Source organism: Polypterus senegalus, chromosome 2, assembly GCF_016835505.1.
Source record: "Polypterus senegalus isolate Bchr_013 chromosome 2, ASM1683550v1, whole genome shotgun sequence".
Lineage (NCBI taxonomy): Eukaryota > Metazoa > Chordata > Cladistia > Polypteriformes > Polypteridae > Polypterus > Polypterus senegalus.
Genome location: NC_053155.1, coordinates 53,171,271 through 53,315,449, shown reverse-complemented (window position 1 = coordinate 53,315,449; position 144,179 = coordinate 53,171,271). Strand labels below are relative to the sequence as shown.

Here is a 144,179-nt window from a genome sequence, read left to right as displayed (position 1 = left end):
GGTCACGTAGACTTCTGGCTTTTAGTCCATCAATGTTGGAGCATCATGATGCTTTGAGTAGGTGGTGGTGGCGCAGGCCACCACCACGAAGAAACCGGAAAAAGAAACAGAAGAGAGAGTAGGGGTCAGTACAGATTTTAGAGCCACCATGAATAGTTATTATGATGAACTGAACATACAGAGTATCAGTATTAAGTTAAAGTGAAGTTATGAGAAGGCCATGTTAAAGTAATGTGTTTTCAGCAGTGTTTTAAATTGCTCTACTGTATCAGACTGGCAAATTCCTATTGGCAGGCTATTCCAGATTTTAGGTGCATAACAGCAGAAGGCCGCCTCACAACTTCTTTTAAGTTTTGTTCTTGGAATTCTAAGGAGACACTCATTTGAGGATCTAAGGTTACGATTTGGAATATAAGGTGTCAGACATTCCGATATATAAGATGGAGCGCGATTATTTAAGGCTTTATAAACCATAAGCAGAATTTTAAAGTCAATTCTGAAAGACACAGGTAACCAGTGTAGTGACATCAAAACTGGAGATGTGCACAATGGTGCGTTTTAGTGTATCTTTGTGCAGAAAAAATGCAGCATGTCACATTAAAAAAAAACACACACCTCACTCTTCCATAGTGACATAAATGGGAGGCATAAATAAAAAATTATTTTATCAGTGCGTTACAGATTAAATGCATTATACAGTTGCAGAAAAGAACACAGGTAAACACAGAAATGTAAACAAGACTTTAGTTAGCAGTATTTCTCTATGGTGTAAAACCACCATAAAATGCTTTTTAGCAAGTTTTGCATTTTGCAATTGTGAAGTCACCTGCAAAATGAATTGTAGCATCACAAAACCACATGTGAATTGAAACTTACCTCTTTTGTTCGTCAATAGCCCGGAAGCAAAGCTTACACTGACACCCACTCACACTCTCACTGACCCAATTTATACTTGTTAACTAACCTAACAAACACATCTTAAAATTGCTGAAGCCAGTGGAATACTAGAAAAAAAATCAGGTAGGAAAATAGGGAGAAGTCAGCACAAACAGTGACTACATGCAAGATTTAAACCCAGGACAATGGATCCATGACTCAACTGTGTCAAATACTGCCATACCATGCTGGCCACAATTTGATATTCTTAGTTGTGATCTTTTTGGTTTTGTCTGGTAAATCTGTGCTCATTTAAATACATTTCAACATTGGCTGATGAACCAAGATTTCATTGTATCCAGAATCAGTCTTCAATTTTGACCCATGAAATTCTAAAGTACAGACTGTAGATATATATTATTTCTAAAGACAGAATGCATGTCCTCCTGGAGATCAAGTCAAGTTAAAGACAGACAGACAGACAGACAGACAGACAGACAGACAGACAGACAGACAGACAGACAGATAGATAGATAGATAGATAGATAGATAGATAGATTATACTATTGTTATATATAGTCAAAATAATAAAACTCTTACTTGTCTTCTTAGAATGCTTCACAATAATACAATATGATCAAAAACATACACACCCTTACCAAAATGGTGGATTATGTGTCTTTCCATAGCCTGACACAGACAAATTTTTTTGGATTACTTCCATGGTTAAGGACACTTCATATTCCTCTGCTCTCCTCATCCCTGGATTGTAATTAAAGCTTCAAGCTGCCACAACTGTCCTTAGAATACCAGTGTTTCCTTACTGGGTTTTCTAGCAGCCAGTTTCCTGTATCACCTATTTTAATATGGTACTATTGGTTAATTCAAAGGAGCTTTTACATTTGAGATACTTCTCTACAGTACCTACCGACACTGGTTTTTACAGAGACATTCCATGCACCAAGAAGGACCTGTCTTAGAGGGGATTCCTTCTTGTTTCCTTTTCCTTGATTGATCCACTACTGTTACTGGCATCCCTTTGCCACCTAGGAAAACTTTTAAAGAACACAAAACTTTTGAATTATTTATATTAGACAACAGATTTGTTTACATTCTGAGTGTAGTTAAAGCACATTGCTAAAAGTGGGAATAGGACCTTCTGATTGTATGAAGATGAACACCAAAATGTAAAGCAGCAGTTGGCTCAGAGTCGATGTATCTTCTGTCTCTCATCACTCTCCTGTTAGGTGCAACTATGTGAAACATGCCAATAAAAGTCCATACACAAGTTATATAACAGTTACAATTAAGATAAAAACTTTAACAATATTTTCTATATAGAACTGAATACTAATTATATTATAATTTTTAGAAGGTGAATGTAAGAAAAATTATACATGTCTAATGAAATGAACATTATAGAAGTGCTGAAGATCAAAGACGCTATAGAAACAACACTTCAATTCATGAAAAACAGAACCCACCTCCACCTCCACCTCCAGTTAGGAAATGAAAACAGCTCCTTAGCAATTTCTCATTTATCTCTTCATCTTACCCCAAGAGTGCCCGACAATCAAAAGTATTGGCAGGCAGCGACCGTAGGGTGAATGGATTTGTGCTTTCATGTTCTTGTGACTCATATGTTCCAATCCATCACTTCCAAGAATGAAGCATGTTGCCCTGGGCCTTTGGCTTGTTTTTGCACATAAAAACCTCCAGTAAAACTTGCAGGCTAAAGGCCACAGAACGGCTAACACAGATGCTTTTAACCTTAGAATTTTCTGCTGTGGCAGCTGGTGACTATTTTGTTAGTGAGCGGGGGTGTTGACTACAGCTGCCAAACAGTTTTACTAATTAAGGGATTTCGTTTGTGTATTTCAATTGCCGATGTTTTTTTAATGTCTACAACCAGTTTTATTTAAGTACTTTATGTTTTTCTGTGACTTTATTTCACTGTTTTAAACTGCTCCACACAATTAGCCATTCCTAAATAGCAGTATCAATCCATCCATTTTTTAATGTGCTTATCTAGTTCAGAGGAGTGGCGATACGGTACGGATCTATGCAACAGTGGGTGTAAAGCTGCTGGGATAGGCAGTCATTCACAAATCACATACTCACACATACAGTGCATACACACCCACATCTACTCATAGTGGGCCAGTTAACCTTCATGTCCTTAGGAAATCAGAGGAGAAGCTCTCATTATCTGATGCCTTAAACCCCAAGGCTGTCTTGCTTGCGTCCACACGCTTTCTGAATAGGTAACACTCATTTTGTTTTCTACATGTGTCAGTGGGCTTGGCTCACATCGTTTATTTTGTCCTTTTTGGTTAATACACTTTTGACACAATATCGGTGCTGCTTTTTAGTTTGGGCCTCCAGCTTTATGTGGAGGTCTGTGGATAATTCATAGTGAGTTGGGCTTCCTTTTCTGTTAGACAGCAATTCAAATTCAATAGTTTCACTTCTTTTTTTCCAGATAAAAATACTGACTCCAAAATCACTCTGTGCTAAAATTAGAAATGAATTCCTGCACACGTGTAATCGCGTTTCCATTTCTCATCACAAAGATATGCTTGGTAAGTTAAAGGATAAGTTTGTGAAGTTCTTCACAATCATATACATTCATTACCACATAAAATACATAGCTTGTTCTTGCATTTAAAATGGAGGTGAAGGGGCAGGGGTCCAAATGTGAAAATAAAAGTCTTAAAACTTCTCAATTGGAGAAAATGTGGCATCTGCGATTCTGAGGTATACTTGCCTGATTCGCCAAATTTCCTTAGCTTTAGATTGCATGTTATCCTAAATCTGCCTCCATATTTCTTTTTGTTCAATGGCTATATTCTGCCATGGATTTCAAAAGGATAACACGCAATCCATAAGAATATGAGGCAGTATGTGGTTAAAGGCACAACTATACACAAGGATAATGACGACTGAACTATGGAGGCCATTGTACTGTGTAACTGATGTCATGCTTGGAGAGGTGACAGTGTTTCAGGGTGTGCCACATGCAGGTCGCTCACTCATGAGCTCATTGTTCTTGGGCCAAAGAATGACTAACCAGTGCATACAAAACCTGAACACATCGTGGACATAGCTGAGGAAAACTATGTTGTAGGAAGACTGATTTTTTTTTTGACAAACAAACTACAAAGCAAGTAGAGAATTAAATAACTCCTCTTAAAAACTGTTAGGATAAACTGCCAAACAGGATGATCAAAACCTTCAAAAATCTTGCCCAGTACACTATGTAAATGTATTCAGTGATTTATTAATAAACATTTTAAAATAATTTAATCAACAATCATTAAAAAAATAGACGCTGGAACGGAAAACTTTATAAAAGGATAAACTAGAAAAATTAAAAGTAACTACTCAACAAACTGAACCAAATGCATAAGAATTTTAATGAAGAGCTGCAAAAGAAAAAGAGAAAGAAAGAACAAAGAAAAAGAATTTAATTAACACGACAAAATAAAAAATTAACTTCTAAGGCAATCATCTACAAATCCTATATTAAAAAATGTTAAGTACCAAACTATTAAACAAAATCCAAAAGCTAAAATGGTGTAAAAATTCAGAATATCTTAGAAATAAAGAAGAAGCAGGGAAAAAAGCTGTAGAAGAACAAAGTTGTAAAATAAAACAAAATACCACAAACAAAAGCTGATAGCATAAGGTGTCTCAAATAGGATTAGTACACTATTAGTAGCAGTAGTAGTATTCAAATTGTTATTGTTGTTATATCATATGTCACAAAAGATACTGGTGACTATATCAAGTAGCCAAGAGTAACAGCACATTAATATTCTTGACCATCATTATTATTAATTATTATTATTATTATCATCATTATTATTTTTATTATTATTATTAGTAGTAGTAGTAGTACTGTCATTATTATTACTAAGGCCTAATTAGATAGCAAATCAAAAATGTTACAGTTAAGTTTGTGACACTTGTTTGTTTATTATTTATATATTGTACAAATTAACTTGTTTATAAGGCTGAACTGTGCAGCACTGTCATGTAACTGGTTTTTTTTAACAAAAAAATAAGAGAAAAAGTTAAGTGTGAACCTTAAGAATTGCATACACATCAAGTGCCTCATTTATATACCACTTTTTAAAAATTATAAGAAATACTGAAGCAGTGCTAGAGGGAAAAAAAAGGTAAAAAATACAACTATAGCGAATGTGAAGAGTATAATCATAATCATCAAGTCATTGAAAGCAGTTTGACATCCGTGGCAGAGCGATGGCCGCTGAGCAGGCTCCTGTCAATCATGGAGAATCCACTGCATCCACTGAACAGGATCATCTCCAGACAGAGGAGCAGCTTCAGCGACAGACTGCTGTCACCATCCTGCTCCACTGTCAGACTGAGGAGATCGTTCCTCCCCCACACTATGTGACTCTTCAGTTCCACCCGGGGGGGTAAACATTAACACTATACAAAGTTATTGTCTGTTATACCTGCATTTTTATCACTCTTTAATTTAATATTGTTTTTTATCAGTATGCTGCTGCTGGAGTATGTAAATTTCAAGTCAAGTCAAGTCAAGTCAAGTAGAGCTTTATTGTCATCCTAACAATGTACTTACAGTACACAGTAGGACGAAATATCGTCCTCCAGAGTCAAAAGGTGCAATACACAAGATATATATATACAGTGGTGTGAAAAACTTTTTGCCCCCTTCCTGATTTCTTATTCTCTTGCATGTTTGTCACACAAAATGTTTCTGATCATCAAACACATTTAACCATTGTCAAATATAACACAAGTAAACACAAAATGCAGTTTTTAAATGATGGTTTTTATTATTTAGGGAGAAAAAAATCCAAACCTACATGGCCCTGTGTGAAAAAGTAATTGCCCCCTGAACCTAATAACTGGTTGGGCCACCCTTAGCAGCAATAACTGCAATCAAGCGTTTGCGATAACTTGCAATGAGTCTTTTACAGTGATCTGGAGGAATTTTGGCCCTCATCTTTGCAGAATTGTTGTAATTCAGCTTTATTTGAGGATTTTCTAGCATGAACCGCCTTTTTAAGGTCATGCCATAGCATTTCAATTGGATTCAGGTCAGGACTTTGACTAGGCCACTCCAAAGTCTTCATTTTGTTTTTCTTCAGCCATTCAGAGGTGGATTTGCTGGTGTGTTTTGGGTCATTGTCCTGTTGCAGCACCCAAGATCGCTTCAGCTTGAGTTGACGAACAGATGACCGGACATTCTCCTTCAGGATTTTTTGGTAGACAGTAGAATTCATGGTTCCATCTATCACAGCAAGCCTTCCAGGTCCTGAAGCAGCAAAACAACCCCAGACCATCACACTACCACCACCATATTTTACTGTTGGTATGATGTTCTTTTTCTGAAATGCTGCATTCCTTTTACGCCAGATGTAACGGGACATTTGCCTTCCAAAAGTTCAACTTTTGTCTCATCAGTCCACAAGGTATTTTCTTGTCTTGGCAATCATTGAGATGTTTCTTAGCAAAATTGAGACAAGCCCTAATGTTCTTTTTGCTTAACAGTGGTTTGTGTCTTCGAAATCTGCCATGCAGGCCGTTTTTGCCCAGTCTCTTTCTTATGGTGGAGTCGTGAACACTGACCTTAATTGAGGCAAGTGAGGCCTGCAGTTCTTTAGACATCCTGGGGTCTTTTGTGACCTCTCGGATGAGTCGTCTCTGTGCTCTTGGGGTAATTTTGGTCGGCCGGCCACTCCTGGGAAGGTTCACCACTGTTCCATGTTTTTGCCATTTGTGGATAATGGCTCTCACTGTGGTTCGCTGGAGTCCCAAAGCTTTAGAAATGGCTTTATAACCTTTACCAGACTGATACATCTCAATTACTTCTGTTCTCATTTGTTCCTGAATTTCTTTGGATCTTGGCATGATGTCTAGCTTTTGAGGTGCTTTTGGTCTACTTCTCGGTGTCAGGCAGCTCCTATTTAAGTGATTTCTTGATTGAAAAGGTGTGGCAGTAATCAGGCCTGGGGTGGCTACGGAAATTGAACTCAGGTGTGATACACCACAGTTAGGTTATTTTTTAACAAGGGGGCAATTACTTTTTCACACAGGGCCATGTAGGTTTGGATTTTTTTCTCCCTAAATAATAAAAACCATCATTTAAAAACTGCATTTTGTGTTTACTTGTGTTATATTTGGCTAATGGTTAAATGTGTTTGATGATCAGAAACATTTTGTGTGACAAACATGCAAAAGAATAAGAAATCAAGAAGGGGGCAAAAAGTTTTTCACACCACTGTATATATATATAACTATAATAAAAAGAAATATACATGTTATGTAGTGCTATGTAATCCAGAGAGGGTAAGGAGTAAAGAGTTCAGTGTGGAGGAGGGCAGCATGGTGTTCAGGAGCCGGACTGTTTGAGGAAAGAAACTATTGCACAATCTAGCAGACCTGCTCCTGATGCTGCAGGAAAAAATGGAAGATGGAAGAGGAGTAAACAGTTGGTGGGAGGGGTGGTGGGGATCAGCCATGATGCTAGTGGCTTTATGAAGGCAGCATGAGGTGTAGATCTCCTGCAGACTGGGTAGTGAACTGCCAATAATGCGCTCAGCGGTCCGCACAATCCTCTGAAGGGCTTTGTGGTCGGAAGGCATGGCAGTTTCCATACCAGACTGTGATGCAGCTGGTCAGGACGCTCTCTATGGTGCCTCTGTAGAAGGTGGTAAGTATGGGTTTGGGGAGGTGCACCTTCTTCAGTCGTCGCAGGAAGTAGAGACGCTGCTGGGCTCTTTTTGTAAGATAGGTGGTGTTTTTGGTCCAGAACAGGTCCTCTGTGCTGTGAACACCGAGGAACTTGGTGCTCTTCAGTCTCTCTACTGTGACGCCATCAATGCTGAGTGGAAGATGGTCAGCCTTGGTCTTCCTGAAGTCAACAATCAAAGCTTTTGTCTTTTCAACATTTAGAGACAGATTATTGTCTTTGCACCAAAGTGCCAGCCGTTCCACCTCTTCTCTGTACACCGCATCATCGTCGTTCTCGATGAGTCCCACTACTGTAGTATCATTGGCGAACTTGACAGTGTGGTTTGTGTCAGAGTTGGAAGTGCAATCATGGGTCAGCAGCGTGAAGAGTAGCGAGCTCAGCACACAACCCTGGAGGGCACCTGTGCTCAGTGTGATGGTGTTAGATCTTAAATTCCCAATCTGTACTGTTTGGGGTCTTCCAGTGAGAAAGTCCAGAATCCAGTTGCAAGTGGAGGTGTTAAGTCCAAGCAGATTCAGCTTACTGATCAGCTGCCTGGGGATGATCGTATTGAATGCTGAGTTGAAGTCAATGAACAGCATTCTTACATGTGCATTGCGGTGATCCAGGTGTGACAGAGTCAGGTGGAGTGCCATTGAAATTACATCGTCAGTTGATCGGTTTGATTGATATGCAAACTGTAAAGGGTCCAGTTTGGGGGGCAGCTGTTTCTTTATGTGGCTCAAGACTAACCGCTCAAAGCACTTCATAATGACTGAAGTAAGTGCCACTGGGCGGTAGTCATTGAGTTCCGAAGCTGTGGCTGTCTTTGGGACAGGTCTGATTTGTCTGGGATGGTATTTTTAAAACATTGTGGCACAACACCCCTTGGGATTAATAAAGTATCTATCTATCTATCTATCGAACAACAAAGGATGACAACTTATACACTCTTAAAAATAAAGGTGTCAGAGTGGTTCTTCAGAGAGATGCCATAGGGGATCCATTTCTAGTTCCCAAAAGACCCATCCACATGAAGGTTCCAGAAAAAATGTTTATTTATTTTTATCTGTAACCAGCTCCATATACTGTATTAAATAACCATGAATAGATGGCAATAGAGTTAAGAAATACAAATGGGCCCAGATTTTTAATGGACTTTTGTTGATGCAATAACACAGGCTAAGTCGAGGTTTTCTTTATCTGTTACTGTCCTTCTAGGTAGCCTACCATACATTAAAGATTTCAGTTTGTTTTTCTACACATTAGGAAGTTTTACAAAGCATAAAGAACCATTATTTTATGCACAAAATGGCACGATGCTTTCTCAAGCAATGGTTCTATGAGGAACCACACAAGCCAGTAAAGAGCCATTAAAGAACCAGTATTTTTAAGAGTGTATGACCAGTATTTTTAAGAGTGTATGATTGGAACTGAATCTTTAGCAATGTATGCAAAGTCTACCATTGCAGTTGTGTTGCCATGTTGATTATTTAATTTTCCTTTTCCATGTTTGTGTCTCCTGCCATTTCGAGGATTTTTATTAATATTATTGTTGCTGGGTTATTATCTATGATGTAACATATATGTTTTTTTACCCCAAAATATATGACAGCTCATGGTCATGAACATTGCATTGTATTGTAACACACCCAGTATATGTACTGATTATGTCATTTTGTAAAGTTTGGTAAATTTCCGGACTCTGTTTAAGTTATTAGTCACAGTTAATTTAAAGTCTCTTTAGTTCACACCTCGTGTGTTTAGTTAAAAAGGGAAGGCGCGTTTTGGCTTGCAGGACTGTTTGAAACAGCCAAGGTATTTAGAGAAACGTGCAGGAGGAGGATACAGCCACATTTGTTTTGCATTCAGTCTCGTATTATACTTTGAATTGTCTTTAATACCAGTTTTGTAGTTACTCATTTTTATTGTTTTACTTTTTTTTTACCGATGTTCAGAGAATGAACTGTTTTGGGAAGCCATTACAGCAATTCTTATTACATGTGAATTAAATGTACCATCTCTTGCCTAAGAAGGATTTATAGGGGCTGGGGTAAAATGTGCACCAAAAATGTCTCTTGCCTCAGGCAGCATTATGAACTGTGGTTGTTGCTCTCACAAGCAGAGGCTCTCCTGTTCTGTTGCTAAGTGCTGCTGGCTTCACACTCCTGTTATTTAAAGCGTCAGCCCCGCAGTAGGGTATGCTGTCACATGTTGGATTTTTAGGACTTTACAGTATGCCCACTCCCAGCATTATAAATGCTTCCTTACCATTCTGTGGAGCTAGTAATGCTCCCAAGTAAGTGTTAATTTCAACAGCACAGTGCCTAAGAGTCATAATTGGCAAGAACAAAAATAAGGGAGTGGGGATAAAAAGAAAAAATAAAATTAAGTCAAACCAAAGCCAAGAGAATAAGGAAAACAGTAAAGATTTAAATGTCAAAAAACTACAGGTTAAAACTGAATCCCAAGGCACCAGAATTATTATCTTGAAGGATTTCCTGTAGCCAAAGGAGTGATTAAATGATTGGGAGATACAAAACCAGTAATGAGAGAGGGCAGAGGTAAAGTCATAAAAAGGTTTTGGGCCTAAATACCAGGAAATATCAAAATACTGATTTTCAAATACAAAATGCAACGTCAACAAATTTTCTCAAAAAAGCAAGCAAAATGTTCTGAACCTAACTTGTTTCAATTACCCCAGCTATCTCAAAATTCAACTGTTTGCATTTTGTAACACATCCAAAACTTGCTGTATGCTGCCAACTTATATTGGGTGATGAAATGACATAATGTGTGACTTGCAACAGGTGTAGCAATTGGAAACAATGTGTCATGTGATGTTCAACACAAAAGACAGCGACCATAGCACTACAAGAGACAAAATGGCATTGCCACAATAACTCTCAAAAACAAAACATACTAACACAGAAATATGCTCTAGGTGTTCATAAACCCAATTTATGACACATAAAAACCATGGTAAGTGTTCTAATTATAATAAATTACATATTTCAGTGTGTGGCAATTCCACAACCATGTGTCAAAATTCCTTTTCAATCCTGACTGTTTCAGGGCGGCACGGTGGTGCAGTGGCAGTGCTGCTGCCTCTCAGTAAGGAGGCCTGGGTTTGCTTCCCGGGTCCTTCTCCCTGTGGATTTCCTCCGGGTGCTCTGGTTTCCTCCCACAGTCTAAAGACATGCAGGTTAGGTGCATTGGCGATCCTAAAATTGTGCTTGGTGTGTGTGTGTGCCCTGCGGTGGGCTGGCGCCCTGCCCGGGATTTGATCCTGCTTTACACCCTGTGTTGGCTGGGATTGGCTCCAGCAGACCCTCCAGTGACCCTGTGTTTGGATTTAGCAGGTTGGACAATAACTGACTGACTGAAAGTTTCTATGGATCCCACATGTGGCATGTGTCATTTTTACTTATTATTTGGCCGACACTTTTATCTAAGGTGACTTAGAACATTTGAGAGATACAATTGGTTACACTTCATTTTTTGTTTTTGTGTTTCCAATTGGAGCACCAGCAGGTGAAGGCTTATCTATTACGTCTTTGAGGAAGCGCTCACCTGTAAATGTATGACTCAATGGAAAGACAAAGACTTGAGGAGTATATACAAATATCCTACAGAGCCATGAAACCCCACAATCACAACATTAATGAGCGTCATTTACTGTTGATGACATTCAAAGTGATTAGTACATATTCAGAAGCACTAGTTCTTTGTCAATAGTTGCACGGGTACTTCCATTCCCATCAGCCTGGTTTATTTGCTGAACTAGCTTTTACTTTTCCTCTATTCTTAAATGCATTAAGTAACCATCATCTGTAGAGTCACATCTTTCAAACTGGTGCCTAATCCTCCGCCTACATCTGAAAACCAAATGCTCATTGAACTGGTCCACTCATCACCCTCTTCTGACATCATCTCTATCTCTTTCAAGTCTGTGCAGCCCCACTGGAATTTTCATTCCAAAAGCACCACTGCTTGAATTGCGTCTCAATTTAGGAGTTATTGTAACTTCAGAATCTTGAAGCTAGCAACTTCACCCCACTATTCCAGTATGTGTGCAGTCTCAAGATGTGAATCAATAAACAGGAACAATCATGGTTTCAAAGTAAAGCTTAGCAATACGTTTTAAGGAGTTTATTTTACATTTCATCTTGGGCCGCCATCGTGTGCCTATTCCCTACTGAACAGTACCCAGAGCTGCTAAACCCACAATGTCCACACCTTTTGGCTGAATGTATAACCCTCATTTTCTCAATTGCTTCAGTTTTTGTGGTCAGTTACTTGTAGCAGGCAATTCCTGGAGATGGACATTGCGTGAGGTCTTAAAAGAGGTTTACTCTAACAATACCTATATGAGGCCAGCTCTGTTGGCGTGCTGTAACCTTGTCACTAAACGGCAAGTGCATTCGGCCCCCTTGGGCACAGAGCCACTTGACTACGTCAAAGCTGCAGTGCAATGTCCTCTGCTGTTTTGTTATCAGCATGCTGAACAATTTCACAAGATAAATAGACAGATGTTGTTTCCTTTCAAGCATCGAGCACAAATTCCGTTCTTTTGTCACTGAGGCCAGTAGTAGCAAGTGTCATACGCCTTGGCTTCAGGAAACTCAGCCCTAAGTGTATGAGACACTTCCTGGTCTGAAGGGACAATCAGATGGATGGCTGGGTTTAAGATTACTGGACACGTGCAGGTGGTGCCTTTGATAAAATAAAGGGCAAAACAATTTGCTATTTAAATGTTTCCTTCCACTGATGGTTTATTTAAACAAAATGTGACCTCACAAAAGCATAAGCAAAAAGCAAATTAGCGAGGTAGAATTATTAAGTGTCTGAACAAGCTATGGTTTAATCATTTTATTTTAATCGCTAAAGTTTCCAAACAGTTTTCTGAACATACTTCGTCCAGTTCAGGGTTTGTGGAAAGTGTTCCAGCAGCAATGGTTACTAGGGAGGATCAACTGTGACAGGACACACTCATGTACGCACATACACTCACGCATTCAATCCTCAACTTACCTCAACTGTATGTTTTTAGGATGTAGGAGGAAACCAAAAAACTCACAGAAAATCCACATGAGTACAAGAGGACCATTCAGATTCGACACAAACTCTGACTAGGCCAGGATTCAGACAACAGGCTCTGGAGATGTGCACCCTACTGGTGCATATTAAACACAACATGAGCTATCTTAAGGGACATGAACTGAAAGTAAGGGAAAACCACAGCCATTCATCCATCCGTTTTTTAAGCAGTTTATCAATTTCAGGGCTTCAGAATAAGCCAAATCCATTAACCTCAAATTGTAAACCAATAAGTGACTCTGTGGTTAACTGCACAAAATATGTATTTTTATATTTCTATAATGATTTCACTTTCCATTCCTTTTTGCAAGTATTACAGACCCATTTGGCTAAACATGAACCATTTCCATCTGGGTTTTGCACTTTAGACAGCACTGAAACTGCACTCTTAAACGTTTTGATATTGGGGCACTCAGTGCTGCCTTTGGCACTATAAATCATAATATTCTTCTATCTTGCCTATCTTTAGTTAACATTTCAGGCACAATGCTGTCTTGGTTTAAGTCTTATCTGATATGAAGTATTTTATCAATTGGTGGACATAAATCCTCTTCAGACCCTGTTACCCAAGGTGTACATCAGTGGTCTGTTTTTGAACCCCTTTTTTGTAATAAATGTGATCCCTTTAGGACAAATTATTTGCCAATATGGTCTTAGCTTTCATCATTATGCAGATGACACTCTATTAATACCAGGTCTATCACTGACCTACCACCCCATTGTTAACATTGATGGTGTATCAGTTCACCATTTATAGCTAGTACATAATTTAGGTGTCCTTTTCTGCTAATCACTCATATTTGAGCTTCATATACTATAAGTTCACATATCAAAAATGCTATTTTCACCTTCTCAATATCACACATCTTCACACGTTACTAAATAGTTGACACTTGTGCAGTCTTTCATTACTTCTCGCCTTGAATACTGAAGCTCTACATGTGCTGACCTTCTTGTTAAAACACTAACTAGACTGTAAAATATCCAGACCTGAGTTGCTACAGTCCTCACACACACCAAGCAAATGCAGCACATTGCTCCCGTCCTTTACCAGTTGTACTGCCTGACCATTTCATCATATACCAAACTAGCCATCCCCTGAGGCTCTGCACGTGTAGTAGTGAAACAGGACAAACTTTAAAAATCAATAAACAAAAATGTATCGCTAGCTAAGTTGAGGTAAGGTCACGCTCCTGATGTCAGGCTTCCCCTTCCCCTCTGCCCAAAACCGCTGTCTTGGATTAGCTCAAATAAATCGCTCCTGCAAGCAAACAATGATTCTTAGCATGATGAGAGATGTTGCAAAATCAAATTCAAGCAAATTTCTCAAAAAAAAAAAAAGGATCTAAATCTGTTAAGTAGTTCTCTTGTGAAAAACGGATAGACATACAGACCGACATAGGATTTTATATATGTAGAGAAGATATAAACTCACACCCATTACTTTTAAGATTTTGCATGGCCTAGCTCCTATATATCTTGCCCACCTCCTTCACAGATATAATCCTCCATGTGCCCTGTCATACACGTGTGATTAGGAGGCAGCTAAAGGGCCTGAATAACAGCAGTTCCATGTCAGACCAGGGGGTGGTGAGCTGCACTAACTTTCTCTCTCTGTCCTTTGCAGACCATCCATGGGAAATTCCAGCCCCATGGATGACATCACTTACTGCCCCGATTACATCACTTCCTGTCACTGCCTTTAAAGTTGCCATATTTACAGCCTTTAAGTCGGTTCTGTTTTGGACTCCAACCTGTAAACATCTCAATTCAGATTATCCTTTTTGCAGCCAGGACACAATATACAGGTGGCTGCCCCATTTCTTCAGCCCTTCTGACAGCGCTTTGATCATATCATTATCTCATCTTTATGCCTGTTTGTCCCCGTGAAATAACTTTATTCCCAGGGTATGTATTTGATTCAAATATGGTAAAGATTGTCAGAAAAGTTGTTTTCATTGTGATATCTCAACTGTATAAATCTATAATATTTAAAAATCTCATATTGAATGCAAAAATGATCTGTTTTTTTATTTTAGATTTACCTTTAGTACAGTATTAGGGTGTTGTACCTTGTTAGCCATCGTGAATGTAGTGAGAAGTCAAGCAAAATGACACCTTTTATTGGCTAACTAAACAGATTACAATATGCAAGGTTTAAAGACAACTCAGGCCCCTTCAGAAAGGTTATTTCAACTTGTACATTTTAAACATTTGCCTCATTTACACAGATCACCAGTACATGTCATTTAAGTGCCATCAGATTTTCACATGCAGAACCTTCAGTTGGTTGCATAAACCTCAGCCATACCAACTTGGATCACTTGCTGCTTGAAGCTGTAAACGGTAAATTATTTAATCTTTGAAACAGTAAAAGTAAAAAAGTAGAACAAGAATACCAAAAAGTCACTAAACATCTAGAATTGAACTAAGGAGGAAAGAAGCTATGTAAACCTGGTTCAATCAGCCATGATGTGTACCGTGAATAAACACATACTCAGTCTTTATGGTACATTAGAAACAACCTCATGACTGCATTATTTGATTATACATGATTTTTATAATTCTCTGCTAATATCATTTATCGACAAAGAGCAACAAAGACCTGAAGCCCAGCATGGTGCATTGCAGCCAAGAATTTCAACATAGAGTTTATTCTCCATTGTATACCCTAAAGAAATTAGCCATTAGACAAATAAAGATTGTCCACAAAATTAAATTTTTTGATTATCTGAGTTGTGCAAATTAAAGCTTCTTTAGTTACCTCAAGTCTTTTTAGCTGCAGTTTTAGACTAAATGATATTGTAAAATGGTATAAAAATATGAATTTTATGAGCCACACTAATGCATGTAATTACATTTCACCTATTTTTGAAAGTGGCTAATGTTACAAAAAGATTTGATAAACAAAAATGTGATATTGGCATCTTTGAAGGAGATTTTTTATTTGTATGTACAGGTATTTACTTCAAATTTCAAAACAGTTAACCAACTTCTTGAACTCACCTTAATCTTATGCAATACTCATATTTTAACTTTTATTGTTATTGTAGTGGTGGCACAGTGGCGCAGTGGTAGCACTGCTGCCTCACAGTAAGGAGACCTGGGTTCGCTTCCCGGGTCCTCCCTGCATGGAGTTTGCATGTTCTCTCCGTGTCTGCATGGGTTTCCTCCCACAGTCCAAAGACTTGCAGGTTTGGTGCATTGGAGATTCTAAATTGTGCTTGGTGTGTGTGTGTGCCCTGCGGTGGGCTGGCGCCCTGCCTGGGGTTTGTTTCCTGCCTTGCGCCCTGTGTTGGCTGGGATTGGCTCCTGTGACCCTGTAGTTAGGATATAGCAGGTTGGATAATGGATGGATGTTATTGTAGTTGGTTTGCAAAATTGAACCATATTTGCAAAGTGTGAAAATTATTTTAATACAGTATATTAAAAATCCTTGCAGTGCTATTCATAGGAATATATTTTTAACATTTTACTCCCAATGTGTCATTCGCTGTGAAAGATACTGCATTGAAAAGTTACTCCTGAATGTCATTTAACATTAACAGAACCAAGAAAATATATTTTATTGCCAGGGTTGCAAACCATGACTTCTGGTTTTTATCGTTACTGAGTTCTCACATGGGGATAAATTCTAAAATATTGTGGACATGTGGTGTAATGAATCTATTTGCCTGTTCCATTTTGACAAGGCAGGAGCAGTTGGCTCAGATTTGTGTTTTCTAAAGGATTAAAGTAGGTGCTTTGCAATGAGATGTATCCTTTATGGCTTTAAATTTACATTCTAGTATAGCACATACTGAAAGTACTTGGATCAAACCAACATTCACAACTTTAAATATGAACTGAAAAACACAACAAAGATTAGAAGAACCATGGTGGAGCGGCATGTGGTGATTGGCTTGCATCTCTTAAGAACTCCTCTTCTTGTGGGTTTCTGGAACAGTAAATTGAGTAACATTCATCTTCATATCCCTACCATTTTCTTTTTGACTCTGCAATTTGTCATTTTCCAATCAATAGTGTGGTTTTATGTCTCAAATGCATCTATGTGGTTCAAGGACATTGCACAAAACAAAAATAAGTAAATAAGTAAATGCATTGAACTCAGCACTTGATAACTGCTGCTTACCAATGCATTTTCTTTAAGAAAAAAAGAAAAAAGAAATCTGCAGCCAGAGCCACAAACCTTTTATGTGCCTTTTACTATCCTTGGAATATGTACTTGTAGGAGCATCTTACTGTATGTGTGAATGCCATCAGCCCAGACAATTGCTGGATCACCCCTGTGTGTGTGAACAAGTGAATAGCAGTAAATTACTTGGTAGCCTGACAAGGTAAATTTCTGAAGTAGTATGTGTGAAAGGGGCTGCTGATATATTTGTGAACAGCTGACTCCAGCTTGGTTTGTAAAGTAATATGTACACTAGTGAACACTGTCTGCAGATTTGTTCTATTTGCTTGGTTAAAATGCTTGATTTTTCAACTGTGAGGCGCCTAGGAACCAATCACATACCAAGTGAAAGAGGGGTGTCATAGAGTTTCTGACTGTCAATGGAACATGTCTCCCTTCAGTCTGTGAAAAGAAGTTTGAGTGGTTCTCAACAGCAATGAGCTCACTCATTCCTGGATTGGCTGTAAGGGACCCCACAATTTGACACTCCACTCCTGGCCCCCAAGATCACCCGATCTCAAGCCATGTGACCTTTTTTTTGTGGGGGTGCATTAAGGATTCTGTTTATGTGTCACCACTCCCAACAACACTGGATGATCTCTCCGAAATTGCATTGAAAAAGCTGCGAGTACAATGACACCTTACATGCTCAGTTGAGTATGGGATGAATTTGTTGTCCGTACAGCTGGAAGAGGTCATATTGAGCACTTGTTAAATTACATAATAAACTGAATACTCACTTAAACCATTTATAATTTACTGCATTGTTATGTAATGATTTACAACAACAACATTTATTTATATAGCACATTTTCATACAAACAGTAGCTCAAAGTGCTTTACATATTAAAGAATAGAAAAATGAAAGACATAATTATAAAAAATAAATCAACATTAACATCGAATAAGAGTAAGGTTCAATGGCCAGGGGGGACAGAAAAACAAAAACTCCAGACGGCTGGAGAAAAAATAAAATCTGTAGGGATTCCAGACCATGATACCGCCCAGTCCCCTCTGGGCATTCTACCTAACATAAATGAAACAGTCCTCTTTGGCTTTAGGATTCTCACGGAAGGGCTTGATGATGATGATGGTCACGTAGACTTCTTCCTTTTAATCCGTCCATCATTGTTGGAGCATCATGAAGCTTTGAGTAGGTGGAGGTGGCGCAGGCCACCACCACAAAGAAACCGGAAAAAGAAACAGAAAAGAGAGTAGGGGTCAGTACCGATTTTAGAGCCACCATGAATAGTTGTTATGATGAATTGAACATACAGAGTATCAGGATTAAGTTAAATTACGATTAAAATGAAGTTATAAAAGGCCATGTTAAAGTAATGTGTTTTCAGCAGTGTTTTAAAGTGCTCTACCGTATCAGCCTGGCGAATTCCTATTGGCAGGCTATTCTAGATTTTAGGTTCATAACAGCAGAAGGCCGCCTCACCACTTCTTTTAAGTTTTGTTCTTGGAATTCTAAGGAGACACTCATTTGAGGATCTGAGGTTACGATTTGGAATATAAGGTGTCAGACATTCCGATATATAAGATGGGGCGAGATTATTTAAGGCTTTATAAACCATAAGCAGAATTTTAAAGTCAATTCTGAATGACACAGGTAACCAGTGTAGTGACATCAAAACTGGAGTAATATGTTCTGATTTTCTTTTCCTAGTTAGGATTCTAGCAGCTGCATTCTGCACTAGTTGCAAACGATTTATATCTTTTTGGGTAGTCCTGAGAGGAGTGCGTTACAGTAATCTAGTCGACTGAAGACAAACGCGTGAACTAATTTCTCAGCATCTTTCAGTGATAAAAGAGGTCTAACTTTACTTATGTTTCTTAAGTGAAAAATGCTGTCCTAATGATCTGATTAATATGTGATTTAAAATTCAGATTACAGTCAACAATCACCCCTAAGCTTTTTACCTCCGTCTTGACTTTTAATCCTAATGTATCCAGTTTATTTCTAATAGCCTCATTGTATCCATTATTGCTGATCACTAAAATTTCAGTTTTCTTTTATTTAACTTGAGAAAATTACTATTCATCCATTCTGAGATACTAGTCAGACATTGTGTTAGTGAATCAATAGAATCGGGTCATCAGGTGCTATTGATAAGTACAGCTGTGTGTCATCAGCATAGCTGTGGTAGCTCACGTTGTGCCCTGAGATAATCTGACCTAACGGAAGCATGTAGATTGAGAATAACAGCGGACCCAGGATAGAGCCTTGTGGAACACCATATTGGATATCATGTGTCTTGAGTTGTAATTCCCACAACTAACAAAATATTTTCTCCCTGTCAGGTAGGATTCAAACCAATTTAAGACACTGCCAGAGAGGCCCACCCATTGACTAAGGCGATTTCTAAGAATGTTGTGATCAATGGTGTCAAATGCAGCACTCAGATCTAAGAGGATGAGAACAGATAAATGGCCTCTGTCTGCATTTACCCGCAAGTCATTTACTACTTTAACGAGTGCAGTTTCTGTGCTGTGATTTGTTCTAAAACCCGACTGAAATTTATCAAGAATAGTATGTTTATTTAGGTGGTCATTTAACTGCATAATGACTGCCTTCTCTAGAACTTTACTTAAGAAGGGCAGGTTAGAGATGGGTCTAAAATTTTCAAGAGCCGAGGGGTCAAGATTATGTTTCTTAAGTAGGGGTTTAACTACAGCAGTCTTAAGACAGTCTGGGAAGACCCCAGTATCTAATGACGAATTTACTATGTCAAGAACATTATCAATTAGCACGCCTGATACTTCTTTGAAAAACCTTGTTGGTATCGGGTCAAGGACGAGGTGGAGGGTTTTAATTGAGATATTATTTTTTGTAAATCAGGTAAATCTATCCTAGTGAAAGAGTTTAATTTGTTTATAACAGGATGTTGGGGTTTAGGGGGATCCTTAGTGTTGGGGAGATATACTATGTTATTTCTAATATCATTAATTTTTGATTGAAGAATACAGCGACAGCCTCACAGGTTTCACTGGAAGCACTTAGGAGGCATTCCTTTGAGCTACCTGGGTTTAGTAGGCGATCAATTGTAGAAAATAAGACTCTAGGATTACTAGCATTGTTATTTATAATATTAGAGAAATAGCAGCGTCTCTCAAGACGGACAGTGTTATTGTATTCTGTTATTTTGACTTTTAGTATTTCGTGGTGGATAGTAAGTTTACTCTTCCTCCATTGACGCTCAGCTCTACGGCATGTTCTCTTTAAATCAGACACTCTTTGGGTCTTCCATGGTATACCAATGCTAGAAGATTTTTTCACTGTCTTACAAAATCAGACGAATCTTTTTGAATAACCCTGTATATTGATTGTTAGTTGTAGATTGTGCGGATGTATGACCAATAATTTCTTAAACATAATATGTTTAAAAGAAGTACCTGATGGAGAGTTAAAATCCTAAAATCTCAAGTCTCGAGCTAAAATTGTTTGCTGCTCCGGACCATAATGGAGAGCAAAAATGGAACTTTGCTAATAAATTATAGCATTAGAAAAGTATTGAAGCATTACAATGTGCAAATAAGGAAGCCATGAGGTTGTCTTGGTGTAATGTAAATAGTGAGTACTATTTGATCACTCTGTGCTTATACGAGGTGCGATCCAAAAGTTCATGGAATGCATTTATTCTGTAGCCAGAAGGGTTTGTTTATATCAATCACTGCTAGATAGCAGTTCAAGTTGTCCTTGAGAGCTGTTATCACGCGTTATAACGTCAGTGCAGTTGTTTTTTAAGTCACAGTTCTCATTTAAACTTCGTTGTGTCTGTGAAGGGTTGTTCGTGAAAATGAGTGATTTGAAATCATCACGACAATGCACCAGCTCACATATCTCTGATTGTGCCCTAATTTTTGGCTTCTACAAAGTTTACTGCCATTCCCCACCCTCCATACTCCCCTGATTTAGCGCCGTCTGATTTTTTTTTATTTCCTAAGATGAAGATGAGGTTCAAGGGACGCAGATTTGAGATGGGGGAGGAGATCCAAGTGGTAACAACCGACGTCTTAAACACACTGACAAAAAACGACTTCCAGAGGTGCTTCGAAAGGTTCAAATCTCGCTGGGATTGGTGTATCAACTCAGCGGGTGACTATTTTGAAGGGACTGTTCACCATTAATTGTTATTTGGTGTGTACACTTTTAAATAAATGTATTCTGGGAACTTTTGGATCGCACCTTGTACAGAGGAGCTTACATAATTATTTTTTATTTACATTAATTTCTAGATTAGTCACATTGGTTTTTGTTTTATTAAAAACTGACATACCACAAGCAGCAGGAAATGGGAGCTGTTGTACCAGGGGTTTGAGTGAGGGCCCCTCCTCCCATCTGATTAACTTCTATTTGAGATCAGTTTTGTCATCAGGAACAGCTGTTACAGAAGTAAAAGAAAAATACACAAAATATGCAAGCTGAAGTGAATTCTCTTAAGGTAAACTTGAAACAGTAAACTAATCTATAACTGAAGTTGCACAGAATGTTCCTCTTTTTTAAAACAGACAAGTTTGAAAACTTTTAAATGGTTTTCAATAGAAGGTTTAGAAATTACTAAACTTTGTACAGCATGCACTTTTTGAAATATATCAATGAAAACTTTGACAAGTTGAAAAAAAGTGTGACAAAATTTAACAAAATCAGCTCATTGGGAGCAGAGTTTCATGTGGACAGAGAAACAGGTGAACATTACAACCACTGTAGGTGCTTTTCATATTATGAGGCATGTGAATGCATTAAAAAAAGAAACTTGAGTCTTTATCTATACTAATAAAAGGCAAAGCTCTCACTGACTGACTGACTGACTGACTGACTGACTGACTGACTCACTCACTCACTTACTCACTCACTCATCACTAATTCTCCAACTTCCCGTGTAAGTAGAAGGCTGAAATTTGGCAGGCTTATCCCTTATAGCTTACCTACAAAAATTAAGCAGGTTTCATTTCGAAATTCTCCACGTAATGGTCATAACGGTCAACAACGTCCGCCATGTTGAACTTTCTTATTTATGGCCCCATCTTCACAAAATTTGGTAGGCGGCTTCCCTGTGCTAACCGAAACCGATGTACGTACTTATTTCGGTGGTATGATGCCACTGTCGGCCGCCATATTGAACTTTCCAATGTCACTAATTCTCCAACTTCCCATGCAGGTAGAAGGCTGACCCCATCTTCACGAAACTTGGTAGGCGGCTTCCCTGCGCTAACCGAAACTGTTGTACGTACTTATTTTGGTGGTATGACGCCACTGTCGGCCTCCATATTGAACTTTCCAACGTTAATAATTATCCAACTTCCCGTCTAGGTAGAAGGCTGAAATTTGGCAGCTCATTCCTTACAGCTTACTTACAAAAGTTAAGCAGGTTTCATTTTGAAATTCTACGCGTAACGGTCATAATGGTCGACAACGTCCGCCATGTTGAACTTTCTTATTTATGGCCCCATCGTCAGGAAATTTGGTAGGCGGCTTCCCTGCGCTAACCAAAACCAATGTACGTACTTATTTCAGTGGTATGATGCCACTGTCGGCCGCCATATTGAACTTTCCAACGGTCTTTGTTACTTATGGGCCCATCTTCAAGAAATTTGTACGGGTTCCCAACGCTAACTGAATCCTACTTACGTACATATATACGTCCATAGCCTGCAGCTCGGTCACCCTGTGAGGCGGCATTGGGTCCCCCATCCCAACGCCTCCCACATTGTTGACTGCCTGCCTATATAAGGCCGTCCGTCGCTCCAGTCTCTACATTCCCTTCCTTGCTTCGCCACGGGATTCACGTCTCCATGATGATAACTACAGCTTTTTTATTTAATCCACGGCTTCTCCGCTGTTTTATTGTTTGTTTATTATGATTGAGACAAGATTACTTTTCACATGACCAACTGTAAGTTACATGCTCAAGAGTAAGCACAGCTTGGTCATATTACAACCGGAGGGCCGAACTGACAACATGGTATACAAAGAGATCCTTAACAAATAATTATTGGTATATTTTCCCTCAGGTTTAATTTTCTTCTTAATAAAAATTTTAAGGCAGTACTTCGCCGCTGCAAAGCGCGGATATTTTACTAGTAGTTACACTAATGTGAAAGTTTTATCAAGACATAACTAACAATCATCTACTTATTGCCAAGTAGTAGAACTTCCTTACTACTTTTATATTCAATTTTTCCATATTTAAATTTATTATGACACAACCAAAAATCATCTAGTCTTAACCAAGTGCTAAAATTACCTTACTTTAATATTCACTTTTGTCACCTTTTTTCATTATATTCAATTTGATTTCTTGCAGTATACTGAGCACAAATGCAGAGTGTTCTAAAAGTTCCAACTATAGTGCAATTGCAGAATGAATTAAGCTGTACATCATTAGGTACAAATTATGGTTAAAAAAAATATAACTTCAATATAATGATGCATGATTAATAATATTCAATGCACCACAGTGCTCTGTTTATTCAGTATGTTACGGGTAAAGCCCAAAAACTGGATAAACCTAGCATTACCTAGCAGACCTGGGCAAGGCTGGAATAACATATGAGTTTCTAACTTTACCCAGGTAATCGCTTTGGATAATGCGAGCTTTACCCGGGTAATACTAGGTTTGTACAATTTTTGGGTTTTACTTGTAAAAAATGCACTTTGTAAGTATATAACCTGTTTATGAAATATGTATGTTTACATATGCACTCACCAACCACTTTATAAGGCACACATGTTCAACTGCTTGTTAACACAAATGTTTAATCAGCCAATCACATGTCAGCAACTCAATGCGTTTAGGCATGTAAACATTGTCAAGATGACCTGCTGAAGTTCAAAACCAGCATCAGAATGGGCAATTTAAGTGACTTTGTAAGTGGCATGGTTATTGGTGCCAGACGGGCTGGTCTGAGTATTTCAGAAACTGCTATTCTAATGGAATTTTGACACACAACCATCTCTAGGACTTACTGAGAATGGCCCAAAAAAGGGTTACGGTTAGGATTAGAGTTATCCAGAGAGCAGCAGTTGTCTAAGTGAAAAGGACTTGTTGATGCCAGAGGTCAGAGGAGAATTTCTACACTGGTTCGAGATGATAGAAAGGCAACAGTAACTCAAATAACCACTTGTTACAAAAGAAGAGCACCTCTGAATACATATCACGTCAAACCTTGAAGCAGATGGGCTACAACAGCAGGAGACCACACTTGGTGCCAGTCCGGTCAGCTACAAACAGGCAACCTAGGGTACAATTTACACTGGCTAACCAAAATTGGACAATAGAAAATTGGAAAAAAAGTTGACTGGTCTGATGAGTCTCGATATTTACTGCAACATTCAGATGGCAGGGTCAGAATTTGTCGTCAACAACATGGATGCATTGATCCTTGTATCAATGGTTCAGGTTTATGGAGGTGGTGTAATGGTGAGGGGGATATTTTCTTGAAACACTTTGGGCCCCTTAGTACCAAGTGAGCATCGTTTAAATGCCACAGCCTACTTGAGTATTGTTGCTGACCATGTCCATCCCTTTATAACCACTGTCTACCCATTTTAGGGATACTTCCAGTAGGATAACACAATCAAATCATTTCAAGCTTGTTTCTTGAATATGACAATGAATTCACTATACTGAAATGGCCTCCACAGTCACAGGTTCTCAGTCCAATAGAGTACCTTTGGGATGTGGTGGAACAGGACATTCGCATCATGGATGTGCGGGCACCAAATCTGCAGCAACGGTGTAATGCGATCATGTCAATATGGACCAAAATCCCTAAGGAATATTTCCAGCACCTTGTTGAATCTATGCCACGAAGAACTGTGGCAGTTCTAAATGCAAAAGGGGGTCTAACCAGGTTATAACAAAGTGTACCTAATAAAGTGGCTGGTGAGTGTATGTATTTGTATTATTTTAGTACTGCTTGTTATTATGTCATAGTACCATTTTTTTATTTTTTATTATACATTTCTTTTCTTTGAGAATGCATTTCTTGGGCTTTGCCAAGATAAAAATCACAAAGTTCCTTATTCTCTTTATTTTTTTCCTTCTTTCTTTTTTAGAATTGGACTGATTGAGCTCAGAGTTTGGCATTGATTGTTAATTATACCAAAATAATATCATCCTAAAGTTACAAAAAGTATTACCACCCCCTGGGATATTGAGAACCTCGTCGCTGCTTAATTGTGGAGAACTGCAGTGCCTGGGACTACAGGCTATTCCAGGGACTCTGGGGCCATAGGCCAAAAAGTCAATGGGGCCTCCAGGTTACCCTACTCTACATAGTGACAGGGCAAAATGTATTATTATTTTAGTGCAAAGTCTAAATTAATAAGATATACAGGGAGAATTTAATAAACACAATTCTTTAATTTTTTGAAAAACAGATTATATAAATAAAACCCTTGTATAGAAAACAGAAAAAAAATAGTACAATAAATTTTGAAAATCTAAATAAGTAAAAAAGTGAAAAAATTAAAAATATTGTAAATGTAACTAGCACACGGTAATAAAAAATAAATAGAGATTGCACATCATAATATTTAAAAAAATAAATTAAAAGGTAAACATAATAGAAATTTAAAAAAGGCTCAGAGTGTAACTTTCAAAATTGGTCTTTGCAGGCTTTGGCTAATGCAGCCAATGTGTCCCCCAGGTCCAAAGACCTTCGAGCATTGCTCTCTGCTGAAATGAATAATTATTGAAATTAAGCTATGGCTGAAATCGACTTACTATCAACTTTGGGCAATTGATTTCTTGTTAGAGTCAGACGTTGTCTTTAATTCCAGTTGTAATTTTGGTTTTACTGACAAATTCAGTTACTTTTTCACTCCAGATAAGTTATCAGCTATTCCCCTCTGCTGCTGTAAAACAATCCCTACATTTGTTTAAGATGCTTCTGTGCTTTCACTTTCACTTCAAAAGTCCGCTTCTGGAATTCAGTTCCAAGTCCCTCCAATTTAGTATATTTAATAGAATTTCCATTTCAGATTCTCTATTATTTACCACTGCCCTGCTTCTTCTTATCCTCCTGTTCTTGGCTTTTTCCTGCTTTTTGATCCAGGCATGTAAATCTCCTTCACGATTTATGAAAATGGCACTGCTTTCATTTAATGTTACTAAATAAGTAACGTTCATCACAAACACTCTCACCACAGAAACGGGGCAGGGGTTCTGACTGTATGGTTTAAATGAACATCTTCCTTGCCCACTTTGTCTGTTTCTTCCTGGGACTTTAATCCCTTAATTTTAAGGTGAGCTACTATGTCCAAGGCCTCTTTGAGAATTATATTATTATTACGTATCAGTTAATCTAGATTATTTTCCATAATTCGGTTAAGAGTTTCTTAGAATCCTACAAAATATAAAGTAGAATTACAATCTAGATGTCACATGGTTCTTGTTACAATCTGCAAAGGTCACCTTAACTTAATATATGCTACTCTCTCTTGCTCCTTCCATTAATTTACCCATTACACATTGAATATTACTGGTCTATATGTAAAAAGACTAATCTGATCTCATTTTTACATGAGCTAGAAGAAGTGGTCGGGAAGTAGGAAGTCTAGGTATCTCTGCTCAAGCTGCTGCCCCCGCGAACCGATCTCGGATAAGCGGAAGAGGATGGAAATCTGAATCAAGCTTCTCTCTTTTGGTTTGCTTCTTATCATGAATGGGCTACACTTGTAAAAGTCACCCATAAAGCTTGGGTTTGCTTTTACCAGATATCTAGTTCTGTGGCAGGGGTTCTGCCTTTCTCACAGTAGGTGGCAGACTAATCTGATCTCATTTTTACATAATGGAACAACATTTGTGAGCTTCCAATTTTTAAGAATTTCGCCAAAACACACGTTAAGGATTTTTATACGCAATCTTTAACTTCCTCATACACTCCTGGAAAAATGTTAACTGGTCCCAGTGATTTATTTGATTTCTGTCTTTCTTATTTAGCACCATTTTTCTCTGTGCTATCCCATTTACCCATAATACCCATTTTCTTACAAAGAGGTGCATTTATCAACAAAGACAAAACTCTGGTATAGAAACAGAAAAGCATATTATTTGACATAACTCCTCTGTATACTGATCTCCAATTCAACACAATTTTCAGGTCTATGATAATGTGACTGTTTCTATATTTTACAGGTGGAATGGTGGGGTGGTTAGGTCACTCAATTGGGATCATATTTGAGTCAGTTATGGCAGGTTAACAAAAGACATTTATTTCACAGTTCAAAACTTTACCATTATATAATTCTGCCTTCAAATAGTAATTTCAGCCAAATTCTTTACACTGAATCGAGAATGTGAGAAAATTAGTGGTACTTAAGGGGAAGTGCATTTAAAACTGAAACCAGGAAACATTTCTTTGCTCATACAGTAAGAAGAATCTGGAACAAACTACCGAGACATGTAATTGAAGCAGAAGCCTTGACAATTTTTAAGAAGCATCTGGATGATTTAGCTTTTGGCTAACCAAATCAGCTTGATGGACTGAATTCTCTCCTCTCATTTCGCTAATTTCTTAAGTCCTTATGTCTGACAAAAAAAGGTTGAGTCTAATGTCCCATAATGGAGGGTCTTTTCACATTTAGCATGTTTATATAGTATGCATATCCATCCACCCATTATCCAACCCATTATATCCTAACTACAGGGTTGTGGGGGTCTACTGGAGCTAAGCCCAGCCAACAAAGAGTGCAGTAGTATGCATCGTACAATGAAATTCTGACTTGCATTTCTCTTCAGAACAGTTAAAAATAATACAATAACAACAAAGGACATTTACACACATACACCCAAACTAAGTAACTTTTTCTGTTTTCTTTCCTAATCGGAGGTTGTCATCACAAGAGAGACCCAATGCTCCAGCTCTTATGACTCAATAAAATGGAGGTTTTAAGACTGATCTAGTGGTGAGATGCAAATCTTATTTTCTTTCCATTTTTTCGCATTTCTGTTTAGAGTAGCAGAGTGTAGTGGTTGGCTTGAGTGGGGGGATTGGTTATCTGGAGATCTCATGGCTTATTGTCTGAGAAAGGAAGGAAGGAGAAGGAGCATATTTTATTACAAGCTTCGGTCACAGGAAAAAAAGTAAAGAAAAAGAGGCAAGAGTAAGAAAGGTATGTATTAAAAAAGAAGAGGCAATTTATTTCTTTAACTAACCTTTCATAAATATGTCAAAATCGTTTTTAATGGTAGAATCTATAGGGTGATGGATTTCGAAAGACAAGGTTTAGGAAACATCTGTTGCCATACAGTTTGCATAGGCATAATGTATCATAAATTAACTTATCAAAAGAATGAAAATTGTCAAAGTTACCAACTCAATGGTTAGGAATATCACAGCTACAGAAAACTGAGTTCAGATCCTGGCAAGGTCACTGCCTTGGTGGAGTTTGCCCATTCTCTCCCTATTAGTGTGGGTTTTTCTCCAGATACTTCAGTTTTCTGTCATAGCATGAGGACATGCCTGTAAGGTTACCCGATGACTCTCAGTTGGTACACTATGAGGTATAAGTGGGTAATGGGCATGAACATGCGATAGACTAGCATTCTGTCGAGATGCGGACAATGTTTTCTGCTCTCTGTTGCTGGGCTAAGGCTTAGCCATTCTACTCTCCTGAATTTGATTAAGTTGTTTCAGAATGGATGGACAAATATACACACAAGTTAATAAATTTGATTTCTTCTTAAAGATTTAAGGAACCCAAATCTCAAGGTTGGGAGCGAGATCCTGCCCCAAGTGGAGGAGTTCAAGTATCTCAGGGTCTTGTTCACAAGTGAAGGAAGAATGAAGCATGAGATCGACAGGCGGATCGGTGCAGCGTCCGCAGTGATGCAGGCTCTGCATCGGTCTGTCATGGTGAAAAAGGAGCTGAGCCGTAAGGCAGAGCTCTCAGTTTACCAGTCGATCTACGTTCCTGCACTCAACTATGGTTATGAGCTATGGGTAGTGACCAAAAGAACGAGATCGCGAATACAAGCGGCTGAAATGAGGGGGTCTGGGCTTTCCCTTAAAGATAGGGTGAGAAGCTCAGTCATCCGGGAGGGACTCAGAGTAGAGCCGCTGCTCTTCCGCATCGAGAGAAGTCAGATGAGGTGGCTCGGGCATCTGATCAGGTTGCCTCCTGGACACCTCCCTGGTGAGGTGTTCCGGGGATGTCAAACCTGGAGGAGGCCCTGGGGAAGACCCAAGACACACTGAAGGGACTATGTCTCTCGACTGGCCTAGGAATGCCTCGGGATTCCCTCGTACGAGCTAGAAGAAGTGGTTGGGAAGTGGGAAGTCTGGGTATCTCTGCTCAAGCTGCTGCCCCCGCGAACCGATCTCGGATAAGCGGAAGAGGATGGATGGATGGATGGAAATCTGAATCAAGCTTCTCTCTTTTGGTTTGCTTCTTATCATGAATGGGCTACACTTGTAAAAGTCACCAATAAAGCTTGGGTTTGCTTTTACCAGATATGTAGTTCTGTGGCAGGGGTTCTGCCTTTCTCACAGTAGGTGGCAGAAGAATGTCCTGGGGAAAAAATACAGGAGATCCGATTTTTTTATCTCACTATACTGACAAGCAAGGATTAGTTTACACTGTTGTACTGTTGTACTGTGGAACATTTAGGATGACCCTGTTTGATGGAAACTAATGGAAGGAAGCTAAAAAACAATTTTTCCAGTCTATTGTAGGACAAAGTTGGCATTGCCCTTTTTGCTAGGCTTTTACTGACAAACAAAGCCTGCTAAGGCAACAGTCTTAACAGGGACGCAAAAAGCCAGTCGCACTACCTCACCTGCATACCTGAGTGAACACTAAAGTGATGGCAACACTTTGTTCAGGTGTAAATCAGAGTTGACTTGAAACCTCTGCAGAGATTACTTTAAACAAACATTTGCCCAGATAGGCATTCATTTTAGGCTTGTAACTGCAAACAAAAGTGGGTGGATGTGATGGACAAAATAATGGTCATATAAGGAGGTACTGTATCTGTAACTGGGAGAGACTTCAGCCACCAGAGGTTACACCATCCATCAAAACCACCTTCATTCATCTGTTCTGTTCTGTTTGGTGGATCTGAATGCCAACAATGTGTTATCTTTTGTTAACTGAAAGCCAATGAGTCACACACTTTGGGGGTGAGAAGCCATGCTCTCCCAAGCTTCCAAACCTTTTTTTTTTTGCTTGGAATCTATTCTCCATACAGCCTAGAAGATGGATTCACTGAACTAGCTCTAAGATCCACCCTGCCAAGCCTAGCTCTGTGCCAGTGACTGAGTCCTGTCTAAAAGACTGAAAAGCAGCATTACTTTTAGAATGAGCCTTCACCACCTACACTCTTGTGCAAGAATAAGAAATCCTTTTCCCTAAAGAGCCTAACAGCAAGCTGAGGAATGTGGCATCACACTCCACATCCAAGACATGAAGAGTCCTCCACTTGAAAATGGAGCATCAACCTGCAATTCCACAAAACATCGGATATCATCCTTAAAGGCTTAGTATCGAAAATCTGGTTATCTGTGCCAAAATAAATTAGAACTCTAAACAGCCAGTCTCTTCTGTGCAATGTTTGTTAGTCGTTGTTGCATATTAATCAGATCACTAGGACAGCATTTTTTCACTTAAGAAATATAGCAAAAGTTAGACCTCTTATATATCATTGAAAGATGCTGAGAAATTAGTTCACGCTTTTGTTTTCAGTCGAATAGATTACAGTAACACACTCCTCTCAGGGCTACCCAAAAGAGACATAAATCGTTTGCAATGAGTGCAGAATGCAGCTGCTAGAATCCTAACTAGGAAAAGAAAATCCGAACACATTTCTCCAGTTTTGATGTCACTACACTGGTTACCTGTGTCATTCAGGATTGACTTTAAAATTCTGCTTATGGTTTATAATGCCTTAAATAATCTCGCCCCATCTTATATATCGGAATGTCTGACATCTTATATTCCAAATCATAACCTTAGATCCTCAAATGAGTGTTTCCTTAGAATTCCAAGAACAAAGCTTAAAAGAAGTGGTGAGGCGGCCTTCTGCTATTATGCACCTAAAATCTGGAATAGCCTGCCAATAGGAATTTCTCCAGCCGTCTGGAGTTTTTTTTTTGTTTTTTCTGTCCTCCCTGGCCATCAGACCTTACTTTTATTCTATGTTAATGAGTTTTCTCTTATTTTAATTCTTACTTTGTCTTTTTTCTCTTTCTTCATCATGTAAAGCACTTTGAGCTACATTATTTGTATGAAAATGTGCTATATAAATAAATGTTGTTGTTGTTTTCTGTCTTGCATCCTGTCTTCTATGTCAATATAATGTAAATTGAGTTATCATATTTCTATAATCCTTGCATTTTTTCAATAAATTGTATAATAACATTTCTTCAAATGATCTGCAACGGTAGCGTCAATGTTAAGTCTAATAGGCTGGAAACCCTTCATACAGAAAAAAGGTAAGGAAAATAAGGTGAGAGCCTTAGTAAATGATTTAATTATTGGTATTATCAAAAGTAAGGCTTATAATTTACTTATTGATTAACATCAAACAATCAATTCTTTTTCTCACAGCCCACACCACTTATTATATTAATTTGGTGTCTCTGGGTGAGCATGAAAAGCAGATCCCTTACTCATTTTCCAACACTATCCATTTTCATCCCTTTGTCACCTTTATTTAGTTTGCCGATTCTGCTTTAGTTGTCCCCAAATCTGTTGCTGAAAGGCCTTCTCTGTGGAGTTCACACTTACACCAATGCTTACTGTATATGGTCCTTCAGCCACAGCTCAAAAATGCCTAGTCAAAATGGACCTGTCTTGTATGCACTATCATTCGATTACTACTTGGATTTAATCTAAACTTACAAATCACAAATGGAATTCCAACTTCTTCTGTAAGTCTATAAATATTCCTGAATTTCACAAATGTTTAAATAATTTTTATTCTACATAAACTTGCTTGGATAGAAGCAATAGATAGATAGATAGATAGTTTACTGTATATGCCTTGAATAAGTGTTCCTGAAAAATACAGTGCTGTGACAAGGTATGGACATATGGACCTTTACACTCTACACCAGTTGGTTTCTTGATCTACAGCCTGTGGTATGTGGCCGGCTTGTCATCCCGGCCAATAACCCCAGGGCGCCAGATGGAACCCTCCCTGCAGTATGGAGGTGCCCCGAAGACCAGCAGGGAGTCATGGACTTTGTAGTTTTTATCCTCAGCCCTGCCGGGTACCACATGGGCCGCAAGAGGGAGCTGCAGGGAGGACCAAAGACTTCTTTGTGCCCTATAACCCGGAAGTGCGTCAAAGGAAGAGCGACGTGCTTCCGGGGTGAAGAAGAAGGACTTGTACCTGACCCGGAAGTGATATTGAATCACATGGACTAGGGATTGGGAACACATTGAGCGAGCGGAAGCAGAGAGCGGATCAGCGAGCGGAAGCAGAGAGCGGATCAGCGAGCGGAAGCAGAGAGCGGCGGCGTCTCCCACAGGCACGTAGCCCTTTGAAAGCACACGAGCAAGTTCACCTGAGATAAAGCCGGCAGCTGACCAGTAGAAATAACCGGCAGTGAGAAATTAAAGTCGATCGCTTAGCGGGTGGTGGAAACTTAAAGCGACGGTGATTCAGCTCAACACGGAAAGCGCAGAAGCACCTATAAAAACGGCAAAGATGACTTCAACATTTAATGTAAGTTCTATCTGCTCTCTGCCCATCGAGGGCACGTTTATATGTTGTGTGTCCTGCAGTATGTACAGCTCAGGTTTTCCGGCCGACAGTGCAGATAGCTTCACCTGCCAAAAATGTTTAGTTAATTTAGAGTTGGTCGGGAAAATACGCGAATTGGAGGACCGCGTTAGGAATCTGATAGCGATTAGGCAAACCGAAAATTGGATCGACTCGGTTTGTTTAGACAATTCGGCTACATCTGATTCGCTTCAGTCTCTCCGGGTCCCACTGTAGTCAGTGCGAGGCCGAAATCAGCAGCACCAATTCAGCCACAGGGCGAGTGGGTAACAGTAAGACGGGGTCTAAGAATCCAAAATTTAGTCCCCCAGCACCCAGGTCACCAATTCGGACCCAGAACAGGTTCTCAGCTCTGCGCGCCTGTGGAAACTGAGAATAATAAAGTGCTCATAATTGGCGATTCCATAGTGCGGAATGTTAGAATTCCAAACTATGTTAAACCAGCAGTTAATGTTAAGTGCCTTGCAGGGGCCAAGATTTCTGGCATAAAGGCGATTGGACCGTGTTGCCGATGAAGTATCTACCTTATTGCTGCATGTCGGCACTAATGATATTTATTTACAGCAATCTGAGGTATTAAAGCGAACTTCATCTCTCTATGCACCAAAGCTAAAACAAAATGTCGGAATTTAATTGTATCTGGTCCCTTACCAAGATTGTATAGAGGGATGTGATTTATAGCAGATTGCATTCCTTTCACTGCTGGCTAGAAACCTGGTGTGCAAATAAAAGCATAGCATTTGTGAACAATTGGGATGATTTTTGGGAAAGGCCTGGATTTTTCAGAAGAGATGGTCTTCATCCTAACTGGAGGGATCTTATGTATTATCCCAAAATATGGCAGCAAAACTGCCTGGTTGACTGATTAGAGCACCATCCAGGCCGCAGTCATGTGATCTTAAATCACAGGCTGTTGTTTATCCCACCTGTTATTTTCCTGAAGCTGTTACCCATAATCCCTGTTGTGGGGCATCCAGTAAATTTAGTCTTGAAACAAACCATAAATTAATTGATAACCAAAAATAAGGTGTATAATTAGACCAAGGGATAAAACCAGACACTCCACCAGGGGCATCTGTAATAGAAATTTAATTCAAATTAAAACAAAAATATATCAGCAGTTCAGAAAGAACCATGCAGTTTTAAATGCTGTTTATTGAACATTCGCTCTCTTGGCACTAAAGCTGTTTTGGTAAATGATATAATATTAAGTACAAAATCTGATCTGTGTCTTCTTACTGAAACCTGGCTTAGTAAATGTGACACTGTTCCCTAGCTGAGGCGTCACCAGATGGATACTCGTTCCTTCATAAGTCTAGAGATTCTGGTCAAGGAGGAGGCCTTGGAATAATTCATTGTAACAAAATGCAAATCACTCCTAAAAATTTAGGCAACTTTACATCCTTTGAGGCATTCATTTTAAATATTAAAACAGATTCCAACACAATTATAGTGCTAGTCTACAGACCACCAGGGCCATATTCATTGTTCATGACTGAATTTAGCAACCTTCTGTCTGATTTGGCTATAAATTATGATCACGTAGTTCTGATGGGGATTTTAATGTACACATTGATGTGGAAACTGACACTTTTAGCAAATGTTTTACTTATTTGTTAAATTCAGTAGGATTTTGTCAGATTGTCAAAGGTCCAACTCATAATCATAACCATACATTAGATTTAATTATAACTTACAAAGTTGAAATTCAAAATTTAAATATTACTCCATTAAATGTAGTTATTTCCGATCACTTCTTAATTACGTTTGATTTAGTTCTGCCCATGCCAGCGCTCGCAGATTAAAACAAAGACAGTGCGACATCTAGATTGTAATTCTGCTTCAAAATTTATAGATACCTTGAGTAAGTCGAGTGTAATTGTGGAAAACCATTTAGATCAGTTAACATCAAATGTAAACGTGGAAAACAATTTAGATCAGCTAATATCACATTATAATGTGACCTTGAGAGATGCTCTGGACACAGTGGCTCCCCTAAAACAAAAGTGATCAAAGCACATAGAAACTCTCCCTGGTTTAATGAAAACACTCGAGCTCTTAAATTAGAGTGTCGAAAACTGGAGCAGATGGAGAACAACAAAGCTACATGTCTTTCAAATTGCATGGACAGAGAGTGTTAATAAATATAAAAAGGCCCTCTTTAAAGCTCGCTCAGAATACTATTCTACATTAATAGATAGCAATAATAAAAATCCTAGGGTACTTTTTAGAGCAGTGGCTAAATTAACAAATGGGAATTCAGATCAACAGTGCAAAATACCAACAGATATTAGCAGTACAGACTTTATGAACTTCTTCAATGAGAAAATTAAAAATATAAGATCCCAGATCTCAGCATCACAGTACAAACCAAATACTAGCTTAGCAGACCCTGCTCACATTGCATTCAGCACTTTAATAATTTTAATCCTGTAACTGAGCAGGAAGTCTTAACTTTAATTTAAAATGAAGCCCACTACTTGTTCCCTAGATCCAGTGCCAACAAAACTAGTAAAAGTGCAATGGATGTTCTTGTAGCACCTATTCTAACATTATCAATAGTTCATTATTGCATGGCACAGTACCTGATGCACTAAAAGTGTCAGTCATTAAACCTTTACTTAAAAAGTCAGACCTAGACCCACACATACTAAATAACTATAGGCCTATTTCAAATTTACCATTTCTCTCTAAAATACTAGAGAAAGTAGTCGCCAGTCAGCTTCAGTCACACCTTACGCATTACAATTTATTTGAGAAATTCCAGTCTGGCTTTCGACTGGTCATAGTACAGAAACGGCACTAACACGGGTTGTAAATGACATTCTGATATCCTCTGATGAAGGAAATTCCACTGTAATTATGTTGTTGGACTTAAGTGCAGCATTTGACACCATTGACCATTCTATTTTACTGCACAGGCTAGAAAACGATGTTGGGCTTACAGGCCCGTGCTCGCTTGGTTCAGTTCTTATTTATCAAATCGATTCCAGTATGTACAGAAATGTGCTGACAGTACTCCATCATTATACACAGAAGTTGAATATGGTGTCCGCAGGGCTCAGTACTGGGACCTTTACTGTTTTCACTTTACATGCTTCCACTGGGATCTCTCATTAGGAAACATAATGTTAATTTTCACTGTATGCAGATGACACCCAGTTATACCTTTCATTTAAATCAAATGAAGTTTCTCCGATGTTGTCTTTAATTAGTTGTGTTAGTGAATTAAAGGAATGGATGAATGAGAACTACTTGTCTTTAAATACAGATAAAACAGAGATGTTAATTGTTGGAGGGAATGACGCTGATCACAGCAATATTTTGTCGTCATTTAACTCAGTTGGAATCCCAATTAATTTTACTGAATCAGCCCGCAATCTAGGAGTTATCTTTGACTCTAGCATGTCATTTAAAGCATATTACAAAGTCGTCCAAAACATGTTTTTCCATCTTAAAAATATTAGGAAATTAAGGCGCTTTCTAAATAAACAGGATTGTGAGAAATTAATTCATGCATTTATCTCTAGTAGGATTGACTACTGCAATGCGGTGTTCACTGGCTGTTCAAACTGTTCTCTATACAGCCTCCAGTTAATCCAAAATGCGCTGCAAGAATTATTACAAGAACAAGAAAATATGAACACATAACCCCAGTTCTTAAATCTTTACACTGGCTCCCAGTTAAATTTAGGGCAGATTTCAAAATCCTCCTTTTAACATATAAAGCATTAAATGGCCAAGGTCCGCTTACTTGTCTGAACTTATCATGACTTACAAACCTGAGCACATTAAGATCTCAAGATGCCGGTCTGCTTAGGATTCCAAGGATTAATAAAATAACAGTGGGAGGTCGAGCTTTTAGTTACAGGGCCCCTAAACTGTGGAATGGTCTTCCTGCTTCCATAAGAGATGCCCCTCGGTCTCAGCCTTTAAATCCCGGCTGAAGACTCACTACTTCAGTTTAGCATATCCTGACTAGAGCTGCTGATTAACTGTACATACTGCATCTCTGTTGTTAGTCATTAGCACTATAACATAAGTAACATGATAATTATATTTGAATACTAACCCTCACCTATTCTGTTTCTTTTCTCGGTACCCAAATGTGGCCATTGGTGCCACGGGCCACCTGCCAAGTTGTTTGCCTGCCTATGGTAAAGTCATCCCTGATGGAGGATCACAGGAATCATGGGAAAGAGGGGTCCTTTCATCGGAGCAATGTTTCAGCCATGGCATGGCCAAATGGAGATGCAGCTAGATGGATGAGGTCTCCAGGACTCTAAAAATATCCAAACCTAATTATGTCATATCATCTACTGTTAAACCGTAATTCTAAAATTTTTATTATGCTGTCTTAAGGAATTGTTCTGTTGTGTATATTGTATTGTATTGACCCCCTACTTTTGACACCTACTGCACGCCCAACCTACCTGGAAAGGGGTCTCTCTTTGAACTGCCTTTCCCGAGGTTTCTTCCATTTTCCCTACAAGGTTTTATTGGGAGTTTTTCCTTGTCTTCTCAGAGAGTCAAGGCTGGGGGGCTGTCAAAAGGCAGGGCCTGTTAAAGCCCATTGCGGCACTTCCTGTGTGATTTTGGGCTATACAAAAATAAACTGTATTGTATTGTATTGTACTTCTGGGTCAGGGAATATAAAAGGACTGTGGGAGCTCCCAGACGGCGAGCTGAGCTGGGTGGAAGGGTGGCAACGCGTCTGGGAGTTGGAGGATTGTTTATTGTGTATTATTGTGATTTATTTATGAGTATAGTGGAGGAGAGGGTGCTTTGTGCACTCTGGCAATTTAATAAAGTCATCGTTTGGACTTTTACCTTGTGTCTGGAGTTGTGGACGGGGTTCAAGGGAGTGAGAGCGCCCCCTATATGTCACAAGCCGTATAAGTTTTTGCTCATTAATCGTAAGGGCTCTCTCCATGTCAATGCCGCTACACTTTCTCAGGTTCACGACCTCTCGGTCATTTCCGCCCTATTATATATAAGGGTTTTAAAATGACTGTTTATTGGGTTGTGTGGTTTCATGTAGAACAATTGCTTAACAAAGAACCATTTTATATTGGGAAGAATTCTTTGCATATGAAATTGGATCTTTGGACTTTAAAAAGGTTCCTAATTTGTGGACAAAACAAATATTTTTAATGTATAGTAGGCTACCTAGAAAGATACTGACAGATGAAGAAAAACCTAACCTTAGCTGTATGTTACTGCATGCAGAAAAAGCCCTTTTTAAAACCAGGAACCCATTTGTATTTCACTAATTTCTTATATGTTCATGGGGTTTTTAGGGAACTTATTACAGATTTAAATTAAGGTCCTTTCTAGAACCAACACATGGATGGTTCTTTTGAAAACCAAAATTGGCTCCTCTATGGCATCACTCTGAAGAACCACTTTGGCACCTTTATTTTTAAGTATGCAGATGAAGTCTGGAAGCTCATGTGGAAACTGCACAAGCATGTATAAGGGCACAACAAAGTAACTTCAGTGAACTGCAACTAAAAACATAAGGAACCTTTAGGTGTTCCTCCATGCCTCACAAGATTACCACCTGCATTTGCACTCCACATGGTTAGTGAGGTGTGTGAAGGCCAGCAGTTTGATATCTGGGGATGGGCCAGCTATAAGTGTTTCATAGGGGTGCCGCAGGAGATTCGCTTCAGATCTGGGAGTATTGTTCAGCTCATCGGGATCCCCAAATTAAACAAAGTTTTGTGCACAAAGTCAATTTCTCTTTTATGGTCTTCATTATTATTTTTTAGCAATTTGCTAATGAAGAAGAGACACAGCAGCCACTACACTTAGCAAAATATTTTTGTTGTGACGTGTTTTGTACTGCTTATTCATAAATACACCTGTAATCCTGGAGAGATTAGGATCACAAGTATTGGATAATCAAGAGGTAAATGGATTAGTGGGATTACTGACATAAACTACAGTACCTGCCTTTCAGTGTGCATGTTGTTCATGTGACCAAGTCACGTAAACAAGTTCACAAACAGCAGTTCAAACATATCACTGTGATCAGGCAAAGCCACAGAAACATCTTTTTCTTTAGCTGTAGAATGTACTCTGTTATTTAAGTATCAGAAACAAGCGACCGATATTAAAAGAAAATTAATTTAATCATGATGTAACAAAAGATATTAAAATGCTTAACAACCCTTACCTGCACATTTTTTTTCAGGGTTGTTGGGAGCCAGTGACTGGCATTAGTACATGCAAGGTCCTGAATGGCTTACCAGTCCATTAAAAACACTCTGTAACCTGGGCCTAATTTGATAATGGGACCAAACTCTGGTGGAAACTGGAATGTCCATTGTGTATGAACAAAGAGGGGGTAGACTCCAATTAAAGTTACGGCATGTTTTTGGACATTGGAAATAAAAATAGTGCCCCAAACTGGACTTGTAAGCGACAATGTGGCACTCCAACCATCCTGAAGACAAGATGAGAGGAAAACTGAGAGGACCCATGCAGATACAAAGATTTATACAAGTTCACGATGAAAAGCAATAATAAAGGGAGTAGGCCAATATATGGGCAGGCATAATGAACAAAAGCAAATGTATCAGACAAAGTAAGAGTGCAAAAAAGGAAGACATTATACACTATAATTCCAAAAATTAACTAATTATAAAACAATTCATAATTTTAAAAAATCCAGACAGAAAGGTTAAATAAGAGAATCCAAAATCAAGCACTAGAGGAGTTCAAAGTACTAGATATGTCAAAGTAGAAAATGCTAAAGCATTGCCCAGGCTCTTCTTTCTAGCTTTCCTGGCTAGGGAAACTTCTGCCAACCATGCTGGAATGATTATTGTGACCAAGAATATGACAAGAGGTGTAGTGCAGCAGTGCTGACCACTGAGCCACTGTTTCACCCTGAGGTAAAATTAATTAAATATTAGAACAGTAAAATGTGTTGTAGGCAGTAGACATGAATTTACCAAGGCTTGCCCCCCACAGATTCAATAACAGGTATTCACCTCTCTCAAACTGGAAAGTATAGTTTGTTTTTTATCACCTGATGCTTTTGCTTGTTCACTGACACAACTACCATATAAGTGCAATACTAAAGAACATGTATTCTTCACTCGTTCCTATTTGCGTCAGCACCATAGCACTCTGAGTAATACTATTATAATGGTACTCTCACTACTACACAGGTCACATACAAGTCCACTTCAAAAAGACATTACCTTTAACCTCTCTTAGTGTTATGTTTCTCTGCAGAAAAATGAGTCAACAACATTGAATTTTTTTCAACAATAAAAAATGCTATTGCATGTAACAGAAACCAATACCAAAAAGTCAACATAAGTACAGTAAGAAAGGTATGAAAATAGAGTATAATCTAACCTAATCTAATGTTTAGTGTCCACTGCTGTACTGATGCAGATTTGGTAAACATGACTTTCATGTGATATGTTTTGAGACTGTCACCAATGCCCAGTCCGATTTTGGGACGGTGGAAGAGTGTTTCTTTGCACACTTTTCTTATAATTTTTTGGTTTTGTTGTTGCTTGAGCGTGAGAGGTAGAATGTCAGTGTCTGACACATATGATGAGCATTCCCCTTTTGTTACTGTAGGTTACCACAGCGCAAGACTTAGTGACTTCTGTTTTTGCTCCGACGTGAACGATAGTTGGGACATTGTGAACAGTGCTTAAGGAGCTAACAATTTTTGTCCTTATTCTTGAACAATATCATTTTGCCTTTTTGCATCGCAACTACTTGCACCATGGTCAACTTTTAGGTGACCAACACCACCAGGCATATCACGGCGATTTGGTTGTACAGGATGTGACAGGCGCCTGGCGTCCTTGCCCAGCTGGGACACCCCTGCACACTGTATTCAGGGGGAGCAGCCCTGGACAGTGCAATACTTCCCCCTGGACGCTAGATGGCCGCCCCCCTGGGCTGGTGTAGTGCCTCGGTTTCCCACAGGGCTCCCTGGGAATTGGAGTTGGGGGCAGCCCTGTTGTGTCTCGCAGGTACCGCCAGGGGGTGCTGTGTTTGGGACTCCTGAGCCCGTGTGGGCAACAGCTTCATCACACCTGGAAGTGCCGCCGGATCCAGGTGACCTATAAAAGGGAGCCAGCAACCACCACTCGTTGGCCAGAGTTGGGTGGAGGAGGACAAGGTTGCAAAGGAGGAGTGGTGGTGCCAGGGAAGAGAAGAGTGTTTGTGCTTGTGCTGGTGCTGTACTGGTGTTTGGGACTGTGTTGTGGCTGGGGGGAGTACGGGGAAGACGTGCCCTCCAGCTGAAGAATAATAAAAATCCTTTTATTTTACAAGTGCCTCCTGTGTCCAATCTGTGTCGGGTCAGGTGCTATATAGTGCCTTTCACAAGGAACAGTATGCATCTGTTTCACTATCCATGTAAAAATCTAATGAACAATTCACATTATCATCACTGTCACTTGATTCAACTAATGGTTCAATCTCAGTTTGCTCTAAATCTGGCTTTAGTGCTTGTATACATGCTTTGGTGTGTGTTTTGAAGGCTGATCTCCACTAATGAATATAGATGAGTTACCTTAAAGTGGCAAAACACATGGAAATATTCATGATTTTTTGCAGCATGATGTTATTTCATATTTCATCCATTAGACAACAACAAAATAATGTCCCAAGAGTTATTAACAAGGTAAAGCAGATCATTGCATGTCAACCGAAGTCTGACTGGGGAATAAATATTGTGGCCACCTGGGGGTGCTTCAGCTCACAAAACCTGACATAGACAGACTTGGACACAAGTGTAAAATGAATAAAGAATTTTTATTTGTGGGAAACTGTTCTTGGGCAAGCGTTTCCCACCACAGCCACACATACAAGTAAGCACAACTCTCCTTCAAGCAAGCTTTGTCCTGCACCTCCAGACTCTGGCTTTCCAAACTGAGGCAAGCTGCTCCTTTTATCTACCACACAGAAATACTTCCGGTGTTCCATGAAGATGTCTCTTCGGTCTCAGCTTTTAAATCCAGGCTGAAGACTCACTAGTTTTCTCAAGCATATCCTGATTAAAGCTGATGATTAGATGTGCATATTACATCTCTGTTAGTTATTTTTACAAAATAATAAGAATTACAATAATTATGAACTAATATTAACCCTCCTATATTTTGTTCATATTCTGTGTATCCAGCTGCAACACTTCCAAGCTGTTTTTCTGCCCGTGGAAAAGATATCTAAGACACCAGGAACCCTTGAATCAATGGACAGAAAAAATCTGTCATCAGTTTAGGATGTTCAGCACAGACTTTACTGTAGAATGCCCAGGAGCGAGTGACCAGTTGGCCAGGACTTCGAATGTCTTTGACTTTTTCTGACAGTTGACTCTCCAGAGGTTTATTTCTTCCAGGGAGGCTACTGACTGGAGTTTTTGTTTTCCTCTCCTATGTTGTCAACTGGCAAGAGTTAAAAAATTAATTAATAGGCAGATAGTGCTGGGTTCCAATTATGCTAATAAGTTTCAAAGTACTTTGTGTCTTTATGTGCCAATTATGTAAATAGTAAAATTTGTGTTTGCATTTAACCTGAGGACTTGACAGAGCACTCTGTGTCTGCACTCACTGAAGAATGCCATATAAAACTAAACTGAACTAAACAGAATTTTATACTTGTCTTGATATGAGTATTGAAATTACATTTTGAATCCATAACTATGCTAACATATTTCACTTGGATTTTAGTCTTCAATTAAATGATTTTCTGCTTTAGCTCCACAAACAATAATGTCACTTTTATCTTCATTTATTTGAAGAAAATATTGGCTCATCCAAAGTTTTCCATAGAAACTGTTTTTATAGTGGCTGAGTAAGGGGGATTGGTGTCCCTCTTAGAGAAATTCCACCAATAAATAAATAATAGAATAAATAATGTGAAGAATGGCTTTTTATAAGAAAAAAAGAAATACATACACATTTTAACTGAATTACAATAAATGCTTCTTCAAAAAAGGCTTTGAGGGTGAGAGGGGATCATGATATCTCCTGAAGGCGGTATCAGATTTATACTTTGAAAAAATTCTCAATGACTTTTAGACAGAAAATGTATCACATTTAAAGAATGTAAATTGCTCAAATTGAATCAGTTGCTGGATTTGTCACCTTAAGTGAATCCCAGTTAGTAACTAAAATGTAATTGTTTCTGAGTTTTCACTCTAATTGCAAATTGCATATTGTGCCCTGGATGTTGTGCAAAATTTGGTCAATGGTAAGAACTTCAGAATACGAAAAAAAGAGAACACATAATTAAAGAAGCAAACACCATTGACAACTTGGTTGAAGTGTGCCCACTTTGCAAATTTAGTAATTTAATTAATGATTTCAATTCACTTCAAAATTGGATGCCATAATACCTTTACTCTCCTCAGAGTTGGCACCTTTGGATTACTGGGCAGTCTGCCAACTCATTTTTATAGTAGGGGAAACACTAATATCCAATCATTGATTTGTTCAATGCAGGTACTTAGCAAATCTATGGGACTTTAAGTCATTCTGTTGAAAATCTGACAGTCATCTGCATAAGTATGGTAAAAATATTTTTAATTCTGCATAATCTGAGCTAATGGTAGCATGCAGAAGTTAAATTACAAATCACATAAAAAGGAAGGGTTCATGTATCTGCTTTTTAATTCACTTTCTCAACTATACATTCAGCAGCACTAAGTGCAAGGCAGGCACCAGCCTTGCCCAGTGTGGCAGTCCACTGCAGGGCCCACTCACACACAACTGCATTAATGTAGGATCTATTTAGCCCAATACGCATATCAGTGGCATTTTGAAAGAAACCAGAGTACTTGCAGGAAGATCTATACAAACATGGAGAAAATGTGCCATTCTCACAGAGAAGATTCAAATCTGTTATGATGAATCCTTGAGGCGACAGCAGCAGAACTAACAACTATGCCTTTAGTGCACATCACAAAAAGTGGGAAAAGGACTAATTAAACATGTACAATTCAACGTGTGAAAGATCCTGTTAAATAGTTTAGCCACAACTGCCATCTTCTAAAAGCTGGCCTGATGAGGTCATAGATAGGGTACTGGAGGTGTAATTGTCAAAGTATTTTTACTTCAAAAGGTAGTACTATTATAAGCTTGGCAGGTATGAAAACCAGTAGCCACCGCAACCCTCCAGGAGCAGTGCTTAAGACTAACGGTTCTGTAGAGGAAATGCCAAAGGTTTAGGAAATATGACCTCCGTTTTTATTTTCTCACCTTCTTTGTTTCACTGGTTATGCATTCGACATTTGAAATAACAGCCACAAGGCACCAATCACTTAGGTCATGGTGCCCTCAGCACAATGAAAAATGCTACATCAATCAGCATCAGCATGCCACCACACTTGTAAACACGGAAGTCCCTCTTCAGGTGCCCACCATCACTGGCTGAAAAGATAAGACCTGCTACAGCTATACTGCCCAGCAGGACGTTCACAGAGGGGAAGCACATTTCCTTTGGAGTTCATTTGCTTTATAGATAGAAATGCTGGAAACTAAAATAGATTGACCTTTTCTCAGTCTTCTAAGTTGCCACTTTCCTCAGTTTAAATAGAACGCTGTTGCAGGTGGAGGGAGACTAATATTGTTCATTAAATCTAGAAGATAGCTGGACTGGAAGCCACAGGGCTTTACGATGAAATCCCCAGTGCTGACACTGCCTGATCAGAAGAAGTTACTTCATACAGGTATTGGCCAAAAATATGTAATCGTTCAAATTAATCCAGCCATTCATGAAGCCACTTAATCCAGCACAGGGCCATGAAGATTATACCCTAGGTACAAGGCAGGAGCCAACCCAAAATGGAGTGACAGTCCATTACAGGACAAAGTCAAATAAATGAAAGACACAAACAAAAGGACAGGCCAATCAGTCCAACAGAAAAGTAATGTTCCATTCAGTAAACGTCTCCTAAGTTTTGTTTTTCTGCTGTTTGCAGATGGCAATGTCCTCTTATCCTCATTAGATTGCTATCTCCAGTGTGCACTGGAAGAGTTCACAGCTGAGTGTGAGAATCAGCATCTCCCAATTTCAGGCTATGGTTCTGTCCTAGAAAGAGAGACTTTTTCACTACAGTTAAGGATTAAGCAGCTGCCCTAAGCTGAGAACTTTAGTTACCTCAGGAGTTTGTTTATGAGTGAGGCTGGATGTGATTATGAAACTGGCCAACAAAATGGTGCACTGCAGTGGCAACTGGACTGTGGGGGTGGAGCTGAATCTTTAGAAGAAGTTTTCAATTTACTGGTCAATCTGCACCCCCATACTCACTTATGCTTACAAGCTTGGGAACTGACTAAATAAATGAGGCTGCAAGTGTAAGTGGACAAAGTGAGGTTCCAGCATAGGGTTGTTCAATCCCTTCAATAAAGTAAAGACTCTGGAGCAGAACTACTGCTGCACTGGATCAAGAAGAGAGGGATGAAATTGTTTGACCATGAAGCTTGGGTGCCTTTTGGTTGCCTTCCACTGGAGGTGCACCAGGAATGTTCCATTGGGAAAAGAGCAGTATACACTGGAGGGAATTAAACAGTGCCTATTCACCCCTCTGAAAGTTTTAACATTTTATTGTTATACAACATTGAATCACAGTGAATTTATTTGGGATTTTTTACATTCTTCAGTACTCTTTAATATCAAGGTATAAACAGATCTCTTGAAAGTGGTTTAGAATAATTACAAATATTAAACATAAAATTACAAGAATGCTAAAATATTCACTATGACATATCTAAATTATCAATGGAGAAGCCAATTGTTTTTTAAGTCCAATAATTAGTTCAATGGAGATCACCTGTCTTAGCTTTCAATTAATTATGTATAAATCCCCCTGTACATGAAAGGTTGAATTTGTGGTAAGTCAATATGGTGGCCTAAGCTACACAGTGAAGCATTTAGAACACTGCAACTCTGGGAAAAGGTGATTGAAAAGAAAAAGTCAGGGGATGGAGACAATACAATGTCCAAATTACTGAATATCCCTGGGATTCTAGTTAAATTAATCATTAAGAAATGGAAAGAGTATGGCAGAACTGTAAATCTCTCTATAGCAAGCTATCTACAAAACCTGAGTGACCATGCAAGAAGATGACTACAGAGGGAGGCCACCAAAAGGCCTGTGATATGTCTGAAGAAGTTACAAGCTACAGTAGGTGAGGCTGGAGAGACTGTGTGGAGAACAACAGTGGCCTGGATGCTCTACCAGGCATAGCTTTATGGGAGAATATCAAAAAAGCCACTGTGAGGAAAAAAGTACATTACATCTCATGAGGCTCTAAAGTCAAATGAAAGGAGGTTTTATGGTCCAATCAGACCAAACATGATGTTTGGCATAATCCAAACAATACACATTATCAAAATATACCATCCCCACCATGAAGCATGGTGATGGCAGCATAATGCTGTGAGGATGCTTCACTGCAGCAGGACCTGGCAGGCTTCTGAGGGTAGAGAATATAATGAATGCACTAAACTACAGAGAAATCATACTGGAAAACCTGTTGCATTCTGCAAGGAGCCTGCACCTTGGGAAAAGATTTGCTTTCCAGCAAGATCACAACCCCAAGCGTAATTCCAAAGCTACACAGGCATAGCTTAAAAACAACAATATTAATGCCCTGGACTGGCTGGGTATGCTGAATTCTGCATTCCACAAACTCCTGGAACATTACAGTGACATTTTTCAAGCCCAGGAAGGTTCAGGAAGGTTCAGGAAGGCAGGCAAAGACTACTTGGACCTTGGATAAATAGTGCCTCACCAAAGATAAGTTGGCATCACAGTGGAAAGAGATCATAACACTGGAAGAGTGAATGTGACTTCAAAAATAGTGCAAAAATAGCTGTGGCTAGTTTCAGTAAAACTGTTACTTTATGAGACATTTTCTGTTGCCATAACAGTGGGAAGGAGAATCATCAAAAAGTACAACTGTGGATCACCCATTCTTCTATCCATCCATTTTCTAAACTGCTTTATCCTGAGCAGAGTCACAGGGAAACTGGAGTTTATAAAAGCAAGCACAGTGCATGAGGCAGGACCAATCCCTGGACCACTCATTGTTAAATAAATGTGCATGTCATCGGGCTTTACTCTCTATCACTGTGTGTCTCCGTCTTTCCATTTGCATGTTTGATACAGTATTATTAATTAAGTTGCAAAGTGACTACAAATATATAAAGCTTAGTGCAATATCCTACCTTATTATGTTGGACACTGCTCTATCCATATATGAATGTCTTTAAATAGCCTACAAACCTGTGGCACAATCCAAGCAGGTCTGACCTCATCTTACGGCCACCTACAAGCTTGTATTGACAGTAGCTGCTCTTCGTTACCCAACCCAGAAATGTTATGGTGATGGTTTGTTGTTTGTTTTTACCATTTTATTTGGAGCCTCTGAAAAATGTAAAAATTTTTCCTTAGAGACCACTTTCTATCTATCTATCTATCTATCTATCTATCTATCTATCTATCTATCTATCTATCTATCTATCTATCTATCTATCTATCTATCTATCTATCTATCTATCTAAGCATCAGCATTATTATCAGAAAAGTACAACTTATTTTACAACACAACACATTTTTTGTTATCCCGGTTCAATCAGCGCAGATTGCTGTGAACAATTTTCACTTAAAATACAAGTATAGACTATACTAATTACTAAATACAGAACTGGTATACATATAAATGCAGATTTGTTGAAACACACAGAGAACAAGGTAGAAATTGATTAAACATAAATGGAAACTAACAACATGGCCATTAATTAATTGATGAACTATGGTCAATTGGTAATGGAGAATAAAATTGTAACAGATAAAGTCAAAAACAAAGTCACAGCCCCAGTGACCTTGGCCAACTGGCTGCCTACCCACTCCTGAACTTTCTGTAATTGAGTCTGTGCTGGCTGTCCAATCTGATGAAAGCCACCAAGTGCCACATCTGGATACAGAGAAGATAAAAACAATAGAGGAGGGTTTGTAATGATTTATGAATACTGTGACACTCAAATTACTGTACAAATGACTAATGTTTTCATTTCATCATAAGTGTCAGTTTGTGGCAAGTGGTGCCGTAAAACTATGACATCATGCCCTACTCTGAGCAGGGCTGCCTCTATCATTTTTGCTGTCCTGCCACTCCATTTGCTTTGAGAGGATTCATCACTGCTAGACGTGTGCATACAAACCTGGAAACATGAGGGAGGAGCAAAAGATGAGGAAAACAAAATATGAGGGTTTGGATACAAAACAGTGAATTTACAAGTTGAGATGTCAAGAGGAATGTTTAACTTCCTACAGCAACATCTATTTACAAAACCGTGTCAGAGAAACATGCTCATGAAGGGTTTGGGCTGTATTAGAATGTTTTATTTATTTGTATTTATCGTTTCTCTAAAGAACAAAAAAAAAAAAAAAATTGGTTCACATAATCAAGTTATCACTTTATCAATTTATTTATTAATTTGCTACGTTTTAACACACGTTTTAACATAAGCCAATTTGGGTAATGACTATAGTTTGAATTAAATTAGCCTTTTGCAATGCATTTAGTATCCCTTCAGGAGCCGTATTCTTGCCATTTTGATTGTCTAGTTTTATGGTTTTGTGACTGTATCTTCTGTGCTACATCAGTCTGAGGATTATTATGATTGTTGTTGTCATTAATGTTGTTGTTTCTGTTATTGTTGTATTATTAACTATGTTGTAAACTCTACCCTCCTGTTTATGGCAAGTCAGCTCGCATGAAAACAATATTAAAATTACAAACTTGCACCTTAAGAAAATAAATAAAACATGCAGGAGCAGAGTACTGTGTAAACTGGCATTTTGGAAGATAGCACGTAGGCCATCAGATGTTAACATTAAACATCCCTTGAACGTGAAAAATATAATGAAACAATATACCTGGAAAGTTGTTGTTAGTCTGAGTTTACAAAATGACCCCCTGCCTTTTGTTGCTCTAGGCATCCAGTTAAATAGCCTGAAATAGTGGCTGGACTTGAAAAAGGCTGTTCACTCATGATTCAGATGCAACCTGAAAAAGCTGGAGCAGTTTTGCCAAGAATGCAGTGTCTAAATGTGCAACGCTGCTGATAGAGGCCTGTGAACTCAGACTACAAAGAGTGCATTTACTAAATACTGACTGTAGGGGTGGATACTTACCGTATGTAATCAATTATTTTGGGTTTTATATTTGAAACTAATTTAGATAACTTTTTGGAGATTTAGATTAACATTGATAGTCCTATTCTGTTGATCAATGTCAAAAAAACAAAAATGAAATCAACTGTGATTCAATGTTTTATAAAAATAAAATGTGAAAAATTTCAAGAAGTGAATACTTTTTATAGACACTGTATATCTTGAATGGCCTGAGAGCATCTAGAAACCCACTGAAGGAAGTTGCTGTGTTTAGGGTGATCTGGTCATTCCAGCTCAGCATGTTGTGAATCGCGCCCTGTGTAGGTGTGAGGGTGTGTAAATGCGTTTGGCTCCGTTGTTAGCGGAGTCACTGTTTGACCATGCCACAATCATGTACAGAGGTGAGTGGATCAATCAGGAGCCTTCATGTTGCCGTAGAGGTAGCGGTTCTACACACCTACACCCAATTGGCTAACAGTTTCAAAAAGAGCCTGCATGGGTGGGAGAGAGGAAGGAATGTGTCAGAAAAGAATTGGCATCGGAGGTTAAAAACAGTCTGAAGAGCATTCTCGCGCAGGACAATCTGGCCACCTAGGGAGGTAAGGCAGCGTGATCAGGGGTCCCACAAAGGAGTGTAGCTTTTGGCACCCTAGGGACTGGTTTACCTCACTAATCATTTGTGTGGAGTGGGGCAAGCATGGCAGATGACCTCCAAGGGATATGAGGTACGACTGCGGGTGCGTGAGGCATGACGGGAGGAGTACCGACAGATACGGTCTGGCTGGAGCTGTTTGGAGGCAGCCAAGATGGGGGTCAGGTGATGACTGAGGCTGCCGAGTCTCTGCCAGCTGTGCAAGTTATGGGTAAGCCAGGGAGACGAAGAAGGAGATGGGCTGGGATCATCCTGTACTAAAAAGAACACTAAGGATCCAATGACTGTGTGTTTTTTAACTTCTGCTTTTAATGGATATTTTTATCATAACTTTTTAATCTCCTCTGATACCTTCATTTTATTTGATTGTTTATTATGAATATGGAAGCACTGCACTTTGAAAACTGTTTTAGACTTGGTTTTTATTAAAAGCATGTTTGGACGTTTTCACCATCCCCTTGCATAGTGTGTCCTTATTTGCTTGGCTCATCTTGGTTATGGTACTGATGCTATCGGGTTTGAGAGGCTCCCAGAAAGGAAGGGGAGTTGGTGCTGACCTGCACCGTCACATATGTGACATTCAACAATAACATTTACTTATATAGCACGTTTTCATACAAATGATGTAGCTCAAATGCTTTACAAGATGAAGAAAGAAATATATAAAAATAAGATTAGGTAATACTAAGTAACAAAGAATAAAGTAAGGTCCGATGGCCAGGGAGGACAGAAAAAAACAAAATAAAAACTCTAGAGGGATGGAGAAAAAAACAAAATCTGCAGGGGTTCCTAGGCCACAAGACCACCCAGCCCCCACTGAGCATTCTACCTAACATAAATGATCTAAATCAGTCCTCATGGTTTTCAGGCTTCACGTGGAAGAATTGATGATTCACCAGGATAACCTAAAATAAAATGTTTCCAAAACTGGCTAATTTTAATTCTAAATTTCCCCAAGGAACTGCTTTCAATTGCACAATTTTTCACTTGCTTCTCTGTGTGCTGGAACGTTTGTGATTATTAATTCAGTTCCTTGAGCCCATTAATTTCAATACATTACGTGGCATAATATTCACAAATTTAATTTAGGGTTGCCAGAGCCTGTGCTTAATGCAGGAAACAAACGTGAATAAAGCCTTTTTTGAAATAATCAACCTAACACACACACACACACACACACACACCCTTTTAGGAGAAAACCTGGAAATCACACAGAAACAGGGAGAATGTAAGGCTATACACAGACAGTGAACAGGTGTGGGATTTGTATCCTGAATGCAAGTTCTGTAATGCAGTGAGTAAAACTTACGTTTAACCAGCGCCACCTGTGCCCCCCATATTAAACTTAAGGTAGCAGCATACATCCGTCGTGTGCCACATAACTGTCGTTTATATAAACTGAAAAGATACAGTTCCTTCAGTCTTACCTCAAACTCCAAAGTCATTTAATCAGTCTGGTGTCTCTTCGCTGAACTTGATCCAGCACCGTTTTGTTTTGGGAGACCTAAACCGCATGTAGTATTCTGCGTGACGTAGCACATAAATATTTGCATTTCCCAGGAGTTAAAGCCCTGCTAGATAACACCGTAGCCGGCGCCGAGACGACAAGTCCACAGGAAAGAAGACGAGGCTTGTGCTTGGGATGCGGGGGTTGTAGTTTGGAGGCGGCGGCTCTAGTTTGGAGATGACAAGGTGGTTTTAAATAGTGTTCTTTGGTAGCTACTTTTAATACCTTATAAACTTTTGACTGTTCCGTTTCTAAACAGGCTTCCATTTTAACTAAGTGCGCTCGTGCGGTCCATGCTGTAGTGAAGAGGTTATAATGTAGTTTTAACAATTTGAGACTGTGTTTTAATTATAAAATTATAGCATGGCAAAGAACGTCACAATAAATAAAGCAGCAGATAATCAAAGAATATTTAAACTTACGGCAGCTGGATTCACGTTATAATTCCTTTTACCTGTGTTTCACTTCATTGTTTTAATTAATTTGCACATATATCTGTGAATTTCCCCTTGGGATTAATAAAGTATCTATCTATCTATCTATCTATCTATCTATCTATCTATCTATCTATCTATCTCTCAAATCTATCAAATCTCTCTTTGAATGCTTACCTGTCCGCGTGTTAGCTTTGATGTGACAATTATTTTTCTTCTGTCAATGCTTATGCTGTAACGTTTTATAAATTTTGTACCTGTCCGACTACACTTCCCACATTTCGAGAGTGATGTTACTTGTGGAAGAAAAGCGTGCAGCGCTTAGTTTTGATCTTAAGTGCGGTTAACGGAAATTTGTTCGTGTTCGAATTATTAATCAAGTCCGATGTCTTGTGAAGTATCCTGGTGCCTCCTGTGACATTGGAGGAACCAAATGTGGACAGAGTACCGGACTTGCCAGTTGCTCCCCTCCACACGGTGCCAGTTAACCTAACGCGTCTTTGAAGGGCAGGAAAAAAAAAACACGGGTAAAATATGCAGACACCATAACGACAGATAAGAGGCAGAATTGGTGAAGTAACAGAACGAGTATGCCACAATACAGCCCGTACTCCTTCCGGCTTATTTGATTTCTGAATTTAAATCAAGCGAGAGACGCGTTACATGGCTCTATCCACCTGCACAAGACAAACCACAAGGCTAAGCTTCCGATCTGCGCCTGCGCACTTTTGTGCCGCGCGCATTAACTTTGCACTGTGGTTGTTTCACAGTTGAAGCGTCTCTGTGGTGTGCATGGAGTTGAGCACTTCGGGGTTGATGTCGTGGTTTACCTCTCGTCATGTTCAGTGTCAATTCTCAGAGGTATTAGATCTAACTCCGTCACGTCCAGCAGATGTTACCGCACACAGTCACTGTTTGGAACAACTAGGGATAGGTGATACCACTATTTTTTAATTCAATACATTCAATACATTCAAAACATATTTTATGTTTCAAATTTCCGATGCTGATACTGAGTCATTTTTTTAATGAGCATAGGAATTTGTTTTCAAATGATGATAGTGTTTTAGAATAGCAAATATGAATAGGTCAGTCTGTATTACATTAACTAATATCACAACACAGTATCAAGGTCACCATAACAAATTTATTACAGAAATATATATTAATAGCATGAACATGTCATGTCACTTCCTAACCTGCATACTGCAGCCCAGGGCTGCGGTTAGTTTGTCGGAGCCAATCCCAACTGCCCTAAGGTGAAAGGCAGGAGCAAACCCTGGACAGACACCCATCCATTGCATGGCAAACACACCAAACACACGCCAAGGCCAATTTAGCTTTGCCTGTTCACCTAACCTGCATGTCTTTGGACTGTGGGAGGACACTTACACAGACACAGGGAGGATCCAGGTCAGAGACAGCAGCATTACCACTGCACCACCATGGTGGCCAGAATGAACATATAAACGTAATAAAGATAATATGAACTTTTAAATTTTCATAAAAAATATGGTTATTTTTTAATACATGTAAAATAGACAATTACTTCACCAAAGTACTTAAAGCAATCTTGTTAGAACACTAATATTTATGAAAAAAAATAACATTCCCCCATTTGTATTTTCTATTATATTCTGTCTGCCCTTCTGTTTTATTGAGCAGGATTTTGTCACATTAGCTTTACATTTAGTTAAATTTCAAATTTGTATTTAGAAAAAAATAACATTGACATTTTTAAGCTTGATCATATTTTACCTTTATGGGTGCAAAGCAGGAACAATCCCTAGACAGGGCGAGAGGCCAGCACAAGGTGAAAACACACACACATATCAGGGGTCAATTTAACATTGTCGACCCACCTAACATGCGTGTCTTTGGTCTGTGGGAAGAAAAAGGAGCACAAAACAAGTTTAACAATACAACATTAAGTAGAAAAATATTTTATTACACTAGATTCTGTTACTAATGCAATTGAAGTACTTTTAAGTCCACTAAACTTACAAAATAATTAATATTTTTATTAACATTTACTTATTTTTCAGAAAGAAAAACTACTTTCAGTGAAAGTTCTCATTTTTCAAATTAGGCATAGCTATTAAATTTTTTGAATAGTGTTTAGACTATTTAACATTAATATTTATGGATATTCGTTATACTGTACCCTTCAATTAGCAGAAAAAAACAAACGGAACAAACCCATGGCAAAATGCTCTGACAGTGGTGCTTTACACTATTATGTGCCCTCCATTATTCTAACAATGGCTTTACGTTTCATAAATATTAATGACTGGTAAATGGCAAGATGTTAAGCTCAACTAAAAAGTCTTCAGTAAACTCCCATCTACATAACGCTGCTAGCGGCAGTTACCTGAATAACGTCTCGTGCCTCTTTGAAAACTCCCCTTCAATGTCCCTTATTTGGCACTGATTGTAGCTAAATTGCTGTGCTTTATATTTGAATCTTTTTGATGGTTTACAAACGTCTTTCTGTTGGTCAGCATGTGTGCTTTTTAAATGGGCTGCTTGTTTTGTCACTGTACTGTTCACTCATCTCACAAATATTGCATTGAGTGCAATAGTGACAGCATACAACAGTATGCTTTCGGTCGGCCATTGGTGTACAGTCTGCTCTTGTGCAAGGGGCATGGATGTAAGAAGTTCTTATGTCACATTGCATCATCTCATTTCAGTACATGAGAAGGGAAAGTGCTCTAGTACTGTATATTCTATACCTTTGCAAGAACCCTAATACCACATCTTACAGAAATAAATAGTAATTGATATTTTTTTAATGATACTTGATGCCAAATGAGTACAGTTTGAGTATTGAAGTATTAATTACTATGGTATCTATTTGCCTATCTCTACCACAGACGTGTTTGAAGTTAAATAGTTCCTAAAGTGATGACGGTGTGGAGCTTAAGGGACTAGACAGACAGGTTCTGTCTAAAATGTAGATGTCTTCACAATAGTTTATTGTGCAAGGCTAACTGATGAGAAAATCTAGTGAGTAGACAGTGTTAACCGGATTGGGACGACCTGAACTGCAAGAGCCAGGCGACATGGTGCATGTGTATAAGTCCAGTCACGCCCAGCATGCAGCACATCTATAAGGGGGACAGATGAGGTCCTATATAAGAAATGTTACACACAAGAGGAGATAATTCAGTCCATCAGACTTGTTTGTTTAGCTAATAGCTAAGCTGTCCCAATATCTAATTCAGATTCCTCTAAGGCCGGGTTTATACTTCACGTGACATGACGCATGCTTCAGTGGACACTCCTGCTACGCAAGCGTTGTACTGTTTATACTTGTGTGCGTACTTTAAATAAATCTGGAGGAATCTGCCATGTGGCAGTGCGAGATTTTATCACGGTCAGAACAGGTTCAACTTCTCTCTGTTGTGAATTGCCTGGAACGGCCATTAAATTCCGATGACACCTTACCACAATATCTCTGAAAAGGATGTTTAATGATTAAATCCATCAGTCCAGGGGTTTGTCCATTTCAGCTAGCATTGGGCACAAGGCAGAAACAATCCCTGGACGAGGCATCAGCTCATCGCAAGGTGAATACAAGCACTCACATACACTCATGTCATTTCAGTGTAACCAAATCTTCATATCTTTGGAAGGAAACCAGAGCACACTGAGGACACCCATCAGGAAAACATGTAAACTCCAGGCAGGGAATATCAGCGACGTGACTCCCTGCAAGACAGCATCGCTAACGCTCCACCACTGTGTCACCCCCATGTGTGTAATTATTAACAGTATTCATATTTAAACAAAATTATGGATTTATCTGTAAAATGTAACATAATACTTTAATGCATTTCATCATGAAAGTGATATCAAGTATAAATCTAAGGATTCTAAATGTGCAGAGAATTGGAATATCATACATTTAATGTGCTCAGTGTGGTGATCTATTGCTGTTTGCCGCTGCTGTCAGGACCAGAGGAAGCCATAGCAAAAAAGACAGCACAGAAGACAGTATGTGAGACTTTTCAAATGTATCATGTCATTACGATCGGAAATGTGTGACGCTTGAATATAAAAGCAACACAAATGCATCTGTATGTCGGCATTTGGTTCACCACATTGAACCATTCATCAAACATCGAAGCGCGCACACCAATCTCGTAGGATCCGCAAAGCAGCTTTTTGTCACATGTAGATAGTAACCAGAGACTCTGACGTCACATTCCAACTTTTAGCCACACTGCACCCACTGACTATTTGCTGGTACTGCAAATCGCGCACGCGTCACGTTAATTTCTGAGGACCCGCTCAGAGGATGCATCAAATGAACGCTGGGAATGTGTGGCAGCTGTGATGCAGGCACGTACGCACTCTGAGCGTGAAGTATAAACAAGCCCTAAAAGTTGTCAGGATTTCTGCTTCAAATACTTGTCTCTGAAGCAAGGTTATTATAGTTTTGCCTTTTTATATTAGTTTTTATTTTATATTTTTTCTAACCTTACTTGGAAATTCAGGATTTTTAGTTTTCCTTCATGTAAATTCATGTATATTTAGTTTCAATTTTGCTTTTATTTCACAGAGACATTTCTATTTTATTTTTATATCTATTAGTTTCAGTTTTAGTTTTAGTAATTATGGTATAGTTAAAGAGCTACTATGGAGTTTAGTTTTGTGTCACAATCAGATAAAATTGTACACTTATCGAATTGTTGGATATAATATGAGTTTAATGTTAGTGGAAGCTTACGACACCACATCGTTTACTAACTGGTTTTGTTTTTGTCTGATAAAAACAAGAATAATCAAAACCAGATAATGAATATGAACAATTTTATATAATTTAATAATTTTTTTAAATATTTTCTATGTCATTTGTGCTGAACAAATGTGCACTGACTGTTGGCACTTTTCATCTTTTCCTTTTGTTGCACAGAATGGGCAAATTTGTAATGAAATTTATGTGAATTTTAAGGTTTGAAGGTTTTTTTACTCTAAATGTCTACAGCACAACATATCCTGCTCCAAGACGATGTGCTTATAATTAATGCCTTTGATAATGTATACAAAAATCTCCCATACTGGGCTTTGCTGTTTTCTACCAGCCATACTGATCTCTGATTCCATCTCAGGCACATATAATTTATAGACAGAATATTTTCACCTGCATGCCTAAAAAGATATCAAAAATCAGAAAATAGATTCTACTGTGTTCTGACAGGTGTGATCATGAAATCCATTGGGGCTTAGGAAGAACAGGGCTGTTAGGCTTGAATCAGTGTCCAGACCTCGCCTAGCTGTATTGAGGGAAACAAAGAAAAACAAGCAAGTAGTGTCAAGGTTAGGAGCAGTGAGACTTGAATAGGCCATCATAAGGACAGTAAACCCATAATGAGCAGAGCAAAAGTAGGTAATATGAGTATGGACAGCCACAAAACAACAGAGGCAACATCTGAGGTTTGGAACAATGTATGCATTTTCTATACCTGCTTATCCAAAGCAGGATCACAGGAAACCTGGAGCAGGTTTGGATGCAAGGCAGGAAAAATCCCTGGTATGCAATATGTATGATATGGCTGATGTTAAGAACAAAATGAATATGGTATTTCAACTTTCTATTCTGAGAGAGAGAAAAATGTAAAAAAGGGGACAAATATTTTAAAGCATAATTTTGCTACTGGATTACTTTCACAATATTCAGTATTTTGAGCTGTGAAAGCAAACTAAAAAAAGATAAATTAATAAATATAGAATAAATACAAAAACACATTAGTATGTTTAGTTTTTCACAAGTTGCCAGACTCTCTTCACCTACCTATCTATATTTCAGTAGAGACATTGTTAAATGACATTTTAAAAGCAAAAGTGATTGGTCAGAAACAAGATGCTGATCTTGTTTGTTGACCTTGTCAGTCTCCTGGTCCGTGCCGTTTTATTTTCAAAAAGGATTTCTCCTGCGCAAAGTGGCAGGTGAACTATTCTCAACAAAACGCAGGTACAGGAGAAATAAACTGAAACATTACCCACTCGTGATTTTTCTGTCCATACGGTAAAGCTTTTGTTGACTAGCACATTCCTGGTGTTTGAATTAAATGTTAATATACAAGAATAGCAAAGAAATGCGTCAGCGCATCATAACGGATATCAGACTCATATTTAGCCTGGAATTTGGCTTAGTGTCTACTGCTGTTTAATAGTTACTGTGTACATACTATATCTTTGGCTCAGTCAGGATTACAGCTAACATGCCATCATTAATGAACAGACTGAAATTTTGTAAGGGATTATCTGTATCTAATACTTTCTAGCACCCCAGAAATCCAGTGAATGGCAACTTTGAAAGCTACAAAGAACATTCAAAGCAAAATCATCCCCTTGGTGAATACGTATTTATATATTTCCCCTTGGGATTAATAAAGTATCTATCTATCTATCTATCTATCTATCTATCTATCTATCTATCTATCTATCTATCTATCTATCTATCTATCTATCTAACATAGGATGACATACAAGAGTGGAGGAAGATGCACACAGGTAGATTACATCCTATGTAGAAGAGTCAATCTGAAGGAGTTTAAATACTTGGGATCAACAGTACAGAGTAATGGGGATTGTGGAAGAGAGGTGAAAAAGAGAGTGCAGGCAGGGTGGAATGGCTGGAGAAGAGTGTCAGGAATAATTTGTGACAGATGGGTATCAGCAAAAGTGAAAAGGAAGGTATACAAGACGGTAGTGAGACAAGCTATGTTATATGGGTTGGAGACTGTGGCATTGACCAGAAAGCAGGAGACAGAACTGGAGGTGGCAGAGTTAAAGATGCTGAGATTTGCACTGGGTGTGACGAGGATGAACAGGATTAGAAATTAGTACATTAGAGGGTCAGCTCAAGTTGGACGGTTGGGAGACAAAGTCAGAGAGGCGAGATTGCGTTGGTTTGGGCATGTGCAGAGGAGAGATGCTGGGTATATTGGGAGAAGGATGCTAAGGACAGAGCTGCCAGGGAAGAGGAAAAGAGGAAGGCCTAAGAGAAGGTTTATGGATGAAGAGAGAGAGGACATGCAGGTGAAGGGTGTAACAGAAAAAGATGCACAGAACAGAAAGATATGGAAGAAGATGATCTGCTGTGGCGACCGCTAATGGGAGCAGCCGAAAGAAGAAGAAGAAGAAGAAGAAGAAGAAGAAGAAGAAGAAGAAGAAGAAGAAGAAGGTATGCTTCAGTAACACTTGAACTAGAACCTATCATGCTATCTCTTTCAGCTCCTGAAGATCTGTCACTTTTATTACACAGTAAATCTCTTTTTATTTCACACCCTTTTCGTGCCCTTAGTCATTTCGCTCTGTCACTGCAAATGCTGTGTGAACAGCCGCCCTCCATCACCAGCCGCTGTTCACTGGATGAATATATGCAGGCAGCTCGTGGGGGATGACTTTCTATTTTAGAGTTAAAAGTTACAAGGGTTATAGACTAACAGCAAGAATATTTGTTAACAAATTAAAACTAAAAATATTTTTAGTAAATTATTTGATTTCAGTTAGTCCTTCCACCTACTTTAATAGTTTTGTTTACTTTTAGTTTTTAATTTCTGCTTTGTTAATTATTTCATTTCAGTTTACTAAAATGTTTTTTTATTAATAGTTTCAGTTTTTATTTTAGTTTTCATTAACTATAATAACCTTGCTCTGAAGTTTGTTCCAGATTCCCAGAACTGCATAAAGAAGTGCTTCCTGACTTCAGTCCTCAATGCACTTTCTCTTAGCTTACACTGGTGTCCTTGAGTACGTAATTCACCCTTAAGTTAAAAAAAATTTTGCTGGATCAACATTTTTAATGCTATTAAGGATTTTGAACACCTGAATTACGTCCCAAAACAGTCTGCTCTGCATATGACTGAATATGTTTAATTCTCTAAGTCTGTCATGGCAGGACATGTTCTTAAGTCCAGGGATGCATTTTGGTTGCTCTCCTCTGCACAGCTTCAAGTACTGCTATGTCTACCTTGTACCAGAACTGCACACAGTACTCCAGATGTGGTCTCACTAGTGTGTTATATATTCTTAAGCATAACATCCTTTAATTAAATGAACAGTTTTCATGATATAACCTAACATTTTATTTGCCTTTTTAATTGCTTCTACACATTGCTTGAAAATGTGTCAACATAAACTAATAAATCCTTTTTCACAGGTTGCGTTCTGCAGGACAGTGTCTCCCATTTTGTATTTATAATTGATGTTTCTTTTGCCCACTTGTAGTACTTTGCACTTTTATACATTAAGCTGCATTTTCCTGGTGTTCACCAGTTGTGATACATGTCCAGATCTTCCTGATTTTTTTTGTTGCCTCCTCACTCTTTGTCATCATTCCATTTTTACTGTCCTCAGCAAATTTCACAAGTGAAGAAAGTATATTGGAATCAATGTTATTAATATACAACCCCAATTCCAAAAAAGTTGGGATGCTGCATAAAATGTAAAATGAAAATGGGTTTATGAGTTTTGCAAATCATTGCATTTTGTTTTTGTTTACATGTTACACAGCATCACATTTGTTTTGGAATTGTGGTTGTAAATTAGAAAAAATAATGGACCCAGGACAGACTCTTGAGGGACTCCACTGGTGACCTTATTCCACGTGGAGCATTTTTCTCTTATTTGTCTGATAAACAACAAGGTCAACCAGGCTATATAGTGAAAGAATGAACCCCAACAACTTTTAAAACTAATCTGGATGAGATATTAGAACAGCTTAGCTATTATGAAGGACTGAATGGTCTTCTTTCTTTTCTCAGGTGCTGCCAGTACTGTGTATGTTCTCTGTCTTGTGGCCATGAACTATTAGATTAAACAAGTGTGATTATGAATAAATGAATGAATGAATTCAATTTCTTGAGAATAGTTTACAATTTATACTTGATCAGGAAGCAAAAGTAGTTAAATTTGTTTACACCGTATACAGGATGTTCCTAGAATTCACTTATTGTTAACCTGTTCATAACCAATCTGTTCTGAGACTTTTCAAGTAAAGAAGACAGAAAGTTTGACATAAGGTAGTTGTATTCACTAGTCAAGGCACCAAAGAGTGGCAACATATTGCATGTTGATTAGCACTTGCAAGTAAGAATTTCAGTATATTCTGTACGTATAATAGTTATGAGTCTATAAACCTGTTTTTGCTGATGTGTTTAAGAAATATAATTTTTAAGAAAGTAATCACCAGTCATCCAATCCAGCTGTAGTATCTTCACCCCTGCTTACAGCAAGCATTGTATCGTAGTGATTAAGACTTTGGAGTTAAAACCTTCAGATTGTGCATTCAAATCCTGCTACTGACACTGTGTGACCATCAACAAGTCACTTCACCTGCCTGGCTTCAAATTTGAAAAACCAAACAGATGTAATCTGAGATGTTGTAAATCACCTTGAATAAAGTCGTCAGCCAAGTAGGTAAATGTAACGTAACGATGTCTCAGATTATTACTTCTGGGTTTGTCGTCTCATGTTTTTGTTGCACTGCACCATATGCAGTGTTTCTTGTCTTGTCTGTCACCTTTGAATATCTTTATGTCCTACTCATGTGTTGGGTTAGCCAAGACCACAGGTGTCCTTTTTATATCTTTTAGAGTCACTTTTTCAGTGAGTTAGCTGGCGCTCTTTCTGCCATAACATTGGATTGCCCCCTGGTGGCTACTACTGACATTGGACTTCACTTTAGTTGAAGTAAGTCAGGTACTAAAGTATCAGGTTATGTAGAGTCAGTTTGAGTAACTAAGTCAACCATCAGTCTTGTCATTTCTGTACAAATTACTTACTGACAAGGGCAGTAGGAAGCCACAACTTATTGTAGCAAATATGGATGCAAGGCAGAAACATACTCTGGGCAGAATGTCAGTCAATTGCTTTTACTCACACCAATCCTTTTTAGAGTAACAATCAATCTAATAGGATATCATTAGAGAAGCTAGGGAAACCATTCAAGTTCCACATAGAGGGCATCTCAGCTGTAAGTTAGTAAAACTACCCTCTGAGCCAATATGCTGTCTATCATCTGTTAAAAATGCCTGTAAAACCAGACTGCAACTCACTTAGAACATTTTCATAGTGACTTCATGCATGCAGAGAGCATTTTGAGGCTATCCATAAGGACCCCACTCTTAACCAGTTAAGTGATGAGTTTGTCTGTGTTAAGACTGCATGAGTTACCTTTTGAACCACTGAAAAGGACAGGGCCGTGTTATTGAATCCTTGCATAATCCAATAAGAATTGTTGGTGTCTTGCTTTGAGCGTGTCCAATAAAAGTGGCATTTTTTTTCCCTAACTATTCTGAGTGTTACAACCTTCTTGTTTTACAAAGTGTTTGTATAGTGAACATCATCCTCGGGAACCTTATGAGTACACAGCTGTAAGTGTATATACATCCATAACATGAGAAACTGACAAATTCATTGACTCACTCAGAATCTTACAGTCAGTCAAGGTTGGAAGTTAATGTACCCATGTGATGATGTACAGTACGGGAGCTTAGTTAGTAGAGGAATCATGTTGCAAGAGAGTGGCACGTGTTGTATGTTGATTAGTACATGCAAGTGTGAATTTTGCTGTACTGTACACTTGATAGTAATGAACCTATAGATCTATAAACCTGTAAAAGTCTATTCACTTTCCAGACCAGGCATAGAAGCATTTGATGCATCTAGGAGAAAATCTCAATCAATAACTCAATAAATTGCACACTGTCCCATACCAGGCCAATGTAGACTTCTCAGTCAAACTAACATTAATGTCTTGGAGATGAAACCAGAGCAGTGAGATAAAGGCCATATGAACATGAAGAGAATGTGGAATATTCATATAAACAGTAACTTAGTTCTAACTCAGGACTCCAGAACTAACTATGAGGGAGCAGCACACACTCTTGGGGACATCCTGCCTAATGTCTGTATAACTTTCTCTATAGTATTTTTCAGACCTCTGTAAGAAGGGTTATGGACTGGCTGGCATCTGACATAGGATGGATTGAATAGTACCTGGTTGGGACGCCTTAATAATGGACGGTATTAATGGGCAAAGGGCATTCCATCCAGGAGTGATGATTCGGTACTTAGCTGGGATGTCTTTATAATGGATGGTCCTAGTGGATGGATGGGCATTCTGCATAGTATCAGTAATTCCTTATATGGCTGGAATGCTGAAATAACGATGCCTGGAAGGGCTCTTCTTCTTGGAGAAATGTACACCCCAACATGATGGATGGCAGTATCGCTGTGGCAGCAATAATCTTGTAATTTCTAAACAAATTGCATGTGGGTTTCCTACGAGCTCTGACGGTGAGCTGCAGAGAGGACAATTCATTGTTTGAAGGAGGTTTGACCTAGCCTGGAAGTGCTTCCTGGGAGTAAGGCCGTGACGACGGATGTGCTCCAGGGTCCGGGATGACAAAGAGTGAGGAGTGAAGTCAGGTGATGCTCACCTGGGTGGGATGGCAGAGAGGGGAACAGGAAAAGTAAGGAAGTAATTAACGAATGAAGAAGGTGGTGGTGAATTGTTTATTTGAAGAGCCTGTAAAAGGTGTTCTCTATAAAATAGAATTTATTTGCACACAGTACTTGTGTAGTGTAGCTGTGTGAAGGGTTTGGGGCTCAGTTATGCTCCCTAGTGGTCACACTTTCTTTTTTAAAACACAATTCTTTTTCACAACATCATTATAGACTTGTTAGTCAAAGTTTATTTTATATAGTGCCTTTTAAAGGGAGCACTATCACAGGAAGCTTAAAAAAGACACATGATTACATTCGAATAATCAAGTGACTTCATGTCTGTAAGTGGTAGCAGTCTGTTACTCTGAAGAAAGGAACCTAATTTGACAACCGTTTATGTAGCACCTTTTTACACTGTACACTATTCAGAGTTGCAGAACTAAACAACAACATTGAAACAAAAATAACTCGCACTACTAAGAATAGAGCACAAAGTTAAATAAGGTACTGGTAATTAAACTCCAAATTAAATCACATTTCCTGCAATAAAAGGTCAAAGTTAAGTTATACAGTAGGACATCTGCTACACAGCAAAGTAAAGAGTTTTTATGTAACAATCCCATATGAAACTGTCTTAGATATGTCCATCCCAGCAGTCCTATATGATCCACATAAAACACAAGTGACTTGTAAAAAGACGGACTAATGTCCAGAATGTGGCTTTTAGTCACCAAGTATTATATGAGTTAGAGAGCATAAGAAATGGCAGCGACATCTTCAAATGTTTTTTGCCAACATCTCCCCTGTGTTAATTTTATTCAAGAGGTGAAATAGTGCAGGAATACTGAAACTCTCACATCATATCGTAATCATAATATTGTCAAGAAGAAATATGAAATGGAGTGCAGAATTCAACATGGAGATAAAGTACAGTGGACAAGCCAAATGTCAAAATTGTCCAGAGCATTGAAACACAGGGGTGATTACTGAGGGTGTCGATCGGTCCACTAAATTATCCAAAATCCATTAAATGGCCTACGTCAAGTGTTCAATTCAATACAATTCAGTTTTATTATCCCAAGAGGGAAATTTGGTTTGCCAGCAGGTTGTACAGAGAGACAACAATATAACATTGAAAACACATCACAAAGAATACAGCCATTAAACATAAAGTTAATACAAATAAACATAATGCAGTAATGAGCATTTATGTTGAAACATTAGATCAAGTATATTACGCATAAAGATTAAACCAACATTTAGGCTTGACCAGTAATTGATGCAAAAGCAAACCGTTCTTCCTATGATTTAAGCCTGTGGATTTTTGTTACAATTGAAATTATGTAGAAGATTAGTAGTTGGAAGGAAGGAGTATTTAAACAAGTTGTGTGTTTTTTTTTATCCTTGGGACCTGTGACCTGATGGCAACAACTGAAATTGAGAATGTAGAGGCCGAGTCCTGTCTGACAGAATACACTCAGCTTTCCATAATACTTCATGCTTGTTGAACAGGTCTGTTGAGACATTGTTGTTTTACTGCTCTGTTTTACAATTTGATTTCTTCTTTTTGATGCTGACATTAAGATACCCAAACAAGGACAGTAAAGACAGACCCTATACAACATTTACAAAGAGTGACAAAATGATAGAACTCACTGTAAAAAGACTTCCGCTTCCTTATACAGTAGAGCCGCTGCTGTCCCATTTTGCAGATGACTTCTGTGTTTTCATTAAAAGTCAGTTTTGAGTCTATTATTGTGTCCAGATGTTTATAACTCAACAATTTCCACTCCTTGATCTTTTGTGATCGTGGAAGAAAGGTCTTCATTTTAAAATCAATTGTTATCTCCTTTGTTTTTTTTTAACGTTACGGTGCTTAAAAGACTAATCATACAATTTAAAAAAAATATCATCAACTTCTGGACATTCAGCAGGCTTGCAATCACCAAGTCATCATCAGATTTTAAGATGAACCTGCTTAAAGATTTAATGTGACAACCATTAGTGTAGAGGATGTACAAATTTGGTGAAAGATCACAGCCCTGAGAAGACTCCATGGATGCAGAGAGCACAGCAGACAGATGGCCACTGACTCTCACTCTTTGAGTCCTGTCTGTTAAAAAGTCATTCAGCCTCCCTGTTAAATTGGGTGGTACTGGATGGTGTTAAAAGCATAAGAGAAGTCTACAAATAAGACCCTTAGATAAATATAAAATATTGCATCTTTATTTTTATTCATTTCGTTTTAAAAACCCACTTAATACCAATTCAGAATCATGTGCCATTACAAAGCAAATATACAAGGCCATTAGATGGTAAAATTTAATAGGACTGGATATAGTTGTTTGGGCTCACGTCCATGTCTGAGTGAATTTGTATGTTCTCTCTGTGTTTGCATGGATTTTTCTTTGGAACGTAGTAGGACACTGGATGTTGCAAAGACATCCAGGTTAGGTTAATGGGAAAATTTTAAACTGCCCTATTGCGATGGTCTACCGTCCCGCTACTTGCTCTTAAGGTAACTGGGATAAGCTCCAACCCAGAGTTGGGTTCAGAAAAAGAATTAATGAATTCTTTTATTTTTGCTTTGTATCTCTTATTCCCAGAAAGGGAATGTGTAGAGTTGTAGTAACTACAGAGGGATAAAATTAATGAACCACACTATGAAGTTATGGAAAAGAGTAGTGGAAACTACTCTAAACAGTGTTCAGAAGCCATTAAGAAGGCTAACAGAATGTTAGGTTATATAGCACGATCTGTGGAGTACAAGTCCAAGGAGGTTATGCTCAACCTTTATAATGCACTGGTGAGGCCTCATCTTGAGTACTGTGTGCAGTTTTGGTCTCCAGGCTACAAAAAGGACATAGCAGCACTAGAAAAGGTCCAGAGAAGAGCGACTAGGCTGATTCCAGGTCTACAGGGGATGAATTATGAGGAAAGATTAAAAGAGCTGAGCCTTTACAGTTTAAGCAAAAGAAGATTAAGAGGTGACATGATTGAAGTGTTTAAAATTATGAAGGGAATTAGTACAGTGGATCGAGACTTGTATTTTAAAATGAGCTCATCAAGAACACGGGGACACAGTTGGAAACTTGTTAAGGGTAAATTTCGCACAAACATTAGGAAGTTTTTCTTTACACAAAGAACGATAGACACTTGGAATAAGTTACCAAGTAGTGTGGTAGACAGTAAGACGTTAGGGACTTTCAAAACTCGACTTGATGTTTTCTTGGAGGAAGCAAGTGGATAGGACTGGCGAGCTTTGTTGGGCTGAATGGCCTGTTCTCGTCTAGATTGTTCTAATTCTAATTCTAATTCTAATACATCCCCAAATCAGAAAAATTTGGGACAGTATGGAAAATGTGAATAAAAAAAGAAAAAAGCAAGTTAAAAATTCTCCTCAAATTTTATTTTATTGCAGACAGTATGAACACAAACTAATTCATGTTTATTTTTTGTCAACATCATTTGATTTGTAAATAAATATCCATTCTTGCCATTCAGGCTTGCAACACATTTCAAAAAAAGTTGGGACAGTACACCATTTACCACTTTGTACAGTTCCCCTGTCTGTTAACAACACTTAAAAGATGTTTAGGCATTGAAGAAATCAAGTGACTAAGTGTTGCAGGTGTTAGTTTGTCCCATTCTTCCTGCAAACAACGTTTTAGGTGCGCAACAGTATGGGGTCTTCGTTGACACATTTTTCGTTTCAAAATGCGCCAAAAATTCTCTATAGGAGACAAATCAGGGCTGCAGGCAGGCCAGTCAAGCATCCGCACCCTCTTCTTACGCAGCCATGCCTTTGTTATGCGCGCAGTATGTGGTTTGGCATTGTCTTGCTGAAATAAGCATGGGCGTCCCTGGAAAAGACGTCGTCTTGAAGGCAGCATTTGTTCCTCCAAAACTGAGATATACTTCTCAGCATTGATGGTGCCATCGCAGAAGTGCAAGTTACCTTTGCCAAAGGCACTGACACAACACCATACCATGACAGACCCTGGCTTTTGGACTTGTATCTGGTAACAGTCTGGATGGTCCTTTTCCTCTTTGGTCCGCAGCACACGGCGTCCATTTCTTCCAAAAAAGATGTGAAAAACCGATTTGTCTGACCACAATACACGTTTCCACTGCACAATGGACCATCCCAGATGCCTCCGAGCCCAGAGAAGTCGCCGGCGCTTCTGAACACTATTTATGTAGGGCTTCCTTTTGGCAGAGTACAGTTTTAGCTGCCATTTCCTAATGTAACTACGTACTGTAGTGGTTGAGGGTGACTTCCTGAAGTAGTCCTGAGCCCACGCAGTTATATCATTTATTGATGAATGACAGTTTTTAATGCAGTGCTGTCTGAGGGCTCGGAGATCACGGCCATTCAGATTAGGCTTGCGCACTTGGCCTTTGCGCACGGTAATTTCTCCAGATTCCCTGATTCTTTTCACTATGTTATGCACTGTAGAGGGAGAAATGCCCAAATCTCTTCCTATCTGTCTTTGAGAAACATTTTTCTTCATCATTTCAAAGATTTTTGCCCGCTCTTGGTGGCAAACTGGCGATCCTCTGCCCATCTCTGCTCTTAAAGGAATAGGCCTTTCCTCGATTCTGCTTTTCTTCACCTGTTAACATCACCAGTTTCAAATCACATCATTATTTAGTTATTATACCTCATTACTACCCCTGAGTTGCCCCCATCCCAACTTTCTTTGGAATGTTGTTGCAAGCCTGAATGGCAAGAATAGATGGTTATTTACAAATCAAATGATGTTTACCAAAAAAAACATGAATTATCTTGTGTTCATGCTGTCTGCAATGACATAAAAGTTAAGGGAAATTTGTAAATTACTGCTTTATATTTTTATTCACATTTTTCACACTGTCCCAACTTTTTCTGATTTGGGGTTGTAGGTTAAGAAGGGAGGTGATGATTATTATTCAGCGGTATGGTTTCATGCCATGAAAGAGCACCACAGATGTGATGTTTGCTGTGAGGGTGAAGATGGAGAAGTATAGAGAAAGGCAGATGGAGTTGCATTGTGTCTTTGTGGACCTGGAGAAAGCATATGATAGGGTGCCTAAAAAGGAGTTGTGGTATTGTATGAGGTAGCCTGGAGTAGCAGATAAGTACTTAAGAGTTGTACAGGAATATGTACGAGAGAAGTGTGACAGTGGTGAGGTCTGCGGTAGGAGTGACAGATGCATTCAAGGTGGATGTGAGATTACATCAGGGATTGGCTCTGAGCCCTTTCTTATTTGCAATGGTGATGGACAGGTTGACAGGTGAGATTAGACAGGAGACACCGTGGACTATGATGTTTACTAATGACATTACGATCTATAGCGATAGTAGGGAGCAGGCTGAGGAAACCATGGAGAGGTGGAGATATCCTGTAGAGAGGAGATGAATGAAGGTCAGTAGGAACAAAACAGAATGCATGTGTGTAAATGAGAGGGATGCAGTGAGTAGAGTTGGCGAAGATGGACGAGTTTAAATACTTGGGATCAATAGTACAGAGTAATGGGGATTGTGGGAGAGAGGTGAAAAAGAGAGTGCAGGCAGGGTGGAATGGGTGGAGAAGAGTGTCAGGAGTAATTTGTGACAGACAGTCATCAGCAAGAGTGAAAGGGAAGATCTACAGGATGGTAGGGAGACCAGCTTTGTTATATGGGTTGGAGACGGTGGCAGTGACCAGAAAGCAGCAGACAGAGTTGGAGGTGGCAGAGTTAAAGATGCCAAGATTTCCATTGGGTGTGAAGAGGATGGATTGGATTAGAAATGAGTACATTAGAGGGTCAGCTCAGGTTGGATGGTTTGAAGACAAAGTCAGAGAGGCGAGATTGCATTGATTTGAACATGTGCAGAGGAGAGATTCTCTGTATATTGGGAAAAGGATGCTAAGGATAGAACTGCCAGTTAAGATGAAAAAAGGAAGGTCTAAGAGGAGATTTATGGAGGTGGTGAGAGAGGACATGCAGGTGATGGGTGAAACAGAGCAAGATACAGAGAACAGAAAGATATGGAAGAAGATGATCTGCTGTGGCAACCCCTAATTGGAGCAGCTAAAAGAAGAAAATCTCTTATTCCCATAAAATATTTGACAAAAATAGCCCCCAAATTTCATGATATATGTTGCTGTATTGTAAAGACACGTAACAAAAGTTTAAAATAGTAGGTGGACCACGGGTGACCCTGCTTATTTAAGGTATTTTGAATTTCTTCTTCTGTTAGTGAGAACTGAAGCTCAAGGACTGGAAGCATATATATGGGCACTTCCTGCATTTAGTCCATACTGGTGGTTTCTTCCTGTTGGTAGTTGAGATATATTATAAAATGATCAGAAGAGGCAGAAGGAAAAGTGTATCTCTGATGAGGGTACATGTGTTACTGGCTGAAGGTGCAAGTCAAGAGCAAGTAAGTTTCAGTACCCCTTCAACTCTTTTCACTTCTTCCAATTCGACATTTGACCCCCGAAGGAACAGACACAGTATGTAATGATGTATATAAAGGGAAATGTTTTATTTAATAAATATTCACCTTCTAAACTATGCTACTAAAACTAATAATACGTGATACTACTAATCCAGGTCAGAAGCAAACCATTTCCATGTGAACCTAATTTCAATTTTTGGAAATTTCACCACCTGTGAAGAATTCAGAAGAATATATGCATTGTATATAAGCTATCATCAGAGACAGTGTGCATTAGAAAAGAAAGCCCACCATGAAGTGCAAGGAGCTGTCTGAGCAAGTCTGTTGTAGAACTATAAGGACCTAGCAGTCTGTAGAGAGAAGTAAACATTTCTAGACGGTTCAAGGTTTGCATGACTGCCTAAATATCAATTGTTAAGGAAAAAGAAAAGTACATTGAGAAACAAGAGGCTTCAATTTTTCCGTTTTCCGTAAATATTTATTACACAATAAAACATATTCTCTTCTTTACATGAGCCAGTACATTGTGCGAGTCAAGATTAGGAGTAATTTCAAAAATGAAATATTAACTGGACAAGTTAATGTAAAACAAATATAACCAGTGCAAACCCTTTAAACATCTATTTACTGAAACCCATTTAATTCATCTCATGGTCTTAGCACCATGTCCAGGGATGTTCTTGCCTAGTCATCTCAAGTGACACTCAGTCACACAGGGGCAACATTTAATCATCCATCTACTGTATGTGAGCTGCATGCTTTTGGAATGTGAAAGGTAAACCCATTTCCTAGAGAAAAACCAAACGCCATGAAGCTGTGAGCCAGTAATCTTACCTGCTTCACCAGTCTGCTACTTGAGTTCTTCTGAAAAGCTTCCTATAAAGCAATTTGTTCCTGATGAGACAATGCTGGCTTAAATTAATTAGTGTCAACCACTCACACCAGCACAAATTCATCACAAGTGACTGTCTGCTTATCAAATAAGTGAAGTAGCACAAAGCTGAAACAGGTGGACAGGATCCAAGTGACTGCTGAGTGTCCGGCTGGCCATTGTGGACATCAGTTATCTACTCTGTATCCTATCAAGCCAAAGCTTTCTAGTTTCAGCTGGATATCTAGACAGCCTTTAAAAAATTGGAATCCCAGTATCATTAAGTCAACAATGCTAATCGCTATGACAGTACAACACCCAGGCTGTTTTTTAATAAACTCTTCACGTCAATTTGAATACATTTTATTCAGCTCTTTTCTTGACAAAGACAACCAGAAATATAAACCATTACATTAAAGGTGTACAGTTAGAACAGAAAACTTGTGTTTTCTGTGACTGCTACTGTACACTGTGATTTTAAAATATTAAATTGTTTTTATGGAGACTTTCAATTTTTATAAAAAAGGTTAACTTTTTCTTAAAAATTCTAAGCCTCTTTCTCCTCACTTGAGCTTTAAGTTGGATAGTGATGTAGCCCCTCTTTTTTCATCACTAGTGTTTTTGTTTCAGCAGACCATGATATGTGGACCATAATGATGTATTTTTATTTCAAAGAACATTCTGCTAGGCTTAGCTGCACTAACCTGAATATTTAGATATTTGATGATATTTGTTTTTGCTACATGGTTTACTGTATTACAGTCAGAGTCTATCTATCCATCAAGAAGATTTCTACAAAAATTAAAAGTACATTGATTGAGGTGCTCACAAATGGACAGTTGAAAAGATGAACAAGTGAAAGGAATACTCCACCCAAAATGTTTTTTTTTTTTCATATTTTACTTTTGCCATGAAGTTTTAAGCTTGGGCCAAAACCAATTTTTCATTTAGAAAAAAAGACAACAAGGTTTCTTATATAATCTGTGATGTCCAATGCTGAACAACAGCAAACATCCATCCTTCCATCCATTTTCTAACCCGCTGAATCCAAATACAGGGTCGCGGGGGTCTGCTGGAGCCAATTCCAGCCAACACAGGGCACAAGGCAGGAACCAATCCTGGGCAGGGTGCCAACCTACCGCAGGACACACACAAACACACCCACACTAGGGCCAATTTAGAATCGCCAATCCACCTAACCTGCACAACAGCAAACAATATCATGAAATATACTGTATGAAAACAACTCACATTACTCCACATGTCACGTCATTCAGTTGTATGCTCACCATGTCGTAAACACATCTTTTTTTATTATAATATTGTTAAATAATAATAATGTCATGAAAATGCAATCTTGAACAAAAATGGAATGCACTCTAAGGGGCCTGAGTATTTGAATTGAAGACCCACCTCTGTGCCTCAACCATTGGTCAGCAGCCCAGCGCAGTAACCACTTATTCATTGACTAACATTGCGCTTCACATAATATCAATGAAAGGTGTGCCCTTGTGAAACTAAAGATTAAAAGTTAAAGAAAACTGTGCGAAAACATTACCAGGAAGAAGATATGCCTTGTACTTGTGCATATCCAAGATGATTTTAACAAGCAGAAGGTCAATTCATCTGTGCAGTTTCAAATACCGCCACAAAATAATCCAGAGATTCCTCGGTAGTGGATATGAATGTAAATGTAATGATATGAGGCAGGTGTTCAATTCAAATGTTCATTCCTGTTTGAGTACACTTCATTTTCGTTTCCTGATAGTGTTCTCAATAAATGATTTATTTAACAGTATTTTAGTAAAAGTTATTCAAGTAGAGTAACATAAGATTTTTTCTTGGACATTTTCAATAGTATTTGCGGTTTCTCAGCATTGGTCACCATAGACACCTGTTATACCAGAAACTTATTATCTCTGTTCTGCATGAAGACAAGAAATTAATTTTTATTTCTTGGCCGTCACTATAAACAAGGGGTAAGTAACATAAAAAATCATTTTCAGACGGAGTATTTCTTTAAAGGAGGCTCTAAACTAAGTAAAGACCAATGGATGAATCAGTTCATAGGTTGGAGAGTGAATGAATTGGTGGATAGACGACATCATTGATAGGTGGATGATTCATTAACTGGACAGAAAGAGTAATTAATGAATGGAACTGGGTGCATGACAGATGCATGGATGGGTGTTTCTTTAATCAATGAATGGTTGGAACAGCTAATAAATGAACACAGCAGACTTGGATATAAAATGGGGACTGTCGATATGAATAAGACAAATGGATGAGTTAATTGATTAATAGATGAAAGTAATGATAGATGAATCAACTTTAAGACAGATGGAATGGAGACTAATAAAAGGGTTGAGATGAATAGATGGATGGATGATACATTGATCAATACATGAATGGATTAAATGATATATAAATAAAAAGACAGGTGATTGTTAGATGCTTCACAACCAGAATGAGACAAATGTATGGGTTAGTTGATGGGTGAAATGCGGGATACAGTGGAAGTCTGGCCTTTCTTAAAAACACACAACTTTCTTTCATCCTACAATTTAAGAAGATATTAAATAACACATTTATCACTCTTTTAATTGTTAAGGCTGATTTCCTATTAAGTGTTTTTATACAAAGGTTGGCTTCAAATCATCTTTGAAGTTCACAACAGGATGGGCCTTCATGTAAACACTGGAGGGCTGTAGCTGATGGCCTTCACTCTCACTGTCCGATATTCCTGATGTGCAACTGTCAGAAGACTCATAAGGTCCATGGAAACACGCTTCACAGTATGGCCTGTGATAATAACAGTAATTTTCATCAGAGCTGCTTGAATCTGAGTCAGAATAATCATAGGCATCGTGCATCTTTTGCTCTTCACATTTTGACACCTCAAAGGCTGTCATTTTGGAGTGTAATTTGGAGAATGGCTCCTTTCTGCATTTGCGGGCTTGGCAGGTGTCAGTGAGTGTGATGAAATTGTGTGGCTCCATTGTATCTGTGATCAGTGCACCTGTCTCCATATCCTGTGGTGAGAATGGCCTTCTTATGTCATTATTAGAGGGCAGGCATTCCTGCAATGTAGCATTGGGTGGAATAAGCAGATCTTCACTGTTCTGCTCGGCGTGGTTTTCACTGCTTTCTTGGTTGGTCCCCAGATGTGGAGGTAAGGACCCAGGGAAATAATATGGCGAAGGCACTCCCTTCATTCCATGAAATGGAGGGCGTCTTTTTCTCATCATGTATGGAGAAATACTTTTTGCATATTGTTGCAAACCTTTTTGCGCGATTGCAGATGGTCTCTCTTGCATATGGTTTGCAATCTTTCTTCTCCCATCCGGTGATTTTAGCAAGCCAACAGCATCAACACTAAGATCTTGCAAAATCTCTTGAAGTTTGTCACTACTGACATAATTGTGTGTCTTGGATGCCAATTGGTCCCTGAGGCAGGTAGAACTTGCCAGTATGGCATCCAATGTGGACCTCTGGATGGGTGACATTGTTGGGTTGGCTAACATCTCATTTCTGGTTGTTTGCAGAGTGGGGGATAGGGAAACGGTTTCTGGCTGTAAAGTAACTAGATCTGGGATGCTTGAAGGTGCACTGAGGGGGACCTGTCTTGAGCTGCACCTTGAAATGTCATGCTCATTTTTTGAGGATAAGGAGATATGTTCTAGTTGATTAACTGGTGGGGACCCTTGCACTAGATGGCTGCGTTGGTCAAAAGCTGCAATACTTGCTCCATTTGGGTCTTCCTGGACATTTGAAGATTCTGTTTGTGCAACGGTGACAGAATCTGGGCTGAAATGAATGGGAACAATCACATCTTCTGTGCCATCAGCTTTTCTCTGCATAGACATCAGCTTCATAAGCTTCTCCTTGGCATTGTTCACTTGCTCTTGTAGGCTTTCAATGACTGCATCTTTCTGTGAACAAGAGATTCAAGATAACATCCAAACAAAACAAAGATCAAGTAAACATGACCACTGTGTCTTAACACTATGTCTGAACTGCTGCAGATTAACTTTTATTTTCAATTAAACATCTAAGACCTGAAGATAGGTGTAAGTGAAATTACAATAAGTAGAAACTGAAAGCAAGTGTGACTAGGGGACATTCAGTATATGATAATGCAAAGCATTAAAATCTGCCAAGAAATGTTATGTATGCATACATAAAGAATCATTCCTAAACCCAATTGAGGGTTGAAGTCCATCTTGGCATGAGCCTAGTATACAACACCCTACTATACCCTCTTCTATCTAATCAGAATACAGGTTAACAGGGGGTTACAGCCTATCCCAGAAGCACTAAGTGAAACAGCCCAGAATAAGACAGTATTGCATTGCAGGTTCCATGCACATACACAGGCCAAATTTGAATCATCAAATAAATCACATGCACGTCTTTGAGATTTGGGAGGAAACCAGAGTGCCTGGAGAAAAAGGCACAAAGATGCAGAAACAACAACCAGGCATGCAAATTAAATCCAGGACCCTGAATCAGTGAGAATGCAGCACTTAGTATTGCACTGCTGTACCTTCCAATAACATATTTACTCCCAAATTCTTTTTTTATTGTGTCTTCACAAGAGAAACATTTCTATTTAAAACGGTCTATTTATTCTGGTTGAGAGCCTGGTTTATCAAGAAAGTTTTTAAGTTTGTTAAGTTAAGGGTCATTATTCTAAGAGAGAGCTACTGTAGATAGATAGATAGATAGATAGATAGATAGATAGATAGATAGATAGATAATACTTTATTAATCCCAAGGGGAAAATGGTTATGGTGAACCTTTACTTTGGTTTTTTGGATTTTCTCTTTGGATTTTGGACTGGTTGTGTTTGCTTTTGTCTTATTGTTGTCATTTCTTCCCTGCCTTTTGCTTTTGTGCTTAATGCCAGAGGCTTACATTCATTATTTCCCCTAACGGGCTTTTGTGCGTATTTTGAAGTTAAGAGCCCCAGCCCCATTTTGGGCCTGTACAAGTGAGAAAGTTTGCCATCTGAGGTAGGAACTATGCTGCTTGGGGTAAGATCTGCTCCTGATACCCAAACCTAGAACAATCCTGGTCTGACTCTGCTCTTATTTTGAAGCCTGTTCACCCTTTTTTGTCATTTTTTGTGTTGCTGAAACCTGGAAGTGCTTACTGCAGGGTGTTTAACATAACTGTTGGCCATGATTTAGAAGGACTTCATCCTCCTTGAATAATTAAACTTGAAGTTAGGAGGCAGCTGGTGACAAGAGCTCAGCTGGTAAGAAGGAAGAAGCAGGGGCAGAGAGATGGAGAGGGTATTTTGTTTTGAGGAAGGTGTACGGGATAGGTAATTGTAGTTGTGGGCAGCCAGGGCCTACAGCAGTTTAGTTCACCTTGAAGATTTTAGGTTTCTATCACGTTACCCACTGTTTATACTTTGGTTATCATCTGTTTAACTTTTCACTCTTTCAATTTTCAAATAATACTAATAATAATAATAATAAGGGTGGCACGGTGGCACAGTGGGTAGTGCTGCTGCCTTGCAGTTAGGAGACCTGGGTTCTATTCCCGGGTGCTCCCTGCGTGGAGTTTGCATGTTCTCCCCGTGTCTGCGTGGGTTTCCTCCGGGTGCGCTGGTTTCCTCCCACAGTCCAAAGACATGAAGGTTAAGTGCATTGGCGATCCTAAATTAATGTTGATTTATTTTGTTTTCTTATTGTGTCTTATTTTTTTATTCTTTATTATGTAAAGCACTTTGAGCTACTGTTTGTATGAAAATGTGCTATATAAATAAATGTCGTTGTAAATTGTCCCTAGTTTGTGTGTATGTGTGTGAGCTAGCACCCTGCCCAGGGTTTGTTTCCTGTGTTGGCTGGGATTGGCTCCAGTACACCCCTGTGACCCTGAAGTTAGAATATAGTGGGTCGGATAATTCTTTACATTTATATAGTGCTTTTCTCACTACACAAAACGTTTTGTTTTATTTGCTCCTTTTTGCTGTAATCCCTATGGTTTGATGGCCAATATGTAATGAAATCATTATCTGAGAACACATCGGCAGTTTTGCAAGATTATTTTTCTATTCCATTTTATAAATTCAGGCCTCTTGAAACTCATTTTAGAATGCAAGAACAGGCATAGTTTTTTTGAGATTTATAAAAAAAAATGCTTCACTTTAGAGCACAAATTTATTTGCTGAATTAATATGTACTACTACCTGTGTAAGCCTGTGCTGTAAAAAGCCCGGGGTCCTAGAAACTATTGAAATCGTCAGGAAAAAAATCCTGAAATGTAGAGATGTCAGGTAATTGAAAGGAACTACTCTGGGCATCTCTCTCAGGAAGATTCGATTTGCCGACGTACTTGCATCGCTTGTGCATTAGCAGTGGGAGGAAAAGTTAAAGGAATACTGTTTTGCTGAGGTTAGCCCCTAAGTGACTTTGTCTTTCTTCTGAGGTTTTGTTTTGCTGACATGCTGGCCCCACTTGTGTTATTAGCAGCTAAACGAATTTTCTGTTTCCTTGGAGGTGGACAGACACACACACTTCCACACGTAGATGTTTATATGTAAGATGATTGCGAACAAATACTGTAATTTTGACTTGAAAAACACCAAACTTTTAACAATTCAATCCATGTTTTAATCATTGGTTTAGCTTGTGCGCTACACATATTTCTCACCTCGGTGAGTAGTTGCTTCATGGAGCTATTCTCTCCCAGAAGATAGAACATCTCGTCTTCGCTGTAGATCGAGTGGACATTCCTACTGGGGCTGCTGAAGTATTTCGCCATCCGACCTGGGGTTTGGCTGGATTCCTCCTCAAACTTCTTCCATTTGGTCAGCTGTTGAGATGGCAAGCACTGTAACCACACTGATTATTAAAACAACCCCAATGCCTCAAGATGGGCCCAGGGCCAGTGAAGCAAGGTGAACGCACCTGGGGTATAAATACAAATGAGTTGATGCAGAGCGTACAAATGAAGATGCCTCCAGAGATCAAGCAGAAAATGAGATTGGGCCAATTGTGAAAGAACCGTACCACTGGGATCACCAGTCCTGCTGAGGCAGTCATTGTGCAGACTCCGGAAATGATGGTCAGAGACTGGTTCACCGGTGGAGAGCTCACATGATTTGTCAAACCAGCCAGGTACATCCCATAGAGGAGCAGGCTTCCCTGGATTATAAAAAAGACAAGACAATTAATTCACAGGTAAATTAAAAGCTTTAAACAAAATCCTTTTATAAACTTAGGTTTGTCAAGTAGATAGAGCTCTTATAGCCAGATTGCTGTGCTACTTGTCCATGTTGGTCTTGTATATGCATCTCCTAACAGTATCCACTGCCCTCTTGTTAGGAAGGAATGGGATGGCTGTGTGACTAACTCCCATGTATAATCTACAACTGCCATGTAAGCTTGCAACAACAACAACCAAAAAAAAAAAAAAGTTTGATAATGTTATGTTACCGTAAAACCCATCCTTGTTTGCTACGTTAAACATCTTGTGATGGTGTGCTCTCTGGAAATCTAATATATAAAATGAAGACTGATTGATTGATGACTTTGTTTGATGTGTTTTAGTTCCAAGTGTCAACAGCTAACTACTTTGCAGTGTGTGTGGCCGGCACTAGGCCAGACCATAAAAAGGCACTAACTGTAAGTTTTATTGAACTTCTCCTTGCCTCACCAGATCCACCACAAGATAATATGAATGGTAGGACGCTTAGAGGGATTGTGTTAAATGATGTGCCTTTAAGTCAAAACTCTTGGCATTTTGCCCTTTACTGACTGACTATTTAACCAATTTGATTAAAACAATTAAGACTGCAAAGACTCTATTGGCAACTCACGCTATCTTAATTTTATACAGTGAAAACATATCCATTGCTAAGGCAATTTAATTTACACAACCAGATAAAACAGTGCAGTGTATTAAACACGTGCCCGTATCATCATTAATTCAACTAGACATCTTAGTATTATCAGCACATTACTGTGAATTAGTTCAAATTATAGCCATCCTTCTATCTCGTTTCTAGCCCACTAAATTCAGTTCATAGTCTTGAGAGCTGCTGCCTATCCTGGCAGCATCTGGTGTAAGGCAGGAATCAGCCATCCACGGGTCATCAACAATTAATAATACATATTACAATGCTGTATGCACTCACCACCAGTAAAACTGGCCTAGTAAAACTGATTTCACTTAATTCATAAAAGACTATAATACTGCTTGGCATACAAGCCTTTTCTGGCGAAGTGACAGCAATAGAATTGAAAATAAATGAGGGGCTAATGTTTAGACGCATATAATGGATAAACACCAAAGGGGCAACCACTTCAGTACAATGATCCCACAGCATCTCATGGCCAGTCCTGCTCTACTGGGTCAGGAAAACCCTATCCTCAGTTGGATATTAGACTTCCTGACTGACAGACCCCAGTCAATCCTAGTTGAAAGCACTGCCTCAAAACACCATCCTTCTGAGCACTGGTGTTCCCAAGGCCGCGTCTTGAGTCAAATACTCTTACCCTGATGACCCAAGACTGTTGCTCCAAGAACAGCACGAACCACATCATTAAATTTGTGGATGACACAACAATGCTTGGCCTTATCATTGGTGATGATGAAATGGCTTACAACACTTGGACTGATGCAAGAACAGTAACGTGGACCCTGATTGTCAATAAAATAAAGGAGATCACTGTCAACTTTAAAAAGAAACATGAGATATACCTTCCCCTCTCTGTCAATGGCTCCATTGTGTAGTAGTCAGGACCATAAAGTTTTGGGAGTGTAGGTAACAAGTGATCTCTCCTGGACTCAACACACTTCCTCCCTAGTCAAGAGAGGACTGATTCGACTGCACTTTCGGCGGCAATGAGAGTGTATTGACCACACACATCTCTGTCTGATATGGGGACTTTACTGCCTCAGACCAGATTTCTCTGCAGAGAGTGGTTAGAGCAGCTGAGAATATCATTTGCACATCCCTCCATCCAGTGAGAAACTCTATAGCAAATATGTGCAAAACATAGCCACCAACATTACCAGAGACCACATTCACCCCACAATGGACTGTTTTCCCTTTTTCACTCTGGCAAGGGGTACCAAAGTATACAGTGCAGAACTGCAGGATTTCATAAAAGCTTTGTGCCACAAGCCAATAGACAATGATCACTTTTTTAGTACAGAACAATGTATGTTAGTGATCCACTTAAGCTTAATCTTGTTATTCTAGTGGTTTTTCTTGTTTATTTCGGTTGCCTATTCTGGGGTCTAAATGGCTAGGAGGCACAATTTAGCTCTTGCTGGAAACTGCTGTGTGTGGTTTGGAATGATAAAGTTCACCTTGAACATCATCTCGCTTATAATGCTATCAGCCTAGAGATGCCACTTGGCAAGGTGGGTGCATTAAAGCAGAAGACAAGCGTGTAAAGTGTGAGCCTTGTACTCTGCTCTGACTGCTCTGCCTCCTTAGATAACAATGATTGCATCTGTCTAGGTCACTGAAGATGCTCTTTTGCTTATCTGCTTAGATCATTTAAATGTCCATGTTATGGTGCTGCTATCATTCAGAGGGCTCAATTACCAACCTGTATAAGCGATGAGCAGAAAATGTTTACCAAGGGTGAACCTCATTGTGCTTTAATGATGGAAACTGAGGGATGTGCTTTGCTGGAGCTGGAAAATGTAACTTGTGGAAGAGTGTAACAGAATTTAAAATGTGAGCCTTTCATGGTGTGGTCTTAATCGCATGTTTTGCTGTTAGTCTAGTGATGCATTTTCTTGCAGTTATTGTTGTTTCGATTATACCTTGTTATATTAAACGTGTTAAAAGATAAAACATTTTTAGATAAGGTTAAACAAAAGGCCTACACAAGCCACAAGCCAGGCTCATATGTAACTATCTGGATCCTTCAACCATAGCTTTTCTCCAAACGGTCACAAGCTAGGGTCCTCGTTTTGCAAGGAAGTTAATGTACTTCTGCTGCTGCTGAACAGCAGCCAAAGGAGTGGGTCACAGAAAAACTGCAAGCAAGATGAAGCTGGGAGTGAACTGATGCTGGAACAAAGTGAAAGCAGGTGAGAAACAGCTACATAAGGCCATTGAGCGAGTGTGACCCAAACTCCTGGGAGGGGGAGACAGAAAGCTGTAAGCAAGATGTACCTGCTTTACCGCAAAGGCTGGCCACCTGAGAATAGAGACTGAAATCACCTATTATGACGGGTCATTGTTGGTAATATTTCAGTGAAGCTGGAATTTCTTCTTTGACATGTTATAGGATGCGTTAATGGAAAAATAAATTGAGCACACCTTCTCTGCTGTCTTGTTTCTTACCCAACAGGGGAAAGATGGGGAGATGTCCCCTAAAAGGCATAGGGTCACTGGTTCACAGTTGATTGGGTACAAGCTCCAGGTCCTTGGGAGTACTAATGCTGTGGGGTCAAGTGAAACACAGTAGCAAGAAGAAATGGATCACAGTAGAAGCCTTGGGACTGACTGATGTTGAGCCATCAGACCTGGGAGACACACTAGCAGGTACAAGTTGCAGGCTGTGACACTGTGGGCTGTATTCCAGAGCAACAGTCATGTACGGCAGTCGGTAAGTGGCATAGTGATGGGGCATCTCTAAAAGAACCTCAGTGACACAGAAAGTGGATTATGTTTTAGGGGATGAGGGCACCCCAAACTTTCCACAGCAAAAATATGGTGTAGTAACAACATCACTCCTTCAGGTGACAGATAGCTGGTCACTGAACTGGTTGGGCCATTTGTGTGTCATTGTGGTGTAGCGGGTCCGTGGCTATGAAAGATTGGTTGCTTTTAAATAATCCATTCACTGTGTCAGTCTCCGTGGGCACGATTGCGCAGCCGCGGCGAGTTGGAGTAATTGGGGTGAGTCGCACCTGCACGTGAGGGTGCGATCATTCTCAATTGCTTAATTGGCTTCCTGCAGTGTGCGATTGAGGCGCTGTGCCCACAGAGCCATAGAAGAATGGGCTGGGACAGAAAGGGAGGAGAAACAAAAATGAAGAAAAAAAAAAAAATGAAAGAGGCTTAAAAGAGCGAAGCATTGGAAGTGCCAGCTGGTTGAAAGAGAGGTCAGCGAGGTCAGAGGTCCTGTGTTAGAGCGAGTGATCGGCGCACAAGTGACGGATTGAGCCTACTGATTATGTAGAGAAGTGGGTACGATCGTGGAGGAGTTCACCCTAGGGATCTGAGGGATGACTACGAGTGCGACAAAGAAGGTGGGAGGACAACCGACCTGAGCGGTCTGGCAGACACCGAGGCAGCCAAGATGACCCCTGTAGTGTGAGGACCATGGTGGCTGAAGTCTCTCCTGCCGAGTATGCCTTGGGTGAGCTGGAGAAACTGGGAAGGAACTGTGCTTGGCTGGTGTGATCCTAATGTCTGCAGCTGGATTTTATTCTCATTTTGACCTTGTTTTAAATTGTCTGGATTTTACCTTTTTATGGATTATTTATTGACTTTGAGAAAACTGCACTTTATTTGGATACTCTGCTTTGTTTAAATAAAAGCACTTCTGCACCTTTCCCCTTGCTTCGTTGGTGTCCTCATTGTTCGAGAGGTTCCCTGAAAAGTAAGGGAGCATGGAGCTGAACCCGCATCTTTACAGTCATGTACAGTGCACGACATGACTGCAAACAATATGACTACGAATGAGTTTGCTGCAGGTATCAAGGATAAATCTTATATTGGGGAAAAACTGGAGAAACATGCTAATTAAAGTAAAGCTATAACAGCTTTGTAATAATGCTCACAATGGATCAAGCCGTTTACAATTAAAATGCAAGTCAAGCAGTTTTTTTTTTTCTATTCAATTAAAGGGTTCAGGCTGGAGCTTAGGAGTTAATTAAATTATTCATAGCTTTGTGATAATGTTTACTAAGAAAGGTACAATGTAAGACCAGTTCAATTGAATTTATAAAAAAACTGTAATATTAAACACCAACACATGCAATACTTCTTACGATTTGGCATGGACTCTGCCAAGGGCTTTCCACTTTGACCTTTATATGTCCGGACCCTGCTGACTGTTACCTTTAAAACCAAACTGGGTTGTGTGCATTATGACAATTTTCTTTTCACAGAAGTGGAGTTTAGCCCCTTTTTTAAAAATTGCTCAATCCTCCTGTCATGAGCTTTTCTCAGGCCAGTCTAATGTCAGTTAATATTTTTGCAGTTATGCAGTACACTGTGAAGAGAGTAGCAGTGCATAGCAGCATTAATCAAGTGAGGTGGTCTTGTTTGTGCAGGTTAGCTGACAGACATGATTTGTTTTACCGAGCTCTTCTTTGGTTTTATTGCAGTGCTAGGATGTGTGCAAACCAAATTACCAAATTTAGTAAAAGTTTTTGTTTCAGTTTCTAGTTCTGGGTGTGCCGGCTTCATGTTCTTGTTTCTTTCTCCTTGGTCAAGTTTCTAAGTTTGTGTTTCCTTCCTCATTGTTTACTTCTGTTTCAGATAATTCTATTTCATAATAATGATTTATTTTTTTTAATTTTGTATTCTAGGTACTGTTTGGTACATTCCTTATTATAGGTGTATTTTGGCTATGTTGGTGCTGCCGACCTATCTAGGGATTGTACCTGCCTTGTGCCTAATGCTTGTTGAGATAGACTCCAGCCTTCCCATGACCCAGCCCTGCATAAATGTGTTGACAAAATGGACAGGTTGATGGAAGTGTATTTTGGGGATTGTTTTTTCTTACTAAAATATTCTATAATTCTGAGTCTAAAACTTTGATTTAAACAATTTTTTCAGATATAGAAGACTATTGAGGCCATATGGAAGATTCATTTTCAAGGAATATCTTGTACAGGCTTTTTCCTCTGACAGTAAACAATACAATGTCTTTTCCTTCTTCGCAGGTGAGTTTTGTTGTACTCCTCTCCCCCCTCAAACTCCCTGGGCTATGTGGAGGACTCCCATTTCAACCCAACCAGGGAGTACTTCTATTGCTAAACCATAGTCTCCTGGAAGCACTTCCATATCAAGAGGAGACATCTTAGGACAGGCAGGGGAAATTCCTTCTGACAGCTCCCCAAAAAGGCAGCCCTGTGGAACCACAGAGCCATGCTGTCCCGAGGGTGTCCAAATGGGACTCGCCAAGAGGGAATGCTGGCACCCACTGTACTGGGGAATGGCACGAAAATAGAAGGCAGCCTCCCACTGGCCCTTACATTTCCTAGTCAGGAGGCCAAAAGTAACACTGACTATCCTGGTTGGGATGCTTAATACAGTCTATCCATTATATTGGCCTCCCAGGGTGAGTAAGGACCTTCTGTCCACCCCTGACAGGACTCTGGTGCCAGCACATCTTTCTTCTCCCACTATGCTGGCATCCCATGCCAGCTTCTTGGCTAAGAAAGTGAACAGTCTGCTTCTCTTCCAGACCATCCATTATCTCAGCCTCCCAGTCAGGCAAGGCAACAGGGTTCATCTCAGCCAACTTGCCTGTCCATCCATGATACAACATTTTAAGTTGTGTAACATGTTGTGTCTGATTTGGAGTTGACTTTAAAAGAAATCCAACATTTCGGATAAAGCAGAACTTCATCCTTTGATACTATTAAATGTAAACATGTGTTTAATAAATAGCTTTGAAACTGGATTCATTGGAAAGGATACTGGATAAATTAAATGTATTGAGCCCTTTTCATACCCCTTTTTTAGGTGCGCTTGCATGTAATGACAGAAGCACCTATTGCAATATCATGTCTGTCTAATCCCCCATGAATTTGTTGAAATGTGGCATACTTTATATATAATATATATTTTAATCTTAAAAATGATTGGGAAATTTGTAAACTTGTCTATCTTAAAACAGAGTAACATTTAGTGCAACTTACAAATTACTGCTTCAGTTTTACCCCAACAGCAGTTTCACAAACTTGTATATTTGGCACAGTTTCCTCTTTTTCACCTCAGATAGTTGATACTGGTGGCAAACAGATCGCCAAGGCAAGTTAATGAAACATCAGCAGACAGCATACTCGGGTAGAAAGTTCCACGGTGTCACGAGGTGCTTGTGCACATGTGGGTCCCAGTCACCAGTAAGCACATGCAAGTCCAGTTGTGTGCACAGAAACCTCTCCATCAGAATATTCTTTCTGCTTTGTTAAGTCTACCCAGGTGCCCGAGTGCAAATGGAAGAGAAGAAGTGCACCAGCATTTTACACCTCCTGATGCTTTCAGTCATAATAGATAAGCTAAATGATCATCTTAACCATAAAAATATAAAGTTCAAGCAAAGAAAACAAAAAGGTTATCTGGATATGATTAAAGAGCCATGTGGCATGTAAGTAAATTAACATCTACTCGGTATTAACCTTGCACTAAACCAACCCTACAGCTCCATTATCTGTAGATTATGATGATTAACTGTTTCACTGACACTATAATATACAACCACAGTGTCACATTCACATGGCATCCATAATGGTCACTCGCTGTAATAAAGTTTGTCTTTAATATATGTCATTCCCTAACATTTGTCATAACTGAATAGCTTGCAATTTTACATATTTGCTATAAAATACATTTTGATTAACTTTCTAATATCATTTGATATTTCAGTATATTCTGTCAGAATGACGTCTTTCACTACAGAACCATGGAGAAGACAGAGCCTGTCCCATCATCAATAGATGTAAGACAGAAAGCGGACATGAAATAAAACTTACATCCTCATTCGTAAATAATAAAACCTAACACTAAATAAAAGTAAAAAGATTTCGTTAACTCACATGCTAAATAATAATGTATAATGATTGCTTGAATGTCACTACGAAAGACACTATATAAAATTTGGAAAACTCTTTGCGATTACTTTAAAAGTTAGTGTGGTGGCTAGGCCCGATTTCTCATAACTTTAGACCTCTGGGTTTAAATCTTGGTATGGTCACCATCTCTCTGACATTTGTATGTTCTCCCCATGCCTGGGTGGGCTGTCTTTACTTCAGTTTTCCCACCACTTCTGAAAGACTTGCAGGTTAGTCTGATTGGTGAGTATTCCTGGTATGATTCATTCTAAGTATATTCATTCTAAGATGTGTGCACTTGCCAACGTGCTGACGTGTGCTTTGCAAACGCTAGAGACTGTTGAGAGGTTTTGGTCTGTTCTGTGTTGTGACAAATGACATACATAAGGGTAGTCTGTGATCCAAATTCAAAGAGTGTAGCATAGAGGGATACACATTTTTTAGGAAGGATAGAAAGAATAGAAAAGGAGGTGGTGTTGCTGTTTATGCCAAACAGAGTTTAAACGCAAGACCTCTTCAGTTGGATGATAAGCCCCATCTTAGTGAGGACATGTGGCTTCACCTGGAAAATATTAGGGAAACAGGTCTTATTTTAGGAGTGTGTTATAGACCACCCAATTCAGACAGTAACACACATCTTTTTAGTAATATCAAAAAGGCAAGTTTACAGGGGGATATTATAGTCATGGGGGACTTTAATTATCCAAATATTAACTGGGATAACCTTGCAGATGGAGGAGCACAAGAGCAGGAGTTTTTAGAAGTAATTAGCGACTGGTTTTTAACACAGCATGTTAAAGCACCAACACAGGGTGAAGCCTGTCTGGATTTAGTATTGTGTAATAATCAGGATAGAATTGAGGGTGTAGAGATGATTGAACCACTAGGGTCAAGTGACCATAATGTAATACAATTCTCAGTATTTTGTAAGAGTGCAGATGCAAAGACTAAAATTGTTAAGTTGAACTTTGGTAGGGCTAATTTTGAGCAGATGCGACAAAGTCTAAGTAGGATACACTGGGATAAGCTGTTAAATGTGGAGACAGTCAAGGAGCAGTGGAACAGGTTTAAAAATGTTTTACATGTAATGCAGGACAGATACATACCTAAATTTGGAATTAATAGGAAACTAAAAAAAACTCCACGGTGGATTAATAAAGATTTATAAAAGAAGTTGCAAAGGAAAAACTGCTGCATAAGGCATATAAGACTAATGACTGCAAAGTGAATCATAGCGCGTATGAGAACATGAGGGCAACCATTAAGAAGGATATCAGAGAGGCTAAAAGACAGTTGGAGAGGAATATAGCAGATAAGGCAAAAGAAGACCCCAAGAGATTCTTTCAGTATTTTAGTAGTAAAAGAACAGTTAAGGAGGAGGTCAAGTTCATCAGAAATAGTAAAGGGGAATTAAAAGATACAGACAATTAATAGCAGATGCCCTAAACTTACATTTTTCTGAGGTGTTTACAAGTGAACAAGTGGATAACCTGCCAGAGGTAAACGCAACTACTAAGGAGGTACTGAGGGATTTGGAAATTGTAGAGGGGGAAGTGCTGCTCAGATTGAAGATGAAATCAAACAAATCACCAGGACCAGATAATATTTATCCTTGTGTTCTTAAGGAGACTAGTGAGTACATATATAAACCCTTGACACATATTTTTAGGAAGTCACTGAGCACTGGAGAGATTCCAAAGGACTGGAAAATGGCAAATATCATCCCATTATATAAAAAGGGTGACAGGGCAAATCCAAGAATTATTCTGAACAGTCAGCATGGGTTCAGAAGGGGGAGGTCGTGTTTTACTAACATGCTGGAATTCTATGAGGAGGCAACAAAAGGATATGATCAAAGGGGAGCTTATGATATTATTTATCTGGACTTTCAGAAAGCATTCGATAAGGTGCCACATGAGAGGTTGGGCATCAAATTAAAAGAAGTGGGAGATCAGGGTGATGTTTTTAGATGGGTGCAGAATTGGCTCAGACACAGGAAGCAGAGGGTGATGGTGCGAGGAACCGCTTCAGAACTGGCCGATGTTAAGAGTGTTGTTCCACAGGGGTCAGTGCTAGGGCCGCTGCTAATTTTAATATATATAAATGATTTAGATAGGAATATAAGTAGCAAGCTGATTAAGTTTGCAGATGATACCAAGATAGGTGGATAAGCAGATAATTTGGAATCCGTTACATCATTACAGAAGGACTTGGATAGCATACAGAATTGGCCAGATTTGTGGCAGATGAAATTTAATGTCAGTAAATGTAAAGTATTACACATAGGAAGTAAAAATGTTAGGTTTGAAAACAGAATGGGCGGTCGGAAAATTGAGAGCACACCTCATAAGAAGGATTTAGGAGTCATAGTGGACTCTAAGTTATCGACTTCCCGACAGTGTTCAGAAGCCATTAAGAAGGCTAACAGAATGTTAGGATATATTGCAAGATGTGTGGAGTACAAGTCCAAGGAGGTTCTGCTCAACCTTTATAATGCACTGGTGAGGCCTCATCTTGAGTACTGTGTGCAGTTTTGGTCCCCAGGCTCCAAAAAGGACATAGCAGCACTAGAAAAGGTCCAGAGAAGAGCAACCAGGCTGATTCCAGGGCTACAGGTGTTGAATTATGAGGAAAGATTAAAAGAGCTGAGCCTTTACAGTTTAAGCAAAAGAAGATTAAGAGGTGACATGATTGAAGTGTTTAAAATTATGAAGGGAATTAGTACAGTGGATCGAGACTTGTATTTTAAAATGAGTTCATCAAGAACACGGGGACACAGTTGGAAACTTGTTAAGGGTAAATTTCACACAAACATTAGGAGGTTTTTCTTTACACAAAGAACGATAGACACTTGGAATAAGCTACCAAGTAGTGTGGTAGACAGTAAGACGTTAGGGACTTTCAAAACTCGACTTGAGGTTTTCTTGGAAGAAATAAGTGGATAGGACTGGCGAGCTTTGTTGGGCTGAATGGCCTGTTCTCGTCTAGAGTGTTCTAATGTTCTAATCTAACGAACAACTTTTGACAGAGTGAGTCTGGTTGTTGGCCCTATGATGGACTGGCACCATGTAAAGTTCTAGTTCCTGCTTTTCAACTCAAACTGACGAGACTGGTTCTGCTTTGCCTGTAAGGAACCTCTATTCGAATAAGCAGAATCAGGAATAGAACAAATGAGTAAATGAAATTTTTTTTCCTTGTAATTATTCATTTATATTTATTTTTGATTTTAAATTGGAAGTAGCAAGAAAAAACATCCTGGAAACACAGTCATAACAGCTGTTACCCGAGACCCAAGCATCAGTACTCTGACAATACATTAGCAGGCAAAGTTTTACCTTAAGGATGGAAAACGAAACAATCCAGACATCAGTGTAGAGGGAAGAGCAGTACTCCAGATTAGAGGCTGAATATGAGATGCGACTTTCTGAAACCTGAGAGAATTAAAAGGAAACACTGAACAGGAATGGTCTGAGCTGTTTCTTATCCCTCTGAATTAATGTTAAATTTCAAAATGAATATATTGCTGCTCTTGAAGTCCCCGAGTTTTCCATACCTTAACAGCAGCACTGAAGGTGCGGATACACTGCACAGGGTCAGTCAAACCCCAAGCTGCCAAGACCAGGACATCCACCATTACTAGGCCAGAAACAAGGGCCAGGAGCTGGTTATCTCTAATAATCTGAAAGAGAGAAGAGAGAGAGAAAAAAAAAAAAGATTCTGAAAAGATCAATGGCGGAGAGCTGGGAAGACAATAAAAGCAGGAAACACATCCTGTTTGTGTCTTGGAATGTGAATGAGGAGCTTTGATAACTCGTTTGTTTGCTGTCAACCAAACAAAGGCACAACTGCAGAAACTGGCAATCCTTAATTAATAAATCAAATTTGGTTTTGGTTAGCATCTTTTGTCAAAACAAAAAAAACAAGTCTCAAAAAGTCGTAAACAAAATGACAAAGTAAAATGAATACAATATTCACTAAACCCTGCTAACAATATGTAACCGATAAGGGAGATTCTTTCAGGCTGCAGACACATGCTTATTTTCATTTCACGAGTTTTACACATCAGTACATTTGGGATGTACCAGGAAGAGTAGCAGGTACCCACTTTACACTAGGTGATCATATTAAAGGAATACTCCACCTAAAAATCATATTTTTTATATGTTACTTACCCCATATGGTTTGTGGTGACAGATGAGAATATAATGTTAATCCCAGGTTTTAATGAGGAACGGAACTACAGAACGTTTATTCTGCAGCCTCCTTCACTTCACATTTACTCCAGAAAAATGAGTCAAAAACGTAAAATGTTATAACATGCAAAAGAAACATGTAAATATCAAAATGTTAACATAAATACAGCAGGAAATGTTAAGTGTAGTGTTTACTGTTGTACTGATGCTAACTGAGTACACGTCCTTTGTACGAAATGTTTTGATACAGTCAAGCAATGCATAGTCAAATGTTGAAATCAGGACTTTAGAAGTCGGTTTCTTAGCACAATTGTTTTAATAATATTTTTGCTGTTGCTTGCGAATGACAGGACAGAATGTCAGTGCCTGAACCTCACAATTAACACACCCTTTGTGTTATTGTAGACCACCACAGTGCAAGGCTTAGCGACGTCTACATTTCCCCTGACTTGAATATTAACAATTGCTGCAATGTGAACAGTGCTTAGGGGGCTAAAGTCTTTCTACTTGATCACAATCATTCTGCGTTTTTGCCAAATACCTAAGTGACCCACCAAATTCACAAGGCATACCATGGCAGTTCAGTTGTGTAGTAATGTATGCATCAGTTTCACTATCTGTGTCAATTTCTGATGACCGATTCACATTGTCATTACAATTTGTTAAAAAAATTGACTTTATAGCTTTTCATTTACATGCAATTGTGGTTTGATTGAAGCCTCCACCCCACACTTGAATGTTGATGAGTTACCTTAAAAGGGGCAAAATGCATAGATATATATATTTGTGCGTTTTTACAGCATACTGTTATTTTATCCACTAGATGACAGCACAATGCTCACCTGACAGTTATTTGGGCTTAACATTGTGAAACAGAGCATTACACGTCACCCCAAGTCTGACTTGAGCTTAACCATAATGACATACCTGTCACGCTTAGAGCCAATACCAAGGAGGTTAATGGAAACGGGGTGAACAATTTTGGACAACAGCGAACAATATCAAAACATCCATGAAAAAAATCTCACATTACTTATGTCATATAATCCATACCAAGTAACTCAGTTGTACACTAAAACATTGTTAAATCAGGTAAAATGAAAGTAGCCCACCACCTGGACCCCTTTCACACGTGGTTGAGCATTTGAATTGAACACAGGACTCTGGGTCAGTGTATGAGGGGACAGTCTGACCTTCGATTCAAAAGCATGACCCCATGTGAAAGGGTTCTATGTGCTGAGCTACTTTCATTTTACCTAAGTAATTGATTTATTATTTTAGGCATAACTGCATGCATTTTGCACACTTTCAGTATATGAGTGGATGATTTAACAAGGATTATGTTGCACAAGTAACATGACTTTTTCCATGGATGGTTTGATGTTTGCTGTTGTCTTGCATTGGTCATCACCCTCTTCCATTAAATCAAACTTCTTTGAGTCCATTGTGCATGAAAACATGAGACTAGGAATTTTTCTTAGCCATCAGTACAAACCACATAGGGTAAGTAAATGTAAAAAAATCTATATATCATTTTTGGGTGGAGTATTCTTTTAAGTCTTTTGATTGGACTGCCTAGAGAAGTACCCACCACCAGCTTTCGAGAAATAATGGCTGAGTGTGTGTGTGTGTGTGTATATTATAAAAGTGGCAGTTGACAGTGTGCATTAATGGGACACTAATTAAAATACACCAAAGCTAGATATGCTACCTGTCTAAGATGTTTTGAAATCTAAGTAATCAACGTAGACCTCAACATTAATGTTTGCAGTGCACCACACAATGCACTTGTCTTGGTTATATGCCATTCAGTATGGGATTTACAAAAAAACTGTTAATTTTTGTGATGCACCATCTGTTAGAATGACCAATGCAATGCACTAGGGGTTCCCTCCCTGCTTGCTTCGCTCGCATCTCTGCTGCTGGCATTGTGAATAGGAGGGTTGAACGCACCCCAAGGAGATGCGGTCGCTCCTCCGAAACCCCCTCTTAAACGGTGATACAATGGGAAGTAGTTTTTTTTTTTTTTTAACCTCCCCTTTGCTCGATCAGCTGCTGGTGTGCTGCGTGATCTGCATCTCGTGTGGCACTTCGAACATTTAAAAGCCTTTACAGCAGCTGTCCTACTGTTTGTGTTTTAATCTTTTGGCACAAAGTTCTGTCTCGTGAGATGCGAGTTCTTGATATTATTTAGTTTATAAATTAAAAATGGAATAAGAATCTGAAAATCTAAACAACATCACATTAAAGTTTGAAAAATTCTAAAAAGAGTTGTACCAAACATATATATGTAGGTTTTAAAATAAGCCCCATTTAAAGTGTGACAAAAAAGGCACTTTTAGGCTTAGGATTTTTTATCTATACTAATAAAAGGCAAAGCCCTCACTCACTCATTCAGTCACTCACTCACTCACTCACTCAGTCACTCATCACTAATTCTCCAACTTCCCGTGTAGGTAGAAGGCTGAAATTTGGCAGGCTCATTCCTTACAGCTTACTTACAAAAGTTGGGCAGGTTTCATTTCGAAATTCTACGCCTAATGGTCATAACTGGAAGGTATTTTTCTCCATTAACTGTAATGGAGTTGAGCTGGAATGACGTGTGGGGGGGCGGAGTTTTGTGTGACATCATCACGCCTCCCACGTAATCACGTGAACTGACTGTCAACGCAGTGGGTAGAAAACCAGGAAGACCTCCAAAAAGCGCTTAAGAAAACATGCATTTTATAATTGAGAAGGCAGCTAAACAATAAGAAGCGAGCGAGTGACATATACTACTATATTCATGAGTGCTGCTACCTCAGAAAGAAAGCACGGTGTAAACCTAAACTTTAAATTAAGTTCATAGACAGGCTACGCTGGCGCTTCACATGCCCACAGGTAATGCGGGATACAAGTTTAATGAGAGGACGAGGATATAAACGAGTTTTGATCACTTTGTAACTAAGTTAAAATTGTAGGTGAAGGGTGTGCTTATGCAAATTCCGAGAGACTGTGGTTTGTGGGGGATTGACAGTTAAGGCGGGTGGGGGAGTCACGTCATCATCTCCCCTCCCATTCACCTCATTTCGCTCTGAGCTGAGCTCCAGTTAACGCTGTCTTCCAAGCAACTTCGTCAGACTGCCACCAAATACTCACAGAAAAATCCACAAGTTAATACACACGCTGTCTCTAGAGTTTCTCCACACTGAATCCTCCAGGCACTACTTACAAAAGGTCACATTGACAATCGTGTTACGTTATTTTTAAAATCTTTCCTTTTCTTAGCACAAGCACAGCTGAGAAGCTTCATGCATGTGCTCCATAACGCTAAAAATAATGCATTTAATCACACTTTGCATTACAAGCAAAGGGGAGCTTTTGTCAATGCATGATTTCCTGGTACACGATTACATTGATCAGCGCATCCCGATTCATTTTACCCTCGCACCACCTTAGTTTGAGAAGAAGTATGAAAAATATGAGGTTAACACAGAAAACAGATCACCAATTCAAGCTTTATGAATAATCGATTCGCCATCAATAATTGTTTTGGTAAAGCCATCCTCCTTCCATTTTATAATTTTTCCGCCACTAGCCATGATTAAATGAACGGTAAAAAGTAAGAGCAAAGCGAGGGTGACTTATTTAGGCAGGCATATATATGACAGCAACACTCATGACAATGTCAATCATGTTACGCTATTATTAAAATGTTTCCTTTTCTTTTCATTACTTCTTTAACACACTACTTCTCCGCTAAGTAGGCGGGTATTTTGCTATATATATATATATATATATATATGAATGACCTCCAAAGAGCTGAGACTTTTGATATCATGAAGTGTCTGCAAAACTGGGTCTCCTGCCCAGCAAAAGTCGAGCAGCCAGCGCCGCATAGCTGTGCCGGCCTTTGAGACGCTGACTGCGCTTCTGCCTTAAGTCAAAGTGAGCACTTTTAATTTTTTCATCCTCCCCTGCGCTATAGCCCAGACAAGTGCAAACACGGACCCCTTTTCTACACCACGGCAAAATAATATTAAGGCGATTCACACTTTCTTTTGCACGATATCGATTATGAGGTCCTCACCTCGATTATGAAGACACGCACACGAGTGAGGACTGACAGTGCCATCACAGCCGATTAATGGCGGGACGCCTCACCAGTCTACACAAGACCCACGCGACTGTCCCCAAAAGGCGATCATAACGCCAGCGAACACATCTCTATACTATATAAAAGAAAAGGCAACTTTCCTTTCTTTACACCTTTTTTCCTTTTATCCCAAACCAAAGCCTTTCTCTCTTAACACTGCAGAGTAGTGTATGTGTATATATGTATATAGATATGTAGATATGAAGAGAGAGATATAGATATATATATATATATATAGATATATATATATATATAGATATATATATTTATATAGATATATATATAGATAGATAAATAGATAGATAGATAGATAGATAGATAGATAGATAGATAGATAGATATATATATATATGTATGTATGTGTGTATATATATGACAGCAGCAATCCAAGCTGTGAGAAAACAGTAAAAAAGGAGGCGTGTCAGACGTCGTGGTACATTTTCTGATGCAGCTGCCGAAAACAACTTTGTGACGCTGCCGCCAAATACACAAAACAATTACTTTGACAATCATGTTACATTATTTTTAAAATGTTTCCTTTTCTTTTTCATAACTTCTTTAACACATGACATCGCTGTGAAGCGCGGGTATTTTGCTATATATATATATATATATATATCACAGTGACACTCATAACAGTGACAAAACAATTACATTGACAATCATGTTACGTTATTTTCAAAATGTTTCCTTTTCTTTCTCTTTTCTTCTTTAACACACTACTTCTCCGCTGCCAAGCGCGGGTATATATATAGATAGATAGATAGATAGATAGATAGATAGATAGATATGAGAACAACACTCATATCAATGACAAAACAATTACATTAACAACCATGTTACGTTATTTTTAAAATTTTTCCTTTTCTTTTTCGTATCTTCTTTAACACACTACTTCTCCGCTGCGAAGCGCGGGTATTCTGCTAGAATATATATATATTTTATTTCAGCAGTGACATTAAGTTTATTGAATTAACAGAAAATATGTATCATAACAAAATTAGACAGGTACATAAATTTGGGCACCCCATCAAAGATATTACATCAATACTTAGTTAAGACTCCTTTTGCAAATATAACAGCCCCTAGATGACTCCTATAGCCTTTGATGAGTGTCTGGATTCTGGATGGAGGTATTTCTGACCATTCTTCCATACAAAATCTCACCAGTTCAGTTAAATTTGATGGCTGCCGAGCATGGACAGCCTGCTTCAAATCCTCCCATAGATTTTCGATGATATTCAAGTCAGGGGACTGTGACGGCCATTCCAGAACATTGTACTTCTCTCTCTGCATGAATGCCTTTGTAAATTTCGAACTGTGTTTTGGGTCATTGTCTCGTTGGAATATCCAACCCCTGCGTAACTTCAACTTTGTGACTGATGCTTGAACATTATCCTTAAGAATTTGTTGATATTGGGTTGAACACATCCGACCCTCAACTTTAACAAGGGCCCCAGTCCCTGAACTAGCCACACAGCCCCACAGCATGATGGAACCTCCACCAAATTTGACAGTAGGTAGCAGGTGTTTTTCTTGGAATGAGGTGTTCTTCTTCCGCCATGCAAAGAGCTTTTTGCTATGACCAAATAACTCAATTTTTGTCTCATCAGTCCAAAGCACTTTGTTCCAAAATGAATCTGGCTTGTCTAAATGAGCATTTGCATACAACAAGCGACTCTGTGGCGCGAGTGCAGAAATGGCTTCTTTCTCATTACCCGCTATAAAGATGTTCTTTGTGCAAATTGCGCTGAATTGTAGAACGATGTACAGATACACCATCTGCAGCAACATGTTCTTGCAGGTCTTTGGAGGTGATCTGTGGGTTGTCTGTAATCATTCTCACAATCCTGCTCATATACCGCTCCTATATATTTTTCTTGGCCTGCCAGACCTGGGTTTAACAGCAACTGTGCCTGTGGCCTTCCATTTCCTGATTCCATTCCTTACAGTTGAAACTGACAGCTTAAACCTCTGAGATAGCTTTTTGTAGCCTTCCCCTAAACCATGATACTGAATAATCTTTGTTTTCAGATCTTTTGAGAGTTGCTTTGATGATCTCATGCTGTCACCCTTCAGAGGAGAGTCAAAGGGAAGCACAACTTGCAATTGACCACCTTAAATACTTTTTCTCATGATTGGACACACCTGTCTATGAAGTTCAAGGCTTAATGAGCTAATCCAACCAATTGGGTGCAACCAATTGCAAGTAATCCGTATTGAGCAGTTACATGCATTCAAATCAGCAAAATTACAAGGGGACCCAAATTTTTGCACAGTCAGTTTTTCACATTTAATTTACTTTCATAGAACTAAATACTGCTTCACTGAAAATCTTTGTTCGGAAAGCACCCCAGTACTCAGATGTTCCTAGGAAATGAAAGACATACCACTGTTATCTTTTTTGTTGAAAGTAGAGTAAAATTATTATGCAGGCTGAGAGGGTTTACCAAACTTTTTTATATGACTGAAGTGCCCAGAAGACTATTAGATTTATGTTTAACCAAGTTGAAGGTGGAAAACAATGATACTCACCACCCTTTTGTCTGGCACACGCTGAGTGAAGACTCTGTAAAGGCGCCAGGTTTTCCCCAAGATTGGTCCAAACACAAGTGAGGTTCCGATACACAGAATCCAGATACGGGCCTGTAAAAAATTTTAAAAAATAACTGAGAATAGGCATCCTTTGCAGTAGTGGCAAGTATTTAATACCATCAATTCAAACAAATATGTTGGGGGTTAAGTATTCAAGGTGATGCCAACCACTGCCAGAATGTCAACTGAACTTAAACTGCATAACAATGCCATCGGACCCCAGAGGCTACCAAGATGACTACCAGGTCTCCATCACTGAATAAATACTCAACTTCCACCAAGTAACTCACCAGTGTGCCAAGTGTAGAAGCATGGGTGCTTCTACAATATGTACATTCTTTGGCCACTTTGTGAAGTACACCTTGCTAGTCCTGGGATGGATGATATGATAGCATCACACAATTGCTGCAGATTTGCCAGCTGCACATCCATGACGTGAATCTCCTGTTCTACAACATCCCAGAGATGAACTATTGGATTGAGATCTGGTGATTGTGGAGGTCATTTGAGTACAGTGAACTCTGTTATGTTTGAGCTTTGTGACGTGGTGTGTTATCCTGCTGGAAGTAGCCATCAGAAGATGGGTACACTGTGGTCATGAAGGGATAGACATGGTAAGCAACAATACTCAGGAAGGCTGTACCATCTAAAATTTGCTCAGTTGGTACTTAAAGGCCTAAAGTCTGCCAAGAAAATATCCTCCATACCATCACACCACCACCATGAGCCTGAACCGTTGATAGAAGGCTCCCATACCTTCCTGTTGTTGATGCCAAATTCTGACCCTACCAACTGAATGTTGCAGCAGAAATCGAGACTCATCAGATCAGGAAACTAATTTCCAATCTCCTATTGTCCAGTTTTGGTGAGCTTCTGTGAAGTGTAGCATCAGTTGGTTATTCTTAGTCCGGTGTGGTCTCCTGCTGCAGTTGCCCATCTACTTCAAGGTTTGACATGTTGTGCATTTAAATATGCATTTCTGCATTTCTCACATGTAGCAAATGCTTATCTGAGTTACTTTGCCTGTCTATTAGCTGGAACCAGTCTGGCCACTCTGAACTCTGCTATCAATCAACAAGGCATTTTTTCCCCAGACAGCTAACCCTCACTGGATATTTTACCCTTTTCTGACCATTCTCTGTAAACCCTAGAGATGGTTGTACATGAAAATCCCAGCAGATCAGCAGTTTCTGAAATACTCAGACCAGTCCAAATGGAACTATCAACTATATACCACATTGAAAGTCACTTAAATCACCTTTCTTCCCATATCTGATGCTCAGTTTGAACTTCAACAGGTCATGTCTACATCCCTAAATGCATTGAGTTGCTCCCATGTGATTGGCCAATTAGATTTCTGCATTAACAAGCATTTGAGCCTTGTACCTAATAAAGCGGCCGGGAGTGTACTTGTGACTTTTGAAGGCCGTGTTCTCCTAAAAATCCTGAAGTGGTATGGCAGCTGGCAGTGGATTACCACAGCATGGCTCAGGATGTCCCCTCCACCTGACACTCAAGGTTGGGGATGCCACCCCATGTTCGGTTTTAGTGCCTCTCCTTCAGGGACAGGCCACTTTGTTACAGAAGAGCAAGAAGAAATGAATAAAATGCTGAGCCATCAAAGCTTGCTGCTATGTATTTATTTGCTTACTTGGCAGCAATAGGAAAGCTAATTCAAATAATTCAAGCAATGCTGCTGATGGATTACTGAGGGATTGTTCATGATGTTATATGAAGTACGCTCATAAAAATATCATCAGGCTGGTGGGCAGAGTCACAATATTTTTTTTTCTTTAGTATAATTCCATTCTACTGCTCCCTCCCCCTACCAGCACACCCCACCTCCCCAGCAACTGACAAATCAACACAGAAAAAAAGCTAAATTCTAGCACGCTGAAGAAAGGCTGAGATGCACTTAATAGTAACAAAAGCACAAGCATCTCAGCTCTCTATCAGATACACCAAAGAGTTTTGAATTCACATAGGTTAAGTCTACATCTACAGCCCACCCCCTGCAGGAGGACTCCCCCCGCTCTGAACACAATGTATTGTATAAGCTCCCTGGATGCAGCAGATCAGTCATCTCTTTTGGAAGACCCTACCATCTCGTTGAAAGGCATACATAACTCCGAACTCTGCGTAGCCTGCAGGGCCGAGCACATTCCTACTCCTCATCCCAGAGAACCCAAAGCCGCCAGATGAGTGCTCTTATATAAAATCCTCTTGCCCTGGGCTTATCTTCTTTTGCTCTCTTTGAAGGTTCCCACATTCATGAAGCTTCTTTTTTAAGCATAGTCCAGATGTGCAAGGTTAATGTGATTACCATCTCCATTAACCATTTTACTGATTCATTTGTATCTGTTTTTTCGTTTGTACTTCTTACATCATAATCTAGACTTTGATGTGTCTTAGAGAAGTACTTCTGCAAATCACAGTTTTCAGCGGGATCCTGGTGTTATGAAGAAGCAGTGAAAACCCAGGATTTTATTACACTACTGAAGCAGTGGATTTATTTATTAATTTAATAGATATTTTTATTCAAATAAATGTTTATTATAATGTATCACAGGGAGTCTGAGCAGCTAAGGAGGTGGATGCAGAATTCAAAGGCACGAGAGCATCCAGGGAATCATTGCTTCACATTCATCGGTCATCTGCAGGGATGTTTCTAAGCTGTATGGTATTTCAAAGTACTGATAAAAAGATCCATGTACTGTACAATTGTACAGCATAGTGGCTGCCTGATGGGTCCACCACCTGGAGTTTAAATCCGAGTGGAGTTTATACGCGCTCCTCAATGCAGGTTTTCCTCCCACATTTAAAATGACCTGAATCATTTAGGGCCTTGCCAACCATGACTTTCCTGAAAGTAAGGTGCAGAAAGATGGAGTGTTTGTATTTACAGGAATTGACCTAATGCAAGGATGAAAAACACAATCACTGTGTGGCACTTGAAGAGAATATTACTTTTAAATTTATGAAGGTAATAATATACTATAGGCCATAGTACTATGGTGTTGTACCCTGATAGCCATTATGGATGTAATGAGAAGTCAAGCAAAATGACTCCTTTTATCGGCTAACTAAAATGATTACAATTTGCAAGCAACTCAGGCCCCTTATTCAGGCAAGATGTAAGATGTTGTACTTGTCCGAAGAAGGGGCTGAAGTTGCCCTCGAAAGCTTGCAAATTGTAATTACTAAAAGGAGTCACTTTGCTTGACTTCTCACTATAGGCCAGAGCAATGAACACAATTGCTACCAATCAGTCTCTTGGACCAACCATATGATATCAGCAACACTAAGTGAAAGACCAAGCAATGTCAATCAGTTGCAAAAAACAAAATATGAGCAAACAAGATCACTTCCACTAGTCCATTCAGTGACCTACTTTTTTATTCTGGAATTTCTTTGAAGCAAAGTCCTTTATGAGTCCTGTTAATTCCAGTTATTTATTGAAGGGTCTTCCTTTCACTACAGACCTCAGCCTATGTTATGCCAAAGGCCACTTTGATAAAGAGCATTCATCATTGGCATTAGTGGCAGGTAACTAGGAATGGGCTGGTGTTAAAAACTGGTCTTGGACATTTGTTCAGACTGCCACACCACAGTCTGCCAAGCACCAGCTATCTATTTTTGCATCCCTTTCAATACATATGCACATCTATTCTGTCATAGGCGACATGGTTTGGCTGGCGTCTCCTTCAGGGTAGATGGTTCCTTAACTGGGCAGGAGGCCTTTATAACAGAAGATCCCACCTACTTTTATATTTAAAGTAATTGTATTACAGTGGTTCAAACTGATCAAATATCAAATGTACACTGATTCTGTCAGACTTGTTTGATAATGCTTTTTCCAAGTGCTCCTCAATAGTGAGTTCACCTGTTACCCAATATTTATTGCTTTATCTTTAAAGAAATTTACAGCTGAGACATAAACAGATCAATTTGAATGTAAGAGTGATCATAATAGGTTAGGAAAGGCATAAAGCATATGCTTAAGATATAATCATAATTACAGTTGCATCACTAGTCTTACTAATTGTCAGGGTAGTTGATGTGTATATAAATATGCTTTTATACATAAGAATCTTTAGTCAAGTGTACCGTATGTATTCTTAAAGATTAGAAATATCTTACTTTACTGTACATAGCCAACATCTGGCACGTTACAAGATTGTAGCCATTTAGGATGAAGCATATACGAACCAATCTTTCTTTCCCCCTGAACAACCCCTCAAAATAAATAAATAAGTAAAAAAAAAAATTACATATATAATATATATCCATCCATCCATCCATCCATTTTCTAACCCGCTGAATCCGAATACAGGGTCACCGGGGTCTGCTGGAGCCAATCCCAGCCAACACAGGGCACAAGGCAGGAACCAATCCTGGGCAGGGTGCCAACCCACCACAGGACACACACAAACACACCCACACACCAAGCACACACTAGGGCCAATTTAGAATCGCCAATCCACCTAACCTGCATGTCTTTGGATTGTGGGAGGAAACCGAGCCCGGAGGAAACCCACATAGACACGGGAGAACATGCAAACTCCACGCAGGGAGGACCCGGAAGCAACCCAGGTCTCCTTACTGCAGGCAGCAGCCCTACCACTGCCACCGTGCGCCTATAATATATTATATATATATATATATATATATATATATATATATATATATATATATATATATACACACACACACATATACATATACACACACACATATATATATATATATATATAATATATATATATATATATATATATATATATATATATATATATATATATATATATATATATATATATATATATATATATATATATACATACACACACACACACACACACACACACATTATATAACTATACTTCCTCTGCACTCCCCACGCCATTGAACGACTAGTGATAGAGGCAGCCAAGCCTACTGGTCTCATCCACAGAGCACTACAACTACCTTGTTGCTCGGTAGTGTTGGCCAATCGAAACCCGATTCTGAATGACATTCACCCAGTGCTACCACTTGCTAATGTTAACCCCGGGTTCCACATTACTGCCAATAGCTCCAATAGGGTAAAATGAAGAAAATGGGTTTTCTAGGATGACAATAGGCTATTAAAGTGGATTAACAGCAAGACAGACAAGGGAGAATAACCTTTGTTGGAGAAGATTCAGTGAGGAGGAGGAAAGATGAAGCAGAAGAAAATGATGAGGCAAGAGACGAGTATTAATAACAAGAATGGAAGACAGGAAAGAGTCAACATTGGACTAAAGACTAGCCATGACAGGACATTTCCATCAGTTCTTGCTATTATTAATGATGCATGTTACTTCATATGGCTTGTTAATGCAAAGTATATTCCAATAAAAGGTAACTGAGGAAGCATCCAGGATGAAACCTGGGAGCAACTGTGGGTCTCCAGAAATTGGGTTTGAGATCCTATTGTAAAGAGCATGGAGACCATCTACTGATAAACAGTTGGATCTGTTCAACCACACTCATGAGTTGCTTACCTGCATTAGAGCTTTGGTAGCATTTCCTGATAGTGTTAGCCTTTCCTCAATTCCAAACATGAAGCCGCTGCTGTAAGTGAAGAGACTTCCACACAGTGTCACTATGTTGAGGTTGGGACTGGACATTTTTACAATCCTAAAAGGCAGAAGGAAGAGAAAAAAGGAAAGTGACTCTTGGCAGACTTGACAAACAGGACACCTGGACACACTTCATTAACACGGTGCCTGCGCAGCAGCTAAAGAGTGACCATCAGTTACAGCAGTTCTTTCAGGTAAGAGTGTTAGCTTTTATTCAATGAAAGCCCCTATTCAAAAGTTTTACCCTTTTTGCTAAGACAATCAAAGCCTGTACTATACAGTAGATAGAATATTGTAAAATGTCACTGGTGCTTTGTAAGCCTTAATAAGATGAAACAAGGTGTTTAATAAGGTCACATAGACTAACAGATGCCCAACAGCAAACCTTAAAATTCCATATGTGTAAAGATTAAAGTGACTGGCAGCTATATTACAGAACAAATTCATAAAATTGAGAGTAAGCGGAGTACTTATTAAGTACATTCATCGAGAAAAAGGTCAGTAGATGATTAAAGAAAAAAACATGCACAATGGATTAAGTGTGCACTTCATGAGAAAGGAATTGTCGAATCAGCATTGTTTCAGTTTTTCAGATTAAATTTTGTTTTTCATGGTGGTGAAAGACACCCTAAAAGGGAACAAATTAGAAGAAGCTCCTTGACTTTTAAGACTTAATGAATGGCAGAACGGTCTAAGGAAACTACTCATACTAGTGTTAAGAGGGCAGTCTGAATTTAAATTTGGGACTAGAAGATGAAACATATTTGTAATAAAAAGCCAAGATCAAAAAACGTGAAATCAAATAACAGCAAAAACACTAAAGCCAATGTCACATTACAAGACCTTTACAGTAGTCGTTCGGTATGTCAGACTTGCCAGTTGCAGTTGCTGACCTCTTTGCCAGACCAGGTCAGTTTACACGACTGTAATTCACTGGACAGGTTATTATTAGGGATTGCATGCCGACATTTTAGCACATTCATGCTCACTCCTTTCTGCACCAGCCAATAGCATGCTGCCTGATGGAGCCAGTGATGTATAAAGAGCTAGAAGGTACAGTGATTTCAGACACAATCTCTGCCTTTGTTTCTCCAGAATGGTAGGTAAAAAATGAGATATCAGAAAGGCAAGCCTCTCTTCTGTTTGTGAGGTCCAAAACACATGTGTTGCTTATTCCTCATGACTGTACTATACACATTGTACTTCTGGATGAGCATTTATTGGTTGTCAGCTCTTGCAAATAAGAGCCTCCTCTACAACTCAACACAAAATCAAAACTGCTCAATTTAATTGGAGTGAGTCACAGAGGATGTCACATTACGCACCTGGCGTTCATCAGAGTGCACGTCCAAATGCCTCCGATACACTATGATTATGTAAATGAAGGCTATGACTGAAAACCGATGGACATTTGCTAAAAAGTGACATGGCCTTAGATGACAGTTGTAATTAAAGGAGAAACACTATTATGTTCTATAGGTTATGTCACATGGTGCACACTTCCAGATGATGCAACTACATTTCAAAGTGGTGGTGCCCATGGGAAAAACTAAATGGCATTTGAAAAGGACTATAAGAAAACAAAAACTAAAGTGCAAACTAATATTCAAAAAGGATCCAGTGATGTCTCCCAAAAAAGCCTTAAATGCTTCTACAGACAGACACCAAAAAACATTTACATAAGAAAATAAAAATTAAATATCAAAGACCATTCATTAAATTGTTCTGAGTCAGCAAGAGATTGACACAGAGTATTTAGTTTGTTATGAAAAGGACTAGGATGAAATGTAGTTGAACCAAGCAAAGGTCCAAACCAAAAGAGAAATATGTACTGTATCTAAAGTTCCAAAACCAAAATCTTTCTGGTAGAAATTCACAAAGCAAAGCAAAACACTGAAATTCCTGCTAGATAATAACACTGAACTGTGATGTATTTTGGGGATTTTTTTTCCTACAAACACATTCCCAATAAATCACATCCACTGACAAAGTAGGATATTTGTGGGCAAACTCTCCAAGACACGTGGACGCATGTGGTAGCAACACTACACTTATGCAAAAGCATAAAAATGGCAGTAAGTGTAACCAAAGCAAATAATCCAGAAAAGCAACTCTCAAAACATGTGCGAGTCCTCTAAGGAGAGGTACGGCCATGTAAAATTTTTAAAACTACAAAGGAATTGCAGTGTTCCAGGCAAGTGGATCAACTGGTAAGACATTTGTAGGACACTTGTGAGGAGAGCTTATTAATGCTGAGCCTTTGCAAATGTTCATTGTTAATTTAATTAATCTAATTATTATTAAATACTTTTAATTATTATTAATTTAACTTTAGACATTATCCTGAAATATATTGCCTAGTGCAGTGTTTCCCAACCTCAGTCCTGGGGACCCACTGTGGCTGCAGGTTTTTATTCCAACCAGCTTCTGTTTTTAATTGAACTCCTGGGTTAATTAAGTGAACTGTTATTGCCCAAGTTCTGTGTTTTGGGAACAATATATCCATCCATCCATCTATTATCCAACCCGCTATATCCTAACTACAGGGTCACGGGGGTCCACCGGAGCCAAACCCAGCCAACACAGGGCGCAAGGCGGAAAAGAAACCCCGGGCAGGGTGCCAGCCCACCGCTGGGCACACACCAAGCACGCACTAGGGACAAGTTAGGATCGCCAATGCACCTAACCTGCATGTCTTTGGACTGTGGGAGGAAACCCACGCAGACACAGGGAGAACATACAAACTCCACGCAGGGAGGACCCGGGAACAATATAGAAATGAGAAAACTAAGTTTGGTTAAATATATATATATATATATTTATTGTGAGACATGCCCAAACACCATCAGACAGCCTCACACCAATCACCACGCCTCTGGGCTTCTCTCTCAATCCTTGGACCGCCTTTCCTCTCTCCACAGGAGCCTTGTCCCGCTCCCACTGCCGACTATTCTCACCCGGATGTGCCCCAGGTGCTCCCTCTGACAACACTTCCTGGTGTGACAGAAGTGTCGGGAGAGCACTTGGAAGCACTCTGGGCGTCCCAGGAGGCATCCTCCTTCATCTTCCTGGGTGTGGTAAGTAAATAATTCTCGGGCCCTGCGAGACTCGGGGCACCCCCTGGCAGGGGCCATGGGCCCCAATAGGCTTGAGCCTCCTTGCTCTTCTCCCATGATCCTCCTCTGATCCAGGGTGGTTGCTCCCTCATGGCCCTGAGGACGTACATGCCACCTCCCGGTCCTTCCAGGTGTCCCAGACGGGTCGCGGCCCCAGCAACTACGCCACTGTGGAATGAGCTCCGGACACAGACAGACGGACAACATTTGGTCACCCAACACACAGAGATGTATTTACAGTCCAATATTTACAAGGGTGCACAACTCGGTGCCACCAGCACCAATCCCCCAAAGTCCAGGCCTCTCTTTACAGTGCCTTTCTTCTTCAGACCGGCTCCACTCCTCTTCAACAAGACTTCATCCACTCCTTGCCCAACTCCAGTCACCGAATGTAGGGAGGCGGCCCCATTTATAGGCACCTGGATGTGCTCCAGGTGTGTTCCGGCCATCTCCCACCGACACGCCCCAGTGTGGCGGAAGTGCCGGCTGCATCCCTGGAAGCACTCCGGGTGTCCCTGCTTTCTTCCCCCCAGCACTTCCTGGTGTGGCGGAAGTGCTGAGGTCCAGGGCTCTCTTGGCACTGGGGCGCCCTCTGGCGGTGACCACGGGCCCCTACAGGGATGAGCTTTAAAGCTCTGCACCTGTGGTCTCCAGCATAACCAGGGCGGTTGCCCCCTCGTGGTCTGGAGGAGGTGCAAGCCCTCCTCCGGTCCTCATGGGTGTCCTGGCTGGGTGCCAAAAGCAGAAATATTTCTAAATGTCTTATACATGTAAAAATCATGCTGCTGTAGTACTCTTCTGAATGTAGAATAAAAGAAAAATAATACCAGCTAATTAAATGAGATCAGTGTTATCTGGTGTTGTCACTGATTAGAAATTTGGTTGGAACAAAAACCTGCAGCCACAATGTGTCCCCAGGACTGAGGTTGGTATGCCCTGGCCTAGTGTATATGCACTTCTGGATGATGAAGATGACATTGATGCCATTGACTGGCCCGCAGCTCTCCTTATGTAACAGCCGGTCTCCTGGTATCTCTTCCATGCTTTTGAAACCTTCTTGCAATGGCATGTATAGATGTGCCATCCTGGAGGAGCTGGACTACCTGTGCAAACTGAATTGGCAGCAGGTACCACCTCATGCTACCAAGTAGTGACAAGGACACTAGCAAAGCACAAAACTAGAGACAAGCAGAAAGTAATTATCTGTGACCACCACCTACAAAACCATTCCCTTTTTGTGGGTTGACTTGCTGTTGCCTCTCCAGTGCACCAGTTGTCACTTTCATTTGCACCAGAGCTACTGAAGTTGATTCCCAATCACTTATGCTCCCTAACTGGACAGACAGATATCCCCGAAGCTCAATTCACTTGTTTAGACTGTTTAGATTAAGGGTTCCACTTAATTTTTGAACACCATTTTTGGGTGCATCTTTATTACAATCCTCTGATTTAAAAAAAAAAAAAAATAACAGGAAGAAAACTGTTGAAACTCCATGGTTTCAAATATTATTGAGCTCAAATGTTAGATGAGAAAGAGCTTTTTAAAACAGCAGAAACATTTCTGGCATGCACCTACCTATTACTTCTGAAACGTAGCGTAAAACCCAGAAAGAACAAGGCCTGTAGGCATCCAAAGGAAAGCAGAGTCCACATTGCTGCACGGACAGGAGGGGAGAGTCTGGTCTCACCAGCAGAACTGTTCTGTAGGCCAATGGAGGATAAAAGACAAGTGAATGTTACACACAGATTGCAAAGTGGATTATTTTGAAAAGATGTCTGATCATTAACTGACAGTGAAGACCCAAACCGCAGACTCTCAGGTTGATCTCTGTATAGATTTTGCACTTGATGCTCACAAACCTCTTCTGGTCTGACACAAATAAAACTGAAACATTATTAAGAATATTACTGAATTGCTGTGGACTAACACTATGAAGTACCTCATTTCAAAGATTTGCGGAGTGGTGATTGCCAGGGATGAGCTGTAAACCCACATCATCAGGCTCAGAAGCAATTTGCTTGCACTGTTAGTTAACTGGAGATCTCCATTAGTCAGCCGTGTAGAAACCACTAATGTATACTGGAGCGCACCCCAGGGATACTAGCTGATCATTCTCCCTGTCATCCCCTACATTTTCTGTGCAGTGTCCTCATTACATTCCTCCCATTCAGAGTGCAAATCTTATCGTCATCGCCAAGTGAAGTGACGTGGACTTGCATTATTACACAACCACATAATGAATAAGACTTTATGATCAACACCCTCCAAACCCCACCTACAGTAATTACTCTTCCCCCCTTACATTTGCTGTATATTGCCTTTGATTGCTGTATGTCTAATAATTTTCCTTTGATGATGACTTCTGGTAGGTGTTGAAATCTTAGGAATAAAAACCATTTTAAGATACGTGATTCATCTTCTCCCTTTGAGGATTTCCAGATGCAAATATGCAAATTGTATCACAGACCTGCGCTTTTATATATGTGCATGTATGTACTTTAGATGTTTTCTTAACATTTGTGTGTCAAGAGTGTCGAGAAAACTTTCCTGTAAAGTGATGGCTCTAAAGCCTCAAAATCACACGTTGCACTTATAGGAGAAATGTGCTTTTTATTGCCTATTATTTCTATACTCTTCCAAATTTGAAATGTGTTTTGGGCATTGAGTACACCATGACAGACACAATATACCCAAAGGCTTAACAATAAGACTACATTTAGATTAAAACGGTAGTCGTCCTCTGCTTATGGTCTCAGCTGTAATGAAATTCTAAAGATTCAGAAGTTTGTCAGCACTAGGGTGAAGTAACTTACTATTTTACACAGCCTCTGCACAATTTTCCAGGCTTCCTCCGTGCCAAATCCTAGAGTGACACCGCAGTCTGTAAATCCACACACCTCACTACAGTTTGGGGCAGATTCCATATCACACTGCAGCCAGCAAGGATTTTATGTTGTCATCCTGCAAATAAAACAGGTGAGTGAGTACAGGCTGTGTAACAGGAGTTTAATCAAAAAATCAAAAAAAAAAATTCTCAGATTTGGGATTACAAACAAGCTTGTGGAATTAGAGGGTGGCATGGCGGGGAGTGCTGTTGCCTCATAGCTATAGGGCTCTGGGTTCCAATCCTGGTCCACCTCCAGTCTGTGTGCTGTTTACACCTGCTCTGCATGTTCATGTGGGTTTTTTCCAGTTTCTTCAGATGTCAAAAAACCTGTTGATCTTGGTTTGACGTGAAAGAGTGTAGATGTATATGTGAGTGTACCCAGAGACAGACATTTGTTTCATATAGAGCTGGTTCTTGCCTCGGGCCAGTCTAGTGCCTCAACTCTGTGAGCCTTGGTTAGTATCTGTGTAAAGTTTGTACCTTCACTTTGTGTTTGTGTGAGTTTATCTTTGTGTATCCCAGTTTTCCACCCACATCCTAAAAACATGAGCATTAGCATAGGTTAGCCTGATGTGTATCATTACAGGTGTGTTTAAGTATGTAGAAGCTTGTGATATTATGGCATTAATTTATTTCAGAAGGAATTTAATGCCAAAAGAAATCTGCTGTTTCCTGCCCGAATGGTGTCAGCCCATTGCATTAACATCCATGGTGAATTAGTACCTGGATAAACTGGTGACTATCCACATTAACCGCAACATTCTGCTACCCCAGATCCGCTACAATCTGCATAACAGATGATGCCATCTTCCTTGCACTGCACACTGCTCTGGGACATCTGGAAACGAAAAATGCTTATGTCAAGATGCTGTTCATGGACTATAACTCTGTCCTCAACACCATTGTACCCTCCAAGCTGGTACAAAAGCTCAGAGACCTTCATCTGAGCCTCTCCTTCTGTGGCTGGGTGTTTGACTTCCTGACAAATAGACCCTAGTCAGAAAGGACTGGCAAAAATAACTCATCTATGCTCTTCATCAACATCAGTGTTCCTCAAGTCTGCAGCTTCCACCCACTGCTATACAGTCTAGTCACCTATAGCAAAGCATGAGGGCAACAGCATCATCAAGTTAGCAGGTGAAACACCACTGTGAATGGCCTCATTAGTGACAATGATGAGGCTGCCCACAGGAGGGAGGTAAAAGACCTGACAGTATGGTGACATAACAAAATCTGGCTGAACGACAACATATCAAGGCAGGTCATTGTTGACTTCAGAAAGAAGAAAAGAAGTCGTGCTCCACTTGACATCAATGGCTCTCCTGTCCAGACAGATAACAGCATCAGGTTTCTGGGTGTTCAGATCATGGACTAACTATCTTTTATGGTAGGTCAACACCACCTGCATACTGAAAAATGCTTAGTAATGGTTCTTCTCCCTCAGGAGGCTAAAGAGCTTTGGAGTGAGAACCATAACACTAGTGTTCTCCTACTGCTTCATTACTGACAGTACCCTGACTGCATCACAGTGTGGTTTGGTAACTTCACTTGCCAGGATCACAAACTTCTCCAAAGGATTGTCCATGTAGCTTCTAAGATCGGTGGGGCTGACCTTCCACAGCTTCATACCACCTACTCAACCAAATGTTTGAGGACTGCTGAATCCATCATTGCTGATGACCATCCAGCTCATCCCTGTTTTCACTTCTGCCTTCTAGTAAACACTACCCAAGCCTCACCACTTGCTTCACCCTCTTGACGGACAGCTTCTTCCGAGGCCATAAGGCCACTGAACTTTCAGTAACTTAATCACACCTTCCCTGCACTGTGTACTGCTGGTTTACATGTAATTGCACTGTATGTTCATTTCTTTCTTTGTTTCCCCACTCTTATTTACTGTATTTATACATCAGCGCAACTGTGACACAAGAATTTCACTTTGTTCTCATAGTGTAGGTGAAAATAAAAATCTCTAAATTAAACTTTGATTGATACTAAAGTAACCAGTCTCCACTGCACACGCTGTACTGCTGCATCCTGGCCTTGAATCCAGTTAACCTCCAAAGACTCTGCATTGACATTAGCAGCATGCTGTACAAACCGCCACAATGGAGTAATACAACCACAATGGATTCCGGTATTTTTTTATGATTTTTATTACCAAGCTGAACTGAAATGTTAAAACAGAGAACATAATAAAATGACAGTTCAAGCTCCGCAATTCCTCTTCCTTTCACAGTAACACAACAAACACTGAAGACGTAAGATTAATACAATAAACAGTGTAGGGAAACATAATGGGAAAATGTACAACATAATGAATATTATCAGGACCTAACGAAGCTCCAAACAACTAAGCTTAGTGTTTTATACACCTGTTACGCTAAGCGAGTAATGTGATCAAATGAGCTTCAGGAATCAGGGAATAAATAACACCTAAACCACAAGTCTATCAGGCAGGTTAGGACTGAAAATACTGTAAGACTGAGAGTAACCCAAATGACTATTTACTGTAATTTACATTTGTAGATAGAAAATGTCAACAAGTTCATTAAACTGTTTATTGTCTTTGAAGGATGTTTGTCAACCTGACCCACAAGAAGCAAAGTAAATTCCAAAATGTCCACGCCGAAGACGACTTGAATGGATGTTAATCCAAACAGACTCAGATTCCTGTTAAAATCCAGCCTGATATTTTTACATTTAGCATATCTGAAAGACAAACTTGCACTGTTATGACCATAAACACAATGAGATGTTTGAAAGCTCAGGAATGGAAGCTACTGTATGTAGTGCAAATGTATTGTTTGCTTTGTTTGATAAATCATTTCAATTTACTGTACTTGTTTTAAATATAATGTGCTGGTTTTTGGAATTGATGTTGTTAATACTGCAGAGGATTTCTTTAGTGAGATGGACAGTGGCGTGGTATGTTATTGCTCATGATTGCACTCTTCCATGGACCTAAATCCCATCCAGAGCTGGTTCCTGTCTTCCACAAAATGCTGCCAGGATAGGCTCCCCTCCCTGTGACCAACAGTTGAGTACATGAATTAGTGGTGGTTTCGGGTAGTAGATGGATTAGTAGTCCTTTTAAATTAATCAAAATTACAAAAATATACATTTTAATGATGGACAATGTACAGGAAGTAGCCAAAAGCTGACAATGCTAATATGAAAACACGGGACATACAAACATCTTCCAATATCAGGAAGGAGCATAGCTGTTCTGTGGTTGTGGTAAAGCCATCTGGTACCTGAAGAAGAATCTAAAACAGGGGATCAATGCAATCCCTCACATTCTCTAAATCATTGATCAGCATTAATCTGGCATTGTAAATCACTTTCTTTGTACAAAGGTCTGTCTGGTTCTGGAACAATTTTCCTTGGACAAAAGAAACTTAGATCGATATATATATAAGAGAATGTTTGAAAGAGAGGGTATGGAGAAGATAAGAAACAGCTCCTGACCCCATGAATACCAGATCATCCGTGAAACTCAGTGGAGGCAGATTTATGGCATGATCATGTGTGGCTGTGAATGGTCAGTAACTTGTGTTGATCTGGCAGAAGTAGCAAGATGAATTCTGAAGTGTATCGGGCTATACTATCTGCTCTGATTGAGCCAAAAACTGCAAAACAGTACAGATGGACAATAAGCCAAAATATACTGTGGAAGGAAACCAGGTGATTTTCATTACAAAGTAGTGGAATATTCTTCAAAGGCCAAATCACTCAACTGACCTCAACCCAATTGGAAAAGCATTTCACTTGGTGAAGGCAAAACGGATGGTAGAAAGTCCAGCTGCAGTAAAGGACTGGTACAGCATCATTAGGCTGGAAATCAAGCACTTGGACATGGTCATGGGTTCCAGACTTAAGGCAGTCATTGACTGGAAAGGATTCTCAACCAAATATTAAAAATGATATAATTATGTTAATTTGGCCAAATACTTTTGAGCCTCTGAAAATAAGGAGACCATGAAAAAATGGCTGTCATTCCTAAATGGCTCATCCGATATTTTTCGCAAGCACCTTAAATTAAAGTTGAAAGTGTACACTTCAAATCCATTGTGGTGGCATACAGAGCCAAAACTATGAAAACTGTGTTGCTGTCCAAATACTTATGGACAGGAGTGTATGTATACATACACACACACAAATATGTATGCAAAAAACAGTTTGTGTGTTTACCATTACACATTTAAAAAAAGAAAAGCCTTTTTAACTGAAGAACATTGAAAATTGCTGTCAGTGCCAGAATAAATCTAATTTATTAAAATTCAGTTCCACAAGAGGGCAGTGTTGAACAACGTATAACTGATCCCTCTTGCATTGGTTAGTCTGATAAATGAATTGGTTCCCTTTGCAGTTTTCTCTTTTCTAATATATTATTTGGATTATAAACATCAGAAATAAAACACTTAAACGTCCCAAGGAAAATGTGATGTCTGCTGTACAGCCATAGAATACCAACTGAATGTAATTCCAGACTTGTGTCAGGTGGTGTGATGGGAAGCAGTTCTGTTTCTTTTGAATTACTGAGAAAGCTGAACAAACGGCACATTTGAGAGATGCTCTACAAGTGCAGTTACATGTTTATGCCGACGAGGTGTTTGTTAGAAAGAGTGGAAGGAGGCTGCTCTTCTTCAAGTTGCTGCTTTCGTGAAACCCTATAACAGGGTGGTCAACGTCGGTCCTGGAGAGCCACAGTGGCTACAGGTTTTCATTCTCACCGAACTGCTTAACTAGAAACCAACTCTCGCCAGTCTTGCACCTTATTTAATTTTATGGCTTGTTAGTCTGCAATATAAGGTTCTTATATCACAGATTTTTTCCTCTCCAAGGATATCATCAAAATGATTTGAAGCCTAAAACAGGTCATTTTCAGTCTGTCACATTACATGTTTGATTTATAAAACAGTGCATGATGAACACACACAGATGTAAATGAAAGCAAACTGGATGGAGAACTGCTGGCTGCTTTGTCATTTACATTTTATTGCTAATAAGGAGCCATTAAAACAATTAATGCAGCTGTTTAAGATTAAAATACAGTACACAATCGAGGATGGGGAATCTTAACAAGCGAGACGACTAAAATGAAGCATCAGAATGTCACTTAAGCAATAAGAGTTTCACCGGCAATAATTGTTTTCTCATTAAGAAACTGGGTTGGAACCAAAACCTGCGGCTCTCCAGGACCGAGTTTGTCCATCCCTGCCCTAGAAACAACAAAGATGTATCCTTAAGTGCTTTGGACAAAGGCTTCTGTAAAAGTTATTATAAAAGCCAGTATAAAATGTTCTTTAGCTGTTCGTTTCAGGGAACTGTTAATTAGACATGTTTTCTTTAGACCTGTAAGGTAGTGATTTGGCTGTAGGCGTCTGCCATGCTATTGAGGAGGGCACTATCCAATAAACATGGCTGACATTCCATATTTACTTAATCTTCTTGTTTGCGAGTTTCTTTTGCCAAAGCTTATCCAGCCCTGTGCTGCCCTTCCCCAATGTGTAGTTATTTAACAAATCCATTAAAACCTATGATTAGAAAAAAATGAGTAAGTTTACAGTTTTCAAACAGGGAGTGTGATATTGTTATGACATGCAAGGTTTCAAGGATTATGGTTAGCAAAACAACCAGGAGATGCTGAAAAAGAATCCTAGCAAAAAATGGAAGGCAAGGGTCAAAAATACCCTGAAGGAAAAACGAAACTGAGTAACCTAAATCAATGGAGCTAGACAAAGAGGTGAAGAGTAAAGTGTTCAGAGCCAGAAGAACATGACCGGACACTAGGATCAAGTTGTTTAGAAGCTAACTACCGCTAATTGCTGTATTACAGTTTTTACCCTGGCTTGTATTTATTCATCATTATAGTGTTGTTTCTGCAAATTCTGAATTGTTTTGGTGTTATTTCTGTTGGTTTTGCTTACTCTGAGGAAACACGCAGACGTCCAGCCCTCAAAGAGAGGTGGTTCATGCAGTTCCTTTCCATTCTGCATATACAGTAGTGTGAAAAACTATTTGCCCCCTTCCTGATTTCTTATTCTTTTGCATGTTTGTCACACAAAATGTTTCTGATCATCAAACACATGTAATCATTAGTCAAATATAACACAAGTAAACACAAAATGCAGTTTTTAAATGATGGTTTTTATTATTTAGGGAGAAAAAAAATCCAAAACTACATGGCCCTGTGTGAAAAAGTAATTGCCCCCTTGTTCAAAAATAACCTAACTGTGGTGTATCACACCCGAGTTCAATTTCCGTAGCCACCCCCAGGCCTGATTACTGCCACACGTTTCAATCAAGAAATCACTTAAATAGGAGCTGCCTGACACAGAGAAGTAGACCAAAAGCACCTCAAAAGCTAGACATCATGCCAAGATCCAAAGAAATTCAGGAACAAATGAGAACAGAATTAATTGAGATCTATCAGTCTGGTAAAGGTTATAAAGCCATTTCTAAAGCTTTGGGACTCCAGCGAACCACAGTGAGAGCCATTATCCACAAATGGCAAAAACATGGAACAGTGGTGAACCTTCCCAGGAGTGGCTGGCCGACCAAAATTACCCCAAGAGCGCAGAGACGACTCATCCGAGAGGTCACAAAAGACCCCAGGACAATGTCTAAAGAACTGCAGGCCTCACTTGCCTCAATTAAGGTCAGTGTTCACAACTCCACCATAAGAAAGAGACTGGGAAAAAACGGCCTGCATGGCAGATTTCCAAGATGCAAACCACTGTTAAGCAAAAAGAACATTAGGACTCGTCTCAATTTTGCTAAGAAACATCTCAATGATTGCCAAGACTTTTGGGAAAATACCTTGTGGACTGATGAGACAAAAGTTGAACTTTTGGAAGGCAAATGTCCCGTTACATCTGGCGTAAAAGGAACACAGCATTTCAGAAAAAGAACATCATACCAACAGTAAAATATGATGGTGGTAGTGTGATGGTCTGGGGTTGTTTTGCTGCTTCAGGACCTGGAAGGCTTGCTGTGATAGATGGAACCATGAATTCTACTGTCTACCAAAAAATCCTGAAGGAGAATGTCCAGCCATCTGTTCGTCAACTCAAACTGAAGCTATCTTGGGTGCTGCAACAGGACAATGACCCAAAACACACCAGCAAATCCACCTCTGAATGGCTGAAGAAAAACAAAATGAAGACTTTGGAGTGGCCTAGTCAAAGTCCTGACCTGAATCCAATTGAGATGCTATGGCATGACCTTAAAAAGGCGGTTCATGCTAGAAAACCCTCAAATAAAGCTGAATTACAACAATTCTGCAAAGATGAGTGGGCCAAAATTCCTCCAGAGCGCTGTAAAAGACTCATTGCAAGTTATCGCAAACGCTTGATTGCAGTTATTGCTGCCAAGGGTGGCCCAACCAGTTATTAGGTTCAGGGGGCAATTACTTTTTCACACAGGGCCATGTAGGTTTGGATTTTTTTTTCTCCCTAAATAGTAAAAACCATCATTTAAAAACTGCATTTTGTGTTTACTTGTGTTATATTTGACTAATGGTTAAATGTGTTTGATGATCAGAAACATTTCGTGTGACAAATATGCAAAAGAATAAGAAATCAGGAAGGGGGCAAATAGTTTTTCACACCACTGTATGTTTGTGTCCTAAATAATTTAGTTCTTGAACTTCCTGCGTTTCCTGAACTTTGTGAGTTTTTCCACTGACAGACAGACAACCCTTAGCAATTTTATAGAGATTCATTAATTATGCAAGTTCTCTTTAAATATGCGGCCATTCCTTGCACTTTGTGGGTGGAGCTCCAGGAGGCGGGGCCACACCAAGATGTCACTGCTCCTGGGTCTTCATTCTGGTTTTGTAACTTAAGTCAAACAAATTCAGGATTCAACAACAGGTCATGGAGCTTGTTAGGGATTTACTGTAAGTATTTGGTTTTGTTTGGATTTTCTGGCTTTCTGAATTATTCTGCCTCTGCATTTTTGCCTTCAGTTAAGTGTATTGGAACTTGTTAGCTTTGGATTACCTTTTCGGCAACTCTGTTCTTTTGAGCATTTGTGTTAAACATGCCTATTTTTTTACTTTCTTTCAATAAAGATCTTTAATGAAGATTCTTGTTGTCCTTCTGGTTAAAACCAGGAGTTATGATATTTCTCTCTCCTGTAATGCATATTTGTGAAATTTAGGAATTCATTGCAGTTTTGAATTTTTAAAAGCAAGGTCCCCATGTATTGGCCTGTCTAGGCTGAAGCCTGCAAGTAGCAGTTGGGGGAACTGGCTGGTTCTTCTGGGTTGGCCACTGAATGCTCTGGCCTACTTTATGGAGATTTTGGAAATCTTGGTTTCCCTTCTCACCATGTTTGTAACCCCTTGTTACAATACTAATAGGGAGAAGGTTTTTGTATCTACTGAAGGATAACCTGAAAGTGAGATCACTGCCATATTTATGTATGGTGTTATGCGTCATAAGATGACACAGTTGCATGACCAGTACCAGAACAACACATAAATAACAAAAATCAAGAAAGTAAAAATAATAACTTATTAATTTATATCCCAAATATAAAACATTAAAAATGTCATTTTCTATGCATAAAACCCTTATAAATGTAAAAATACACACATACACACAATTGTATACTGCATATACTACAAGTACAGTATATAAAATAGGACAAGCTAAGAATAAACCTTACATGAATGATGAATAGAGCATTGGAATCAGTGATCAGAGACAGACTCAGTAGATTTTATCATCAGACAGACATTCAAAATGGAAAGCAAATGTGATTTTAGGATAGGACACGGGTGGCACGGTGGTGCAGTGGGTAGTGCTGCTGCCTCACAGTTCCCTGCGTGGAGTTTGCATGTTCTCCCTGTGTCTGCGTGGGTTTCCACCCACAGTCCAAAGACATGCAGGTTAGGTGCATTGGCGATTCTAAATTGTGCTTGGTGTGTGTATGTGTGTGCGCACCCTGCGGTGGGCTGGCACCTTGCCCGGCGTTTGTTTCCTGCCTTGCGCCCTGCATTGGCTGGGATTAGCTCCAGCAGACCCCTGTGACCCTGTAGTTAGGATGTAGCGGGTTCGATAATGAATGAATGAATGCATGGATGGATGGATGGATGGATGGGACACTTCTGACAGACCAAACGAAGCAATTTACCAAGTTGAGCGAAACATTCAATGAGATTTACTTGCATTTCGGACAGCTCCTCATGAGAGAAAATGAGTTAATCTGGATGCAGTGTAAAATATAAAAAAATGCTTATAATGAAATATGAGAAATCTTATATTGTGGAAGTGGGGCAATTGTATGTTTAGTTCTCCATTTGACGTGCATTTGGGACAAAAATATGCACAAAAACAAAAAGTTATGCCAGTACAGAAAAATCATCCAGCGAGCTATTTTTGCTGAAAATCAGCAGGTTTCTTGCATTTTACATTGCTGATACTTGTGTCAACTTTCATGTCTATTGAGTAACTTGTTTTTGAACATTATGAATCACATCTAATCTTACTGACACACAGACAGACATCACTCTGAAAGTGGTCAAATCATGTTCAGGTTAGAATCTGAAAATTTGTTGAAAATGCAGTGTCATATTTTTGTCCCCATCACAATACTCTCCCTAGATCTACAGCATTTTAGCTCATTACAGTGAAATGTACTCGAGCAAATCAGCTCCAAGTCAGAAAAATTCCAACATTTTATACTGCAGATATTTGTGTCACGATTCCTTTAGATTGAGCGAGTTATTTTTGAATTAGCCCAGGCCAAAAATGACCGATTCTGTTTTGAGCTGCAAGAAAAAAAAAAAACAGAGCTGGGAGAACAAAGTTCATACAATCCAAAAATGTTCCCTTCCATCTCACTGTATTAACAGTATGCAAAACCATTACAAAAGTGCATAAAGGTGCCAAGTTTATTACATTTCACTGGCAAGAATGTTTCTGGTTGTACAGTCAGTCAATCACCATTAGGTTTCCACTTGTCTGTAGTTAAAGGTTACAGCTTACCAGGGCTCAACAACAAGGAACCCTTCATGAGAAATTCAAGAGAGTGTGGTGGGTCATCTTCAGCATTGCATAGTCAAAAAATGGTAAGGTTGCCATCAATGAAAGAAGGGCTTTTCCCTTCTCCTCTTTAGCCATTGACCCCTGGCGATTAGTGTGCCCACACCCAAGAAACAATTTTATATTATCTTTAGATCTTGTTTAAACGTAGACTGTCTCTCTCTCATTCAAAACAAAAAACACAAGCAAGTGCTTAGTTGGCACTGCTATAATCTAAGAAGGCACAGTAACCAGTGGCTATTTGTAAACTGGCACATCATCATGCACAGACTGGCATAAAAACCACCACAGAATCCTTAGAAAGCAGTATATTGTTCCAAATTCCTACAGAAACTGGTGCCAGAGTTAAGCGAGCATGGAAAACATTGCCAAGTGCTAATCTGCCACCCAAAACAGTGTATAGTCCTTCATGGGCAGAGAAATGGGACAGAGTGCTAAGAGCCTGTGAAAAAACAGCACCAAGTCATAAGAAACCGTTGCCCTACTCTGATCAGACACCAAATGCTACACAGCATCTCAATTTGATCTAGCAGGCAGAGCACATGGCTTCTTGGGGGGGCTTATAAGTAGCAATGCAGGAAGGGATGTAAATTAACAAATAAAATGAATTTGACCAGACAAAACATAAAAGATTGTGGGTTTATATTGTCTGCAATGGAATAAAAGTCCCATTTTTTTAATTGCCATTTTCCACACTGTCCCAGATTTTCCTGATTTGGGGTTGTAGAAAGTCAATAGTCTCTTGCACACGATTAATAATGTAAAGACAACCAACACAGTAGTTGTTAATTAGTTAATAGTTTTCAGCCATAAGTGCATACATACTCATCAGTTATAAACCAGGTTTTGGTTTTGACATGTTTTTTTGCCTTCTCTTCAGGCCTTATAAGAAAGGCCGCCAAAGTTTAAAGAAATGACCAGATGAGGAAACATAAGGCAAACAGAAAATTTAAATCAGAAAAGCAGTCCTATTTTCCAAACTGTGTTAAATTGTTAAAGCAAGAAGTCATAGTAAAGAACATGAAAGAAAAAGTCAAGAACCAGAAAATTGGAATAGCAAAAGTAATATGCTCATGACGGTTGTTCTTTATTAGTGCATACACAAACTCAGAAAATGATACATCTTATGTTCTGCTTTTAATATTGTTGTGTTGATTTTTAATTACAGTATTTTTGGAGACATGGGGCCTCATGTATAACAACGTGCATAGAATTCACACTAAAGCAAAACTGGAAATGTGTGTACACAAAAAAAAATCCAGATGCCTAAAACTGTGCATACGCCAGGTTCCATGCACTTCACCTTTAAAAATCCCAACGAATGTGAAATTTCACCCAAGTGCATGTGCCTACAGCCCCATTCCAACCCCTCCCAGAATTTCACATTTCAATATGCAAATCAATATAAATAAGTCCTTCCATTCAGTGTTTTTTTAAAAGACAATGGCAAAAGCACGTGGAAAAAACAATTTCAGCAAATGCAAAGTGGAGGCAAATAAAAATGTATGATTTGTTGTCTTAGGCAGCGGTTTAAGCAACAAAAACAAGTTGATCAAGTGATACAGCGTGATGGAAACACTTGAAAGGTCAAGTTCAGAAAGTCGCAATATTACAAATGCAGACTCCCATGCCAAGGACACAATTCCAGGCGGTGATGGTGCTGCTGTGCCTAACACATCTTCGGGCACTGGCTGCACATACACTTCTGCCTTGGCAACCACAGGACGACTACCTGACTGTGTGCTGATGGCCTTCTGGAGTCACAAAATGCAACAGTGGATGTTGTAAGAGGAGATGTGGCCAATGAACTAAGGAATATAAGGGCTGTACTACAGGATATTGAACACAACTAAATGTCAGTGGAAAAACTTAAATTACCTGTTTTTTACATTCTGCTAATTACATTCAAACAGATAGGCTCTTCATACTGCATCTCTTCAGGTACGGGCAAGCCATGATTGGGACAATGCTACATGCTTGCACAATGCGACACACCTTCTGAGGACTATAGAGCAGCCCATTAATAGAGTGGAAATGCTTTCTATTTAATAAGCAAATTCATTCTCTGAAGGTGCCTTTATAGTGTAGCGTCAGCACTGAGTGCCACAAAAGATCGATTCTCTGCTCTTCACATGGCTCTTTCAGATGATTCGCTATGCTTAAAAGGACTGCTTGCCATTTGCCACACTAGTTGGAAAAAACGCCTGCAACTGCGCAGAGTTGTCATTTTTATAGGCTCTCCAACTATATGTGATGTAATGCCAGCTCATTCTTTTTGTGATTCATCCCTGGCTGAGGTAACTTGGCCAGTGCTGCTGCAATAGCAATTTGTATGCAGTTGACCACTCTGATTAAGTTTGGAAAACCGGACATTGCTGAAAATTGATGTTTGCCTTTGTAACCACAGTATAAGGAAATCACATTTATCTGAATGACAAGTGGAGAACACCATCCTATATAGCTGGCATGGCACGTCTCAGTGATGACTGAGAAATACCAGATCAGTCAGCAAGTTCACATTGAAAAGCTCCTGTGGTTAAAAACCTGATAAAGTGGACAGAGCTTGCAATGGAGCAGGTAGAGGACAATTTATCATTTTAAAACATTTTAAAATCGAAATTGACTTAGAAGCTAGTCATCATCTCCTCTAAATACGCACTCTCTTCTCATTCTTCCATTTGCAATGTCTTGTAACAATGCTAAAGCAACTATGATAGTTGGAATAGTTTGGACATTTTGTGCACCTCTATATTGTGACAGAATGTATACAATCAAGTGAATTAAATTTGTAAACGATAAGCAGTTAATTTCAGTGTATTTGATGAAGCTGTCATAATGGATGCAAACATGAAAAAGAAAGGTAAATGACACAGAAACAGTAGCACTGCTTTGATGCTGGGTGCGGCCAGTTTGCAAAACCTTGCAGAAAAAAAAAAAAAGTGTGAGTCTGGCATGAACATGTGCATGGCTTTACACCAAGTTCAGTTTTTATGCATCTCAAAGCGAGCGTGGAAACGGGCGTACACAACATTTTTGTGCTTGTGCACTATTTATATATGAGGCTCCTTGTCTGTAGCAATCAACACTGTGTTTTAATGGTAGAAAATCAGCATGTGCCCAGAAAATAATTGTGATAGAAACAGAAGTTATTCTTTATTATTAATTGAAACCAACAACAGTAATAATAGTTATAATGTAGGGCACAGAATCATAACGTGATTCTTGCCTTGTTGCTTTGATTCCTACTTGCCTGGTTTTCCCCAACTTCTTGGTTCTGACCCCTCAGTTGTCCTGACTACCTGCTTAGATCACTTCCTGGTCAATTTGTTTTAACACTCACAATCCATGGACACTTGTCTCATAAAGAAAGGAAAAGAAAAAAAGCACAACACTTCGGGGTTGGGAAACTCAAGTAGTGAGTTAAAAGAAGCACAAAAATCTTTCAGCAGCAATAAATGGATCCTGATTAAAAAGTTTAACTGGAACAAATACCTGTAGCCCTCCAGGACTGAAGATGAGACCATATCAACTTGTGTAGGTCCTGTCATTCATCCAGTATGTTAAGAAATGCAACAACAACAAATATTTAAATACAGCAAAGCTGCTCCATTTTCACCATATTTTTTTGAAAATTGTTTATTTACAGTAATGATGTTACTGAGTGCAGTTCCGATTTCCTTGTACAACTGATTGATTTTTTATCATGTCTAAAGACACAAAATAATAATGAATCTATATAATTTCATACCCGCTTAATCCAGTTTATGGTTATGATAGGCTAGAACTGATCCTGACAACACTGCAATACCCATCTGTGCATAGGTGCCAGTCCAGCACTGGGCACGTTTACTGTGCCACAAACACACACTCATTTACACACTCGGCTGTCAATTAACCTAACAGTCACCTGTTTGAAGTTCAGGCGAAAAACTGGAATACCTGGAGATCTTAAAATGTAGGGAGGCTGTGCAGCATCCACAGACTATGACCCAGGACGGAATGGGAGCCAGCTTTGAGGTCCATGTTCTTTCCTCTAAGTAAAACAACCCATCACAAATACTGCAGTTCTCATATACAGTATAGTTCCTTTCATAGTTGTAAGTTGAGTGTATGTGACAAAAAAGTTGGTTGAGGAATTCAGGTATGGTTAATCTGGAAATTTCCTATCTTTAGCACAAATTTAATTCCTTGAAATTTACCAGGCTAGTGCATTATAATTCTAATTATTTTGCTATTTTTTTCTGGTCCCCTTGTATTTTTTTTTTAAGATGTTTGAAAATATGCTAATTTTTATGTAGATTGAATTATTTATTTGACGGTTTATTTTATCACCATATTTTTGTTTCCGTACCAAGCCATATTAGTTTTCAGAGCATTACCATTGGGTAGTCCCTTTATCAGGATGAATCTGCGTGGTTGCTAACATTACACTTCCTGAAAGTTGCTCCACATTTTGAGAGTCATGTAGTGATATTGAAGCTTTCGGCATGCTCTATGCAGCATCCAAGATTTTGGATAAAAAAAAAACTACAATTATGTTTACTTTTGTTTTGATTTACGGTTATGAACTAATCATTCTTCTTCTTTCTGACTATCTATTGTCTTACGGTCTTGACCCCCCTTTTTGGTTCCCAACTATGAATCATCACCCAGTCTCTTTTTCACTCCTTCCTTGTGACTTCTCAGTTTCCTTCCCTGTGGCAGAGCACAGTATACATGTGTGCTGCCATGGTCTGCCTGGCAACTTCTTATCTTTTCTGACTATTCCTTGATGCCAAATTTTTTTTCAAACATTATTGCCAAGGATTTGAAAGCCAATCAATCAACTCACTACATTTTCTTGTATTAAATGAAGTATTTAACAAAACTAAAAATGAATTACACTCTCCCATGATGTTCACCCTTTAATTTGTACTTTAGGCCAGGAATGGGTTGGATCCCCTGCTCCAGATCCCCATTTTTGATGATCATTTTCTCCAGCACCTCCTATTGGTGGCTGTTGTTAAGCCACACCCATTATGCAGTAGTCACATGATGGACAGCAGGCGAAATCAAACGGAGGCTTTTGCTCAAACATTTCTACCTTTGTGCCTCAGCAAAATCCACCAATCGAGCCTCCCTGTGCCTTTTGCTCTAGCATTTTTGCCCCTTTTTCCGCTCGGTTATCTGAGGAGTAATTTCTGCCGGGTGTTTTGGATACCTCACCAGTGTTTTTTGTATTTTTACATTTTAGAATGGTCATAGGATTCTGCCTTTTACTTCATGTTTCTGTACTTTTATGGTTTCTGCTTGACTTCCTTTAATTTGTGTCTTGTCTGCTCCTTGCATTGATTCTGTTTTTGGACTCTGCACTAGTACAACAAACAACTTTTGTTTTGTACTTGGGCATGCCAGGTTTCTGGACAGCTTTCCCCAATTTGAAATCTAAGTTCGATGTATGTGGTCAGCTGTGCTTTGTGGAGTTGCATTTTGCGCAAGGTTTGTCGGCCTGTTGAAGAGCTGGGGTTCTCCAGCCTTTTGCAGTTCACTTAGCCATTGCAAGCTTAGAACACATGCATGTTATAACAAACTAAAAAGAGAAGGTCCAATGGTTTGTGAAGTAATAAGCAGATTCCATGTGTTGGCAGTGCTGCTATGACCATATTAGAGTCAAACAAATGCCCAGTAACATCATATGAATTCCCACAGGTAAGCTAGTTTATCAGGACGATCTACCATAACCTCAGTCACACACTTTTCTGAATAAAAATCAGACACCAAGTGTACTTACTAATCATCCTTAGTTATAGCACATCACCAATGATCTCAAACTCCACTGCCTCGATAAGAATTGGCAAGCCATTTCTTACTTCTAAGTAATTCCATGCAGCATACAGTATAACCACAACCTCTAAAACGACGGTTCATGCAGACATCATCACTATACGTTGTCACACAAGTCCAGTTGGTACAGGGGTGAATGTTAGTGTGCACAGGGACACTGGCAGAAGGGTGGAAGGTCTGCTCTCACATTTTCTGTTTATCTCTTTAGAATGGAGGAACAGCAGCTAGAAGCCTGGCATCACTTGCTTTTTATTTTGGTTATGAAGAAGAGGTTGTGACCAAAAGGAGTATGGCATTCAACAGAGTGAGATCCAGAGACAGAAAGACTCTCCTGTTTTTTCTTCACTTCCATCCAGAAACCGATAGGGGATACCTGTTCAATATATACAGTATCTTTTTTCCTGCATTAAATGCATTAAATTCACCCTCTGGAGCTCCAAAACTCCTACTGACTAATCTGTCTCATTATTTACAACCTACATGCTGTAAACGTTTCTTTAAGACAGGGATTCCCAAACTTAGTCCTGGGGACCCACTGAGACTGCAGGTTTTTATTCCAGCCAAATTCACAATTAGTGACAATCTTCTTTTCTTCTTTATTCCATAGCTGGCGCTTGGAAAGGGGGTCGACCTCTTAGCCAATACGCTGCTGTTGGTGCCGCTGGATTCCGTGCTCTATTCACCACACTCTTCCACTGAAGTCGATCGGTTTGCGACGGTTCTTGCTTCGATTGTTGTCAGACGCTGGTTCTTTAGGTCGTTCTCTACGTGTTTCAACCATGTCATCTTCGGTGCTTGTTGCTGTATCCTCCAATCAGGAGGGCGTTTTCTCCATAGGAGTTTGTGCGGTAGTCGATTTTCATCCATCCTACAGACGTGGCCAAACCATCTTAATCGACGTCTTTGAATTTCCTCCGCGATTGGTGCCTGTTGCCTTCTTTATTATTGATAATAATTGATCTAATTTATTTAGATTGTCTTTTTTCCCTTATCTTATTCTGCCTTTAGAAAAGTGCAAATGTATGATTTTTACATTTATAAGACATATAAGAATAAGAAAGAATAAGAAATATTTCCACTTTTGCTTACCTCACTTTTGTTGTTGTCCTATTGTTTTGTTATATTTTTGTACAGTTTGCTTCCTTCATTATATCCTAATAACGAAGATTAAAACAAACAGAACTGACAGCCAGGTAAACAACACTGAATGATGAAAGGCTGCAATAACTTTAGCGTCAGACCCGCAAATTAGTACTGTAGATGATAAATTAAATAATTAGAACACCTGGAAAAGCAGAATGAAAATCAGGCTTAAAAGTGTTAAAGTTTAATATATATATATATATATATATATATATATATATATATATATATATATATATATATATATATATATATATATATATATATATATATATATATATATATATATATATATATTAAACTTTAACACTTTTTGTTATTCTGCATTGACTCCAAAACACAGAAAACTGGGAAACAACAACTCACTTAATTGGCCTAGGGGTCCAATTAAATACAAAAGTTGGCTGAAACAAACAAAAACCTGCAGCCACAGTGGGTCCCCAGGACCAAGTTTGGGAATCCCTGCTTTAAGCAATAGCAGAAGTGTTCTTGTTAAGGGCTACATGTATAGTTCCACAAAAGGTGATGCTTTGGTTTTTTAGCAGCTGTAATGATCGCTTCATGCTGAAAAAAATCTGTCCAGTGCAGCTATGTCATAATGCAGAAATAGGATTAAAATACACAGTACGGTTAATGGGGACAAGACAATTACATGACAAGTCTCATATTGTATGACTAGCAATGGGGGCTAATGTCTCCTAACAATAAGGCTGTGCCAATGTATCCAGGCTACAAATTTAATGGCTATATCCAGACAGCACATGCACTCATGTACCACGATTAATGACAAGTTCTAAAAGCAATCGTGTTATAGACAAAGACAACGACCAGTCAGACGTAATGATAATCCAACTGTTTGACACATGTACTACTCCTCTTATTGTATGTTACGGTTAGGTTTTATGCCCTGGCTCAGGTATATTTTCTGCTTAATTGTTATTTTTGTTATGTTTGAAATATTACTTTTCATGTTTTAATGTTATTTCTGTTAATTTTTTATTTGTTGTTGTATTACTTTTTTACTGTTATTTAAATATTTTGAAATGTGTTGCCAAGTACTTTTGGAATGGAGCCCTACGTGGCCTGTCCACCCTGACATAACAGCTGCTGGACTGTCCTTCTCACATTATAAGTGAGACAGAAAGAGAACACAGTAATGGAGCATTGAGTTTGCAGTGAAGAGTGCTCATCTGATATTTTTCTTGGGTAGCATGGTGGTGCTGTTGCCATTCAACAAGGAACCGGGGTTTATGCCCCGGGGGCTCCCTGCTTATAGTGTGAATATTCTCCCCATTTCTGTGCAGGTTTCCTTCCACAGTCCAAAGACAGGCAGGTTCATTGAATTGATATTTCTAACTTGACCCGTGTGTGTGTGTGTGTGTGTTTGCCCTGCAATGGGCTGGCATCCTGTCCAGCTCCAGCTGCCCCACAACCCTGGAAAAGCGGGTTAGGAAGCTTGATGGATGATAATTATTGGGTTTTGTGTTCTTGGATTTTAGCATTAGGGTGGTGTATCTGGACCGGTTCACTTTATGTTGCCTTTTAGGCAAATCTTTTGTAATCCTTCTCCTTTTTCTATTTTTGTAACTGAATCCTTCTTTTATAAAAATATTCCCTGCTTTGGATTGTCTCTGCAAACCAGAGTTTTACAGTCCCTGTAATACATTTTGATATATTTTGGGACTTGCTGTGTATTATTGAACTTTTAAAGCCAGCTTCCCGTTTTGAGCCTGTGTTAGGCCGAAGCCTGCAGGTAGCAATTGGCGAGCCAACCAATTTGTTTGGGTGGGCCAGTAAGGGTCTTGGCCTGATTTTGCGAGTTATTTTGGAGGCCTCGTACTCTTGTATTATGTTTGAAACTCCTAATCAAAACAACTTCATATTTGCAACATTTCTTTTATAAATGTAGTGCAATTTCAAATATACTAGTAATTCAGAGAATAAAATGTACAGGATCAGCAAAATCCTTTTTTTCTAAAAGATCTAAACACTGAAGCTCACTGCCTTCCTTGATATAATTTGAATGTTTTTTACAGATAAAACTCATTAGAACTGAAAATCAATTAAAAATCAACTAGAGAGAGAGAGAGAGAGAGAGAGAGAGAGAGAGAGAGAGAGAGAGAGAGAGAGAGATTGGGAGCATGCGCTGATACAGAACGTTGCCATACCCATCACACTATGAACCACCTCAGGATCCCATTAAATTAGGACTTGAGCACAGCCCTGCAATGGGTGACACCTCAGCACCACACTAGTTTGAATGGAGTGGAACAGTATGAGTTTTTTTTTAGTAATGGCTAGGGAGCAAATCCTGCCAACAAACCCCAAGTTCTATCTGCAAGTTGGAGGACTTGCCTTCAGGGCTGGATGCAGGTTAACATCATCCGCAGGATGGAGCTATTGCAGGTGCACTTGCATTAAGTAGAGTATGATAAATTGAATTTAAAAAGCACATTTATATGCTTATATTAAAAGAGGCTTGGTTTGGGATTACAGAGTTTCAGCTATATGGTCTCTTGCCAAGTCTAAGCACTTCAATATCTCTTTTGGATGGACTGACATTTGCTTCTCATATGGTTCTGATAGACTGGTGGCTTGAGCCCAGATTGAGTGACCTCCAAAGAGGAATGTCTTTTCTGCTTTAACCAATAGCTGATTAAAATAGGAGAGACTACAACTGACCTTAAATGTGAAGCCAGTTTCTGTTCAAGCACCAATGCCAGTGTCATTGTAGTTACCAGGGGCAGAACCCCTTTGCATTGGTGCTTACATTGGGCACTCTTTTGAGAGCTCTGCAAGTACGAGGTTTACAGGATGTCTAGGTATCTTTCTTTTCCAATGTTCTTTCTTAATGCTAGACTCACAACTGTCACCATATCTGTTAATAATGTATGCTTCTTTCCTGCTGTAATTGGTCTATTTCATGTATCTGTTTATAAAATGTGTACGTGAAGCATCATAATCACCTCATACTAATTATGATTTTACATTATATATTTTTCACCAGCCGTTAAATTGCTATTGTATGTAAAGAATTTCAAGTTTATTTTAATTATCTACAGCACTAAAAGTTTAATTACATCCGAGTGTTTTATTCAGTAAATGTCTGTTAAAAATGTGTGATGCTCCCTAAAAAAGGCAAAACAAAATTCCATTTGTTGCAAAATATGGGCCAAGTAAACATCCGAAGACCTTACACTGAACATCTGTGCTTTACTAGCCACTCCGCTGGACTCAGACAAGTGCACAAGGGCAGATGATGACTAGTGCTATCATCTCATGACAAGACTCAGGGGAGGGAAATGGAGGAGGGACACCATTAAGATTCCACCTTTGCCAATTAGGATTATCATTCTATAAAACACACTGCAAGGACAAATATTTGTAGATGCCTAACCATCTCACCTACATGAGCTTGTTGGACATCCCATCCCAAAACCAAGGCCAATTAATACTGAAAAACTGACAATCTATCCTAAAGGTATTCAATTGGACTGAGGTCAGGGATCTGCACAGGTCAGTCAAGTTTCTCCAAACCAAATTTCTCAAACCATGTCTTTATGGATTTGTCTTTGTGCACAAGGACACAGGCATGCTGGAACAGAAAAGGGCCTTCCCCAGACTATGCCACAAAGTTGAAAGCACACAAATGTCTAAAATGATTTTGTATTAGAACATTTCAACATTCAGCCCAACAAGCTCATTCATCCTTTTCACATACTGTAGATTTACCAAGTACACATCTTGATGTTGTTTTGGACATTCATTCTATGAGTCTATGGTTCTTTGCATGAAAAAGGTTACATTTGTGCAAAATCTGCACCACAGTTTCAAACCGTGCCCTGCTGTATGTAACATAACGTGTTTTATTGAACGCACCATATCTCGTACCATTTTGACCATACTAAATGTGCCTTACATAAAGAATTTACTGAATGTATTAAGTAAAGTCTATACAGGTTTACTTTAGAGAAGCAACATAACCTTTAAGTAGAGACAGCAACAAGAAAAGTCTACTTTTGTAGAAGAATTATTTTTTGAGATCCTGGAAAAGATGCAGCTACAAATTCCTTCCATAAATAAACCTGTGATGCACATTAAGCTTACTGGCCTCTTGGAACTTGGATCTGCCCAATCACCCTTTTAATACAACAGGATAACATTTGTTAGCCAGCATTCTTTAGGCTTTCCCCCCCCCGTGTGCAGAGATTTTTGAAGAAAAAAAATTTAAAAAAAAAATCACTAACTTCACTGAGCACTTGACGATAAATATTATCTGGTCCTGGTGATTTGTTAGATAAATGTTAATGCTATAGCATTAACCGTATCCAGCATCCCTTTAACGAAAGGCCCTAACCCAAACCCTGAAAAACATTCCTAGACTGTTATCCTTCCTCCACCAACCTTTACAGTAGGCATCTGCTAAACCCAGAATCAGACTACAATATAGTGAAGCGTGATACGCCCCTTCAAAAAAAAACATTTCAACTGCTCCAGAGTCCAATGGTGGTGTGCTTTGCACTACTCCAGTAGAGGCTTGGAGTTGTGCTTGGAAGTGGTCTCAATCTTATGTGAATCTACTTGGCTATGGAAACCCAACTTGTGAATCTCGAGATACAGAGTTCTTGTTCTGATGTTGCTTCCAGAGGCAGTTTAGAACTCGGTTGTGAGTGATGCAATAGGGGAGAGGATTGTTACATTCCTTGTGCTTTATCTCTCAGAGACCACACTCTGTGAGTTTGAGTGGTCTACCACTTCACAGTTGAGCTGTTGTTGCTCAAAGACACTTCCACTTTGCAATTATAGCACTTACGATTGACCAAGACAGATCTAGCAGATCAAAAATTTCATATACTAACAAGGGCCACATTTAAAGATGTGGAGCTCTTCTGTACAACCCATTCTAATGCTGATATGTCAGTAGAGACTGCATGGTTATATACCTTTTAACAATGGATGCTGCAGAAACATCTGAACCCAAAAGTTTGGAGGGGTGTCTACATACTTTTGTCCATATGATAGAGCCTATATCACAATACAGTATAGTGGAAATATGGACCCTGGAAGAAAATTTCATCACTTCCATGAAAATACAGCAAGAAATTTATGATGGTAGGTGCTTTCTGCTTTGTCTCTCGTTGCGAGTGTATGATGAGAGAGACTAGAACAGAAGGTAAGTATAGCCATATTGGGGTGCCAAGGTAGCTGTTACTAGTTTGGGTTTGTGCCATGAAACCATACAATTTGTAGGTAGGCCTCATTCTTCTCTTTGTGGGTAGAAGCATTCTAAATTACTTGCTCTTCATATCCTTATATTATTTTGCTTGTGTCCGTCTGTGCTCAATAGAAACACCGGTTGCCTCAACTACTATATCCCTCTGCAACAATAGCAAGGAATCTGTGTTCCTGGCAGAGGTTTGGTCTCAGGCAAGTCTTCAGTTCTTCAATGTGACCAATATTGAATGTGGTATTTGACTGTTTATTCGGTGCATGCTTTGTTATTGACCGAAAATGCATTATGACACTACCATTTTACACCTCCTTTTTCCTTCATTTCAATGTAAGCCTCCTGATAAAATGAAAAGGCACATACAGCCTAGCTGCGATCAACAGAAACGGTCTCGCCAGCCTACATACTCACGACGCACAGAAGCAGAAAAATCTACATCACTCCAGACTAACCAGCACAGGCAAGATGCCTTAGAACAACAAAGACAACGTATGACAAACAACAGAGTTACATTATCCGAGATCAGCGGCAGCAAGTCTTGCACCTAGACAGTGAACGATAAATGAATTACACACACAACATTTCTGAAGAGCAGCGACAAACTGCAAGACAACAAGAAACAATATGATGGAAAAACTACAGGGATTCCATAACACTGACAACTCAAAACAAGATATTCCCTTTATATTACGGCGTAGGCAATTCCCAGTTCATTCAGCATATTGTAGGACTATAACCAAGTCAGAACAACAAACATTTAATAATGTTGAAGTTTATTTCCAGGCCCTGTTTTTTACCCATGGTACACTACATTTTTCCAGAGTTACATTGAAACCCGGGTTAAGCATACAGTTACTTGCAGGTTACATACAGAAGAAGATTATTGTGGACAATAACGTTTATGCAACAGTTTGCGTTTTCCCATATTACCTGACGGCCACACTTCACACATACTAACTTACATGTGCCTTGCATTTCCCTTCTTATCCAATATGTTCCATTAACCTGTTCATGTTACACTTTGTATTGTAAGTATTCATGCTGTTATAAGTGCCTATAATATCATCCCATACTAATCATGTGACTATTCTAATATTGAGTACTCTCACAAGTCACTACTTAAAATAATCTTTCTTACTGTAACGTGTGATGTTCTTCCCTCCCTCATCATCATTTCATTAATGCTTTTTATTCTTGCAAAATTTTTCGTAAGCAAGATTTGCTAGTTTTGTGTTAAGGTGCTTTAGGCATGTTAAATGAAAAGGTAAGGATGACGGAGTGAAGATGTGTACCAAAATGGAGTCGGAGGGGAGGAGACCCAGAAGGATGTTGAAGAAGATGCGATTGGAGGTTGTGTTAGATTTGAACATTAGGGCAACTTTGATGGAGAAGCTAGCTAATTCTTCTCACCAAGAGAGTTTTCAAAGTAACAACGAATTGAGATATGAAGGTCCCTGAAGTGTCACCCTCAACGACACTACTTGGTGATTAATTCCAGGTGTTTATGACTCTTTGTGTGAAGAAACAGATGACAGGAAAAGGCTGGGACTACTCCAAAGGATTCCCAAGACAACAGAGAGTGGAGGAAAAAGATTTAGAGGCGACCAGTTAACCCAAGTAAACCTAGAAAATGGCTGTTAAACAGGTGGTGATGACTTGCAGTTTATCATCTTTGTAAACTAGCAAAGCTGTTGTGCATGTACCTTGAGGGGAAGTACAGATATTAAATTCTGAAAATCTGCACTATTTTAATGTTTATTTAGTGTATTATTTAGTTAACATCATTAAGTATGTCTAATGACCCCAAAGAATTTGGTGCTGCATCCTTAAATAATGTAGCCCTGGACTTTCAATTTGAGTATACTCTGTTATACCTTTTTATTGTAAAGTAATTAGCCATTTCACTACTATACAGAATATTCTGCTCTTCCATGCGAAGACACACCATAATTTCCTTCTTTTCTGTTTAGAGCTGCTCTGCAGTTCATCACACACAAAGCACAACAGATGCTCTTTTGGTTTAAACATTTTACTTTGGTACATGTATGCACAAGTGTGATCCATTACCCAAAAGCTCCTCTGTGTTTAACGTGGAGTAATATTTGCCCATTTGAAAATCTCTTGTGTGTGTTTTCAGACAGTATCCGATTCTGTGTAAAGACCTAGCCATAAATAATATTTTATCAGATGGATACAGGTCCTTTAATATTTTTCGAGTTCCTGTCTTTTATACAGAAATATCTCTTTCCCCTTCTAATATGTTCCCAAACCAACAGATAATAAGTAGTCCGAAAATCACATACGTTTTTGCTTCGGCACAAGAGCCGAGGTGATTTATAATGGACATAGACACTGCTTAGCACCTGGAATAATTTCATGTGGTGTTATAGTCACACTGGACCTTTTTGTGGCAATAAAGAAGTTAAACATAATTTTTACCTTTCAACAGGAGAGTAATCTGAAGCGTACAGCCAACTTAACAAGTTAATGTCTTAAAAATAGAAGATTGATGTCCTCTGTGGCCCATTAAAGCTTAGGCATCAGTCTTATTTAAAAAAAAACAAAATCTGTGGCTTCGCCTGAAGATGATTCTGCCTCATTATTTGGCTGAGCTTGAACTTTTCTGTAAAAAGGAATGGGATAAATTTTCAAAATCCAGCTGTGCTAAGTCAAAGTTGTGAATATCTCAACAGACGGGTGTGTCATGAAGGTCATGTAAATGTGTACTTCATAATTTGTGACTGAATTCATAACGTATCAGCATTTTCCATGAACTAAGCACACATGACAAGAAGAAGTGTGTGGCTTGTTGTTAGTGGATCTTGAACATGACTGTGGGAGAATTTGTGGACCCATTTTACTGCTGTTTGACTGTTGAAGCCTGATTTAAGCTATTGCTAAACTTGGGCAAGTTGAAGTATGTCATATTTCAGGAAATAAAAAAAAAAAAATATTTCAGCAGCTGAACTTGAACCTATTTTTCTTTTTTTATTCTAATTGCTTCTTACTTTATCCTTGCATTTCTGATAATAGATTTACAGTATAACCTCAAAACGTTTCTTTCATCACTTGTTGTTCTTTGTATTTAATGTATTTTATAAAGGGACCTTCGGTCTACAATAAGGCACCATATAACTAAAGCTTATTATTAAATTAATACAGACAGAGCCCAAAAGACCTCCTGCCAGAATCAACACAAATGTTCCTTCCATGCAATATTAGCTAAGGACTGTTCACAGTCACGTAACAAAATCATACAAACATGATTACTTTTACTTACATTTTCCTCAATTTTTTTTTTTTAATTTTCCAATTAAAATGTTTTTGGTTACAGTATCTTATTAAAAGTGGAAAAAAAAAAAAAAAAGCTCTGACATGATTTATTTAGTAGCAGCACAGGAACTCAGTGATTAGCATGTGGCCAAAGATCCTGGAATAATTGGTTCCTAGCAGATTGGTTAGTTTAATTGGCAAATCCAAGCTGCACAGTGTGAATGTGACTTGTTATAGGCTGCTGTCCTGTCCTGGACTGCTGTTGGGGTAGCATCTGGCTCCCATGACCCAGAATTCTATTCAGCAGGATTGAGAATGTTACGTTTTGGTTTTATCCTTGACTGAAATACAAGAGAAGCTTTAAAAATGGCTGTCACCAATAGGGGGACTCTTGAGTTGAACCCAAATCCAGAATACATGCCAAGGAGGACAAAGTACTACATAAAATAGAATACTACATATTTTCCATGTTAAGACATACATAAACTCACTATCATGCACATTAAAATCTCACTACATGGGAAGTGGGAAGTGTCCTGCCCAGGTAATGTTATTTTTACCTAGCAATTGCATCTTCCCATTTCTTAATACCTGCAGAAGAGGTTGAAGATGTGCCAGTCTTTTTAATGTCTGATGCATCTTTAGGACTGCAATCACCAAGATTGTCATCTTATTTGGCAAAGTGGGGATTGTACTACCAGAACACATCTGACGGCTCAACAAAATGTCTACACATGACAGGAAACAGGACTGGTAGATTTGTTTTCCGTTTTTTAAATTTAAATAAAGATCTCTAGAGAAATGTACAGAAGTGTGTTAGGGACACAGGGAAGAAAAACAAAGTTAGGGCAACAGTGACTTAACTTTGTGATTACAGTCAAAAAAATCATATTCTTAGTCTCATAGTTAATATCATGATTAAAGTTGAAATGTCAAGAAAAAATTCAATCACATAATTCATAATCTTGCAAAAAATGGAATCAGAAGATAATACCTTCTGTAAATATGAATGAGACATCACATACGAATCAGTGCAGGGACGAGTTTAAATGTTTGAAGGTGGGTTTATGTATGCTATGCATCAGTTTATCGGTCCATTAGTGTCATGAAATTAACCACAAGATTAAAGTTGAAATTTCAGAATTAATTACAAAATGGAGGTGTCACCCCCTTACTCTGTCTTTAGAGTCGCTTCCATATAAATGACAAGCAAACACATGTAGAATTAAAGCAGGGAAATGTTTTCAGATAAAGCTAAACACCTTTCTTGTGTCAATGGCACAGATTTTGATTGCTGCAAATTCAGTTTTGCTCGAATTGTTTCGCTGGCCATAGTATTCAGTACACAGTTTCACGATTGTACTCTTCGAAAAATAAATAAAATGTTTATGGGCTACATTTCTATGTTTACTGCCTAAAGTATAATTTTATCCAGATTATCCAGGGCATTGAACTGGCAAGAAAGGAGTATGAATGAATGCTTGCCAGAGGGCTGGATCTTGTAAGTATGGCTCTTCAAGAGCACTAATTATTAGGTGTGTCATTTTCTTACAATTTGACCCCATGCAACAACACATCTGTGTGGTAAACCTGAAGTTAAAGAATGAAAAAACATACCAATTTAATAATTTAATACAGAAGATTTAGAGGTGGTGCAGCAGGAAGCATTAATACTTCTTGGTAACTGAACCTCTGTACCACTTGGCATATTTCTCATGCTTTCTTTAAGTTTTGGTGGTTTTCTTTTCAGCGATCCTTTTCATGTTACAACAAATCAAAAACTTGTTTTTCCATTTTCAATTCCTGGCTGGGCCATTTGTTCATGTTTGGTGGATTAGCATCCCCGTCCTGGACTACACTCTTAAAAATAATGGTTCTTTAGTGACACTTTAACAGGTTCTGTTGTTCCTTGTAGAACCTTTACTTGACAAAGGACGATTTCATTCCGGGAAGGGTTCTTTACATATGAAATGGGGCTTTGAAAAGATTCATAAGTGGACAAAACCAAAATTTTTCATCTATGGTAGGCTACCTAGCAATACACAACAGATCAAGCAAACCTGAAATTAGTCTGAATTAACACATGAAGCAAGAGACCTTTTAAAATCAGGAGTCCATTGGTATTTCACAAATCTTTTATTGTCTATTACGGAATCTGTTTCAGATGTAAATATATTAAAAGGTTCTTTCTGGAACGTTCTTCTGGGAACCAAAAATAAACTCCCTGTGGCATCACTCTGAAGAACCACTTTTACATCTTTGTTTTTAAGAGTGTACTTACTACTTGCCAAAGCCAAGAAAGATTCAAACTTTCAATGTATGAAAAAACAGATACAAAAAATAGTTGGCAACATAAGCAGTTATTTAATTTCCTAAAAAAACATTCATATATGTGTTCTGAATTCTTTAACGTCAGAAGTTGGTTTCGGAATAAGGCTGGTACCAGCCCTGGACAAGACCCCAGTCCACAATAGGAGATCTACACTTGTGAAGAGAAAAAAAAATTTACAAGTTCCAGTTTCAGCAACCATGTCAGACATCAAACCCAGATTGTGAGGCAAACCAGTGTCCCACCATAGTCATCAGGTTATGCCAGTACACTGGTGGGGCCAGCAGAAGAGAACGTCAGCGCAAGGTGTGTAAAAATCAGTATGTTCTGTAATATCGTAATCATGTTTTATTTCATATTTGTCATTATGGTCCCCTGGGAGCTAGAGGCTATCCTTACTTATTCTAAAAACTGTCACTTTAAAAGCAAATTAAATTTGTTACATTTTAAAGTATCTCTCATTCTAGTTCTTAAGGCAAAGCCCCCCATTCCAGGCAGCAATAATCTAGCGTTTCTGTGAGAAAGCGACCCAAAGGAAAAATACAGATCTCTTTCCTTTATTTTCGGTACGGTTACAGAAACTGGCTCATTTGGATGGATGAATAAATCACAAAAGGTTTAATTAATTGCAAAGCGCGCAGCCCGTGTTAAAGGGCTAAAGCAATCCGTTTAGCAACTTAATGAGAATTAATTAAAGGGCAGGAATGCGAACTATTTGTTTGGCCGCTTGGGATTTCCAATTGTTTGGTGAAAACTGGCGTCTTTATGAACTGCAGCAGCGATGCGCCTTTGAGGAAGATGTGTGCGAAGAGGATGAAGAGAGTCCCAGGCAAGTGTGAAAAGCAGGGCTCTTCTCGGCACCAAGGAGTTCTCAGTCGTTTCCCCAGCCTCGGACTTATTGTTAATTGGGTAGATGAACGAAGCAACTGTGACCACAGAAACTGTCGTTTTTGCAGCACATATTCAGCAGTTTAAAATGAAGATCATGCAACTGATTGTGAGTGTGTGCTTTGTTTGAAACTTAAGGTTTACAATGAGCTCAAATACACGAGTCTGTGTACAGTCATGGCCGAAATTATCGGCACCCCTGGAATTTTCCAACAAAATTGTTGCAATTACAAATGTTTTGGTATACACGTTTATTTCCTTTATGTGCTTTGGAACAACACAAAAAAAACAGAGAAAAAAGTCAAATCTGACGTCATTTCACACAAAACTCAAACAGGGCTGGACAAAATTATTGGCACCCTCAACTTAATATTTGGTTGCACGCCCTTTGGAAAAATCAAGCGCTTCCTATAACCATCAACAAGCTTGTTACACCTCTCAACTGGAATTTCCGACCACTCTTATTTTGCAAACTGCTCAAGGTATCTCAGATATGAAGGGCGCCTTCTCCCAAAAGTCATTTTGAGATCTCTCCATAAGTGTTCAATAGGATTTAGATCTGGACTCATTGCTGGCCACTGCAGAACTCTCCAGCGCTTTGTCTTCAACCATTTCTGGGTGCTTTTAGAGGTATGTTTGGGGTCCTTGTCCTGCTGGAACACCCATGACCTCTGACACAGACCCAACTTTCTGACACTGGGTCCTACATTGCGCCCCAATAACATTTGGTAGTCTTCAGATTTCATGATGCCTTGCACACAGTTAAGGCATCCAGTGCCAGAGGCAGCAAAACATCCCCAAAACATCTTAGAAGCTCCACCATGTTTGACTGTAGGTACTGTGTTGTTCTTTTCTTTGTAGGCCTCATTCCGTTTTCTGTAAACAGTAGAATGATGAGCTTTACCAAAAAGCTCTACCGTTTCCCCAGAAGGATTTTGGCTTCCTCAAGTACATTTTGGCAAACTCCATTCTGCCTTTTTTATGTTTCTGTGTCAGCAGTGGGGTCCTCCTGGCTCTTCTGCCATAGCGCTTCATTTCGTTCAGATGTTGACGGATAGTTCGAACTGACACTGTTGCACCACCTGAGTCTGCAGAACAGCTTGAATATGTTTTGAAGTTGATTGGGGCTGTTTATCCACCATTCGGACTATCCTTCGTTGCAGTCTTTTATCAATTTTTCTCTTCCGTCCACGTCCAGGGAGATTAGCTACAGTGCCATGTGTTGTGAACTTCTTGATTATGTTGCGCACAGTGGACAAAGGAACATGAAGATCTCTGGAGATGGACTTGTAGCCTTGAGATTGTTGATATTTTTCCACAATTTTTGTTCTCAAGTCTTCAGACAATTCTCTGCTCTTCTTTCTGTTCTCCATGCTTAGTGTGGCACACTCAGACACACCACAGAAAGGCTGAGTCAACGTTTCTCCATTTTAACTGGCTTCAGGTGTGATTGCTATATTGCGAGCACCTGTTTCTTGCCACAGGTGAGTTCAAACGAGCATCATATGCTTGAAATAAAACGATTTACCCACAATTCTGAAAAGTTGGCAATAATTTTGTCCGGCCCAGTTTTTGAGTTCTGTGTGACATGATGTCAGATTTGGCTTTTTTTCTCTGTTTATTTGTGTTGTTCCAATGCACATAAAGGAAATAAACATGTGTATACCAAAACATTTGTAACGGCAACAGTTTTCTGGGAGAAGTGGTGTATTTTCTGGGACAATTCCAGGGGTGTCGATAATTTTGGCCATGACTGTAACTGCAGGATGCCAGAGACACAAAGTGGGAATCGACCCTGGATGGAACTCCAGTATATACGGCACAGACACGACCCGAATGGGCAATGTGTTGAAAAACAGCAACTTTGCAATGGGCTGACAGCACATCCAGGGTTGGATCCTGCCAAGAGAGAACCTGAATTGAACTAAACGAGCTAAGTGTTAATGTTACTATGAATTGCGGTGCAATCTGACAGATCAAAGCCTGAATGTCCAGTGATTACTGGAATGTTTAAACGTGATATGAAATTTGAGATGAAGCAAAACATTCATATCTGCATTTATCTCTTAAATTCAGGGTCTGGGGAGATTGAGCCTATCCGGACTGCGTCTGGGACAAAGGCAGGAACTAACTCATGCAGGACGGGGCAGCCCACACTCAATCATAGAGGGCCAGATCAGAGTCACGAGATTATTCTGTCAAGCTATATGTACATGTGGAAGGAAAACTGCAGAAATCATTATAAAGTTATTAAATATTACTGAGACAGATGTTTTCAGTAACGTGCAGCCCAAAACTCATAGAAGCAGAAACTGATCCTTAACAAATCAAAAGTCTGTTTGAAGGACACTCTCTTCCACCCTGGATAGCTGTCCTTTTACCCGATGCCACATATTCTACACTTCTAAAAACAAAGGTGCTAAAGTGCTTCTTCAGAGCAGGGCAGGGGTGGGCAGTATCGGCCATGGAGGGCCACACTGGCTGCTGGGTCTTGTTTTAACACAGTTGCTTAATTAGAAAACAATCCTTGCCAATAACAGATCTTATTTAATATCTTGACTTGTAAGTGTCTGGACTCTGCAATGTCAGGTCACTCTTACATTGCCGATTTTTTTTTCGTTCTAATGATATCATCCAAATGATTTGAAGACTAAATTGGATCAGTAATTTTCATTTCTTCACTTTCTTTTCTGTTTTCTTCAGAGTACTTTATTAAACCAAACAGAGAATGATGAATACACACAGGTGGAAATGGAAATAAGCTAGAATGAAAACTGCTGATTTCTTTGTCATTTGCATCTTACTAGTAAGGAGCCATTAAAAAAGTGAATACAGCAGTTTAAGGATAAAGGGTTTGAAATCTTAACAAGTGACAGACAACTAAAATGAAGCAGAAAAATATCACTTGAGCAATAAGTGCTTCATCAATAATAACTTCCTATAAAGCATTGGTCTCAGAGGATGCAGGTTCTAGCTCCAACCCAACATTGCTCACCCCTGATTAAAAGTCTTAAATAGCTAATTAATTAAACGAAGTTAAGTTAATTAGCAGCAAAAACTGGCCACTAATTAGAAAAATGGTTAGGATTAAAACCTGTAGCCACTGTGGCCTTCCAGGCTCAGAGATGGGTGCCATTGCCATAGGGAAAGCATTTTAAGTTTATAAAAGAAACGTCCAAATGAAGGTTCCAAAAAAAAAACAAACTATTTAGATCTGTAACATTCTCACTAAATATCTATTAGCAGATGATAACAGATTGGTAAAACACCAGTTGGTTCCCGATTTTACTCAGGCGAGTTTTTAGGTTGCAGTGATCTGTACACATACTAGAAATTAAACGTTTCTACTTTGCCCACATATTAGGAGACTTTTCAAAAACCAAAGAGCCAACTTCACATGCAAAGAAGACTAACCGCAATGAAATGGCTCATTGTCAAGCAATAGTTCTGTGAGAGACCACACAGCCCAGTAAAGTGCTGGCCATTAACGAGCCGTTATTTTTGACAGTGCACAATTTGGAAACGCACTTGAAAAACGGGAAGACGTGCAAAGTCTCCGCGAGGACGACACGGCAGTAGGTAATGAAACCAGATACCACGGACCCCACGAAACAGCATTAACAGTAAATAAATTTAAGAACGGGACACATTTATATGGGGATTAGCACTGTGTTGAAACACGACTATTAAGCGAGGTTTTTATATTAAAATGTCACACACGGAGACATTATATTCTATCTGTGTAGTGTTTTCATTGTGCATTGTATTAAGAGATCGTTTTCTGTAATGTGTCTACTATTTCATTTACTGTACCCTATACGGGTCTGACTCATTTTGAAGAAACGTTTCTGTATATTCACGCCTCAGGTAAGTGGATCTTTGTGGCTTATGCCGAATTCCACACGCACGAATGACCAGATGGCTGATAAACAGCATACATGTTATTGTAGCAACTTAAATAGCGCGGCGAGTGGAGATGTTCTATGAATATAGATTATGATCGGACGTTCTCATATCGACGGAGTGCTTAACTGCCGCAAAAGAAACTTCACCTCGATTCTCGGCTTGTGTTTTGTCATTTTTCCTAGTGTCCGTGCTCGCAGTGGAACCAAACTACTGGCGGTAACTCTCCTTATTGCGACACAGTTAAATTCGAGCAAACAGTCCGATTCCCCAATTTCTGAAGAGGTGCTGAGCGCTCACTGCTATGCTAAGAAAAGGCGCCGGTAGTGAAATGTAGATAAGTAAAATTGTCGCGATACAATGACAGCTGATCAAATAGTTGGGCTTTCCCATCATGGATTTCCAAAAATGTGGCGGCACTCACTCGTAAGCTAATACCGGCACGACACAGCATAGTACGAAGACTTCTAAAAAAAAATCGCATCCTAAATGAAGTTGCCGGCACGATAAAGCATAGTAGGCTACGTAAACTGTGTCGAAGTATGCTCTGGTCCCCGTGAAGACCTTTCTTGAAGAGATGCAAGTTGGTGAAATTGGAAGAGGTGCCAGCACCTATTTAACGGCGAGTACATTCTTTAATGGCACTTTACGGTTCTTTACTGGGCCGTGTGGTTCTCATAGAGACACTGCTTGTCAAATCACCATTTCATTCTGTGAAGGGTTTGTTGCATATATAATTTGCGGTAGGCTGCATGATTAAGAAAATATTGGACTTAGCCTGTGCTACTGAACATATGCAGCAAGAGTCCTTTACAATCGTACTTATTTTGTATTTCACAGTTCTGATTATTCACTGTATGAAGCCTGCTACGGGATCTAAATAAATAAAGGTTCTTTCTGGAACCTTCATGTGGATGGGTCTTTTTGAACTTCATCGCGTTGAAGAGCCGCTCCGACAACTTTAATATATATTTTTAAAAGAGTGTGCCGGCCCACTTCAAGTACTGGTCCGCGTAAATGTTCGGTAGGCTTCGTCTAATACCCTCTGATGACTAGTGTTCACTGGGTGGTCGATCGCGGGCGGTGTATCCACGAGAATTAGCGACTCAACACAAGTCTGTATTATTCACTGGCGTGTAAATAGTCATGAGCACATGTATATACTGTACAGTAAAGACTGATATTCCAAAGTGCAACGACTAACTTTACTAAAGCGCTTTCTGCGCCCAGATGGTTGCATTTCTTCATATTTTATGAAATGCCAATGCACAAAGCCGCAGGCTGCTGACTCAAACATTTCAATTATTGCCAGAAGTTATCTTTGAATAACAAGATTAACCACATCAGATCTTGGTAGTCGCCAGTGTGTGCTCACCCTAAACAAGCCGCGCAGACAAACACCTCACATAATCGCCAGATTGGAAATCACCCCCAAAACGGCACTGCACTGAGCTGGCATCGTTCTTTCACTTCAACTGAATCCAAATACGCTGTTCATACACTACAGCTCTTACGATTTTCTTTTATTCTCATGCACCAGGTATATCGCGTATTATAAAAAGTGTGCCTTTACCTGAGAGCCCACTCTCTGGATGCGCATTTACAAGAATCTCTTCAGGTGTCTTATTCACTAGTCTTCTGCCTTTGGCCCCATCCTTATATGTAGTTATTCCAAAAATGAAATAAAGTTTTATTCTTTTATCAGTATGTATCCATCCAGCGTGGGAAAATATCTTAAATTTCCCAACGATTACTGATGAGAGAAAGACAGAGCGCGCGGAAGAGCGAGCGAGAAGCGAAACTGAAAAAGTAAGACGAACGGGTGAGAGGAAGGCAGAAAGCTGGAGCTCAGGTTGTAATTAAAGCGAGAGGAGGGGCAGAGGCGCTGCACTTTGCCTTCTCGTGAGCTTTACATTTCATTTCAGAAGAAACTCTAACCGGTAGAGTGCATCATCGGACTGAAATGCTTCGCATAAAACACACAAGCATTTACTCGCGCTGCACTTCAACGTTTGCCCCGTTGCCTCTTGCATTATGCATTTGGAGATTCGAGTCACCAGTCGTGTTAAACTGGCATCGCATAATATCGAGGGGGCTGCTCGACATCCGAACTGCTTCTGCGCATTCTCGAACAGGGTCACCACTCTGGATCTCTGCTAGGATTATCAGAGTAAGTTCTCATTGCAGCCAGTTCTTAGTGATTTAATCAGTGCTAAGATAGCATTGCCTATTAATGGTATTAATGGAAATGGCCCCGCTCATGAATGGGTTGGTTAGATCTACAACCTTACCGTAATACAGACCTGTGCGTAAACAAAAATGAGATTAAGAGGCGATTTAAGTGTTCAGAATGATTTTTTTATTTTTATTTATTAATTTTATTACAATCAATACATAGCAATCAAGTTTTTACAAAAAAAAGAATTATGCTAAGAACAGATCGATCCCCACCCCTGAGAGAGAGAGCAAGCCAAACGGTGTAAAATTTAAGGCTTGTAAAAATACCTAAATTAATAAATTCTCTGTGCTTTATAAACTTATTTTAAAATATTACTGTTTAGATCCTGCCATGTTTTGAAAAAAGTCTGTACAGATCCTCTAACTGAGTATTTGATTTTTTCCAATTTCAAATAGTATAACGCATCGGTTTCCCACTGACTTAAAAGAGGAGAGTTTGGGTTCTTCCAGTTTTTTTAGAATAAGTCTGCGTGCCAACAGTGTAGTGAATGCAATCACAATTTGTTTGTCCTTCTCCACTTTAAGCCCCTCTGGAAGAACCCCAAACACAGCTGTTGATGGGTTAGGAGGGATTGTGAGTCCAAGGCTGTCTAGTGTTCAGAATGATGAAGTAAATTGTTACCTTGGACCAAGCTGTTCTTTTCAAATTAGTTCTTCAACAAAAACACAGGGACACACAGATGGAAACTTGTTAAGAGCAAGTTTCGCACACAAGTTGCAAAAGGTTTTCACACAGAGAACCATTGGTACATTGAATAAGTTAGCAGGTGTTGTGGTACACACATTTAGAACATTCAAAATCAAACTTGCTGCCAGCTTGGGAACTGACGTGAATACACACTTTAAAATAACGGTTCTAAAACTGCACTTGACTGAACCCACTGCTTAACAAAGAGCCTTTTCATTTTAGGATGGGGTCTAAGCACATGAAATTGACTCTTTAGGCTTTGAAAAAGATCCCTAATATCCATCCATCCATTATCCAACCCGCTATATCCTAACACAGGGTCACGGGGGTCTGCTGGAGCCAAATCCCAGCCAACACAGGGCGCAAGGCAGTAAACAAACCCTGGGCAGGGTGATTCCTAATATAGTAGGCAAAACAAATCTTTAATGTACAGTAGGCCACCTAGCAGAATACTAACAGATCAAGAATGCAAGGGTACTATAAAAAATAATGAACAAATTGATATTTCACAAATATGTCCTCATCTGTTCATGGTTACTTAATGGAGCATGGTATGGATCTAAATAAATAAAGATTATCTCCCATCATGTGGACGATTCTTTAAGGAACCAAAAATTGCGTATGCCAGTGTGGATGTGCATTTGAGTGGGCTCAGTAATGGACTTGTTGCCTCATCCGTGAACTGGACTAAGCAGCTTTGAGAGAGTTTTCTGTAATGGTGTTAAAATGTACTTACAGAATTCATTTCAAATTTTGGTTAGAATTAGAGAGATCATGGGTGAGATTTTTTGACTAGTTGACTCGTGATTGCAGTTTGTTTTTAACTGTGAGCTCCATAGAAGTACATGGGAAAAAAAACCCATAGTTTTCAGTAGTAAAATCAGGTTGCACATATCTGTAATTTAAAGCTTGATATTCAACCTATACAATACAAATAGATCTCTAAAATACAAATGAATATGAGGAATTAAATAATATTAAATGACATGCTATTGCCCTGGCACTGCCTGTGTGGAGTGCTCATGTTCTCCCTATGTCCGTAGCTTTTCCTTCAAGTACACACTCAGACTCTTTAATCACTAATTTGCATTAACTTGCATTTTAAATTGATGGATCAGCTTCTTTGAATAATTCTTTGTAATGTCAATTTTATTTCCTAGTTTATATT

At 39.2% G+C, this 144,179-nt stretch overlaps 1 protein-coding gene across 2 annotated transcripts; it reads right to left on the bottom strand.

The window, feature by feature from the left end:
* Window positions 1-71,326: 71,326 nt before the first annotated feature.
* Window positions 71,327-141,853, bottom strand: gpr156 (G protein-coupled receptor 156). 2 transcript variants are annotated; one of them, XM_039743693.1, is made up of 11 exons: window positions 141,659-141,853; window positions 108,162-108,276; window positions 107,365-107,512; window positions 106,127-106,251; window positions 101,357-101,492; window positions 95,772-95,882; window positions 88,462-88,587; window positions 88,244-88,339; window positions 77,060-77,296; window positions 76,803-76,964; window positions 71,327-74,071 (listed from the first exon to the last, which is right to left on the bottom strand). In XM_039743693.1, the coding sequence occupies exons 3-11, from the start codon at window positions 107,473-107,475 to the stop codon at window positions 72,773-72,775; spliced, it is 2,403 nt and encodes an 800-aa protein (XP_039599627.1). In that variant the 5' UTR covers window positions 107,476-107,512; window positions 108,162-108,276; window positions 141,659-141,853; the 3' UTR covers window positions 71,327-72,772. The 2 variants fall into 2 exon arrangements, with proteins under 2 accessions (XP_039599627.1, XP_039599628.1); XM_039743694.1 differs by having other exon boundaries at window positions 77,162-77,296.
* Between the last annotated feature and the right edge of the window lie 2,326 nt (window positions 141,854-144,179).

What these genes read in the sequence shown, in the direction of transcription:
- gpr156 (XM_039743693.1), bottom strand. Translation starts at nt 107,475, where the DNA reads ATGGAATCTGCCCCAAACTGTAGTGAGGTGTGTGGATTTACAGACTGC. An exon ending in CTACGTTTCAGAAGTAATAG is followed by an intron (nt 101,493 to 106,126) that starts GTAGGTGCATGC and finishes TCTGCCTTTTAG; the next exon opens with GATTGTAAAAATGTCCAGTC. An exon ending in CCTTCAGTGCTGCTGTTAAG is followed by an intron (nt 88,340 to 88,461) that starts GTATGGAAAACT and finishes TAATTCTCTCAG; the next exon opens with GTTTCAGAAAGTCGCATCTC.